The sequence below is a fragment of the Salvelinus fontinalis genome, chromosome 3 (assembly GCF_029448725.1).
Source record: "Salvelinus fontinalis isolate EN_2023a chromosome 3, ASM2944872v1, whole genome shotgun sequence".
Taxonomy (NCBI): domain Eukaryota; kingdom Metazoa; phylum Chordata; class Actinopteri; order Salmoniformes; family Salmonidae; genus Salvelinus; species Salvelinus fontinalis.
This window is the reverse complement of record NC_074667.1, coordinates 6,466,903-6,601,825: the sequence shown is the minus strand read 5'-3', so window position 1 is coordinate 6,601,825 and position 134,923 is coordinate 6,466,903. Positions and strand designations below refer to the sequence as shown.

Below are 134,923 nucleotides of genomic sequence, written 5' to 3'. Positions count from 1 at the left end.
CTTTTTTTTTTTTTTTTTTTTTTTTTACATACTGAGACAAGGATATCCCTACCGGCCAAACCCTCCCTAACCCGGACGACGCTATGCCAATTGTGCGTCGCCCCCACGGACCTCCCGGTTGCGGCCGGCTGCGACAGAGCCTGGGCGCGAACCCAGAGACTCTGGTGGCGCAGCTAGCACTGCGATGCAGTGCCCTAGACCACTGCCCCACCCGGGAGGAGTTGTTGTTGTTCATTGCACCCTTGTGAAAGTGACATCAAATGCCCACCTTGGAAAACTTTTGAAACTGCTAGGATAGTTGTACAGGCATAGGGATGACATTAAGAGCACATGGTCCATTTTTAAAAATGTAACTAGGCAAGTCAGTTAAGAACAAATTCTTATTTACAGTGATGGCCTACCGGGGAACAGTGTGTTAACTGCCTTGTTCAGGGATAGAACGCCAGATCTTTACAGTACCTTGTCAGCTCAGGGATTCGATTCAGTAACCTTTCGGTTACTGGCCCAACACTCTAACCACTAGGCTACCTGCCACCCCAATAAGAGCTTCATATACATTTTAGGCCTTTGTCTATCAAGGAAAAATGATACATAGCTGGATTTCTGGTACCGAGGTAAAGACAGTTTCAGGTTGGTTGAATATTCGAATATTCGACAGATATTCAGGCTTGTCAGGGATATTCAGCAAATTGGATGCAGTCTATCACAGTGCCATCCGTTATGTCACCAAAGCCCCATATACTACCCACCACTGCGACCTGTATGCTCTCGTTGGCTGGCCCTCGCTTCATATTCGTCGCCAAACCCCACTGGCTCCAGGTCATCTATAAGTCTTTGCTAGGTAAAGCCCCGCCTTATCTCTGCTCACTGGTCACCATAGCAGCACACACCCGTAGCACGCGCTCCAGCAGGTATATTTCATTGGTCACCCCCAAAGCCAATTCCTCCTTTAGCCACCTTTCCTTCCAGTTCTCTGCTGCCAATGACTGGAATGATTTGCAAAAATCACTGAAGCTGGAGACCCATATCTCCCTCACTAACTTTAAGCACCAGCTGTCAGAGCAGCTCACAGATCACTGCACATGTGCATAGCCCATCCAACTACCTCATCCCCATACTGTTATTTTTATTTTTTTGCTCCTTTGCACCCCAGTGTCTCTACTTGCACATTCATCTCTGCACATCTAACACTCCAGTGTTTAATTGCTAAATTGTAATTATTTCGCCACTATGGCCTATTTATTGTCTTCCCTCCCTTATCTTACCTCATTTGCACACACTGTATATAGACTTTTTCTCTATTGTGTTATTGACTGTATGTTTGTTTATTCCATGTTTAACTCTGTGTTGTTGTTTGTGTCTCACTGCTTTGCTTTATCTTGGCCAGGTCGCAGTTGTAAATGAGAACTTGTTCTCAACTACCCTACCTGGTTAAATAAAGGTGAAATAATAATTTAAACATTTTTTTTCCTTACATCCACCAACAGTAGTTAGGGACCGTCAACATAGTGACAAATCAAAATTTTCAAATTTCCATAGCTCTTTAAACATTACTCCTAAAACTTTCAAAACTGGTTGTAGCTAACCCGATTTTGTCAATTTACATCCCGCACTATTTTTAAATATTTATTTACATTTTTGAATTTCAATAGCTCTTTGATCATATGACCTACTGACTTTAAACAAGGTCCAGAATGTACACTCAGTGGGCCTACACATCGCACACCCTTTAGTTTGTCCATTTTCATCTCACACGTTTTTACATAAATTTTTCAAAATATAAAATTTAAATCGCTCCTTGGTCATGTGACATACTGACTTCAAACAAGGTTCAGAATGTCCACTGACTACCCTTATATAGTCAGTGGACTATAGTTATTCCATTGTACTGGATATAATTCATATTAGCATTTTACATACATTCATAAGTATAATAATTTTTTATGACATACTGTGAAAAACTCTTGGCTGCTGGTTCTGTCACTTTCAGACATGCGCAGAGCAGACTGAAAGGGGAAGGGTAGCTCTTGACTTGAACCACAGGGCTTCTCTGTAAAGAGAGAGTAATCCAAAAGGCACAGACACACCCCTTGACTTTCAATTGGCACACTTGACCTGTATGTATTCTCTCCTGATTGGTCTCCGTGGTGCTTAGTCAATGGGAACTCCGTTGCCGGCCCCATCATAACATTTTTACACAGTCTGGCAGTCTGACTAAAGTGCCAGAGGTATAAGGAGAGACATTCTCTTTTGTATTTACGGGAACAAATATTTCCAAACACTTTGGATCCTATTCTTGGACAGTTAGAAGACACAATGCGTCAATGCAAAAAATAAAATAATAATTACTGTCCATGAGTAACCTCAACCTTGTGGGTCTGTGGGTGTTTGGCCCAGTAAAGTGCCAACTCAATTCTACCACTGACTAGTCTCTTATGCCCTTATGAACGGGGGACACAGGGCAATAGTTTTTAATCTAAACCAGACCTTTTTTACTGGAGTACACTAACCCCTAATTGGGGCTCTTTTCTTGACACACAGTAGCAGTTTACCAGATAAGAAGTCAAGAAGATCAAAAAGTAGATTGTTGTAAGGGTGTATTATGTCCTGTGCTGGCCACATTGTCTTATCCATTCTGGATTCTAAGTGGTAAATCATAGCTGAAAAATGCCTCTCTGTGTATACTGTATGTTGGAATGTCTTATGTCCGTCCTACATGTAGTGTTGATACATGGAATATTCCTCAACTGCATATTTCATAAATTATGTTCAACAACTGACATTTTCAGATATTATTTTGACAAACACACCAACACACTTTGGTGCTTACAAGTCATTCTCTCTTGTCATAGACTTGATGGGCACTGTCATCTGTGATCTTTGTGATATGACTTTCTTCAAGCACGTACTGATGAAACTGTCACTTAATATTTTTTTCTTAAAGTCTACAAACGCTCTACATTTATTCACTCTGTGATAGGGTTGGATCCTATATGCTACTTTTATTATTCTCCTGTAAATGGTTCAGTAAATGGTTCAGTAATTACCTCTACTAGATTATAGTGATAAGGAAATCAGCATACAGTTTTGGCCTGTGTATTCATTTGCCTATAACTAATCAGAATTCCATTATGTTTACATAAAAAAAGAGAATACTTCAAAATGAGAAGATCCTGCCATGGAAAAGACGACTGGCGGACATAAAGTGTAAAGGAGGGGAAATAACTCACACCATGCAGCAGGACACCTTCAGCTGTGGGGTCTTTGTAATGCAGGTTGATAGTTATATTTTCAACCATGAATGGTAAGCTGTTATGTGACAATTAGGTCAAAAACTTCTATTTTATTTTGTCGGTGTAGATGGCCAAGGAAGTTGCACAGAACTTCCCCAACATCCCCTCCCAAATTGATGTAGAACCTTCACAAAAACACATGGAGCAACTGTGAAAAAAAATGGCTGAGGATATACTAAAAATGTCTGGTATGTAATGACATTTAAATCAAAGTAAATGTAAATTCTTTATTTTTATGTAGTTGTGTGGGACAGCCATATGTTCAGAGTTCAACAAAGCCAACAACTGCTTCACGTGTGCCACTAATAAAGAACCTGGATGTGGCCCAAAGACTGACTAGGTTAGTAACTTTATTTAACATGTTTATAATCTTTTGACAACAGTGACGGCATGTAAGACAATTTATGATATAACACAATGGATGGCTAATTCGTCATACTGCATTGATATTTGATATTATTTATAAAGTGTTACGCTTTGTTTTGTTTTAGATTGAATGTTTTGCATGCCAACGGTGGTTCCAAGTGCTGTGTCTAGGAATGAAAACAAAAGAGTTCAGCGTGAAGAACACAAACTGGAAGTGCTGTTTGTTGTTGAAAATGTATGCTATCCCCTATCCACACTGAAGAGGCTCTGGAATGTACATCAACCAGGGATAAAGAGAAAGTTAACACTGTGAAATGTTTTGTACTTATTTGAAGTAAAGTGTCTGTTGACATGTTGGAAAAGATTTAAGGTCTACAATTTCTGTTTAATTTGTCAATATTATATTTTTATTCATTGATTTTCTGGCTACATGTTCAGAATATGTATTGACCAGCAAACCCACTGCAGCCTACCTCACTAGCTCACTCTCCATCCCTGCTTTGGACAATTAATAACATGACTCTCGTACTTTGCCATTTTCCTTTATGGTTGATATTAACGATGAAAGTAGATCTTATCTGTCTCTCTCCTATTGTGTACCGCTGTTAAATACTGTGGCAAAATAAAAACAGGGAAAATAATACTTAGAACTACCAATTATTATAGATAAATATTAAAGAAAGGGGTTAACACAACACTGGACTGAACCCCCTAATGGTTAAACTAATAATAATGTACAACAATATAGAAGACACATGACTAGAGGTTATGCAATAGTCGTGTATATCCACTGCACGCTTCTTAGGTGTGTAATTGACATGACCAAGGAGCTATTGAAATTTAAAACTATGAAAAATGTACATTACACAGCGTGATTTTCAGCACACAAACATGAGTGTTCAATATATAAGGCTAGTCCGTGGACATTCTGAAGTTTGTTTGAGTCCAGTAGGTCACATGACCAAAGAGCTATTGAAGTGTTAAATTCCCCAAAATTAATGTAAAATCGAGTGAGATGAAAATGGACAAACTAAAGGGTTTGCAATATATAAGGGTAGTCAGTGTACATTCTGCACCTTGTTTGAAGTCATATATGTCACATGACCAAGGTGCTATTCAAATTTGACATTTAAAAAAATACACACAAAATCAAGTGAGATGAAAATGGACAAATTAAAGGGTGTGCAATGTGTAGGCCCACTGAGTGTACATTCTGAACCTTGTTTGAAGTCAGTAGGTCACATGGCCAAGGAGCTATTGACATTTTTAAGTTAGAAAAAATTATGTAAAAACACGTGAGATGAAAATTGACAAACTAAAGGGTGTACAATATAGAAGGGTAGTCAGTGGAAATTCTGAACCTTGTTTGAGTCAAGTAGGTCACATGACCAAGGAGCTATTGAAATTCGAATGTAAAAAAAGTTTGTACTTTGTTTACGCTCCCTAACTAATTCAAGTAGGAATACAAAATGCTGATCACATTTCACATGTTTATTAGCTTTGGAAAGCGAATTAATTTCCAAATCGTGAAAATAAGACCTGTGTAATGTTGTGCACAATTTTTCCAACATCATGACACTTATTTGGAGTCTGTGGCTCAAGTGGTTTGAAAGCTATTGAGGTTTGAAAGCGCGAATATCCGTCGAATATCCAACTCGAAACTGCCTTTACCTCGGCATTTCTTGTTGAGATGAAAGATAAATGCATGTCAAGGATTTACAGCTAACAGTGATGCTTACATGCACGTCGGCAGGATTAACTCGGCAAGGGGGCATCAGAAATGACTAAGGGGGCACAACTATTTTCGCTTGCTGATAACACAGGATGTATAATTATCCATAGTACAATTACACACACTGTATTTGCAGCCACGCACGGCTGTCTTGCCGCAATAATACAGGCTACTGCACCGCTTTACAAACATGGACAATTAAAAACCGTCTGTAGAAATGGCAAGTTATGACAACGCTACGTGCACAATACCCATCAATGCATTGCAAAACAGTTGCTAATTACCATAATAACAGTTCTCCATGCCAAAACAATGTATTTCCAATCGCGGAACGCAAACAATAATGTACAATGAACTACCACGACTTATCAGTACAATGGAGCTTGGACGCAGGTTGCTAGAGTTCCGTACTATGCTGCGTATGATAACAGAGAAATTTGTATTCCATAGCAACGAGTTGTTTATGGCAACACTATAGCTACATTGTTACTCAACCATTGGTCAAGGTCTGCCCACCCTCATCAATGTAATGTGCAAAGCACCTCTTCTACTATATAAAACAGCATGAAAAACAATCCGATTATATTATAAACCAAACATTTCCAATCCAATCACATCACAGAAATCAAGCAGTAGACTTGGCAGCAACGCCAATAAAGAAAATCACGTATACGCCTATTTCTGACATTTGCCACGCATTTTCCGACTTCAACTGTAGCTGTAGAGGCCGGGAGTATCTATTCAAAATGCTCTGCATAAAGTTAGTCAATTTTTCGTCTCCAGATCAGGCGATTTCAGTCTGTAGAAACTGACGTGCAACAGTAAATTTACAGTTGAAGTCGGAAGTGTACATACACTTAGGTTGGAGTCATTAAAACTCGTTTTTCAACCACTCCACAAATTTCTTGTTAATAAATTATAGTTTTGGCAAGTCGGTTAGGACATCTACTTTGTGCATGACACAAGTAATTTTTCCAACAATTGTTTACAGACAGATTATTTCACTTATAATTCACTGTATCACAATTCCAACTGGTCAGAAGTTTACATACACTAAATTGACTGTGCCTTCAAACAGCTTGGAAAATTCCAGAAAATTATGTCATGGGTTTAGAAGCTTCTGATAGGCTAATTGACATCATTTGAGTCAATTGGAGGTGTACCTGTGGATGTATTTCAAGGCCTACCTTCAAACTCAGTGCCTCTTTGCTTGACATCATGGGAAAATCAAAATAAATCAGCCAAGACCTCAGATTTTTTTTTTTTGTAGACCTCCACAAGTCTGGTTCATCCTTGGGAGCAATTTCCAAATGCTTGAAGGTACCACATTCATCTGTACAAACAATAGTACACAATTGTTGAGAACAATTGTATAATTTATTTCAGTTAAATCTGTGGTATGATTTTACACTTGATGACAAGGTACTGTGGGTGTTATTATGGCAAAGCTATGACGAAGCATGTTTAGTACTGCACCATCAACACCGTGTGACTTCATGACAACCAAAAACTAAGGCTCTTATGAGATTACAGCTGCAGTCTTTTATAGAAGCAGACAGAAAAAAAGAGCTGAGTAAAAAATAACAACATTCTCTCTGTATATGGAGTCTTGGAAAATGTCCTCGATAACACTTGGGTCTGTGTGTAGTGTATCCAAATCCACACAGTTTAATGTGCTTTCCATAAGCGCTTTGGCACACGTGTACCTGATTGCATGTTATGTAGCCTATGATGATAATATACAGTACATACTGTGTTATGAAATAGACCTGGCTTTCACATGCCCTGTGGGATTTTCTCACAACAGCCAGCCATGATGGAAATGCTTGTTTATTATCACATATAAATCCATACAATTCTTCCTCTTATATCCCCTGTCCTTCCACTCCGCCTACCCTGTCGTTCAGTGAGTCACGCTCACATTAATGAGTAACCTTGCCTGAGACCTGAAACTGCCATTAATGCCTAGGCTTAAAGCTCACCGGCCTAACACAGTCTTGTTTTGCCCATGAGACCCAGGTTCGGACCCAGTCGGTCACACCAAGTCCATGGCGTGAATGATATTCTATCATATTGGCCTATAATCCAGCTGTAGTGTTAACTAGTAGGCCAGGATTACCTTAGAATGGGATAATATGTCTGAACTATGCCTCCCTCTATGCTCTATTTTCTCTTTATTGCAGGGGAAGCACTGCACCAGGCAGACTTTAATGGCACCCTATTCCCTATATAGTGCATTACTTTTGACCAGGGCCCTAGTTGTGCACTAGACAGACTGATCGGCCCACTCTGGACGCCACGTGAGCTGTAATTACAGTCCCCCGCACGCCTCCCAAATCCCCCCTGGCTCGGACAAATCCCAATCTCCCTCCTGTTTGACATCCACAGGCCGATTGGAGACAGATGTTGGGCCTGACAGCTGGACCCACTGCAGTTGGCAGACATCATACATGGCTCAATCTGGACACAGGGAGAGTGGATGGAGATGGATGCAGAGAATAACTGAATAGTTGAACAGTGGGCAGCCATCTTTAATTAAGAGAAAGGGATATAATTATCTCAGTTTCTGCTGCACAGCTTTAGAGTATGGAGATAAATCCATGGAGAGCAGGACCGCAAAATAGGAGTTCAGGCACACTGAAATCCCCTGTTCAAATAATTCCCTATATAATCCAAACTGTAATTTTCAGTCTCTGGGTTAAATAAGGGGGCAGAAAAGCTGAGGAAGATTGATCTGTTCGTAAGAGCCCCCCTTTTCCAAGAAGAGGACACTCAGCCTCAGACATAGACAGACAGTCAGACAAAACACAATTTAGTATCAAAAGGCTGATGGGAAAAAAATAAATACATGATTCTAGAATTAAGGGCACGCAAGCAAATCTCCAGTAAAAGGTGTTGCGTAATGTCTCAAACATGTGGGTCTTAGGTTCTACAGTTAAAGAGCATCCCTGAGCAAGTGAAGATGAACGCAAGGGGCTTATTTTTTTATATATATTTTTTTATTTAACCTTTATTTAACCAGGTAGGCCAGTTGAGAACAAGTTCTCATTTACAACTGCGACCTGGTCAAGATAAAGCAAAGCAGTGCGACAAAAACAACACAGAGTTACACATGGTATAAACAAACGTACAGTCAATAACACAATATAAAATCTGTATACAGTGCGTGCAAATGAAGTAATAAGGTAAGGCAATAAATAGGCCAATAGTGGCGAAGTAATTACAATTTAGCAATTAACACTGGAGTGATAGATGTGCAGATGAGGATGTGCAAGTAGAAATTCTGGTGTGCAAAAGAGCAGAAAAAACAAATATCGGGTGACGTAGGTAGTTGGTTGGATGGGCTATTTACAGATGGGCCGTGTACAGCTGCAGCGATCGGTAAGCTGCTCTGACAGCGGATGCTTTAAATTAGTGAGGGAGACATAAGTCTCCAACTTCAGTGATTTTTGCAGTTCGTTCCAGTCACTGGCAGCAGAGAACTGGAAGGAAAGGCGGCCAAAGTAGGTGTTTATCACGGCACAAGGCGAGACCCAAATGCAGACACAGGAGGCAGATGGTTGGAGTCTTACAATGTTTATTAATCCAAAGGGGTAGGCAAGAGAATGGTTGTGGACAGGCAAAAAGGTCAAAACGAGATCAGAGTCCAGGAGGTACAGTGTGGCAGACAGGCTCGTGGTCAAGGCATGCAGAATGGTCAGGCAGGTGGGTACAAAGTCCGGAAACAGGCAAAGGTCAAAACCAGGAGGACTAGAAAAAGGAGAATGCAAAAAGCAGGAAAACGGGTAAACTGCTGCTTGACATGGAAACATACAAGACGAACTGGCACAGAGAGACAGGAAACAGGGATAAATACACTGGGGAACATAAGCGACACCTGGAGGGGGTGGAGACAATCACAGGGACAGGTGAAACAGATCAGGGCGTGACAGTGTTGGCTTTGGGGATGACCAGTGAAATATACCTGCTGGAGCGCGTGCTGCGGGTGGTTGTTGCTATGATGACCAGTGAGCTGAGAGAAGGCGGAGCTTTGCCAAGCAAAGACTTATAGATGACCTGGAGCCTGTGGGTTTGGCGACGAATATGTAGCGAGGACCAGCCAATGAGAGCATACAGGTCGCAATGGTGGGTAGTATATGGGGCTTTGGTGACAAAACGAATGGCACTGTGATAGACTGCATCCAATTTGCTGAGTAGAGTGTTGGAGGCTATTTTGTAAATGACAACGCCGAAGTCAAGGATCGGTAGGATAGTCAGTTTTACGAGGGTATGTTTGGCAACATGAGTGAAGGAAGCTTTGTTGCGAAATAGGAAGCTGATTCTAGATTTAATTTGGGATTGGAGATGCTTAATAAGAGTCTGGAAGGAGAGTTAACAGTCTATCCAGACACCTAGGTATTTATAGTTGTCCACATGTTCTAAATCAGAACCGTCCAGAGTAGTGATGCTAGTTGGGGGTGGGTGCGGGCAGCGATCGGTTGAAGAGCATGCATTTAGTTTTACTAGCATTTAAGAGCAGTTGGAGGCCACTGAAGGAGTGTTGTATGGCATTGAAGCTCGTCTGGAGGTTTGTTAACACAGTGTCCTAAGAAGGGCCAGATGTATACAGAATGGTGCCGTCTGCGTAGAGGTGGATCAAAGAATCACCCGCAGCAAGAGCGACATCATTGATATATACAGAGAAAAGAGTCGGCCCGAGAATTGAACCCTGTGGCACCCCCATAGAGACTGCCAGAGTTCCGGATAACAGGCCCTCCGATTTGACACACTGAACTCTATCTGAGAAGTAGTTAGTGAATCAGGCAAGGCAGTCATTAGAGAAACCAAGGCTGTTGAGTCTGCCGATAAGAACACAGTGATTGACAGAGTCGAAAGCCTTGGACATGTCGATGAAGACGGCTGCACGGTACTGTCTTTTATCGATTGCGGTTATGATATCGTTTAGGACCTTGAGCCTGGCTGAGGTGCACACGTGACCAGCTCGGAAACCGGATTGCATAGCGGTAATGGTTTGTGATCTGTTTGTTCACTTGGCTTTCGAAGACTTTAGAAAGGCAGGGCAGGATGGATATAGGTCTGTAACAGTTTGGGTCTAGAGTGTCTCCCTCTTTGAAGAGGGGGATGACCGCGGACAATTTCCAGTCTTTAGGAATCTCAGACGATACGAAAGAGAGGTTGAACAGACTAGTAATAGGGGTTGCAACAATGGCGGCGGATAATTTTAAGAAGAGAGGGTCCAGAATGTCTAGCCCAGCTGTTTTTTAGGGATCCAGATATTGCAGCTCTATCAGAACATCAGCTGTCTGGATTTGGGTTAAGGAGAAGCGGGGAGGGGCTTGGGCCAGTTGCTGCAGGGAGTGCAGAGCTGTTGGCCTGGGTTGGGGTAGCCAGGTGGAAAGCATGGCCAGCCGTAGGGAAATGCTTATTGAAATTCTCAATTATCGTGCATTTATCGGTGGTGACAGTGTTTTCTAGCCTCAGTGCAGTGGGCAGCTGGGAGGAGGTGCTCTTATTTTCCATGGACTTTACAGTGTCCCAAAACTTTGCAATTAGTGCTGCAGGATGCACATTTCTGTTTGAAAAAGCTAGTCTTTGCTTTCCTAACTGACTGTGTATATTGGTTCCTGACTTCCCTGAAAAGTTGCATATCGTGGGGACTATTCGATGCTAGTGCAGTACGCCACAGGAGGTTTTTGTGCTGGTCAAAGGCAGTCAAGTCTGGAGTGAACCAAGGGCTCTATCTGTTTTATAGTTCTACATTTTTTGAAAGGGGCATGCTTATTTAAGATGTTGAGGAAAGCTTTTTTAAAGAACAACCAGGCATCCTCTACTGATGGGATGAGGTCAATATCCTTCCAGGATACCCGAGCCAAGTCGATTAGGAAGGCCTGCTCGCAGAAGTGTTTAAGGGAGCGTTTGACAGTGATGAGGTGTGGTCGTTTGACCGCGGACCCATAACGGACGCAGGCAATGAGGCAGTGATCACTGAGATCTTGGTTGAAAACAGCAGAGGTGTATTTAGAGGGCAGGTTGGTCAGGATGATATCTATGAGGGTGCCCAAGTTTACGGATTTGGGGTTGTACCTGGTAGGTTCCTTGATAATTTGTGTGAGATTGAGGGCATCTAGCTTAGATTGTAGGACGACCGGGGCGTCAAACATATCCCGGTTTAAGTCACCTAACAGTACAAACTCTGACAATAGATGGGGGGCAATCAATTAACATATGGTGTCCAGGGCACAGCTGGGAGCTGAGGGGGGTCTATAACAAGCAGCAACAGTGAGGGACTTATTTCTGGCAAGATGGATTTTTAAAGTAGAAGCTCAAACTGTTTGGGCATTGACCTGGATAGTATGACAGAACTCTGCAGGCTATCTCTACAGTAGATTGCAACTCCGTCCCCTTTAGCAGTTCTATCTTGACGGAAAATGTTGTAATTGGGGATGGAAATTTCAGAATTTTTGGTAGCCTTCCACAAGCTTCGCACAATAAGTTGGGCAAATTTTGGCCCATTCCTCCTGACAGAGCTGTTGTAACTGAGTCAGGTTTGTAGGCCTCCTTGCTCGGACACGCTTTTTCAGTTCTGCCCACAAATTTTCTATAGGATTGAGGTCAGGGCTTTGTGATGGCCACTCCATTAATTTGACTTTGTTGTCCTTAAGCCATTTTGCCACAACTTTGGAAGTATGCTTGGGGTCATTGTCCACTTGGAAGAGCCATTTGCGACCAAGCTTTAACTTCCTGACTGATGTCTTGGGATGTTGCTTCAATATATCCACATAATTTTCTTCCTCGTGATGCCATCTATTTTGTTGAAGCGCACCAGTCCATCCTGCAGCAAAGCACCCCCACAACATGATGCTGCCACCCCCGTGCTTAACGGTTGGGATGGTGTTCTTCGGCTTGCAAGCGTTCCCCTTTTTCCTCCAAACATAACGATGGTCATTATGGCCAAACAGTTCTATTTTTGTTTCATCAGACCAGAGGACATTTCTCCAAAAAGTACAATCTTTGTCCCCTGTGCAGTTGCAAACCGTAGTCTGGCTTTTTTATGGCGGTTTTGGAGCAGTGGCTTTCAGGTTATGTCGATATAGGACTCGTTTTACTGTGAATATAGATACTTTTGTACCTGTTTCTTCCAGCACCTTCACAAGGTCTTTTGCCGTTGTTCTGGGATTGATTTGCACTTTTCGCACCAAAGTACGTTCATCTCTAGGAGACAGAACACGTCTCCTTCCTGAGCGGTATGACGGCTGCGTGGTCCCATGGTGTTGATACTTGCGTACTATTGTTTGTACAGATGAACGTGGTACCTTCAGGCGTTTGGAAATTTCTCCCAAGGATGAACCAGACTTGTGGAGGTCTACAGTTTTTTTTCTGGGGTCTTGGCTGATTTCTTTTGATTTTCCCATGATGTCAAGCAAAGAGGCACTGAGTTTGAAGGTAGGCCTTGAAATACATCCACAGGTACACCTACAATTGACTCAACTGATGTAACAAGAAATTTGTGGAGTGGTTGAAAAACTAGTTTTAATGACTCCAACATAAGTGTATGTAAACTTCCGACTTCAACTGTGTAACTAGTTGAAACATTTCACTGGCAAATAGTGACATGGTTTTGTGTGACAAGACATTCTGTATGTAAATGGTTTTACACACAGAGCAGTAGACAGCAACAGGTTGACAACGTTTGGAGGTAAACGCTCATATAAAAGAGATATGATCGTTGTTGAAACTTGAATATAACGTTATCACATTGTGTTCTCTAGCACAGTAAAAAAAAATCACACAAATTGAGCTCACACAGACAGTACACAGAGACCTACTTAACCATGCCAAATGTTTCATCTAATACATTTCTTGATGACGCTAGTTGATGGTTGACATGGTGTCCAACCTAAATGACAGGTCAGCTTTTAACACCATTAATACCCTTTATAAGGGATTAATTCATGTAAACCTTATGTTTCCTTGTCCTAATTCCTGACCTTATTCTCTGTCCCACTGTTCTAATGCATCACTTCATTACTGGACATGTTGTGTTTGGCTGCTGTCTGTGGGATATTTGGCACTCCGTCACAACCCCAATCTCTTATCTGTCAGTGTGACCTCTTTAGCTCTGTCCGTCCTATGCCTGAAACCAAAGAGCAAACAGACTGTTTGAGTCAGGATTTTTGGTTCCTATCAAGGGTGTGTGTGCGTCAAATCAAATCAAAATCAAATTTTATTTGTCACATGCGCCGAATACAACAGGTGTAGGTAGACCTTACAGTGAAATGCTTACTTACAAGCCCTTAACCACAATGCAGTTTAAAGAAAATATAAATAAAATAGAAATATAACAAATAATTAAGGAGCAACAATAAAATAACAGTAGCGAGGCTATATACAGGGGGTTCCAGTACACAGTCAATGTGCGGGGGCACCGGTTAGTCAAGGTAATTGAGGTAATATGTACATGTAGGTAGAAGTAAAGTGACTATGCATAGATATTAAACAGAGAGTAGCAGCAGCGTAAAAATCGGGGGTGGGGTGGGGACAATGCAAATAGTCTGGGTAGCCATTTGATTAACTGTTCAAGAGTCTTATGGCTTGGGGGTAGAAGCTGTTAAGAAGCCTTTTTGACCTAGACTTGGCGCTTCGGTACCTCTTGCCGTGCGGGAGCAGAGAGAACAGTCTATGACTAGGGTGGCTGGAGTCTTTTGGGCCTTCCTCTGACACCGCCTGGTATAGAGGTCCTGGATGGCAGGAAACCTGGCCCCAGTGATGTGCTGGGTCGTAGGCACTACCCTCTGTAGTACTTTGCAGTCAGAGGCCGTGCAGTTGCAACCAGTCAGGATGCTCTCGATGGTGCAGCTGTAGAACTTTTTGAGGATCTGAGGACCCATGCTAAATCTTTTCAGTCTCTTGAGGGGGAATAGGGTTTGTCATTCACGACTGTCTTGGTGTATTTGGACCATGATAGTTTGTTGGTGATGTGGACACCAAGGAACTTGAAGCTCTCAACCTGCTCCACTACAGCCCTGTCGATGAGAATGGGGGCGTGCTGGGTCCTCCTTTTTCTGTAGTCCACAATCATCTCCTTTGTCTTGATCACGTTGAGGGAGAGGTTGTTATCCTGGCACCACACTGCCAAGTCTCTGATCTCCTCCCTGTAGGCTCTCATCGTTGTCAGTGATCAGGCCAACCGATGTTGGGTCATCGCCAAACTTAATGACGGTGTTGGAGTCATGCTTGTCCATGCAGTCATGGGTGAACAGGGAGTACAGGAGGAGACTGAGCAGTCACCCCTGAGGGGCCCCTGTGTTGAGGATCAGTGTGGCAGATGTGTTGTTACCTACCCTTACCACCTGGGGGCGGCCCGTTAGGAAGTCCAGGATCCAGTTGCAGAGGGACTTAGTCCCAGGGTACTTCGCTTAGTGATGAGCTTCGAGGGAACTATGGTGTTGAATACTGAGCTGTAGTCAATGAATAACATTCTCACGTAGGTGTTCCTTTTGTCTGGGTGGGAAAGGGAAGTGTGGAGTGCAATAGAATTTGCATCATCTGTGGATCTGTTGGGGCGGTATGCAAATTGGAGTGGGTCTAGGGTTTCTGGGATAATGATGTTGATGTGAGCCATGACCAGCCTTCCAAAGCCCTTCATGGCTACAGAAGTGAGTGCTACGGGTCGTAGTCATTTAGGCAGGTTACCTTGGTGTTCTTGGACACAGGGACTATGGTGGTCTGCTTGACACATCTTGGTATTACAGATTCGTTCAGGGACAGGTTGAAAATGTCAGTGAAGACACTTGCCAGTTGGTCAGCGCATGCTCAGAGTACACGTACTGGTAATCCGTCTGGCCCTGCGGCCTTGTGAATGTTGACCTGTTTACACATCAGCTACGGAGAGCGTGATCACACAGTCGTCCGGGAAAAGCTGATGCTCTCATGCATGCTTCAGTGTTGCTTGCCTCGAAGCGAGCATAGAAGTTATTTAGCTCGTCTGGTAGGCTCGTGTCACTGGGTAGCTCGCAGCTGTGCTTCCCTTTGTAGTCCGTAATAGTTTGCAGGCCCTGCGCATGCGTGTGTTTGTGTGCGTGTATGTGTGTGTGTGTCTGTGTGTAAAGCGTTCCCAAAACGAAAGCAACGTCCCAATGGCTTAATGACACAGGCGATGAGTCAGATGCATTAGATATATACATAAATAAATGAATAAGCCTTAATATATTGAATAAAACCCTCTACAACCCAGACAGGTCAATCAAGGCTAGAGTGTAGATCAGTGGTAGGACTGGGCAGGACAGGGTAGGGCCTGCATTTATCATCTGTGTCATCAGGCATCAAATGTTTGCTCTTGGTTACGCAGATACGGAGATAGACAACCTCCTTCTCACTCCTCTGGTAATCCATTTATTCTTGCTGTTTAAACCACTATATTTGAGATGATCACTGGTTAATAACAGGTTGTTCATAGATCTACACCTGAAAAACTGCTTGTTTGAGTTGATTGAACTCGATTCCACTCGTGAAAACTTAACGACCTCTAATTAATAACCTGGTGGAGTCCCTCTCTTCATTACAATGCAGTGCTGACGAAGGTTGACAATACATGAGAAGACTTTACACACACACACACACACACACACACACACACACACACACACACACCAACAACACCCAGGGAGGGACATTTATCTCTCTTCCATGCAGTGTCTCTTCTTCATCTCTACCCAGAAACTGATGGGACTCTTAATCTCTTGACTGAAGGTGTGTTAAGGATTTAGACTGGGCTGTGCCGGTAGTAGACTTTCTGGTGAAAGATCTGGCTCGGGACACAATGTGCCATTTGATGTTGCCTTTAAAGAGCCCCGTGGAAAGAAGATGCGATTTGGACCGTCCATAATATCAGGCTTTCTGAATTGTGCCTGATTAGGTGTAAATCCTATTCCATTAAATGATCTCTTCTCTCCATCTCCGTCCCATTCTTTTAATAATGTTAATAAAAGACGACCTGGTTGAGGATCTTGATGCTGTCATTTAATCCAAGGAGCAGGTAAACAACGTCGTCGATGTTTAATCTTAAATATTGTCTCTTTAGCCTAATGCAATACTTCAATCCCAATGGATTAAGGTGAAGAGCACGCCCTGCCATCAATAACAACAAGCATCCCACCATACCAGACCATGGTTCACTCATCTCAAAGGTTTGTGCCATGTCATTATTTTAATCTCATCCCATGTCTCTTTAGATCTGCTTATGAGTATATTAACTCCTCCCCTCATCACTCTATCCAGCAATTGTTTGTCACGCTCCAGCAGGCTATTCCTGAAAGTACATGTAAAATCTGCATGGCACACACACATACACACACACGGCAGATAGCCTAACACAGGGGTATTCAACTCTTACCCCACAAGGTCAACTCTTACCCCACCCACCTGTTGTCCCAGGTCTCAATCAGTCCCTGATTAGAAAGGAACAATGAAAAGGAATTGCCTTCGAGGTCTAGAGTTGAGTTTGAGGGGCCCAGCGGTTAGAGCGTTGGGCCAGTAACCAAAATATCGCTGGTTTGAATATCCGAGCTGACAAGGTGAAAAATATTTTGATGTGCCCTTGAGGAAGGCACTTAAACCTCATTTGCTCCAGGGGTGCCGTACTACTATGGCTGACCCTGTAAAACAACATATTTCACTGCACCTATCTGGTGTATGTGACAACAAAACAAAACAACACCAAACTCAATGGTCCAGCAGCAACTGTGTAATCTATATTTAATCTTACCGTCTGTATTGTAAGATATTCAATTATCTTGCCCAAGTAATTTCCACGTGGCTACTAGTCTAAACTCTCGATACAGCTACCATCATCACACCGATGTTGACTGACAAATGAGGACAACCATTGTCCCCTGCCTCTATTCTCTCCAATAAAGCCAACACTAGCTACCTCAAATCCCCCCAAGAGGAGATTGCCCTTGGACTTTTAGCTCCACCGTCATTGGGCGGTTCCCTGGCCTGGATCCTGTTGTGCCCTGCTTATATCACACGACCCCCCCCCCCCCCCCCCCCCCCCCCCCCCACCCTTACCCCTAGCTGCACTGCTTTCTCTGTCGAACCAAGGGGCACACAGCTGGATCGCTACCGACCGAATCTGCCTCTCTCTCGTGCGCGCTCTCTTAGTAGTCAGACGTGTTTGTCTTGAGTTCTGCTACTCAGTTTGGCCCTTGTTTGCCTACCACGACACCACGGCAGCATGAGAACGCTACTGGACAGCAGCTGGATAAAGTTTGGGCCAGCCGGCAGAGGGTCCATCGATTGGGTGACTGGGTCACCTTCTCCCCCCATGGTGGAGAGACAGTTACAGGTAAGGGATCATCAGCTTGTTGTTACTGAGTGAGTCTGATTCAGTAGTTGTCTTTACATATAGACTGCTGTGAGACCCAGATATTTTTGGTAGGCAACCTGAGTCCTGGAGAGCTGCAGCAGATTTTGAGTTTACTTTTTTGCTAGACACCTAAGAGTAGGTAGGTGGCATACTGGTTTAACAATCAAAAGAGCAGACTGAAAATCATTATGAAAAATACTTTTTTAGGTGGATTGTTTATATTTTATATTATCTTTTATTTTTCCTTACTGGAAGAGTGCTGTCCAAGGTACTTCAGCCAGCCTCCACATACTGTTGGCTATACAGACTTTTGCAGGCTACACACTCTTGCTGTTGTTAGTTGAGTGCCTTAAAATAGTCTTGGATGTCATGACTATGGCGAGTGCTTGTGAGTGCAGTTCATGTCAGGGCAATGGCAAAGGAAAGCTTTTCGGGACTTTCAGCAGAGTGGAGTGATGTTGATGGGTCTTTAGTCAGTCATCCAGATGAGGATCAGCGTTATCTGAGCACTGAAACCGATTGGTCGGGTGAATTTGGGACACTGATTGTGTCAACAGGGGAATATAACACTCAGGCAATATCAAAAGGCATAAGCTCTATTGAGCCTCTGTAGGATATCTTGATTTCACAACCATGTATGTTCAGTTTTGAGAAGATGGAAGAGGATCAACACTGATCCGGTGGAACACATTACTGATTTTCTGATTTCATATCTTCAGAATAGTCCTGAATGTATTTTAATGGATTTCTTTTTCTGTCCTTTCAATTTCCGTGATATATTAACCCTTTCCCCTTCAAAACCACCAGGGCTACAACTGGAATGAGCTGAACCTCGACCAGGAAGGGAGGTCAGAGCTGCTCCTCTACGTGGTCCTTCCCGTCACCTCCCTCCTCATGCTGGGCCTCCTGGTACTCCTGGCCTACTGGAGGTGCTCCTCTCCAAAGCTCAGCCTGGCCCAAATCATCACCCTGGACCTCCAGGACCCCGAGAGCAGCGTTGAGTTCCTCTCCTCGCTCACCAGCCACGGCGAACGCCGCACCAGCACCAGCTCTGACATGTCGGACAGTGTGTTCGTCATGGTCTACCTGCCGCCGCCCTACGAGGAGACGCTGACGAAGATCACGCGTGCCGCCAGTCTGACCAGCCGCAAAGAGTCCATGAAGATAGAGGACCTGGAGGCCCGCCTGTGTCCGGAGATCAAGTCCAGTGGACGCTACGTGTGACTGGGGAACACTGGGAGTGTTTCTCAAATGGCACCCTATTCCCTATATAGCCCACATAGGGCTCTGGTTAAAAGTAGTGCACTATGTAGGGAGTAGGGTATATGGTATAATTTCGGACTAGAACTAAGAGATTGCTTTTGAAGGGACTCAATATAGCAAGCTCTGTAGAATAAGGGGATTTCAATGGACTATGTAAAAACATCAGACCTGAGTTCATCTTTTGTGGGTACCAGCTTTCTACACAGAGGAGTGTGCAATTGCATAGAAGCTGGAAATTGCATTGACTGGCTGTACAGGATACAGTACATCTAGATTCTCTAGAGAGGACATATGCTGACTATGTACAAACCGTAGGTTACAGTAGGCAAATAAAACTCCTTCAACAATACAAAAAAGAATATGCAATTCATTTGCGTTGTTTTTATCTCCTAAATGAAACACATGATCCCCATTTTTACTTCCACACATTGTCTGAGCCATACCATGCTTTCAACCCTCCTGTATCTGTGTTTTAGTTTGGTCCCTATTTGGAGACTTAAGAATGTCAATGTGCAAAGTGCAAGAATGTTACAGAAGTCTTATATGTAATACTGTGTGTCATTTGAATTTTATTTGAATTGTATTTATATGTAAGAAGGTACAAAGACCTAGCCTGGGCACCACGTCTTTGACAGGAGTGACAAGGAGTGGATTGTTAGCAAGACTGGTACCCGGATTTACAAAGACCTTCTCCAGGTTAATAATTCCCTTCATTACTTGGAATCACATCATGAATGTACTCCTAAAAACCTCAGACCTGATACGTTTGATAGACTACATAACAGATATGCATTCTAATTTACAAGTAATATGTTTGTACAAAGTGTTATATTGTTTTTAAATAAAGAATAAGAAAAATATCTTAGCACGGTTATGATTGAGAGAGTTCCGTCATCATCACTTACGCACCGAGGTTGCGAAGTTATAATCCCATGCTGCCCCACTATGGTACTACTTGGTCATATCATGTAGACTACTGTATGTAGAGGTGAGCTCTCCTTTGCAAACACCTGCCTTACATTACAGCTATGGTCTTGCTGCATTTCTGAGCAAGATTGTCAAGAAGTGTTAGAAATGTCCAGGGGTCCAACTAGATTTTTTTCTACTTTCGGCCAAACAATCCTCAGAAGCAGCTACAGCATTTCATATTCTACTCTATTCTTGTAAATGATCAGTTTCAGACAACTAGACTATTCATGGAAGTGTTTTTATTTAAAGCGTATTTATTCACCAAATGTTAATTGCTGTTAATTAACAAATTAATTTGAAAAGTCTACTGTCTAAATTATCGCAAAAGCCCAAAATTCTAAACATACTGTATTTTCAGCAAAGTAAATGTGTTTATCTAATCAAAAACCACATGTTAAAAACACAGATTTTCAGGCTACACCATAAAACAATAAAATGGATGGTTAATGGTTACATTGAGAATCAGGCTACTCCAGATGGATTTAAAGAAATATATCAGAAATAAATAAAAGTCATACATTTAGTCTATTTAGAATAAAAAGTCATGCAAAATACATAAAATAGACTATGTTTATATTTCAAATAAAAGTTTACAGAGAACATTGTTTGGTGCCAAAACATAGCCTCTGGTAAGCTATAAATACACATCCTGTATCCCAAAATGGAAAATAAGACATGCTATTAGACAGGCCACGCATGTTGTCTGTTTGGGATCTGAGGTAGGCTTTGTTGTTATATCTGCCTCCGTGTAAATGTGTGTGCGTCCATACGTTTGGTTTGTGTGGATGTGATTTCTAGTATCCACGCCTGCGTCAATCCTCCATCCACAATTCTTTCGCTGTTTTTTTTCTTACGGAAAAACAAACCCCAGAACCAGCCACAAACCTTCTTCTTCTCCTTCTCCTTTTTATTATTTTCCTCCTCCATCATTGCCATCCATCCCTTCATCCAGAAGGGTTCGGGTTCCTGTGAACAAACAGAGTTGGTGAGTGGAAACTACAGGCACCTTAATTGGGGAGGACGGGATCATAGTAATGGCTGGAATAGTGTCAATGGAATGGTAACGAACACATCAAACACACGGTTTCCATGTGTTTGATGCCATTCCAGTTACTCCAATCCAGACATTATTATTAGCCCACCTCTCCTCAGAAGCCTCCTGTGGTGGAAAAAACCCTCAGGAAGCCATCACCATCTGCAACCGTTTAATGCTGAAGCTGCAGCTCAGTACAGGGCAGACAACGTTCAAATTGACTGATATTATCAATGAGACAACACAGAATACCGTGTAGCTTACCTTCTCAAGTGGGGTGAGGAGTAATCTTCATTCTGTCAGCGTTGGCTTTCTCAATGCAAAGCTCCAGCTTGGTCTTGTCTAGGGGACATGGAAATGTGACAAGATAGGACATTTGAACGGAAGTGAAGAGTTCAAGTTGTTCTTGTCCAACTGGTTAGCTGACTGTTATATGTAGCTGTTTACTCTACATCGGATATTGTCGTGAAATTGTGAATGAAAGAACATTGTGGAATACAAGTCATTTACAAGAGACTAGGCCTGATTCTGAATGTACCACACCGACAGTAACAGTGTTCTACCTGTATCATCCGGGGTGCTAGTCTCTCTCTTGACCGGGATGTTGATGCAGTATGGCCGGTCATCACCCTTCTTGGTGTCCTTGGCGAAGGTCAAGGTAGGCTTCAGGTGAGCCATGACCTCTCGGACCATGATATCGCAGACCAGCAAAGACCGTATGTCTGGGTATGGCTGGGCTTTAACCAATGGCCACTCATGGAAAGTCCTGAAGTACTTGCTCCTGATAGAGTGAGACGTCTAAGAATTTGGCCATCTTGTCTGGCTCATCGTTGAGCTTCTTCAGAGTGCGTAAGAAGAGTCTTTGGTTCTGGTATTTCAATGTCTCTTTCTGAACCTGGATATGTATGTGCTCTACCATATCGTTACAAAGTGGGACGTCTTCCCATGAACCGTATTGCTGCTTGATTGTACATGAATCTGGGAAGACAGAGTCAAATACTTTCCTGACAAGAATAACAGGAACAATATCAAGGTTTGTCACCTTTGGTTTGTTCCTCTCCATCTCCTTCTGAGACTGGTCTTGCACAGGCTTTCCACAGTCCTTTGTGGTTGACTCGAAAACATCAGTCTGTGGGAACTGCTTCAAAAAGGCAGCCTGACTGACATCGAGAGCAAGAGGATTATCAGGTATTGTGTTGCTTGATGTTACAACCTCTTCATCGTCTTCCGCAACAAAGTATTTGGGGTCGATCCAGACTACATCTCTGTTGGAGGAACGAGGCAGAGAAACACGATGGATGTATTCCAACATGATGTGATCATTCAGGGGGAACGCCTTCAGGAACAGTGCCAGTTTCCCGACCCGGGACCTGTAGTGAATGTAGATGGTCTTCCTAAGATCCTCGGGTAGGGCTACTGCAAAGAGCTTGCTCTCCATAGCCTCTTCGCAGCTCCTAGCTATTGGACACTGTGGGCTGAGGACCTGAAGCGGATAGGTGTCACTGATGCCCTTGAACACCATCAGGATCCCCTCACAGATAGCGCTGGGGATGGTGGAGATTATCACCACCGTGTCCTTCATGGCAACCATTTTTTTAAATTTTGATTATCGTGCCAAACTGATGTATCATGGCACTCTGCATGTGCAACACTGTCTGCTTCATGTTGCAGAAGGGGGGGGGGGGGGGCACAGATTTTCATCCACAGAAATACCTGGAATCTTCCTCAAGATGTTAAATGCAACTGAGGCCATTTTAACGACCAGTAAGAGCAGAGCCTGTTGGTCAAGCTGTTTAGTACCGTGTCCGTTCATTGGATGAAGTTTAGATATAAACTTCACTACGAAGTCACTGAATAGTTCTCCACTAATGATAAATCTAGCAGGTAGAGGACAAATGTTCACCATATCCTGACTAATACGTCTCTCCTCTTCGTTGGCAGCATAAATAACAGGCACTGTCTTAGCAATGCATAGACCTACGAGATGAACAATGTACCTTGTCAAGATGTGTGACCCGATTCCCAGTGCTCTCGCCAGCACAGGTTTTGGGCTTAGCACCTGCTCCAGGTTGTTGATGACAGCCTTAGCCACCTCATAAGCGTCAATGCACTGCTGACCGTTAGACAGCTCCTCCTCCTCAGTGACCTCGACCCAGGGAATAGACCACAGAAGAGCTTGGGTGTCGTTGATGATAACAAGTGTCTCCAAATAGACTCCCCCCTGAAAGGCTTGGGGATCTACTTGAAGAAGCACGTGGGTGATGATATGCTTGACGGTGGAACCAAGTACCACAATCTGCTTCAGCATGATCTTGTATGCAGTCTTCATCGCGGTCTCAGTGTCTGTGAGGGCCGTTTGGAGTATGGGACATGTGCTAAGGCAGGGGTGTCAAACTCATTCCACGGAGGGCCTAGTGTCTGCAGGTTTTTGGTTTTTCCTTTCAATAAAGCCCTAGACAACCAGGTGTGGGGAGTTCCTAACTAATTAGTGATGTTAATTCATCAATCAAGTACAAGGGAGGAGCGAAAACCCGCAGACACTCGCCCCCCCGTGGAATGAGTTTGACACCTGTGTGCTAAGGTCAAGGGCCTCAACCGTCTTCTCCTTCACATAGAATAGAAAGAGAGGCATTGTAATGTCTTTACTACCTATCACGTCTTGTAGTGTATTTCTTATTACATGTACAGGTATAGTACTACACTTAGAAAAAAGGTGCTATCTAGAACCTTAAATGGTTCTTCTGCTGTTCTCATAGACAACCCTTTGAAGAACCCTTTTTGGTTTCTACAGAGGATTCTATATGGAAACGAAAAAGGTTCTACCTGGAACTACAATGGGTTCTACCTGTAACCAAAAAGGGTACTCTTATGGGGACAGCCAAAGAACCCTTTTGGATCCCTTTTTTTAAGAGTGTAGTATACAACAAAAATGCACAAATAAAGGATCCAGTCTTACCTTGTCTACCTGGCTCTCAAGGACCTTCCTGACATAAAATGCTGAGGATGAGAGAAGAATAAGGGATCAGGTTTGCAATGAGGACTTCAGCCTTTTTCTCCTGGGCTTCTCCATCTGCCAGCAGGCTGTCCATGACCTCCCTGACCTCTTGTGGAATCTCCACCTGGGTCTGGCTGAGGAATTCCACCAGGAGCATCTCACCTGACCTGATCTCAGGTTGGGCCTGTTTCTCTGTGAGCATATCTGCTGTGTCGCCACTCATCAGAACTGAAGAACCAAGAGGCTCAGGGGAAGAAATCGATGGCTTGGCCTTGTCAGTCAGGATCTGCTGCCCCTCCATGGTTACCTTCAAAAGGAAGAGAGGAAGAAGACATTAGTTCATACTGTTCCTTTTGTGAACTAAAGGTGCAATAACAGGTAAATAAACAGTCTATGTGGGTGGTAGCAATGGTATACTACATTGCAATGGTGTACTATAGTTTAGGGAATGGAAAAGTATGAGTATACCTCTCTTGGAGGCTGGTGACATTGGCTTGGTGTCACGCTCAGCTCTCTATGAACTTCCTGCTCAATCTCATGGAGTCTCTGGCGACCGTTCACCTTCAGCATCTGTACACACAGTAGGAGTTTAATATTAGCAGTGGAATCACACAGGACATTTTATTTTATGGCCATGACAATGTCATTTTGTTCAGGATATCACAGATTTATAATGAATGTGGTCAGCCCAAAATGTATTAAATAGTAAAGGAGAACATCAAAACAGATGCATATACACATGAGAGCTATTGTATAATTAATGGCAAACTTACCTGCTCATCAAGGTAACAATCGACCCAAGAAGACCCTTGGATGGATGTAGTCATCCATATTTGCTCCAAGTTATCCCCAGGAGACCAGTAAGCTAGAAAAGATTTATTTACAGAAAACTCAACTAAAAACGTCAAAACTGTGCTAGAACTAAATCCTAAATAAGAGCTAAACAATCAAGCAATGCAACCAACATGAGTGCTGTATTATAGCAGTCTGAATTCAGAATACATGTGTATGAATATAGAAGTATAGAATGCTCAAATATAGAACTTTAGAATCTTTGGCAAACATACAGTGGGCTCCAAAATTACTGGCACCCCTGACTGGCAATGCACAAACAATACTTTAAAAAATATAAACAATATAATTATGGAGATAAACTCAAAATACCAACATGTGAGAAATACTGTACTTTATTTATGTTTTAATGGAACCCACCAAAATCATACAATTATTTAATACAAAATACATTTCACCAAAATCAAGGTTTCATAATTATTGGCACTCCTCATTTAGTACTAAGTGCCACCACCTCTGGCAAGGATAACAGCATGGTCTTTTCCTGTGATGTTTGACAAGGTTAAGGAACACATTTGGAGGGATTTTGGACCATTCCTCTATGCAAATCCTTTCAAGATCCTTCACATTCTTGGGTTTGCGCTTATCAACTGCCCTCTTCAACTCAGCCCACAGGTTTTTGATTGGATTGAGATCCGGCGACTGAGATGGCCATGGCAGAACATTGATTTTGTTGTCACAGAACCATTTCTGTGTGGATCTTGAGGTATGTTTTGGGTCAGTCTTGTTGGAAAGTCCACATACGGCCAAGTCCCAGCCTTCTGGCAGAGGCAACCAGATTGTCAGCCAAAATTGCCTGATACTTGGTGGAATTCATTATGTCATCAATCTTAACCAGTGCCCCTGGAACAGGGGAATTAATGAATTAAAACAGCCCCAAAACATCACTGACCCACCACCATGTTTCACCGTGGGTATGAGGTGCCTCTCCTTGTATGCATCTCTGTTTCGACGCCAAACATGCCAATGCTGTATCTGACCAAAATGTTCAATTTTGGTCTCATCTGACCAGAGCACCTTCTTCCAATCATAATTGAAGTGACGTTTGGAAAACTCCAAGCACTTGCATCTGTGTCTTGGGGTCATTAAGGACTTTTTTCTGGCAACCCTTCCAAAGAGCCTGTGGTTGTGGAGGTGGCGTCTGAGTGGCGTCTTTTTAAACCTGGTGACCCCAAGATGCCACCAAGGCCTGCAATTCTTTCACAAGAATTGTCAAATTGATTCTTGGGGATTTTGTTGCTTCTCTCACGATCCTCCTCCCTATCCTGGAGGGCAAAATGCATTTGCGTCCCTTACCCGTGAGGCTTTCAACTGTTCCATATCTTTTGAATGTTTAAATAATTGCCTTGACAGTGCTCAGTGGTATATTCAATTATCTGTGTATCTTCTTGTAGCCATTTCCAGATTTATGAAGGTCTACGACCATCTGTCCCTTTTGAACTGCCAGTTCTTTTCTTTTCTTCATGGTGTTGGATGACAAATGGATATTGCATGCGTGTTACCTAATTTTTATACCCTAGTGAAAAAGGAAGTGATGTAATGGCTCAATATAGTTCCTTAACACTTAGATAAACTTAAATAAGTGGAATTTAATTCCTGGTTTAATTTTGGTAGATGTTGTTTATAATAATATTTAAGGGTGCCATTAATTGTGAAACATTGATTTGGAGGACATTGATTTTTAATTAAATCAATAAATTATTTTGGTGGGTTCCATTAAAACATTAATAAAGTACAGTATTTCGAGTTTCTCTCTATAATTATATTGTTTATATTTTTTAAGTATTGTTTGTGCATTGCCAGTCAGGAGTGCCAGTAATTTTGGAGCCCACTGTATATGTCACCACTAAATGGTTCATGTGAGCAAAAAATAACCGCGGCAAGGAAAAGTATTCTGAAAGAACGGTCTTCATTCTGCCTAGTTGTCACAGTTGGCTATTTACTCCATTGTTTACAAACAAATCATTTCCAATTTAAGTACAGTTCTGAGACCCCATGTTTTTAAAATAAAAGTATTTTTGTTTAATGAAACACAATAATATATTTTCAATAAATTGTTTTATTTCATAAAATAATGCTCCCGCGCAAATGAATGACAGGTCAATAATTTTATTCTTAACATCATACAAAATGATTTCCAACAACCACACAATACAGTAACATACATTAGTGCTCAATAAAACCTTGAATATGAACAGACATCAGATACAGTTCAAATGTATCACTAGCTGGTAGGGAATTGGTAATAAAACTTGCTGTCTTTATAAATTATATTAGTTTTTATACAATACGTAAAGAACCATAAGGAAAACATTGGCTAGTAGGAACGAGAGCTATGTCAGTGTTCAGTCCTTCCCAATAGTTACTTAGATTTGAAAACATTAGCCGAACATAACACAATGTAAAGCTAACAATAAGTCATGTTAAATCCTTTAATCAACGAGAACATGTTATGGCCAAAGTCAGTACTAGAACAGTGGCTTGTCTTTGTTATGTGGTTTCACGACTGGGGCCTGCCACTGGGCTCTGTTGAGAAAACAACACCCCCACAAGGCAGTCAGTAGCAGTGCTGGCAGAGGGCTCCTCCGCTCCCAGACACAACAGCCTGTGGTACCCAGCCTGTGGAACCCAGCACAGCACCCTGGAACGAACACACACGGTACTTTTTAATTTGTATTCATTTCACCTTTACTTAACCAGGTAGTCTAGTTGAGAACAAGTTCTCATTTACAACTGCGACCTGGCCAAGATAAAGCAAGCAGCGTGACACAAACAACAACACAGTTACACATGGAATAAACAAACATACAGTAGAGAAAGACTATATACAGTGTGTGCAAATGAGGTAGGATAAGGAGGGTGAGGCAATACATAGGCCATAGTGGCGAAATTATTACATTATAGCAAATTAAACACTGGGGTGATAGATGTGCAGAAGATGAGTGTGCAAGTAGCGGTACTGGGTTGCAAAGGAGCAAAATAAATAACAATATGGTGGTGAGGTAGTTGGATGGGCTATTTACAGATTGGCTATGCACAGGTGCAGTGATCTGTGAGCTGCTCTGACAGCTGGTGCTTAAAGCTAGTGAGGGAGATATGAGTCTCCAGCTTCAGTGATTTTGCAGTTCGTTCCAGTCATTGGCAGCAGAGAACTGGAAGGAAAGGCGGCCGAAGGAGGAATTGGCTTTGGGGGTGACCAGTGAAATATACCTGCTGGAGCACGTGCTGCGGGTGGGTGCTGCTATGGTGACCAGTGAGCTGAGATAAGGCGGGGCTTTACCTAGCAACGACTTATAAATGACCTGGAGCCAGTGGGTTTGGCGACGAATATGAAGCGAGGGCCAGCCAACGAGAGCATACAGGTTGCAGTGGTGGGTAGTATATGGGGCTTTGGTGACAAAACGGATGGCACTGTGATAGACTGCATTCAATTTGCTGAGTAGAGTGTTGAAGGCTATTTTGTAAATGACATTGCCGAAGTCAAGGATCGGTAGGATGGTCAGTTTTACTAGGGTATGTTTGGCAGCATGAGTGAAGGATGCTTTGTTGCGAAATAGGAAGCCGATTCTAGATGTAATTTTGGATTGGAGATGCTTAATGTGAGTCTGGAAGGAGAGTTTACAGTCAAACCAGACACCTAGGTATTTGTAGTTGTCCTCATGTTCTAAGTCAGAACCGTCCAGAGTAGTGATGCTGGACGGGTGGGTAGGTGTGGGCAGCGATCGGTTGAAGAGCATGCATTTAGTTTTGCTTGCATTTAAGAGCAGTTGGAGGCCACGGAAGTAGAGTTGTATGGCATTGAAGCTCGACTGGAGGTTAGTTAACACAGTGTCCAAAGAAGGGCCAGAAGTATACAGAATGGTGTCGTCTGCGTAGAGGTGGATCTGAGAATCACCAGCAGCAAGAGCGACATCATTGATGTATACAGAGAAAAGTTACTCTTAAGTATTCTTTAAACAAGTCAAAGATGAAAGAGTGTTGCGTAGCGATCTGAATGTGACTTTGTACCATTCGTAGATGTCATCTTTTATGGGTTCAGGCTGCGTTTGGACCCACTGACCGATTGACCACATCTTGACCACATTGCCTATAGCAACCGTCTCCCCTTCACCCTCTCCATCACCCCGCTCAGCAGGCTCCTCAGGGACTTCCTCGTAGCACAGGAAGTAGCTGCTCGAGAAACACACACACAGTCACACAGAGGCAGTGAGAGATGCCATCTGATCAACTGTTCTTAGGCTTGAATTCCAAAATGTACATTGTCATCGAACATCTGTTCAAAAGAGTCCCAAAGTTTTCTTGGCACTAATATTACAATGATGGTTAAAGTAAGGTATAACATGCCAGTAAACACTTTCTCTACCGCCCCCCTCACTCACTACTCCGTCTCGGTGGCTCGCTCTTTCCCTGCTACTGGCCTGTCCTCCTCTGGATGTCCCTCCTTCTCGCCACCAGTTTCCTCCTGTAGGCTCTCGCTGGGTCTCTCCACATTCCAGCGCATGCGTTTGTACAGGCCAGTGTGGACCCCAGCCAGGTACGGGGCTAGACGACAGTACCTGTATATGGACAGTCCCACACGGTCCATCTGACACTTGCCAATATAGAAATGGGAGACACTGGAATGGAGAGAGGGAGAATGATAGATACATAAATGGTTGGATGAAGGATTGTGGAATGAATGTCAGACGAATAAGGGTTGACAAGTCCATGCATCTGTCCTCTATATATTTGGGTCATACTCCACAATGTTCCATTTGTGGATCTAAATACAGGTATTCAAGTAGGTGTTGGTACATATCGTCACTGTCAGATGAAAACCTTGCAACTAAAATCGTGTTGAAAGTACTAACTCTCCTCAATGTAATCTGAACGTTTCATGACTCTAGGGCCAAAAAAATGTATTCAAAACAGCTTCAGAAATTTCTAAATGTAATGTTTGTTAAAAATAATAATAATATGGGAGTTTTTTCAATTTCTTGAAAAGTGTCTGTTTTGGAGCTGTGTTTTTTACCCGACAGCAGCGATATGCGTTTGTATGTGCATCTGTGTGTTTGTGGCGGCTCACAGCCTTCAGATGTTATGTTGTAAGTACCAGAGGAGGCTGGTGGGAGGAGCTATGACGAATGGCTCATTGTAATGGCTGGAATGGTATAAATGAAACGGTATCAAACACATCGAACATATAGAAACCCATGTTTGACTCCATTCCATCTATTACAATGAGCCCATCCTCCAATAGTTCCTCCAACCAGCCTCTTCTGGTAAGCACAGTACCTGGCCGGCTCAGCCTCCTCCAGAGAGAGAAAGTCAAAGGAGGCATATGTCAAGACTAGGTGCTCCAGCCTCGCACACAGCTGCTGGGAGAAGTCTAACAACTGGAGAGATGGACAAACACATAAATACAGACAGACAAATACACACACTTACTCAATACACACCACTCTCAGTGTACAACATCTCTCTTGATCCTTCTCTATTAGTTCTCAAACCTCCCATAAGCCTATATTATTGTCCAGAGTTGATTCACACAGACATTTATGTTGGTTTGAAGTGTAGAATACATTTAATATCAATAAAGAGTGCAAAGGGAAGGGATCACTGCCGCTACCTCACTTTCCAACCAAGGTGCATGAATTGAGGATAGAGCAGACACTGTCACTCAATAAAGAGTGACAGTTTTGCCCTACCCAGATTCAGATGAGTAGGGTTGAGTTGAGGCTCTTACTCGTGAGCGGATGTACATGGGTAGAGGCGTGCGCTGGGGCAGGGTGCTGCGAGCGGTCGACTCCAGGTAAGTGAAGTAGGGCTGACAGGTCCGCAGGAAAGTAGGCACCACGCAAGCAAAGTGTTCCTTCTGCAGAATGTCATACCTGCAGACAACACACACACACAGTTATGTCACAGGACAGGGCTTCATTATGCATTACTTCAATCATTTGATAAATAATAAACAATAACTTGAAACCCTACTAGATGTAATTGCATAGTTAAGCTGCACTATTCATTGACTCACCTAACCTCTACCTATCAGTATCTTAGACTGCATTAACAACTTTCCTGACTAACGTTACCTGTATACAAGGTTTGTATGAAACTCATCCGCCTTTTTCAGCAGGTACTGAAATTGCTGTTCAATGGGTCTGAGCTTCTGATCCATCATGTTGATATCCTGGCATGACGACATGGACGTCAAATTCGCATCACCTGTGCTGTCCATTTGGTCGCCACATGAGGGCGCCAAAGCACTATCCTCTACATGCGCCACAGAGTCTGAGAAATTTCGGGCAATTATTTGTTGACTTGAGTTTCATTAGCAGAGTCAAATCAAATTGTATTGGTCACATACACATGATTAGCGGATGTTATTGCGAGTGTAGCACGTTTTTTGTGTACATAATTATTAAGCTACCTATGCATTTTGACAGTAACTCACCTGTGTCTGGTGATGATTCAGGATTATTTTTCGTCTCCCCCTGTTCCATGCTTTCTTTGTAGCCTCAATACAGCTAAAAGGAATTGACATCTTAAACTATAAATGTAATAACATGTATATAAGAAACTATGTCAAGATGTTACTATTCCCTCTGCTAAAATATACTGGAATGCAGCCCTAGGACAAGTGAACTGGAACAAAGTATCGCTGTTGTCTGGCAAATATTGTGTATCTAATAAGGTGAAAGAAGTATCATAGAAATTAATTAATAGAATCTACCATAGAAAGACCATTATTATACACAGATTCAAAATAGTTACTGATAACAAATGTGTATTTTGTGGTTGTGACCCAGAAACTCTTGACCATTTATTTTGGGACTGCTCTTATGTCAGAAGATTTGGGAGTGAATTAGAATATTTTATTTGAAAAGAAACGACAATTAATATTAATTTGCGAGACTTTGTTATGTTCTTTTTTGATCCAAATGATATTGACCCTGATTTAACTTTCATTCGTTTATTTTTCATGTCCGATTATTTGTCCATAAAATGAAGTGGGCAGAGAACAAACCCCTATACACATTGTTTAAGATAGAATTAAAATATTATTTTGAAATTATCAGTAAGTGTAAAAACCAATTAATAATAACCCATGTTCGCTTTCGGTTGAAAGCTCGAAATCATTCATCCTTCATTAGCTAGCTAGCTTTAGCTTGTTCGCTAGCTAGCAACTGCAATTTAAGAAACGTTTTTCTTGTGTGTTGTATTAATTGAACACTTCACAAGTTGTTACAACTTTCTGAGGGTACTTAGCCAGTATTTTCACGAGTTGAGGATAGTTAGCTATTAGCTAACTAAGTTACACCTACGCCACTTTCCCCACTCCTCTGAATCGTTGTAGAGCTCATGTGTGGCGCCTTGCACCGTCGGTCCAAGAACTTGACAAGTACGGTTTTCAACAGGTCTCCGTCTCCAACCTCCTCTCTTTCCCTTGGCTTCTACATCTGACGCTCAGCACTGTCTCAACTGAATTTGTCAGTCTGCAGGCTAGCCTAGCGCGATAACTACTACCGTGAACGCGTGAAGCTACCACTAGACAAGAGCGAGCGGAGCCCTCTGCTGGCCGAAACATGCATAAAACCGCTTGACAATTATGTGGGCTTATTTATATACATAATTGGAGATAGACAACAATTCTGCCTATGGAGACTAATAAATAAATAATTGCAAAATTACAAAAATTACCATATATCTTACACCACTGTCATTGTCAAGCCAAATATCATCGTTTGTTTGACAACACTGGTATGAAAAAAATATGCTTTGATTTGTCAATATTAGTATCCATACTAGCTACATGACTAAAGTTATTCAAACTCTATTATACTAATTCTGTTCTAACTATCAAAAGTTCAGAATGTGAGTGTGCGGAGTGCAGACTGATGACAACCGGCTCGACATCGATTGATGGCTCTTTCGGTTCTTGCCACCAGAGGGAAACATTGATATATAAAACCTCACTGAATCAACGTGATTTGGGTTACATTACATTTGAAACTTATTAGAGATTTCGTGTGATCAGAAAATGTATTAATCTCCCGGCGTGGTCACTGTGCGCTGTTGTAGTTGACGTAATAGTGTATGTTGTCATGGCATAATATATGAGCCTATGACGCAGTCAAAAAATTAATAAATTGATTGGCTCAGTTGAGTTGATAGTTTGCATAGGACAGTCATCCTCATGTTCAAAGACATTACTTTGCCTGGACAAGAAATTCTGTGTAACTGTAAGTGTTGTATTTAAAATGTTCAAACATTTCATAAAAAATGTATTTGTTTATTATTTTTCTATCATTGTACAGGTCCAATCTGAAGGACGTCTTAAAATAAAATGGGTAAAAGTCAGAAACGGTTGAGGAGAGTTCGTCTAAAGGTAAGTCTCATATATGAAGAAAAACATGTTTATCTGTGTGTCTCCGTAATTGGATTTTGTTGTTGTAGTACAACCATATGCCAGGGTTTTTAAAACCTCTCCCAGAGGACCCCCAGACATTCCATTGTATTCCACAGCTAGCACACCTGATTCAACGTGTCAACTACCGGTAATCAAAATCTTGAATAGGTTTTAATGAGATTTACTTGTTTAGGGCTACAACAAATTTGGTTTCCCAAGGAGAGAGTTGAAAAACACTGGCCTATGCAAAAACAGACTGATATGCTTTATGGTTGGAATAGAGGACTCAAAATGGAGGTCTCAAGTGTAATTTAGTTCATTTTGTACCTATACCCCAGGCTGGGACCCTCCAAGCTAGTGTTGGAGAACCGGTGCCCCAGACAGATGACCATGATGGACCAAGGCTGCTAGCACTGGTGGACTGCACCAAGAAGAGCCCCCTAAAGGTTAGAAATTGCTTTGAGTTTTGTTGCAAAACATTTTGAACAGTTCAGAGTGAAATACTTATCTATTCAATTGGAAAACGTTCAAAATGTTTTGCAATGTTAGGCATGCTGAATACACTCCAGGCAAACCTCTCAGAGCGGACTGGTTGACTCTAAGCAACACCCACTTCAATTGTTTGATTTTTATTTTTTTTAAATTCCCCAATTTTGAAGTATCCAATTGGTAGTTAGTCTTGTCTCATCCCTGTAACCCCCGTACGGACTCGGAAGAGGCGAAGGTCAAGATCCGTGCGTCCTCCGAAACACAACCCAACCAAGCCGCACTGCTTCTTGACACAATGCCCACTTAACCTGGAAGCCAGCCGCACCAATGTATCGGAGGAAACACCGTACACCTGGCTTCCGTGTCAGCGTGTACTGCTCCCGACGTGGGACAAGTTCATCCCTGGCGGCCAAACCCTCCCCTAACCCGGACGACGCTGGGCCAATTGTGCTCCGCCCCATGGGTTGGACTCCTGGACTCAAACCCAGAATCTCTAGTGGCACAGCTAGGACTGCGATGCAGTGCCTTAGACCACTGTGCCACTTGGGAGGCCACATCCACTCAGAAATTCTTTGCCTTAATTGGACATAATTGGACATTTTGATTGGTTTGTTGGTCAAGTGGATAATGCTGTCATTCATATGCTAATGATGTATAGGGCTAAGACACGCTTGTCCATTTTTGGTCACTGAATGTTGCTCAATGTTCCGTCTTGCTGAACGCGCCCCTGGTTGTATAAGGACGCTTTGTTTTGAAAAATGTCATGTTCTCAACCAGAAATTTGTTTAAAACGAGATAATGATGTGTGGGTCACTTACTAGTTAGAACCAATAGCATTGGAATTCTGATTTTAATTCTGATTCTAATTCTAAGGTTAACCCTTATGTGACATGTCACTTAGTACCACCATGCCTATGGTGAAATAGGTGGTTTCTATGGTGATATGATTTTGCTGGTGTTGATGTTTCTCTCAGAACTTTGTGCCGAAGCCCCCACAAGGCCCCAGGCTGAGCCATCAGGCCAAGATGGCCACGGCCGAAAAGAACGCCAGAGAGGCCATTGAGCTCAGAAAGGCTTGGGAGGCCAATGCAGAGGGGAAAAAAACAAGCCGCCAAGTCATTGGTGTGTTGGCGCTGCCTCCACCTCTTCTATCTCCGAGAACCAGTTACAGTGAGTATGTCACGTTCCTGACCTATTGTTCCCTTTTCTTTTATTGATTTAGTCGGTCAGGGCGTGAGTTGGGGTGGGTAATTCTGTCACGATCGTCTTGCTGTGAAAGATTGGACCAAGGCGCAGCGTGTGCAAAATACATCTTCTTTTATTCAAGAAGAGAGAAAACAAACAAGAAACGAACAACTATACACAAACTAACAAAACTGATGACTGTGAAGCTATAAAGACAGATAGTACTGACACAAACACTACACATCGACAATTACCCACACACAGCTAAAGCCTATGGCTGCCTTAAATATGGCTCCCAATCAGAGACAACAATAACCAGCTGTCTCTGATTGAGAACCAATTCAGGCAACCATAGACTTTCCTAGACACCTATACTAAACACTAACCCATCTACTCTATATAACCCCCTAAACCATACAACACCCTAGACAATACAAAAACACACAAAGACAACCCACCCCAACTCACGCCCTGACCAACTAAATAAATAAAAGAAAAAGGCACAATAGGTCAGGAACGTGACACAGTATTGATCACCACTTCCAAAATACCTGAATTTATTGATATAATTATAAAAGGACATACAATATGGTGGAAGGATCAACTAATGACTCGACTCTCCTCTTTCTGTAGGTGTCCTGCCAGCTATCAAGAAGGGCACTAAAGTGACGAAGGTGGAGACAACAGGTGGGTTTTGGTGACACAGTGGTTATTCAATAGAATCGTTGCCGTGGTTACTAGCTTGTTTGGTGGTAATTCTGATTGTCTTCTGTTTCAGAGCCACCAGGCCCCCTGACACCTGAGGATGGGGTGAGAATGAACTCCTCTCCATCTGTTGATGACCCCCTGACCCCAGAAACCCCAGAGAGTGATGTCACCTCCGATGCCACTTCTCTGGCGGACCCACCCCGTGAGATGACACCTGAGAATGTAGAAGAGGCGTTCTCTCTGGAGAACTTCCTGAAGTCTCACCCGTGAGTCCTGCTCTGAACCATGTTATGTGCAGTAGAAAAAATATAATCTAGGAGCCAGTCTACTCACCAAGGATTCTTGTTGTTTGTTTTCCAGTCAGAGAAAGCTCATCAGGAAGTTCCTCAAACAAAAGGTAAGTCCCCCATTTCTACTTCTTTACCGACTCTAATCATGCCAACAACAACAAAAAACGTGTACCTTAAAAACTAAAAGGAAATGCTGTCACTTAAAGTTGTTGTATTTCTTTCTAAGAATGTGACCATAAAGGACCTGGAGGACATGTTCTATGTCGTCCTCCTGCCAGCGATAGCTCTACTCAGGATCTCCAGCCCAGAGTCCTCCCACTCCTCCTACCGGGGGTCAGGGGTGCTGAAGATCGTCTCGGAGACGTTCCACCGGCGGAGCTCTGAGCCGAAGGGGAGGCTCTGGGGCGGGCAGCCCCCCACGCTCAATTCTGAGACAGACAAGGAGGTTCAGGGTATAGCAGACATGGCTGTGAGTAACATCCTGAGGAATGCCCAGGGGGACTTCTTCTCCTCTGGTGTGAATGACCTGGAGACGATCAATCCACGCATCGCTCTAACCAAAGAGAGCCTCTCCAGCATCTTTTCAGAGCTGTTCAGGGATGCCTGTGAGAGTGCCCAGGAGGCTGCCAGACGGATCCACCACATGAGGTCTGGAAGAGGCAACAACAGCCGGAATGGGAGTTGGCCTGGGTCACAGGGATCGAGCAGATCCAACATGCCAGAGTTGGCGTTAAACCTCTGTCAGCTGGCAGAGTGTGTGGATTCTCAGCCACTATCTCTGGAACATCCAAGTGTGTCCTGCTCCAACAGAAGTGGCCTGCACCCCCTTCCAGAGCAGGGCTGGATGGAGGAGCATATTGGCTCAGCCCTAGGTCAGATGTCCACCATTGAGGCAGACATGAGCGAGTTAGAAAACTTCACCAGACCTCTGCCACTGGAAAATGGAGACGACAGCTCATCCAACAGGTTGTCAGGGTCATCCACTACCTCATATCCATCCACCTGCCTGTCTTCTCCAGATGTGACCTCAGAGGGAAGGGCCCACTACACCATTATGGCCCTGGAAACCCTCCAGGAAGGGGAGAAAAGCAGCTGGAGTCGCTCTGGGTCATCACAGAGATCAAGACAGTTCAACCTCTGTCATCAGGCAGAGGAGATGGAGAGGGTTTATCTCCAGAGAGACACACTCCACTCCAGCGTCAGTGTGGGAGAACTGGGGTCAGAGAGGAGGGCCAAGGGAAGGGATGTCCATAAAGCCCTCAGCGAGGGGTCCCTCCCTGTCTTTGCCCTGCTCGGGGAGAGGCCAGGGGAGATTTGGCCGACCAGCACTTGGGACATGGAGCAGAACCAGCCTCCCAGCACTCCCACATCCAGCAAGGAGGATTTGTGGGACAGCGACTCCACCTGGTCTCATGGGGTTGGGGAGGAGGAGGGGGCAGAGCCTCGTGTGAGGTTGGCAGCTATGTCGGAGGGGGGCAGCTACCTCATCCTGACCCCGCAGGCCTCCACCTCACTCTCCAATCAAGACAAGAGGGCACTAGGTTAGTTATGATGTAGTCTTGTCTCCTTTTACCCCATTGTTATTATTGTTATTGTTATTGCCATTTACACTGTGACCAAGATGTTTTGGGGTGAGGGCATTGTCAATGAGGGGAGGAAGTATTTTTCTCCGCTCTGCTGACGAGTATTTTTCTCTGTTCATACAGGAGTAATAAAGGCCTAGTTCACTCATTTAGTGAGAAAAAGAATAATCATATAAATATACAGTACTAGTCAAAAGTTTGGACACACCTACTAATTCCAGGGTTTTTCTTTGTTTTTACTATTTTCTACATTGTAGAATAATAGTGAAGACATCAAAATTATGAAATATGGAGTCGTAGTAACCCAAAAAAGCTTTAAACAAATCCAAATATACTTTATATTTGAGATTCTTCAAAGTAACCACCCTTTGCCTTGATGACAACTTTGCAAACTCTTGGCATTCTCTCAACCAACTTCATGAGGTAGTCACCTAGAATGCATTTCAATTAACAGGTGTGCCTTGTTAAAAGTTCATTTTTGGAATTTCTTTCCTTGAGCCAATCAGTTGTGTTGTGACAAGATAGGAATGGTACACAGAAGATATCCCTATTTGGTAAAAGACCAAGTCCATATTATGGCAAGAACAGCTCAAATAAGCAAAGAGAAACGACAGTCCATCATTACTTTAAGGCATGAAGGTCAGTCAATCTGAAAAATTTCAAGAACTTTGAAAGTTTCTTCAAATGCAGTCGCAAAAACCATCAAGCGCCATGATGAAATTGGCTATTATGAGGACCGCCACAGGAAAGGAAGATCCAAAGTTACATCCGCTGCAGAGGATATGTTCATTAGATTTAACTGCACCTCAGATTGCAGCCCAAATAAATGCTTGACAGAGTTCAAGTAACAGACACATCTCAACATCAACTGTTCAGAGGCGACTGTGTGAATTAGGCCTTCATGGTCGAATTGCTGCAAAGAAACCACTACTAAAGGACACCAATAATAAGAAGAGACTTGCTAGGTCCAAGAAACTGTCCTTTTTTCTGATGAGTCCAAATTAGAGATTTTTGGTTCCAACCGCCATGTCTTTGTGAGACGCAGAGTAGGTGAACAAATGATCTTTGCATGTGTGTTTCCCACCGTGAAGCATGGAGGAGGAGGTGTGATGGTGTGGTGGTGCTTTGCTGGTGACACTGTTAGTGATTTATTTAAAATTCAAGGCACTCTTAACCAGCATGGCTACCACAACAGGACAATGACCCAAAACACATCTCCAGGCTGTGTAAAGGCTATTTGACCAAGAAGGAGAGTGATGGAGCACAGCATCAGAAGACCTGGCCTCCACAATCACCCGACCTCAACCCAATTGAGATGGTTTGGGATGAGTTGGACAGCAGAGTGAAGGAAAAGCAACCAACAAGTGCTCAGCATATGTGGGAACTCCTTCAAGACTGTTGTAAAAGCATTCCAGGTGACTGCCTCATGAAGCTGGTTGAGACAATGCCAAGAGTGTGCAAAGCTGTAATCAAGGCAAAGGGTGGCTACTTTGAACAATCTAAAATATAAAACATATTTTGATTTGTTTAACACTTTTTAGGTTACTGTATGATTCAATATGTGTTATTTCATAGTTTTGATGTCTTCACTATTATTATACAATGTAGAAAAGAAAAACCCTTGAATGAGTAGGTGTGTCAACTTTTGACTGGTACTGTATATACACTGCTCAAAAAAATAAAGGGAACACTTAAACAACACAATGTAACTCCAAGTCAATCACACTTCTGTGAAATCAAACTGTCCACTTAGGAAGCAACACTGATTGACAATAAATTTCACATGCTGTTGTGCAAATGGAATAGACAAAAGGTGGAAATTAAAGGCAATTAGCAAGACACCCCCCAAAACAGGAGTGATTCTGCAGGTGGTGACCACAGACCACTTCTCAGTTCCTATGCTTCCTGGCTGATGTTTTGGTCACTTTTGAATGCTGGCGGTGCTCTCACTCTAGTGGTAGCATGAGACGGAGTCTACAACCCACACAAGTGGCTCAGGTAGTGCAGCTCATCCAGGATGGCACATCAATGCGAGCTGTGGCAAGAAGGTTTGCTGTGTCTGTCAGCGTAGTGTCCAGAGCATGGAGGTGCTACCAGGAGACAGGCCAGTACATCAGGAGACGTGGAGGAGGCCGTAGGAGGGCAACAACCCAGCAGCAGGACCGCTACCTCCGCCTTTGTGCAAGGAGGTGCACTGCCAGAGCCCTGCAAAAGGACCTCCAGCAGGCCACAAATGTGCATGTGTCAGCATATGGTCTCACAAGGGTTCTGAGGATCTCATCTCGGTACCTAATGGCAGTCAGGCTACCTCTGGCGAGCACATGGAGGGCTGTGCGGCCCCACAAAGAAATGCCACCCCACACCATGACTGACCTATCGCCAAACCGGTCATGCTGGAGGATGTTGCAGGCAGCAGAACGTTCTCCACGGCGTCTCCAGACTCTGTCACGTCTGTCACATGTGCTCATGTGCTCAGTGTGAACCTGCTTTCATCTGTGAAGAGCACAGGGCGCCAGTGGCGAATTTGCCAATCTTGGTGTTCTCTGGCAAATGCGAAACGTCCTGCACGGTGTTGGGCTGTAAGCACAACCCCCACCTGTGGACGTCGGGCCCTCATACCACCCTCATGGAGTCTGTTTCTGACCATTTGAGCAGACACATGCACATTTGTGGCCTGCTGGAGGTCATTTTGCAGGGCTCTGGCAGTGCACCTCCTTGCACAAAGGCGGAGGTAGCGGTCCTGCTGCTGGGTTGTTGCCCTCCTACGGCCTCCTCCACGTCTCCTGATGTACTGGCCTGTCTCCTGGTAGCGCCTGCATGCTCTGGACACTACGCTGACAGACACAGCAAACCTTTTTGCCACAGTTCGCATTGATGTGCCATCCTGGATGAACTGCACTACCTGAGCCACTTGTGTGGGTTGTAGACTCCGTCTCATGCTACCACTTGAGTGAGAGCACCGCCAGCATTCAAAAGTGACCAAAACATCAGCCAGGAAGCATAGGAACTGAGAAGTGGTCTGTGGTCACCACCTGCAGAATCACTCCTGTTTTGGGGGGTGTCTTGCTAATTGCCAATAATTTCCACCTTTTGTCTATTCCATTTGCACAACAGCATGTGAAATTTATTGTCAATCAGTGTTGCTTCCTAAGTGGACAGTTTGATTTCACAGAAGTGTGATTGACTTGGAGTTACATTGTGTTGTTTAAGTATTCCCTTTATTTTTTTGAGCAGTGTATATTCATTTATCGGGGGTGCAGCACCCTCAACACCCCTACTTCCTGCAGCTATGACTGGGCTGTTATTCCGTCTCCTTTTTTCTCTTCTCTCTCCTGTTTTTTCTACTTTTCTGTAAAGTGTTTTGTGACATGTTGTGTGTGAAGCAACACTTTAAATAAATGTTGATTTGTCTAGAGGCCATCTGCCAGGTCCTGACTGCCTGGATGGAACAGATGCTGAACAGGACCTGCAACGACGATTACAGGGCCAGTGTCATCATCCAGAAAGGTCCATTTATAACCTGTTTACCATTATGACCAGTATTAACCCTGTAATAACCATATAATAACTTGTGTATTAACCAGTGTATTACCATTATAGTAAATGTACTAGATACCGCATAGTGCTATACATGGATGTGGCTGTGGCTTTGAAGCAGTTGAAAATTTGAGTGTGTTTTATTAGGATTGGATTCTGGTGCCAGGGACAGTTTCCCTGACACTCCGTGTCCTTCTTCATCAGAGGAAGAAGATGAGGTGGTCGCGAGTGTCATGACTGTCTTACACTCGGAGCCCTCCACCTCAACCAAGGCAGCATGGGCAGCTTCTGCACAGACCTTGGAAGAAGAGGTTGGGGGAGCTGATGTCTCTGAGGTGAGTATCGGCTCCCTGACCCCCACTGAGGCCAGGCAGGACCTCCTGGAGAAGATTCCCTCTCTCCTGCCGGGTGAGATCCTCATCGAAGAGAACATCCCCGTTCTCAGCACTCCCAGGGACACCGTTATGAGCCCCCAGACCCTGAAGCTCATCCTCCAGGGCATCATGCGCCGACTGGAGGCCTCAGAGTCCCCCCAGGCCAGGAGGGCCAACGACCCCTTCAGGCTGATGAAGAATCTCTTTTTGGAGGTCCAGCATGCCCTTAAGTATGCTGACATCTCTGTCCTCTTCAGCCTGGAGGAGAGCATTCAATTCAGGGGGGAAGATGCAATGAAGGCCATCGTGAAAGCTGCGGCTAAAAGGTTGTCCCTGCGCTCGGACTCCAACCGGGCTCAACTGCGCGCTGTACGCTATGGTGGCGAGGGAGCCATCTATTGCATGGCAGACACCATCGCGATTGTCATAGACGACCACGCCCAGGACTGGAGTTCTGACGGCCATTTTGGAGCGAGTAGGAGTCGTGGTAGTGGGAGGTCACGCTCCTCCTCAAGCTCCTCAAAGAGTGACATCACCCTCACAGAGGAACTCTTGGCCCAGGGGGAAAGCCTGGAAGAGGACCAAGAGGATGTGGCTGCGATCGACGACAACAAGAAATGTGACTCTGCTAGCTTGGAGAAGGCCAGCAGCAGCTCTCTCTCCACAGACCTTGTGGACAGCACCCCCACACAGGTAAGCAGACTACCATTAACCAGTAGGTTGTTAAGTTATTGGGGCTTTTTGATTGTGAGGCGTCAACTCATATCTGTTTCTCTCTCTACTAAGAAGACAGGGAAGGACGAGGCAGTGAAGGAAGGAGTGAGGAAGTCAGGAGAGGGGAAGCATGGTTGCAAGAAGACCCTGAAGGAGAACAAGGTGGCTCCCCTTGGCACTGATGGTAAGTCCTCCTTTCTGTTAGTCCACATGTCTATATGTCTTCAACAAAATTATATTATTTCACCACATTGTAATGTTAGGGGAAGAGACTATGATGAAGTTATCAGGGTCTTATTCATTAAACGGCAGTAACAGGGAGGAACTTCCATGAACAAAAAAAAATAATGTTTTTGTTTTCCGTTGCCAAAGTTTATTTTAAAGTAAATCAAATCAAATTTTATTTGTCACATACACATGGTTAGCAGATGTTAATGCGAGTGTAGCGAAATGCTTGAGCTTCTAGTTCCGACCATGCAGTAATATCTAACAAGTAATCTAACAATTGATGTCATCCCCTGTTCTCTGTCACCTGTTCAGATACCGTGGCTGATGAGCCGGAAAAAAATCAGTCTTTCCTCCTGCGGATTACAGCTGCCCTGGCAAAATTATTTTGCTTCCCCTGCAAAAAGAGAAGCGGTAAAAAGTTCAAGCCATGAATATTCCCCCAATCACCCGGACCGGACCTATTTAATTAAATAAACATGTACTTGCATCTATTTTTAACCTCTTTTTTCGTTTTTAATAGGCCTACTGTAGACTCCAAATTCTTAAATGCAAATTGATGTGTGTACTGCATCAATATTATGAGTTCACTGTGCCAGTCATTATGAGTTCACTGCGAGTCATTATGAGTTCACTGTGCGAGTCATTGTAGTCAATCTAGACTTTAACACTCTTAACTGTATTGGGATGGACACAATAAGAGTTACATTTGAGTATTTTCTAATTTGGTCTTTCTGAGGGAATACATCTGCAATATACTGCCAATAATGTTAATCGAAAATGAAAAATACTTCTGGATATTTACAAAGTAGAATAGATCATGTTCTTGCCTTTGACAGTTTAGATCATTCAAATGTAATAACTTCAGGGTTGTGGAGGTCACAGTCTTTTATGACGGCTACCAAAGTCCATCCTGTTTCCACCACTCGCTTGCACTAGTCCAATATTTTAACCTCTCCCTACCGGAACCTAATTGAGTAGCTGGCCCGGCGCTCATGAGAGATTTTGTTCTGAGTTGCAGAGATTATGGAGGTAAAAACAAGGTTTATGGCTGCATTTACACAGGCAGTCCAATTCTGATCTTTTCCACTAATTGGTATTTTGAGCAATCAGATCAGCTCTTTTGCCAAGAATTGGGCAAAAGATCAGAATTGGACTGCCTGTGCAAACACAGCCTAAGACGGTCAAAGGCAAGAATATGATCTATACTACTTTCTACATGTCCAGAAGTATTTTACATTTTAGATTAACATTATTAGCAGTATATTGCAGATGTATTCCCCATAATATACTCCAGCAAGCAATAGCCTGGAAACTGACCAAGGTAAAATAAAATAAACACCTGCCCACAAGGAAATAGGATGAAAGACTTGATGATGTGTATGAAGGCTATGTTTATTTAGCCTGCTCATTACCGCTATCAGATGTAAGCAGGCTGTTTCTGGTGTGCATTTTCATAGCCTTTGTGTGATGTTTTTCACCTATCATCACCTATGACCAGGTGCTCCTTTGCTCTTCCGTCTCAGTCTCCCTCGGGCAGTATCAAATTCTATGGTAAGCAAATCTCCCATTTGCATGCCTTGCGATTTTTTAAAGTTTTATTCAGCTATAGTTTGAGTTTCTGCTTATGTAGGGATAAGGAGGCCAATAGGGAAAGGGGATAACTTGTCAGTTGCACAGCTGAATGCATTCAACCGAAATGTGTCTTCTGCATTTAACCCAAACCCTCTGAAGCAGTTGTTGTTGGGGGTTAAATGTCTTGCTCAAGGGCAGAACGGCATATTTTCCCACCTTGCCGGCTTTGGAAGTCGAACCAGCAACCTTTCAGTTACTGGCCCAACACTCTTAACCGCTAGGCTACCCGCTGCCCAATAGAGTGCATCTCTCTCTCTCTCACACACACACACACACACACTTCTTCTGCACAACACTCTACCTCAGTTCGTCTTTGGTATTATTGTTATGTATTGACCTAATGGCTTGTTGGTGCCCCATTATGGCATTTGCTTAATGTAGGCTAGTATATATCCACTATATATTTGGGTTTGTTTTCAATATTAGATAATGAGTTTAACTTGTAGATTTGTGATATTAAATGCTTTACAGTCATATACTTTTGATTCTACTGTAACTGTACTCCATGTATCTTCTGGTTGTGATTACATGGGCACATTATTACTTGTAAGCAGAGTAATACCAATAACAGTTGTTTGTGTCTGGCTAAATTGCAAATCTGGGATAGGGGAAAGATAAGCAACGGTGTTCATTAGGAGAAGTTGGAAATTACAAATCCATGGTCTGGACATGGTCACATGATACCTTGTGCCAACGCATCCGCGCGCAGCTCCATCAGAAAAAAAGTGTAGCCTCTCGCTCAAGTCATCATCGGCAATGCGCGGACATACAAGGCGATATTCCTCTGCCCTCCAAAACAGAACGAAGAGCAAACAACAACGCTTTTACCGGTGACACCCTTCGGTCATTCGGTACTTTGCTCGAGGGAAGCATAAGGTAGTCTCGTTTGAAAGAAGGATTTTGTTGCATGTGGTACTTGGGAGACTGACGCGTGTTCGTGTTTCACGGATGTTACTACGAAGACGGGGCTCGACAGTTTTTCTGCCTCTGTAGCGTTTTATGTTAGCAATGGATCTCTATCCCTCTTCGGAGTCTGTTACGCTGATAGGGAGGGAGTCGTGCCGTCTGTTCCCCTTGTGCTCTAGCTGTTGATAGCTAGCCTCCAAAGAAAAGAACAATGAACTGAATCAAACATTTTTGTTTTAAGCTTTTATCGTACTGATATTTTAAAGACACTCACACGGGAACATTTTGTATTTGTTGAACGAACCATTAGTCGAACAACTAACGTTAGACAAACATTTTGGGATCACCAGCTTCTTTGGGCAGTGGAGCGTTGAGGCGACACAACAATGGGATTATCTTTGACCATTGGTTGAGAATTGTTTTTAAAAGTTCCTTTATCTCAGAGAATATAGTGGTGAGTTTTTTTTTACAGAGCGCATATTTGAGCGACAATTGGATGAATTGATAATCTAGCTGCCTAAATTCGTGAGTACTCTCCGTACAATCGCATATGTCCAGTTGGTCTGGTCTAGAACGGCATCATCACTGGAACAAGACACAAAGAACAACGATGGCGAATGACTCGATACAAGTAAGTTGTTACATTGCTGTTACAGTGTAATAACAACGGTGCTATAATGTACGTTATCAATAGCTGGGGTATCTACCATTCGACATCAATGGAAAATCATGCGGTGTTCTATTTTATATTGCAAAATAATAATTTATCTGGATTTACGACGATGTAGTACGCTCTTTATGCTCTGTATTTTGTCAAGACACTTGTGGTGTCCTGCATTGTAACCTTGGCATGTTTCCTCATTGGTTCCTCATTGCAGCCAAATGCATATGCGAAGAGCTCCTGGCCGGGCGAGCACAATACTGGGCGGGTGTTTGACACACATAAACACATAAATACAGACACATCCCAGTGGACCTCACCAGTTCTCAGAACCATCTTGAGTCTGAGAAGAACCAATAGCAGTCACAAGGTTTCCAACCTTTTTGGAATGGACCCTTTTCAAGAGTGTTTGTGGCAACAGTCATTATTGCTAACTGACAGTTTGAGTAATGCGCTTCGACTATAACAAGGAGAATGTGAAATACGAAAAGGAAATTCACACCACTAAAGTGACTGACATTGAGCTGAGGTAATTTTGTCATTTAGAGTACTTTACTTGACTGTATCCTGATACAGTATTTGACAGAGTTGGTGCAATGGCCTATGTATTTGAACATCAAGACTGATGTTCTTTTTTATGAACAACTCAGCACAGGTGTCACCACCACTCACAGACACTCTGGAAATATCCTAACAGTGGGTCCTGTAGGCTACGTAAGTTCCTCTTGCCTCTGCTCTAGTTTAGTGACAAGTAAGCAGTCGGCCCTCTTTTTACCTCAGCATTTATCTTGTGCGTGTCAGCAAGTCATGAATCCAACTTCTGTTTGTAGTAAAGTAAGGCAAGAAGTGTGTTGAATAATGCTTCCTGTTTAAGTGCTGCTTTCTCATCTGACTGTTGATAAAGCTCTGTACTGGGTTAGTAAGTTACTTCACCCTTCTTTACTAACTAGTCTTGATGCTGTCATCGAGTCACACTGCTTGCCACATGGTTTTGCTGTACTATTTAACATTCATCTTTTTTCAGACTCTTATCAGGGCTGATTTATTCATTCACATTTTCAAACCTATTCCAATTTCTCTCATTTGTTGGAACTGAAAACTTCTTCCCCCAAATAGGCCTAACTGGCTTACGATTCCATACTTGGCATAGTAGCCACATTATTTGTATAGCTACAGTACAAGTTAATACTAGAAAGCAGTACCAGGCAGGAGGTAGTCACCTCTCTCTCGGGTTCGGTTTTGCCCTTTCCATAACCTCGGCAGGTTCACACACAATGGAGGATGGCACAGCTGAGAGAGGGCAAGCTTGGGGGACTGACTCAAGCCACAGTGACGAAGTGGGAACTCAGATTTGGAGGCACAGACAGGGAGCCATTATCCCCTCAGCCAACACATACACTGGTCTGGTGACTCAAACTGAAGGCCTCTGCTGGCCTGGCAGTTGAAAAAGTCTGTCATAATCAGACTCCAATGTCTTCAGTGGTGGGGAGATTTAGCTTCTTCAGAGCACGCCTTTTGTTTCCCACACACACAGGAAGACTGATACAAAATAAGCCGAGTAAGAATCTGAACCAAAACAGCGTCACACTTCCTCCTAAAGGTCTTGGGGGAACCAGAATGGAGCGGGGCACAGGGATGTTTCTAACTACACTGTAAAAGATGGCAACAATAATAGGGGGGGGGGGCGACAGGAATGTAAATGTATTGTAACTAGTGGGATGTTAGTTTGTGATAGCAGAAGCTTTAGAAAGGAGAACGTTGGATTAAATGTCCCTGAACATACATTAATCTATACTTTTTTTCAGTTTTGCATGTTCACACACACACACACACACTAAAGACAGACACTCAGAGTAATGCATACGGATCGTTCACCTAAACAGCTGCATGACGTAATGAGACTGCTATGCACATATCTCAAGCTTTTTCAGCAAGCCAAGGCCCTGTGGCCATGTAGGCAGACTCACACTAGCTAATGCATTAGGCCGTCATTGTAACATAAGAATTTGTTCTTTACTGACTTGGCTAGTTAAATAAACAACATGCTACCAGAGACAATGAGAGCCTCGCTGTTCACAATTGTGTTGCTTAAGCTACTTCTTTGATTATTTTTCTTTTGTATTTAAGAGGAATAGGCCTTATGCTCTCAATATTTGTAGGAGAATGGTATCTCCTTGTTGACTCTTATCAGCAGAACCTTTCTTGTTAACTGAGACAGTCCCACGCACAGGACTGTGTCCTTACTGGCTGTCACTGACTGCCCCCATTTGATGTCCCTATTGGCCGCCACTATCTTTGATCTTGGCTCTTGCTGGTCGACACAGTTCATGCACTGTTTTCTTACTGGCCACTGTCAGACAGTGTCTCCATACGGTGTCCATGCTGGCTGTCTGTGTCCCATTCCCAGTAGCAAAGTGTTAGTGTGATGGTGGTGGGGGAGGGCTGTAAAGGGCATTATGCTGATGATGAGGTTCCATAGCAGCACAACGGCCACCATTGTCCTGACTGCAGCCCCAGATCACATTCACCAATGCACTGTGTTTCCCCATCCTATCCTGGTTGGCCACACCCTCACTAATAGGTTAAAGCAAGGCCCCATGGTGTGGCATCATGGCTGTGTCTGTTTGTTTTGTGTGGGAGTTTGTGTGTTTGTCAATGGCCCACAGGTTGAGGTGGAGTACTCACTTTTGTGTTGACATGCTTTCACGTGTGAGTGTGTGTTTGGGTAGATGTGTGTGTGTGTGCTCTGAGTGTGTGTTGTTTGTGTAGATGTGTTTGCCTATTTGGGCCATCTGATTTGCATAGGGAAGCCCTAGTTTTGTGTGTGCATGTGTGTCCAATGCCCATACACGTGCCCCTGCATATTTTGTCCTATGTCGCTCCCTGCCATCCCCCGTGCGAACATCCTGCCGTTCTCATGACCTCATGACCTCGCCCCTCTGTTGCAGCCCCTCCCTCCCCAGTCCCAACCTCATCCACACTTCACACCCTGCCATGACATCACCTCTACACTTTCCTCTCCTCTTTCCTCTCTCCTTTCGTCTTTCTCTTATGCCATACACCGTGGCCAGACTTTTCCTCTGCCCCGGGGGCCTTGTCTGACCCTGTGTGTGTGTTTGTGTCCACTCACAGGCAATGGAGCCTCTGATGGAACGTGGTCATGCACCAGCTGCTCTCCCCGTCTCCTTTCTTTTGCTGACTCCTTGTTTTTCCACGCTGAGTATGGAGGGATGGGGCCTCGGGATCTTATCCAATGGATATAATTAGATGAGAGAAGTCTTTTTTATTGGGATAGTTCAGGATTTTGGCAGTGAAGCCCTTTATCCACTTCCCCAGAGTCAGATGAACTTGTGGATACCATTTTTATGTCTCTGCGGGCAGTTTGAAGGAAGTTGCTGACTAGCTTTAGCGCAATGACTCGAAGACTGTAGACTTCGCCATTGCGCTAAGCTGTTCCCATAGACTTCTAGTCATTTCTCAAACGCTAGTTAGCATTGGCCTGCGAAACTACTTCTAACTTTCTTCATAACGGTATCCACAAGTTCATCTGACTCTGGGAAAGTAGATAAATCCCAAACTATCCATTTAAGCACTTTTACAGCAGTTTGTCACTGTGTCGTTAGACATGTTCGGTGTTGGTTTTCCCACGGTTAGCCTTTTTGTTTCACTTCAGGGCAGATCGTGTGACTGTGTCCGATTTTATCTTCAAAGGTGCTGGATGTTAGTTGCACTACTTCAGCAGAGTTTAGCTCAAATCAGACGTCTATATCCCAGATGGGCTTTTTCATGATTGCTATGGATTGTGTACATTGCATGGTAGGAGGGGTATTATTTATTGAAGGGAAGTAAACATTGAAATTGTGTTTGGGTTGTTCAGTCAGGACTGTAAATATGATTTTGAGTGTGTGTGTCACCCACTCTCAGTCCCCTGTCTACTCTTTGGCGATGAGGGTATAAAGGACTCTAGGGAATAAGGCCTCTCTCTTTAAACAATACTCTTATTTGAATCTACTACAGATCAGGTTACACAGATGACATTTAGAGAGGCTGGTCCACTCAGTGTAAAAGAGCCCAGTGTTTGTTCTGTGGTCGAATGAAAAAAAATAATATATGAAGGTAAACATTGTAGAAAGATAACAAAATATTTGAATTAATTTCCTGTAAGAGTATCAGTATTCTTCAACTATTTTAATGAATTCTCTCACAGTATCACACACACACTTGAATATCCACCTGCCTCTGAAATGGGCGTGGCTTGAGTCAGTTGGGTGGACAGTCGGAACACGCAGAGGACAGGAGACAGGTGTATCAAGTGTGTTACCTGGAGCTGTGCTGCCATGGCAATGGCTATTGTGGGAGGATGAGCTCATAGTTTTATGCCTAGTCTACTCTGTGGTGTCTGACTCACACTCACACACACCACACACACACACACACACACACACACACACACACACACACACATCACTACCTGGCCCATTTACTGCAGATTAGAGGCCCCTTTGGGATGTCTTCCCATTCAGAGTCGATGGCGGGGTTAGTGGTTAAGGCGGGATGTGAAGCTACAGAGACTTAAACACTCTCAGAGATGGGAAACGAGGATATAATGAGATGGGAGACGAGGATATAATAAGATGGGAGACGAGGATATAATGAGATGGGAGACGAGGATGCAAGGATGTAAGGATGTGGGAGACGAGGATAGAATGAGGTGGGAGACGAGGATAGAATGAGGTGGGGGACGAGGATAGAATGAGGTGGGGGACGAGGATAGAATGAGGTGGGGGACGAGGATAGAATGAGGTGGGAGACGAGGATAGAATGAGGTGGGGAACGAGGATGGAATGAGGTGGGGGACGAGGATGGAAAGAGGTGGGGGACGGGGATAGAATTAGATGGGAGGACCTTAAAGGATAAGTTGCTTATGTAATGACTCATTATGTAATGTTTTTAAGCATTTTTATTACTTTACCACATAGTTCTAAAGGGTTGTCAGTTGTGGCTAAAATCTATCATTGGAAATAACATGGAAGTGTGTCCATCCAGCCGTAACCTTCCCTAACAGTAATCCATCCAACGTAATGATTTGATAACTTCCCGTCCAACCCTCACTTCATACACCCTGTCATCCATTTTTGATTAGTAGAGAAATCCTCCCCACTCCCAACCCAAACCACATTTAACCGCCCGAAAACATGTTGATCTGCTCTCGACTCCTTGTTCTCATTCACTTTAACCATAATCTTATTTTCCCATGCGATTATGTGTGTAATTTGGTTTTGCCTGCCATCATACACATGCATATCTCTCTACCACTCAATCTATAGACAGGATCTCAGCTGTCACGCAACACACACACACACACACAATCACAAAAACACGCAAACCGTCACACACACATGCCTTGTTTAAAAGTTAGTGGCCATGACCCATAACTAAACCTTGATGCTATATTTACTGAATAAGGATTCAACAGGAAATTGAATCAGAGAACCAGTGTCCTCATCCCATTAACAAGCTTTGGTCTCAGAAAATAGACCAAACGTTGAACCAATCTCTTCCACATCCTCTTACATGGTCCACAAATTGTTTAACTCTGGATGTGTCTAAAATGGCACCCTGTGGCCTATTCCCTATAGTGCACTGCTAGGGTGCTATTTCAGATGAAGCCTTTGTTTTTGTTGTTGTCTGGCTGAACAAGTCCAACTACTATTGTTAATCAATGTGTCACTCGAACCTCAGGGTCCATTCCTGCTGTGGTGTTGACTTGTCTCTGCAAGTCCTGAGTTCAGTTAGCCGCAGACCTGCTGAACTTGTCATGGAACCTGTAGCCTAACCTTAACGGTAACTGATGTGATGCAATGTAAAGTATCGGCCCCCAGCCCACACAGTGCATTCTGAGCCATAAGCTTAATTGATCTTTAGTTCATAGGCTCTTTGCTCTACTAGGAGCTAAAATGAACAAGTCAACTAAGTTGAGCCATATTTTCTCTATCTGCCTAGTATTTGATAGCTCTCTTTTGCAGAGGTGCTCAAAGATATGTTCCATGTTAACTCTGATGAAATGTATCTCTTGACTCTCTCCAGCGTTCAGACCATTGTGTTACAACAGCCTACAATGTTGCTGATGTAGTGCTGCTGTCACTGCTGTGCTGTTCATTTTGAAGAGCTGTGTCTCCACACACACACACACACACTTGTATTCCTCCTGTGAGAGAGCTCTGCTATTCTCTGGCACAGTTGGAGCTCCCAGGCAGACAGGCAGTAGTTCTTCACAGTTGGAGCTCCCAGGCAGACAGGCAGTAGTTCTTCACAGTTGGCTGTTAGTCACGGTTCAGTAGCACCACGTTGCAGCCCGCCACTCTCCTTGAAACGAACCTCCTATCACTTACTGTACACACATCCATGCACGCCACACACACATGAATATGCCTGCCACACAAGGACTAGTATTTTCTACTTGTGATCCAGCTGTTATTGAAGAGTCTTTAAAACAACACAAGGACCTGAGCCCAGTAGTCCAGCTGTGACCACACAGAAACACTGGGGAGAGTCATTCTAGTTACAGTACCACTTTAAGAGGTCTTGTGCACACTAACACACACACCACTACCCAGAGTGCTGTGGGGCGCAGTGACTCGGCAGAGGCGGAAGAGAGAGGAGTAGGTTGGTGTGTCCACCCCATACAGTATTCTCCATACAAATACCATGATGTAATGTTTTTAAGCATTGTATTACTTTACCACATAGTTCTAAAGGGTTGTTAGTTGTGGCTAAAATCTATCATTGGAAATAACATGGAAGTGTGTGTCCATCCAGCAGTAACCTTCCCTAACAGTAATCCATGCAACGTATGAATTGATAACATCCCGTCCCGTAGCAATCCCACCATCACGTCATATACCCTGCAATCTATTTTTGATTAGTAGAGAAATCCTCCCCACTACCAACCCAAACCACATTTAACCACCCTGGAACATGTCGATCGGTTCTCGACTCCTTGTTCTCATTCCCTTCAACCATAATGTTCTTTTTCCATGAGATTATGTGTGTAATTGGTTTTGCCTGCCATAATACACATGCCCATCTCTCTACCTCTCAATCTATGGACAGGATGAGTCTCAGCTGACACACACAGTCACACACAGTCACACACAGTCATGCCTTGTTGTTTAAAGCCAGTGTCCATGACCCATCACTAAACCTTGATGCTGTATTGAATAAGTATCCTGCAGGAAATTGAAGTAGAGAACCAGTGTCCTCATCCCATTAACACGCATTGGTTTTTGGCACGAAAATAAACCCATCTCTTCCACGCCCACTTACATGTTCCAGAAATGGTTAGACTTTGCATGCGTCTGAAATAGCACCCTGTGGCCTTTCCCCCACAGTGAACTACAAGGGTGTCATTTCAGACGCAGCCTTTGTTTTTTTTTTTGCCTGAACATAGCCAACTACTATTATTAAAGCTAGAATTATTATTTGCTACATCCATTTTTGGACATATAAATTCATTATATGTACAGTGGGGCAAAAAAGTATTTAGTCAGCCACCAATTGTGCAAGTTCTCCTACTTAAAAAGATGAGAGAGGCCTGTAATTTTCATCATAGGTACACTTCAACTATGACAGACAAAATGAGGGGAAAAAATCCAGAAAACCACATTGTAGGATTTTTAATGAATTTATTTGCAAATTATGGTGGAAAATAAGTTATTGCTGTTGTTTCAATGAATGATTCTAGCTCTAACTAATGTGTCACTCAACCTCAGGATCCACTCCTGCTGTGGTGTTGACTTGTCTCTGCAAGTCCTGGATTCACTTAGCCACAGACGTCAGCCTAACTTTAAAGGGACATTTCAAAATTGTTAAACTTCATATTCATCATCTCCTGCACCACCACAACATCGACATATGTGATAATGGTTTATTTCTATGTTTGGTAGTTAAAACCAGAGAGGAAGATACATGTTTACATTCAGTCACCACTCTGTCCAACGGGAAACTCCACCCACGACATAGGCCGAGCGGTGAAACAAACTACCTTAACCCAGACCTACACTGGCAAGTAGCAGAGACGCCGCTGACAGGGACATCCCTTGACTCCTGTCGTGTCAACAGAACCACTGACTCTTGGAGAATGAGTGTAAAACTGGTAAATAGTCACTGATATTTCAGTCAGATGTCTAGGTAGCTCAAAGACTCTGGCCATTAGCCAGGTAGCTAGCTATAACTAGCTGGCTAGAGGGAGGAAGTTAGAAGCTAACATTGAACGGAGCCTGACCTCTGCAGGAGCAGTTGACTGAAATTAAGCTAGCTATAATCAAAAGATGGGCAACTATAAGTTCTCATAACACCTGATTGTTGAACATCTCATTCTAAAATAATGGGCATTAATATGGAGTTGGTCCCCGTTTTCTGCTATAACAATCTCCAGGCTTCTGGCAAGGCTTTCCACTAGATGTTGGAACATTGCTGCGGGGACTTGCTTCCATTCAGCCACGAGTATTAGTTAGGTCGAGCACTGATGTTGGGCGATTAGGCCTGGCTCGCAATCGGCGTTCCAATTCATCCCAAAGGTGTTCACTGGGGTTGAAGTTGGGGCTATTTGCAGTTCCAGTCAAGTTTTTCCACACCGATCTCAACAAACCATTTCTGTATGGACCTCGCTTTCTGCACGGGGGCGTTGTCATGCTGAAACAGGAACGGACCTTCCCCAAACTGTTACCACAAAGTTGGAAGCACAGAATCGTCTAGAATGTCATTGTATGCTGTAGCGTTAAGATTTCCCTTCACGGGCCTCCCGAATGGCACAGTGGTCTAAGGCACTGCATCACTTTTGCTAACTGTGCCACTAGAGATCCTGGTTCGAGTCCAGGCTCTGTCGCAGCCGGCCACGGCCGGCAGAGATGTCCTTGTCCCATCGCGCTCTAGCGACTCCTGTGGCGCGCCAGGCACATGTACGCTGACACGGTCGCCAGGTGTACCATGTTAACTTCAATACATTGGTGTAGCTGGCTTCCGGGGTTAAGCGGGCATTGTTTCAATAAGCAATGCGGCTTGGTAGGGTTGTGTTTCGGAGGACGCACGGCTCTCGAACTTCCGTCAAGAAGTTGCAGCGATGGGACAAGACTGTAACTACCAATTGGATACCACAAAATTGGGGAGAAAAAGGAGTAAAAAAAAAAAAAGATTTCCCTTCACTGGAACTAGGGGGACTAGCCCCAACCATGAAAAACAGCCCGGACCATTATTCCTCCTCCACCAAACTTTACAGTTTGCAGTGGCACTATGCATTGGGGCAGGTAGCGTTCTTCTGGCATCCGTAAAACCCAGATTCGTCTGGGGAAGCGTGATTCATCACTCCAGAGAACACGTTTTTCACTGCACCAGTGGCAGATAGCTTTACACCACTTGGCATTGCGCATGGTGATCTTAGGCTTGAGTGTGGCTGCTCGGCCATGGAAACCCATTTCATGAAGCTCTCGACGAACAGTTATTGTGCTGATGTTGCTTCCGGAGTCAGTTTGGAACTCGGTAATGAGTGTTGCAACCGGGGACAGACAATTTTTATGCACTACGTGCTGTATATGTAGATTGAATGGCTGTGTGCTCGATTTTATACACCTGTCAGGCACGGGGTGTGGCTGAAAAAGCCGAATCCACTAATTTGAAGGGGTGTCCACATACTTTTGTGTATATGTAATGGATAATTGATTGAAACTAACATCAAATGCAAACAATTCACATAATGAAGTTATGAGACTATGAATGTGCACAAATTGGTGGGAGAGAGCCCATTCTGGAGAGAGACGTGCATTTTGGCCACACTCCTCTTCCTCTTGGACTGTGCCATCCCCCAGCCTCCGCAATGGATTAGTTCACTGAAATGGGCGCGAATAAGAAAGGTGTCTCTTGTGCCATAAAATAAATATATATATATATATTTGCTACTGATAGAAAACAAAAAAATCTTGGCCGACAAACAGCCTATCGACCAAACAATCGACCATTTGGCTAATTGGGGTCAGCCCTAATTGTTCAAAAACCATTATTTGGTCAACAGTAATAGCCTATGCATTATGTTGAATCCTGTTATAAAAGTATCTGCCTGTCCCTGTTTCACTGTCGGCTGCTGACTCTCACTCCCTCTCTCCACTGTGCACACGGAGGAGGGAAAGATGCATTCTGAGAAGCACATGAACGTTGCTCAAAATGCTATTGCTGGAAAGAGACCGTTTTAAAAGCCACTGCTGTTCTATTACAGAGAGGAGTCACAGCTTTCTGTGAGTAAATAATGTATGTCTCACCACCTTTTAATATTGAGTTCATGGCAACACTTTACAACCGGAGTAGGCTGTAGTTATTATGGGTTTGATGTAGAGATCCACCTATATGACATTTTTGGCCAATACCGATATCAAATATTTTTCTTGCAAAAAACCCCCGATACCGATAACAAATATTTTAGCGGCCTTTTTAAGCATTCTAGTACAGTTAATTAGTTAACACACACACGGCATCTTAGTGCAAGAGGCGTCACTACAGTCACTGGTTCGAATCCAGGCTGTATCACATCCGGCCGTGATTGGGAGTCCCATAGGGCGGCGCACAATTTGCCCAGCGTCGTCCGGGTTTGGCCGGGGTAGGCCGTCATTGTAAATAAGAATTTCTTCTTAACTTCTCTGCACTACGGATCCCTTTTACGGGATCATTTTCCTAAACAACCGCTCAATTGCAGGGCGCAAAATATTACAAAAAATATTTATAATCATGCAATCACAAGTGAAATATACCAAAACACAGCTTAGCTTGTTTGTTAATCCACCCATCGTGTCAGATTGTGAAAATATGCTTTGTAGCGAAAGCAATCTAAGCTTTTGTGAGTGTATCAATCAATGCTAGAACAGCTAGCCCCATTAGCATGGTCACAAAAGTCAGAAAAGCAATAAAATGAATCGCTTACCTTTGATAATCTTCGGATGTTTGCACTCACGAGACTCCCAGTTACACAATAAATGTTATTTTTGTTCGATAAATATTACTTTTATAACAAAAAACGCCATTTGGGTTGCGTGTAATGTTCAGAAAACTACAGCCTCGTTCTGGTCCTGAAAGGCAGAAGAAAATTCCCAAACGTATCAGATTCAAAAATATTACACAAAATATTTATAATCATGCAATCACAAGTGAAATATACCAAAACACAGCTTAGCTTGTTGTTAATCCACCTATCGTGTCAGATTTTGAAAATATGCTTTGCAGCGAAAGCAATCTAAGCTTTTGTGAGTGTACCAATCAATGCTAGAACAGTTAGCCTTATATTAGCTTGGTTAGCTTGGTCACGAAAGTCAGAAACGCAATAAAATTAATCGCTTACCTTTGATAATCTTCGGATGTTTGCACTCACAACACTCCCAGTTACACAACAAATGTTATTTTTGTTCGATAAATATTACTTTTATAATAAAAAAACGCCATTTGGGTTGCGCGTTCTTTTCAGAAAACCAAAGCCTCGTTCCGTTCGATGAAAATTCCAAAAAGTATCCTTTTTGGAATTATAGCTAGTTATACCTTTTTTACAGACAAGTTTAAGCTATGTCTATCCGTGGCTTCTCTTCTTCGGTGCGCACTGTCACTGTGTCCGTTTCCATCTTGTCCAGCTGTGTAAGTAACTTCACGTAAACCCTGTTTCTTGTCTGCATCGAAGTAGCGGTCCTTGTATCTAGCATCGAGCATGGTGGAGACTGTAAAGAGCTTCAGAGAGAATGCCAGTGCCATGTTCACAGCCTCAAGTACTTTTCTAAGTTTTAACCACACCGTCTGTGTCTGCAGTTTTGTTGAGGAGGCGTTTCAATGCCATGACAGAGGGTATCACGTCTGCTGCAGACGCAGGTCATTCGTTTATTTCTCTAGTCAGTTGTTCGAATGGAGTTAGGAGTGTGTTCATGTTCTCAAATCCCATTGAAATGGCAGCAGCGGTATGAGAACCAGCACATTCTTGAGCATGCAATACGGCTTTCCTCAGTACGAAATCCTCGTTGACCCACTGTGCTGTCAGACTCGGCATGCTCATGGGGCTGACATCGCTGGTCCAAATGTCAGTCGTGAAGCTAATCGCATTGACTCCCATAGCAAGTAGCTCATGGATGTGTTTCAACAATACTGTGTAACTCCGGTAGGGCAACATCAACAAATAGCGTATACAGTACTTGGTAGTGTGTACCGTGCTCGACAAGTCGGCGAAAGCCAACATCATCCACGACAGAGAACGGTTGATTGTCAAGGGCAATGAATTCCATTATCTTGGCGTTAATGGATTTCGCCTTTGAGTTGTCTCGCTGAAATGTTCTTACTCTTTCAAATGACTGCTCGACTTGAACTTGTTTAGTTGTTGGAAGGGTGCGCTTAGTATTTTTCTGCTTTTGTTCTGTGTAGCGCTGTATTTTTCATAATTTCATGGAATCCGTGAAGAAAGAAACCACATAGAAAAAGTGGTTAGCAAGTTAAGTTCAAAAAATGGATTTATAATAATTGATTGGATTTATCTAGCACTTTTCTACCAACTGAGGTACTCAAAACGCTTTACATAGTAAGGGGGGAACTCACCTCATCCACCACCCACCAGGTGATGCACAGTGATCATTTTTGTGCCAGAATGCTCACTACACGTCCACTATCAGGTGGAGAGGTGAGGAGTGATATATGCCAATTAAGAATGATAAGGTAGCCATGATGGGTCTAGGTTGGGAATTTAGCCATCACACCGGGGTTAACACCCCTACTCTTATGATAAGTGTCATGGGATTTTATTGGCCACAAAATCAGGACACCCGTTTAACGTCCCATTCGAAACGCAGGGCAATGTCCTCTTCACTTCCCTGTTACATTGGAATATCCTTTGACCAGAGGGAAGAGTGCCCCCTACTGGCTCTCCAACACCACTTCCAGCAGCATCTGGTCTCCCATTCAGGACATTTCCTGCTTAGCTTGAGGCAAGCCAGGGTGGTATGCTCTAAATCAAATTAATTTATTGTGTTAGAGATTTCATGATACTTGTATCTAAACCAGAGGTTTCAAACATATGGCCGGTGGTTTGAGTAAAAAGCACCCAAACGTTGCTCAATTGATATCAAGGGACCTAATGTGTGCCAGGATATTTAAGCACCACATAAAATTTAGGAGCACCAGAAAGACAAGATTTTTTCAAGGAAAAACTGTGTCACGCTAGTGAAAGGAGGATAAACTGCACTGATTCCAGCAAAATGGACACTGAAGACTGAGCTGCCTCATGCTAGCCAGCTGGAAAACAACAGCATAAGACACATTTTCAGTGTATTGATATTTTGCTATGTTTTAATTGATTGTAGGGCTGTAGCCACTGAATTTAGTTGGCTAGATGGGGGTGGCGTAACATGAATTTGGACGAGTCCCTGGCAAGTGACAACCCATACATCAAAACCTATCTGCAAAACGCTACTTTGTAACCTGCTATGTTTTTTGTGTCTTTCTAAATTTTTATTTATTTTAATTTTATTTTACCGTTATTTTACCAGGTAAGTTGACTGAGAACACGTTCTCATTTGCAGCAACGACCTGGGGAGTAGTTACAGAGGAGAGGAGGGGGATGAATGAGCCAATTGTAAAATGACAGAGCTTGAGGAATACTCTTCACAAAGAGCAAATATAACACACCAGATTTCCGGGGCTTCACTAAAGGGATTTAACGTTACCACGTCACGTTACACTTCACATAACGGTATATGGCCAGTGTGCCTTTTGGCACTTTATTGAGCTGGCAAGCTTCTATCTACTCAGCTCACCTTAGAAGCAGTAACAGTAAGTTCACAGTAGTTGACACTCCTCTCCGACTGATGGTGTTGTATTGGGTGATAGTGTCCAGTCTTGCTGTAGCGTGACAAGGAAAGATAGTCTTTTTTTTGCCATGTAAAGAGGACCCTCTTCAGGACTAATGGTGAATGCAAAAAAAAAAAGTAATTCTATGAATGTTTTTTTGTGTTCATTTTATCTGCATCTATATCGGTCCTTTTCAGTGGATTAAACGGCAATACAAAAACATCCATAAAAGGCTCAAATCGGCCGACAATATTGGTCAACCGATAAATCGGTCGTGCTCTAATATGTAGATATCTTTGTTAGAAAGAATACTTTATTTCCCTTGACGGAGTGATGCTGAATGTAAAAAATGGCTCAACTTACCCCACTCTCCCCTAGGCTAATATGCACAAAGATGTTGGAAAATTCTCTGAAGCGCCAAAAATAAATCTGAGAATTCTGGATCCTATTTTGACAGGTTGCATATCAAAATATATCATACATTTCCTGGATATTTGAGATGAAATAGCTGACTTTTTTTAAAATCATAGGCTACCATCCCAATTGTCTTACTTGGCATTGGGCAAAAAATTATAGAGCCCTGCCTCCAATGTAAAGTAACTGGCCATTAACTAATTTTTGAATTGTTGTATTTGTTGTTGTCGAGCAAATAGGTTACATTTATCGCGTTATGACTTTTTGTCCATATCGCCCAGCTCCACACACACATACACACACACACACACTTGTATTCTCCCCTGTGAGAGATATCTGCTATCCTCTGGCACAGTGTGGGCTCCCAGACAGGCAGACAGGCAGTAGGCCTTCTCAGTTGGCTGGTAGTAACGGTTCAGCAGCACCGTGTTGCAGCCAGCCACTCTGCTGGAAACTAACCTCGTCCTCTCTCTTCCTCCCCTTCCGCGTCACTGCGCCCCACAGCACACTGGGTAGTGGTGTGTGTGCCCTCTGTTCAGTATAGGTCTACTCTGCCAAGGGAATCAACCCTGAGCCACCCTGGTAAAGCTTAGTGTGGTAATCTCCAGGATTCACACAAACTCAGCAAAAAAAGAAACGTCCCTTTTTCAGGTCCCTATCAATTCAAAGATATTTTGTAAAAATCCAAATAACTTCACAGATCTTCATTGTGAAAGGGTTTGAACACTGTTTCCCATGCTTGTTCAATGAACCATAAATAGTTAATGAACATGCACCTGTGGAATGGTCGTTAAGACACTAACAGTTTACAGATGGTAGGCAATTAAGATCACAGTTATGAAACCTTAGGACACTAAAGAGGCCTTTTTACTGACTCTGGGAAAACACCAAAAGAAAGATACCCAGGCTCATCTGCGTGAACATGCCTTAGGCATGCTGCAAGGAGGCATGAGGACTGCAGATGTGGCCAGGGCAATAAATTGCAATGTCCGTACTGTGAGACGCCTAAGAGAGCGCTACAGGGGACAGGACAGACAGCTGATCGTTCTCGCAGTGGCAGACCACGTGTAACAACACCTGCACAGGATTGGTACATCCGAACATCAACCTGCGGGACAGGTACAGGATGGCAACAATAACTGCCCGAGTTACATCAGGAACGCACAATCCCTCCATCAGTGCTCAGACTGTCCGCAATAGGCTGAGAGAGGCTGGACTGAGGGCTTGTGTAGGCCTGTTGTCACCATACATCACCGGCAACAACGTCGCCTATGGGCACAAACCCACCGTCGCTGAACCAGACAGGACTAGCAAAAAGTGCTCTTCACTGACGAGTCGCGGGGTTTGTCTCACCTGGGGTGATGGTCGGATTCGCGTTTATCGTCGGAAGGAATGAGCGTTACACCGAGGCCTGTACTCTGGAGCGGGATTGATTTGGAGGTGGAGGGTCCGTCATGGTCTGGGGCGGTGTGTCACAGCATCATCGGACTGAGCTTGTTGTCATTGCAGAAAATCACAACGCTGTGTGTTACAGGGAAGACATCCTCCTCCCTCATGTGGTACCCTTCCTGCAGGCTCATCCTGACATGACCCTCCAGCATGACAATGCCACCAGCCACACTGCTCGTTCTGTGCGTGATTTCCTGCAAGACAGGAATGTCAGTGTTCTGCCATGGCCAGCGAAGAGCTTGGATCATAATCCAAAAGAGCACGTCTGAGACCTGTTGAGACCTGTTGCAGGTGCCTTGGTGGAAAAGTGGGTTAACATCTCACAGCAATAACTGGATAATCTGGTGCTGTCCATGAGGATGAGATGCACTGCAGTACTTAATGCAGCTGGTGGCCACACCAGATGCTGACTGTTACTTTTGATTTTGACCCCCCCCCCCCCCTCCCTTTGTCCAGGGACACATTATTCCATTTCTGTTAGTCACATGTCTATGGAACTTGTTCAGTTTATGTCTCCGTTGTTGAATCTTGTTATGTTCATCCAAATATTTACACATGTTAAGTTTGCTGAAAATAAACGCAGTTGACAGTGAGAGGACGTTTCTTTTTTTTGCTGAGTTTATTATTCACTTTTACAGGACTAGTATTTTCTACTTGTGATCCAGCTGTTATTGAAGAGTCTTTAAAACAACACAAGGACCTGGGCCCAGTAGTCCAGCTGTGACCACACAGAAACACTGGGGAGAGTCATTCTAGTTACAGTACCACTTTAAGAGGTCTTGATCGCACACACACACCACTACCCAGAGTGCTATGGAGCGCCGCGAGTTCAGTATGTCCACCCCATACAGTATTCCCGATACAGTATACAAATACCATTCAAGAGGTCGTACAGGAATACGCATGCACACACACACACACACACACACACACACACACACACACACACACACACACACACACACACACACACACACACACACACACACACACATACGGCACTCCCTCAGAGGGCAGACCGGGGTACAATGAGGCCATTCATGTCCATTCACAGCGCTCCAGCTAAAGACCCAAGGCTCACGCGGCCCAGTGCTCACTGCTCACCCGCCATCCTTCCCTTAATCCCACTTTCCTTGGCTTCTCCAGCTTCAGACAGTTGTGTGTGTATGCTCTCTTATTCTGCTGCTGTGTGTATCGGCACGCCACCACTGGCCCTGAGTTCTAAGGAAGTGTGTGTGTCTGAGAGAAGTTCTGAACTTAGTAGACCTCAAAAGACACCAAAGACAGACTTGTAGTTGGTGTAGTGTTGTACAGGACACAAGGTGTGTCTGGCTGTGATTGTAGCCTGCGGTGCTGAAATCAAGATTACGACGGTCACCTGTTGGCCAGATGAGAGACTCACGTTGACTCAAGAGAGTGTCTCCGATTAAGAGGGTGTGACTGTTGTACCAGTTGAAAAAATATATGGCAGCTAGAAATCCCAACTGGATGTTCTTCAGAGATAGATGGGAGAGGTTGAGGTAAAATATACTGTCCGTGAAATGTACGTAGTATGTATGAGCTGGAAGTGGAAGCCTAAGTATTGTTGATCATTAGTTTACTCCAGTTAGGGGGAGGGTGGTAGGGTTAGAGGAAAATAAAGCTAATCAGTACTGAGCAGCTGGGTGTTGGTGGTGGTGATGTATTGCCTCACTTGCAGGGAACTCTTCTCCACCCAGCAACACAAGCTGCATTAACTCTGAATCCCACATCGCTTGCCTCCTCTCGCGCCAGCGGGTTCTCTCCTCACTCACTCACTCACTCACTCACTCACTCACTCACTCACTCACTCACACTGTCTAGCTAACACATGCTGAATTGAGTCTGATTCCCGCTCTCCTCTCCCACATCTCTCACACTCCCTTAAACAACCATTCTACCCATCTCTCTTTCCCTCTTCCCCCTCCCTCTCATTCTGTCTCATTGCCTTTGTCCCCGGGCTCCTTGCCAGAGTAAATCCTCCCTCTCTCTCTCTGTTGTCAGGCCAGGGTGTAGGGTTACTGCTCTGAAGCCTCCATGTTCCCTGTCCTCCCTCTCAGATGTACTGAAGGCTTCAGTACAGCGGGAGAGGACATGAGGCTTATGGTAAAGTTCAAAAGTTGATCTTCATATCCCTCGTTCTGTCACTATCTGTCTTTCTATGGTCCTCCTTTTATCTCATCATCCCAACCGTCCTTTTCGTCGACTGCCCTCTGTTACAGGGGTTTTCCAGAGCCAGGTCCCTTTCTCCATCTACCGAGTACCCCTCTTTCTCTGCACTCTCTCTCTGGCTGTTTACAAGACCCAGCAGTCTCTTTCCTCTGACCCAATATCTACCCCCACACACACACTCACACTGTCTAGCTAACACATGCTGAAATTAGTCCTCTCCCATCTCTCTCTCTCTCTCCCACACACATTCACACTGTCTAGCTAACACATGCTGAAATTAGTCCTCTCCCATCTCTCTCTCTCTCCCACATACACTCACACTGTCTAGCTAACACATTCTGAATGTAGTCCTCTCCCACCTCTCTCTCTCTCTCGCTAACACATGCTGAATTTAGTCTGATTCCCGCTCTCCTCTCCCACAGCTCTCTCTCTCACACTCCCTTGCACATGGTAAATTAAGTTTAGCAACCATTCTACCCATCTCTCTTTCCCTATTCCCCCTCCCTCTCATTCTGTCTCATTGCCTTTGTCCCCGGGCTCCTTGCCAGAGTAAATCCTCCCTCTCTCTCTCTGTTGTCAGGCCAGGGTGTAGGGTTACTGCTCTGAAGCCTCCATGTCCCCTGCCCTCCCTCTCAGATGTACTGACGGCTTCGGTACAGCGGGAGAGGACATGAGGCTTATGGTAAAGTTCAAAAGTTGATCTTCATATCCCTCGTTCTGTCACTGTCTGTCTTTCTATAGTCCTCCTTTTATCTCGTCATCCCAACCGCCCTTTTCGTCGACTGCCCTCTGTTACAGGGGTTTTCCAGAACCAGGTCTCTTTCTCCATCTACCGAGTCTCGCTCTCCTCTCTCTCGCTCTCCTCTCTCTCTTGCTCTCGCACTCTCTCTCTACAAGACCTAGCACGCACACGCTTTTCTCAGTCTCTTTCCTCTGGCCCAATCTCTGTCTGTTCAGAGATTCTCCTGGCCTGTCACATAGAAGGCCTCGTTGGGAGAACCTCTCCTTCTCTTCCCAACCTTTAGTCACCTGTCTTCATCTCCTCTCAGCCTAGCGGAGTAAAGGACTGAGGAGGATAGTAAACAATACACTGTGGCTCAGGAGGCTGCTACCTGTAGAATATCAAAGTAAAACGCGTTAGAAGTGGACCATATTGAAGGACCTTATCACCTCCAGAAGGCTGTATTGTACTTTCTCCTTTGTGACGGTACATCCTACTACAGTCCAGTGTACATTAGCCTGGTATCCACAGGCGACAGAGCAAATTATGTAGAGGGGTGTAGTGAGCCTATCTGCACTCCTAGTAGATGTGATTGCCTGCTAAGCCTGATCCCTCCCAGGTCCTGCTGCTGTCACCACACAGTACAGTTTCATCTACAGTAGGACACATGGATATGACGGACTCGCATCATTTATCCCCAATATAAGTTATCCTGTGGTTGTGGTTGCCTGCTAGGCTAGCCCTGATCCCTCCCAGGTCTTGCTGACTTCACCACACAGGCATCCCAGGAATCCACCCCTCCAGATGTTTCTACTATGACTCATGATTCAGAGAGGAGGGGGGGGGGACTCTGTTCAGTTCAGTGTAGGCTGGAGGATTAACTCTGGGCTTGTCATTCCAATTAGGAGCACAGTTCATCCCAGTCTCTTCCACTAGCAGACGCAGTAGCACTGCAGCTAGCTCGCACTGGTTTATTCATAACTAGTCTCTATAATTCATCTTTCCCCCCTACTTAGTGCTTATACATCCTCACCTCAATACTCTCTGCATTGCCTACATTATATGCAGAGAGAGAGAGAGAAGGAGATTTAGTTCAGTTTATTTAGTTCAGGTTCACACACTGACTTATTTATCTGGTACAGCGAGTGAATTACACACTTAGAGGCCTGCATTAATTATGCTTATGAGAATTGTCTGTTCGTAGAGGTGAAATATCGTGGGAACAGAAACATCCTGCGTTATGTAATTTTCACCAGCCGGTTATAACAAGTCATAATTCCTCTGTATTTAGGCCCTATGTGTTATTCTTCTACAATAGTGTATTGTTGTGGTTGAGAGGAGACATAGAGAGGGCAGTTGTGTGGCTCCCTCAGGGCCTTGTGAGCCAGACTTCTAACTAACAGAGGAAGAGCGAACGTAGGGATGTGGGGGAGGGAGAGCGGGAGCCATCCAGGTTTCAGTCTGTATGTTTACTCAATAATAATGTTCGGTCGAGACAAACCACAGATGTAGATTTCTGACATAGAGTCCTCGACTAACCTGTACCCTCGCACATTGACTCTGTACCGGTACCCCCTGTATATAGCCATGTTATTGTTATGTACATTTTTTGTTACTTTTTGATTGATTCTATTTAAAAAAATAAATAATTTAACTTTAGTTTAATTAGAAAATATTTTCTTAACTCTTTCTTGAATTGCATTGTTGGTTGAGGGCTTGTAAGTAAGCATTTCACGGTAAGGTTTACACCTGTTGTATTTGGCGCAAGTGACAAATACAATTTGATTTGATTAGAGTGAATATGGAACTCACCCATCGAGATCATCCCAGTTCAGTCGGGTGTACTTGCCACACAATAGAAATCAATGTTTTAATATTGTCTGTCTTGATGAGACTGTTTAACCCTATCTAAAATGTATCCTTGATGCTGCTGTTCCCCCATTCTCTTCACTCTGGTGCTGTTTATTATTTGTGACTCCTAGCTATCCAGGAAGTCTCAGGAGTGTGTTGTTGAACTTAATTGGTTTTCTGTTGTAGAGCAGTACAATAGTAGAGAATTGGTTCTCCTGATCTCCTCCAGTGTGTCAACGTGACCCGGACTCAGACAGAACACAGGACATATTTAATAGTCAATCACTCCATTAAATCTTCATTCAAGTCAGGCTTCCCAGACAGCACATTGTGCATGCACAAAAACACGTACGCGCGCACACACAGACTGTGTGTCTCTGTGTCATTGTGCCTTTGGGTTGTGTTTGTCTGTGGTTAGGTCTTGCTTGTCTGTGTTTATCCGTGTACAGTATTTGATATTAGGTACAAGCATATAAAATGTATTTAAAATAGGTACTTTATACAGGACTTCTGCCAAAGTCCATTTGGCATTGTGCGCACGCACACATACACACATACACACATTGGGGTGTGAAAGGCCTGTGCATCCACTTGTCACTGCTCTGTTGGATACACTAGTTTCACACCTCATCACTGCGGAGTGAATGCAGCTTTCACAGGTGTCTAGTAGTGGGACACACAGCACGGTGCATGGTGTAACAGCATGTAAGGGCCCTCCAGGGAGAGATTCTACCCTAACGGCTGGTCTAGGATCAGCTGTTACTACCTCTGTTATCATAAAGACTAAAATGACAAGACCTGTCTTGGAACAGAACTGAGGCCATATTTACTACGTTGTGCAGCATACTGTGGCATAGGCCTATATCTGATTCTTCATGAACAGTGTTAATTCAACAAGACCGCCAACATGCCTTCACAGCAGGAAACCTTCCACCACTTGTCAAACAAGTGTCAAGTTCAACTAATCCCGCCCTCAGATGTATTAGCCTACTGACTCCAGGCCTTGGGATAATTGACAGGTGTCTAGCACACTCACTGACTCAGCATGGGAGAGAGACGGTGAGTGATGGACAGGCTGGTGTGGTGAGCCCCCCCCCCCCCCCACTGCTGAGTGGACAGCCATGGGCTCAGCTGGCGGTGTGTGTGTTATACTGTTGCAACTGCTGCCAAGGCCTTCAGTCTCTGTGGGCTTTTCTAGGGCTTGTTTTTCTCCATCTGTCCATCTCTCTCTTCCTTGCTCTTTCACTCCCTCCATGTCTCTCCCTTCTCTCTCTCCTCCCTCTATGCCACAGTATGAGTTATTCAGATGGTTCACTGTTTATGGATATGAGCCACTTCACCACCAGACCTCGCTCTGTTTACAGGTGGGAATGTTTGTCCTTCAAACATCTCTCCCCACTTTTCCTCTCCACGGGCCTTTCTCCCTCCCTCCTACTATAAAAAAGGAATAGTAATAAAATAACAATAACGAGGCTATATACAAGGAGTACCGGTACCGAGTCAATGTGCAGGGGTACGAGGTAGTTGAGGTGATTTGAGGTATGTACAATTGAAGTCGGAAGTTTACATACACTTAGGTTGGAGTCATTGAAACTCGTTTTTCAACCACTCCACAAATTTCTTGTTAACAAACTATAGTTTTGGCAAGTTGGTTATAGGACATCTACTTTGTGCATGACACAAGTAAATTGTCCAACAATTCTTTACAGACAGATTATTTCACTTATAATTTACTGTATCACAATTCCAGTGGGTCAGAAGTTTACATACAATAAGTTGACTGTGCCTTTAAACAGCTTGCAAAATTCCAGAAAAAGATGTTATAGCTTTAAAAGCTTCTGATAGGCTAATTGACATCATTTGAGTCAATTGGAGGTGTACCTGTGGATGTATTTCAAGGCCTACCTTCAAACTCTGTGCCTCTTTGCTTGACATCATGGGAAAATCTAAAGAAATCAGCCAAGACCTCAGAAATAAAATGTGTAGACCTCCAAGTCTGGTTCGTCCTTGGGAGCAATTTCCAAACGCCTGAAGGTACCACATTCATCTGTACAAACAATAGTACGCAAGTATAAACACCATGGGACCACGCAGCCGTCATACCGCTCAGGAAAGAGACGCGTTCTGTCTCCTAGAGATGAACGTACTTTGGTGCGAAAAGTGCAAATCAATCCCAGAACAACAGCAAAGGAACTTGTGAAGATGCTGGAGGAAACGGGTACAAAAGTATCTATATCCACAGTAAAACGAGTCCTAAATCGACATAACCCGAAAGGCCACTCGGCAAGGAAGAAGCCAGTGCTCCAAAACCGGCATTAAAAAGCCAGACTAGGGTTTGCAACTGCACATGGGGACAAAGATCGTCATTTTGTTTCAACAGACCAGAGGACATTTTGGAGAAATCTCCTCTGGTCTGATGAAACAAAAATAGAACTGTTTGGCCATAATGACCATCGTTATGTTTGGAGGAAAAAAGCTTGCAAGCCGAAGAACACCTTCCCAACTGTGAATCACGGGGGTGGCAGCATCATGTTGTGGGGGTGCTTTGCTGCAGGAGGGACTGGTGCACTTCACAAAATAGATGGCATCATGAGGGAGGTAAATTGTGGATATATTGAAGCAACATCTCAAGATATCAGTCAGAGTTGAAGCTTGGTCGCAAATGGGTCTTCCAAATGGACAATGACCCCAAACATACTTCCAAAGTTGTGGCAAAATGGTCTAAGGACACAAAGTCAAGATATTGGAGTGGCCATCACAAAGCCCTGCCCTCAATCCCATAGAAAATTTGTGGGCAGAACTGAAAAAGTGTTTGCGATCAAGGAGGCCTACAAACCTGAGTTAGTTACACCAGCTCTGTCAGGAGGAATGGGCCAAAATTCACCCAACTTATTGTGGGAAGCTTGTGGAAGGCTACCCAAAACGTTTGACGCAAGTTAAACAATTTAAAGGCAATGCTACCAAATACTAATTGAGTGTATGTAAACTTCTGACCCACTGGGAATGTGTTAAAAGAAATAAAAGCTGAAATAAATCATTCTCTCTACTATTATTCGGACATTTCACATTATTATAGTGGTGATCCTAACTAACCTAAGACGGAGAATTTTTACTGGGATTAAATGTCAGGAATTGTGAAACTGAGTTTAAATGTATTTGGCTAAGTGTATGTAAACTTCCGACTTCAACTGTGGGAAGGGGTAAAAGTGACTAGGCAATCAGGATAAATAATAAACACAGTAGCAGCAGCGAGTGTGAAAGTGTGTCTGTGTGTGTGGCGTCAATTTGCAGGCGTTTGTGTGAGAGTATGTGTGTGTCAGTGTAGTATGTGTGTTTGTGTGAGAGTATGTGTGTTTTTGTGTTTGTGTGAGAGTATGTGTGTTTTTATGTTTGTGTGAGAGTATGTGTGTGTCAGTGTAGTATGTGTGTGTGTAGTGTCCAGTGAGTGTGCAACAAAAAATAAGGGGGTCAATGCAAGTAGTCCAGGTAGTCATTTGATGAACTGTTCAGCAGTCTTATGACTTGGGGGTAGGGCTGGGCGATATGGCCAAAATCTCATATCCCGATTAGAGGTCATTTCATATCCCAATAATGATACATAACATGATAAAGCACATTCTGTAAATTCAATGAATAAATAGTTTGTATAAAATGACCACATGTAAAGGCCTATTTCTTATTACATGTTGAAAAAACGAATAAAAGGTACTTACTCATATTTGATTATTTCTCCTTTTATTTAGAACCTTTGTGGAAATTTTCAATTAAGCATGTAACAAAATATAAAATATTAATATATAAAATCTAAAAAGGTAAATGTAAATTGGGGCCATGTCTTTGCAGATATAAGTTGTAACCGCAGCTGTTATCTCCTTCCATCTTCATGATTCTTTGCCATATGGTGTGCCGCGGGCATAAGCCTCTTGCAACATCTGAGTCGGGGGTTTGTTTTGAGCACTCGACTGTACTTTTTTGGGTCTCATCCGTAGACTCTCTCCGTACTGTTTCACATGATTCTTGTGTAGGTGGTAAAAGAGGTTAGTGGTGTTTGAGCCTGTTGTTGGGACCGGCCTGCGGCATATTTTGTAGAGGATGGTTTTCTGGTCCGTGTCAGACTTTTCATACCCAAACCACATCCATGCGACCGAAGTAGCCCCTCTTTTAGTTACGAGCTCTGTGTCACGTTCACTCTCCTCCATGTTTGTTTGTGTTGCAAATGTCCTTCCACACGGCATGTGTTATTGCTGTAAAGAGTGTGATTTGCGAATCAACAAAATAAACGCTAGAGCATAATCGTCACACGATATATATCGTCACACGATATACATCGTCATATCGCCCAGACCTTTGGCTCTTTGTGACATCATGCCTATATTTCAGGGAGGACCTCACCCATCACTCCCAGAGGAGAGCAATATCCATCACCAACACTCCCACAGAGACAGCAGGGAGGAGTGTCAGACAACATGGAGCAGAGGACAGGGGGAGAAAAGATAGATAGCGAGGACAGGAGGAGTGTGGGAAGGAGACGAAAGCTTCAAGTTCCTCGGTGTCCACATCACTAAGGACCTATCGTGGTCCAAACACTCCAACACAGTTGTGAAGAGGGCACGACAACGCCTCTTCCCACTCAGGAGGCGGAAATGATTTGACATGGGTCCTCAGATCCTTAAAAAGTTCTACAGCTGCACCATCGAGAGCATCTTGACTGGCTGCATCACTGCTTGGTATGGCAACTGGCATCCGACAGCAAGGCGCTACAGAGGGTAGGGCATACACTCTTAGAAAAATGTGACATCTAGAACCAAAAAGGGTTCTTCGGCTGTCCCCATAGGAGAACCCTTTGAATAACTATTTTCAGTCCCATGTAGAACTCTTTCCACTGAAGATTGTGACTGTGCGGCTGACGAAGGCAGAAGTATTTTTCTCTCTACTTACACCTGAATGAAATTAATACTAAAAATAAAACTTGAATCTCCTTTTTGAGTGCGGACCAGCTTGACAATTTGGTCTGACAATACTGTCATTAGCTGTAACTCGGTGCCTTTTGGTGAGAATATCCAGTGTTAAACCCCTTGTGTTTGACATTGTCTTATGTTAGGCTAAATCTGTGTGTTGATAGGCTTAAGTGTTGTGTATTTTTTTGTTTTACTAGGCAAGTCAGTTAAGAATAAATTCTTATTTTCAATTATGACCTAGTGGGTTAACTGCCTTGTTCAGGGGCAGAACAACAGATTTTTACCTTGTCAGCTCGGGGATTTGATGTTGCAACCTTCTGGTTACTAGTCCAACGCTCTAACCACTAGGCTACCTGCCGCCCCAGTATGTGTATGTGAATCAACTGAGTGTGATCTAATGTAGCATGTGAGCAATAAGCCAGGTAAACCAGCAATAAGCCAGCAATAAGCCAGTCAGTGCTCCACCCATATGATGCGTCCCAAATGGCATCCGATTACCTTTATAGGGCACTACTTTTTTTTATAGGGCACTAGTGCACTATAAAGGCAATAGGGAGCTATTTGGGACGTATAGTGCATTCGGAAAGGATTCAGACCCTTTGACTTTTTCCACATTTTGTTACGTTACGGCCTTATTCTAAAATGGATTAATTTGTTTTTCCCTCATCAATCTACACACAATACCCCATAATTACTTTTTTTATGCAAATGTATAAAAAAATAAACTTATCATATTTACATAAGTACTCAGTACTTTGTTGAAGTACTTTTGGCAGCGATTACAGTCTCGAGTCTTCTTGGGTATGGCGCTATAAGCTTGGCACCTGTATTTGGGGAGTTTCTCCCATTCTTCTCTGCAGATCCTCTCAAGCTCTGTCAGGTTGGATGCAGAGCGTCGCTGCACAGCTGTTTTCAGGTCTCCAGAGATGTTCGATCGGGTTCAAGTCTGGGCTCTGGCTGGGCCACTCAAGGACATTTAGAGACTTGCCCCGAAGCCTTTCCTGCGTTGTTTTGGCTGTGTGCTTAGGGTTGTTGTCCTGTTGGAAGGTGAACCTTCGCACCAGTCTGAGGTCCTGAGCGCTGAGGAGCAGGTTTTCCTCAAGGATCTCTGCACTTTGCTCCATTCATCTTTCCCTCGATCCTGACTAGTCTCCCAGTCCTTGCCACTGATAAACATCCCCACAGCATGATGTTGCTGCCACCACCATGCTTCACCGTAGGGATGGTGCCAGGTTTCCTCCAGATGTGACGCTTGGCATTCAGGCCAAAGGTGCCTTTTGGCAAACTCCCAGTGGGCTGTCATGTGCCTTTTCCTGAGGAGTGGCTTCCGTCTGGCCAATCTACCATGAAAGCTTGATTTGGTGGAGTGCTGCAGAGATGGTTGTTCTTTTGGAAGGTTCTCCCATCTCCACAGAGGAGCTCTGTCAGAGTGACCATCGAGTTCTTGGTCACCTCTCTGACCTAGGCACTTCTCCACCGATTGCTCAGTTTGGACGGGTGACCAGCTCTAGGAAGAGTCATGGTGTTTTCAAACGTCTTCCATTTAAGAACGGACTGTTCTTGAATGGACCTTCAATGCTGCAGAAATGTTTTGGTACCCTTCCCCAGATCTGTGCCTCGACACAATCCTGTCTCGGACCTCTACGAACTACTCCTTCAACCTCACGGCTTGGTTTTTGTTCTGACATGCACTGTCTGCTGTGGGACCTTATATAGACAGGTTTGGGCTTTTCCAAATCTTGTCCAATCAATTGAATTTACCACAGGTGGACTCCAATCAAGTTGTAGAAACATCTCAAGGATGATCAATGGAAACAGGATGCGCCTGAGCTCAATTTCAAGTCTCATAGCAAAGGTTCTGAATACTTATGTAAATAAAGTATTTCTGTTTTTTATTTGTAATAAATTTGCAAAAATGTATAAACCTGATTTCGCTTTGTCATTATGGGGTATTGTGTGTAGATTGATGAGGATTTATAATTTTTTATCCATTTTAGAATAAGGCTGTAATGTAACGAAATGTGGAAAAAGTCAAGGGGTCTGAGTACTTTCCGAAGGCACTGTACCTAGAGTTTGCATAACGGAACATCGCTCTCCTCTGACGTGCTGAACTATGTGCTTTTTAAACACGATGGGGAAGCCAGGGAGAGATGGAAGGAGAAAGCGCCAGGATAATTTTCTCGACTTGCCCCTCCCCCCTCTCCTTTCCTCCTTCCCTTCATCCGTCAGGCCTTATCTGAGCTGGGGGAGGAGGAGTGATGTAGTGGCGCTAGAGACTCTCTTGTCTGTTTCCTCTCGCTCTCGCCATCCCCCTACCTCTTTTTCTCAGTACCTCTGTTATTATGCCCTCTGGTCATATTTTCTGTCACACACAATGAGCACATAGAACTGCTCTGCTCTCGCTCTGATGTTCAGTCTCTAGAACGACCCTGCCTAAATGAATGTTTACAATTACACACTCTTGCTCTCTCTCCCTCTCGCTTTTTGGCTCTCTTTCCTGCTCTCTCTCTCTTTCTCAAAGACCAGGAAGCTGTGCAGGGTAGAGATGTGTCACACTCGGTCTCTTTTTTTTCTCGTCGTCTCTCGACCAGGCAGCCTTTTCCCTCTCTAGTTCCCCTGTAGTTTCCTTTTTCTCTCTCTTCCCTTTTGAAGAGGGAAGTTGGCGGTGGGTTTGAGCAGGGAGAGATAAAGCAGTGCTCTAGGGGGGGAGACTTTCAGAGAGAGGTAGGAAGGGAGGGAGCAAGAGAAGGAGGGTGATGGCGAGCGAAGAGGCGGTGGGGGAGAGCCCGGGGGAGCGGTCGGAAGACAGCGGTCACCCTGACACAGCGGTAGGGTTCAAAGGTCGCGTATGTACATATTGTGCTGTACTGTCTGTGTGTTGCTGTAGTCAGTGTTTGTGCCTTCTTTCCCATGGCTGTGGGTCTGTCTGTCTGTCTGTCTGTCTGTCTGTCTGTCTGTCTGTGTCCGTCCGTCCAATATGTGTTTCATTTTGTGTCTTGGTACATTCAATTCACAAGTGTCTGTATTTTTGAGTTTCTGGGTCTCTCTTGTTTATGTCAGTTTGCCTTACAGGCAGCTGTTTACTTCCTTTATTGTCTGCTTACTATTCTTTCCCTCCATGTCCACTTCTCATAATGTTTTTAAATTGCTTTCTATTTTCTGTCTCTAGCTGAATGACTAGGCTATTTTTCCTCTTGTCTGGGTCTCCCTCTCCTCTTTGTACTCCTGGCTACATTTGTTTTGTCCCCCGTCCGTCTCGTTCTGTCCTCTCTCTCCATGTCGCATTGGCCCAGCTGTGCGTCATCTGCCTCTCTCTTCCTGTCCCCCTCGTGCTGTTTCTCTTAGTTTGTGTTGGCTTTCCACTTCCCCTCTCTCTTTCACTCCGCATGCTCCCTCTCTTTCTCTCTGGCCGCTCGTCCTACAGCCATTATCTGTCTTTCTCTTTCTTTCACACTGCTCGCCCTGGCTCCCTCTCTTTCTCTTGCATTCTGTGTTCCCTCTGTCTCCTCTACTTATGCTAGAATCTTTTATATCACTACTCTCACTCTCTCACGGTCCTCCACTAGTCTGGCCGTGTCACACCCTGGCCTTAGTTATCTTTGTGTTCATTATTATTTTAGTTAGGTCAGGGTGTGATATGGTGAAGTATGTGTTTTTGTATTGTCTAGGGGGTTGTATGGTTTAGAGGGTTAAGGAGTATAGATGGTTTAGTGTTGTGTGTAGTTGTCTAGGAAAGTCTATGGTTGCCTGAATGGGTTCCCAATTAGAGACAGCTGGTTTCTGTTGTCTCTGATTGGGAGCCATATTTAAGGCAGCCATAGGCTTTAGCTGTTGTGGGTCATTGTACATGTCTAGTCTAGGTCGAACGTAAGTAGTTTGTGTGTGCACTTGCGTTTGTAGTTTCACGGTCGTTTGTTGTTTTGTTAGTTTGAATAAGTGTTTCGTGTTCCGTCTTCGTATAAATAAAAAGAAGATGTATTCATATGTAACGGGCTTCCTCCTTCTCCTCATCCGAAGAGGAGTAGCAGGGATTTGACCAAAATGCAGCGGGTTGTGAATACATAATGATTTAATAGACAAAACGGAAAAACACGACAAACACTTGAATAATTACAAAACAAATAAACGAATGTAGACAGACCTGGACACGAACTTACATACAACGTGAAGAACGCATGAACCAGGAAAACAGACTACATAAAACGAACGAACTAACAAAAACCGGAACAGTCCTGTGTGGCGTAACATACAGACACTGACACAGGAGACAATCACCCACAAACAAACAGTGAGAACACCCTACCTTAATATGACTCTCAATTAGAGGAAAACGCAAAACACCTGCCTCTAATTAAGAGCCATACCAGGCAACCCAAAACCAACATAGAAACAGAAAACATAGACTGCCCACCAAAAACTCACGCCCTGACCATCACACACATACAAAACAACAGAAAACAGGTCAGGAACGTGACATCATATCATGCTGCGCCTTGGTCCTCTCACTCATGTCAAGACGATCGTGACAGGCCGCCTTTCGCTCTATTTCTCTGTCTCTCCCTTCATCTCTCTCTCTCTCGTTACTGCAGGGCTGGAGCCACTGAGAGACATACGGGCAGTAAAGCTGCAGGTGTGCGCTCTCGTTCTCTTTTTCGCACTTGCGCCCTGCCTCCCTCTCTCCCTCTGTGGGGATGACATGCTATTTCCACTTGTTTTCCCTGTCTCTCAACATCTCCCCCGTCTGCCTTCTCATCCACTTTATATGTGGTAACTGGTTATTCCCTGCTGTTGCAAGTAGGCAAACAGAAAGATGTGACCATGTTGCACTTGATGAGAGGGAAAGTTGATTAGGCGTACTAAGTTAGTACAGAAACCCTATTTCAAAAAGCAGCCATTGTACCTGCATACGCGCACACATTTTTCTGTATACGTGCCTGTGTGTGTGTGTGTTCACCAGCCACGGCCCCATACATAGGGTGTGTGTGTGTTTATACACTGTGTAGACTGCCAAGAAGTGGGAGCACAGAGAGAGAAACTGTCTGTTTACCTCATGAGAGGCCCTCTGCTCTAACTGTATACTGACTGTACTCTCTCCCTCATCAAGACACAGAACACACTCCCTCTGGATGTAACACACACACACAGTCGCACACACACTCCTGTCAGATAGACTCTGTGTACCATAAAGACGGGTGTAATAAATATCTGCTCTTTATTTGGGACCGGCAACCAGGACACAGACTCTGTCAGTGCCTCTGCTTTGGCGCCTTGATCACGTTTTTCACTGAAGTTTGTGTATGTCTGGTGACCCTAGAAGACTTCCCAAGATGGACGACCTGTGAGCTCCATTACATCACAATGGAATGGAGTCGCAGGGGAGTGTCAATGGTTCATGGCGGTGTATCTGGGTTCTCTGGCACACACACACACACACACACACACACACACACACACACACACACACACACACACACACACACACACACGACAGGATGAAGTATGAGTCCAGTCAGTACACAGATCACACCCTCTACAATAACAATACCCCGGCAATGGGTCATAGGTGTCGACACACTCCAGAGACCTGCTGTAATGTAGAGCATTTAAGTCAGGGATTTTGGTGTATGTGAGTGAGTGTCAGCTTTCTGTGTGTGTGTGTGTGTGTGTGTGTGTGAGCGTGGGCGACAGTATCTCGTGCCAGTAGTGTGTGTTGACAGTATCTCTGTTCAGTATCTCTGTTCAAATCGTTATCTCGGAGCAGGAAGTTTTCCATCGTGACATTCTAATGCACTCTGACCATGTTCTCTCCTTCTCTTCAGTTCCGTCTCTTCTCTCTGTACTCCGCTGGTCTTATTGAATTAACCTCTATTAGCGTATAGCTAATGGCACCACTATCTATTGAATTAGCCAGTCATGACCTCTATGCACTTATCGGTACTAACTGCGTTGGGGATACCTGAAGGCTACTTATTACACATTGGTGCAGTTGTGTGAAAGTCCGAGCGGGTCTAGGAGCAGCTGGACAACTTGCAGTGTTGACGATGATATAGGCCTAATTCAATTGCCATTTAATTGGAGCTCTGTTGGTGCAGTAACTGGAGTGGGGCGAAGTTGCCCTTAGACACTGATCTGAGGTCAGTTTTGTGTTTTCCCCACTAATGGTCAAGGTCAGGATTTGGACATAGCTGATCCTAGATCTGTGCCGAAGGGCAACTTTTACCCACAGTAACCTCACACACTAACTTCCTCTATCAGGGTTACTATCTTTTGTGTTCACCTGCAACCCCTCCCCCACACACACTCTCTATATAAAGGACATCTCTTTGTGGTATCAAATCAAACTTTATTTGTCACATGCGCCAAATTCAACAAGTGTAGACCTTACCGTGAAATTCTTACTTTCAAGCCCTTAACCAACTGTGCAGTTCAAGAAGAGCTGAGAAAATATTTACCAAATAATCAACCTTGGCCTTCCTGTGCTAAGGGCCAGCTCAGCTAACCTGGGTACCAGACTCTTTCTACATTCAACAACACTGGTTACATCATTGCCCTGCCAGTTGCCACACTGATGTGGCTAGACAACAAGTTTGCTAAAGCAGAAACAGACTGGCAGCACGGCTACAGTTCAGACATCCTGTGCACCAGACTCTTTCTGCGTTCAACAACATTGCCTCGCCAGCAAACCAAGTTCCTGAAGCAGAAACAGACATGGGTTCAGTTCAGGCGTCCTCTAGACCTGTGATGTGGCAGAAGTAGAACACAACAAAGCAGCACAGTCATGCTGAAACCCCAGTCAACTCAACACCAACTGCTTTCTACACTACAGTACAGTGTTTCCAGTCTGCAGAGCGAGAGGTTTTCTCGCCTCGCTCTCCTCCTCCATGCTTTACAGACACAGCAGCAAACTTTGTCATCTTTAATTCAGGTCGCGTCGGCCCGAAGACCTTGCAAACCTCCCACCCACTCAGTCTGGGCCCGGAGCACCTCCCCATGGTCCTAGAGCCTAACTGCTAGCATTAGCCTCTCATATCATATCAGATTGATGTTGGCACTAGCTAGCCATTAGCCCCAGGGTTCTAGAGTGAGTTCACTAGGAACCACAGGCAGGGAGTGCTAAGGGCTAACTTTAGGTTAGCCGCTCCTATCATATCAGATGGATGTTGGCGCTAGCTAGCCGTTAGCCCCAGGGTTCTAGAGTGAGTTCACTAGGAACCACAGGCAGGGAGTGCTAAGGGCTAACTTTAGGTTAGCCGCTCTTATCATATCAGATGGATGTTGGCGCTAGCTAGCCGTTATCCAACAGATATGATAGGAAGAGGCTGAGGCGCTAGCTAACCGTTGGCCTTTTCCTGTCATATGATCTGGATGAGGCGCTTGCTAACCGTTAGCCTCCCTTCCTCCTTCTTTCCTGTAATGTGAGCTGACAGCCAGGGCAATGATGCTCTCTTGCTCTCTGCTCTGCTCTGCTTCTTGTCCCTCTTGTTAAAGAGTAGCGGTTAGCTTTTAGTGGCCACGGCACTCAGTCCAGTGCACATTATGAACTCAGAGGAAGTCAAAGGTCAAAAAGGCACATCCTCCCATACTTATTTGACTGGCCCCGTTCCAGTAGTTTTGAAGTGTGTCCTTCCATCCTTCGATAAGGTAATCACTAATCACGGATGTAACACGTTTTGATTGGTGAAAGCCAAGGGTTCACAGCTTTCCCACTCTCAGCCATGTCTATTAGTAGCTAGGTTTCCATCCAATTGGCAAAAGATTTTCAGGAGAATATTCTAAAATCTGCATAAAGAAAATATGAACATTTTCTCACCAATTGTGTTTCCAGCAAACTGACTTATTGCAGATAAAAATCAGTGCGTGATGACGTAGTGCACACACAATTTACTTTTTCGCTTAAGTTTTAAATAATTAAAGAGCAGCAGTAAAATAACAATAGTGAGGCTATATACAGGGGGTACCTGTACAGAGTCAATGTGCGGGGGCACCGGTTAGTTGGGGTAATATGAACATGTAGGTAGAGTGATTAAAGTGACTTATGCATAGATAATAACAGAGTAGCAGCAGCGTAAAATAAGGGGGGGGGGGGGTCAGGGGGCAATGCAAGTAGTCTGGGTAGCCATTTGATTAGATGTTCAGTAGTCTTATGGCTTGGGGATGCTGTTTAAGAAGCCTCTTGGACCGAGACTTGGCGCTCCGGTACCGCTTGCCGTGCGGTAGCAGAGAGAACAGTCTATGACTAGGGTGGCTGAAGTCTTTGACAATTTTTTGGGCCTTCCTCTGACACCGCCTGGTATAGGGGTCCTGGATGGCAGGAAGCTTCTCTCCGGTGATGTACTGGGCCATACGCACTACCCTCTGTAGTGCCTTGCGGTCGGAGGCCGAGCAGTTGCCGTACCAGGCAGTGATGCAACAAGTCAGGAGGCTCTCGATGGTGCAGCTGTAGAACCTTTTGAGGATCTGAGGACCCATGCCAAATCTTTTCAGTCTCCTGAGGGGAAATAGGTGTTGTTCTGTCCTCTTCATGACTGTCTTGGTGTGCTTGGACCATGTTAGTTTGTTGGTGATGTGGTCACCAAAGAACTTGAAGCTCTCAACCTGCTCCACTGCAGCCCCGTCGATGAGAATGGGGGCATGCTCGGTCCTCCTTTTCCTGTCGTCCACAATCATCTCCTTAGTCTTGATCACGTTGAGGGAGAGGTTGTTGTCCTGGCACCACCCGGCCAGGTCTCTGACCACCTCCCTATAGGCTTTCTCATCGTCGTCGGTGATCAGGCCTACCGATGTTGGGTCATCGGCAAACTTAATGATGGTGTTGAAGTCGTGCCTGGCCGTGCAGTCAATGTGTTTGCATTGCATTTTCAACTCTACCGGTAGTTTTGCTGTTGCGTTAAATAGCGAACGTGCCCACTCTGGTCTTGGTATGTGCGCTATAGTCAAAAGCTCGCAGATACAGTGCGGGTAGGCTACACGATGAGATTAATGGATAAGCTCAAGATTATTTTTATTTGTCAATAGGCAGTCAAGCATTGATGATCATGTCACCAGAATGAGACCCTGGGTATTTATTGGAAAGGAGCATCAAGCTCATCACCTTGCACTTTCACCACCCTGTGAAGTTCATAACATATTTCATCTGTAGCCTAATTTAAACTGCATGGTTACTAGAGTCGTAGTGGGAGGACCACACAACATGTCAACGCGTGACTCCAAGTTATTATATCAATATTTGCACATAATGGTGTTTCCACCGCCATTTCTCGCTTAATACATTTTACCGACACAAAAAGATCCCACCGTGTTGAACGGACAAATGATCTGTCGGCATTTATAAAATTGTACCGACACTTCCCGTTTCCATCACAGCTGTCGTTTTTTTTTAAATATTTTTTTATATACGCTATGACTTTACTCACATAAAAACAGTGGATGGAAACATGGTTAGTCATTTACTTCATAGAAGACAGGATGGAAGGATGCATTTTAGTATGTTTGGAACGGGGCCCTCTCTCTCTCCCCCTGATAGCAGAGCTACACAGGCAGGAAACAGGAAGGGCCTGAGCTGATGTGGGACGGATATCCTGTCCCCCCCTAACGTTACTCCTCTACAACCCTGACTATCTTTTCCTTTCTGTTTCTCTACTCCAACTCAATGAGCCTTGGTGTGGTTTTAGCAGGCGGCGTTGTCAGAGGTTCTCTGTCGCTGTGGTCTGGCGGTTGTAATTTGAAGGTGTAAGGGTACCATGTGTTGGTATGGCGATGGGCTGTTTGAGGACGACGACAGCCAGGAGGTGATGTGTTGTTTTTGTATTGTTTACGGTTTTGGGGGGACAGGGCTGTGATTTCTCCAGCAGTGATTCACTCTGTCTCCCGCTGGTTCCCTGATTGTTTGGCTGGTTTGCTGGCTGACTTTCTCCCTGAGGGAATTGCAGCTTGTGGTAACCACTGTGTCTCTGACTGTACAGTCAAGTTCAGATTTAGAGCTCAAAACATTGGCAATTGCAGGGGGGACTATGGACTAGAGAGATGTGAAGTCTTGAACGTTGTAGCTAGCTATCATCCTCCTGAAATATGTATCTGGCCTGCACTTGAGTTTTCTACAAACACATGCTAATATTTTTTCTATCCTCTCTTTCCCATTTCCTTCCTCTCCCTCTTTCTGTCTTCTGTTACCCCCTTTCCTCTCTCTCCTATCCCTTCTTCACCCCTCATCCTTCCGCTCCCTCTTCCCCCTATCCAGAGTGACCCAGGTGGGCTGTCCGTCTTAGAGCAGCTGGGTCTGGACCAGAGCTCGGACTTCTCAGACACCACGGTGCAGCAGCGTCTTGATGAGCAGAGGGAGAAGATCCGCAGGGAGATCAGGAAGGAGCTGAAGATCAAGGAGGGAGCTGACAACCTCCGCAGGGCCACCACCGATAAGAGGAATGCCTCCCAGGTAGGATAGGTTTCCTCCCCTTACACTCTTAGTATAAGTCACCCCCTCTTACAATGTAATATAATAGTTTTTGTTTCGTTTTATTGTGTTTATTGGGTCTCCTCAAATAAAGTGTAGTGACATAGTGACACAACACAACACATTACGCATTCACCGACGAGCATTGATGTAAAGTGCTATATGAATGTCATCGGTTGTTGTGTGTTATTTATTAGGTGGATTCCCAACTACGCAGCTCCAACCGTAAGCTGGAAGACCTGCATGCTCAGTTACAGGAGTTGGACGCTCACATCATGGTCAAGGGAGGAGACGACAACAAGGGTATGTTTTTAGACGATTCCATTCGTTTTGTGTGTCGCCAATGCATAGTCATAGCCAGGCTATGGAGATGTTGGTTGCCAAGGTAGATTTACCTCAAGGTGTTGTGTTGGTATTGCAATGACAACATGTATCTGACCTTTGACCCCCAGATGACCCACCCCAGTCCCCGGGGGCAGAGAGCCGCTCGTCAGCAAGCCAGGACCGCATTGCCGCCCTGGAGAGACAGCTCAACATCGAGCTCAAGGTCAAACAGGGAGCCGAGAACATGATTCCAATCTACGCCAACGGATCCACCAAGGTACTGTCCTCTCTAACCAACCATCTGCTGATTCATTCCCTCTGTACTTACCGCACCTCTTTCCTCCCTTCCCCATCTGCTGATTGTCCTTGTTTCCTGTCACCTCGGGTCTCTGATGGGCCTTGTTCCTATGTCCTCCCCGCTTACCACTTACATGCATGCTTCTCCTTAATCTACAGTGATCTGATTACACAGAAACCGGGAAAAGCAACATGGTGGATTCATACCAGGATTTAGCTTTCACCTGCATATGTATGTCACATCACTGTATGTCACATCACTGTATGTCACATCAGTGTATGTCACATCAGTGTATGTCACATCGGTGTATGTCACATCACTGTATGTCACATCAGTGTATGTTACATCAGTGTATGTTACATCAGTGTATATCACATCAGTGTATGTCACATCAGTGTATGTTACATCAGTGTATGTCACATCAGTGTATATCACATCAGATGCAGAAAAGGAAAGAAAAGAAAGCAATTTAGACATAAGATGATTCATCACATCTTCTACTTCCTGTCATGTGACCCGGGTCTTGACTTCCCGTGTCTTTCTCCTCCTCCAATCAGGACAAGAAGATGCTGCAGACGGCCCAGCAGATGCTGCAGGACAGCAAGACCAAGATCGACATCATCCGCATGCAGATACGCAAGAACGTGCAGGCCACTGAGCACACCGAGGACACACAGGGTAGGACAGTGTATACTTATCTGTCTGGGCGACCCTCTCTCTGTGTGCCCATCTGTCTGGGCGGCCCTCTCTCTGTTTGTCTGTGTCTCTGTCCGTTTATTTGTCTGATTTGCAGGTCAACACTTTGCCACTGTCCAACTGTCTGCCTGCAAAATCTATCTATCTATTTTTGACTGTGGAGATAACCTGTACCTCCGAGACACATTTTTTGTCTGTGAGGCTGGAAGGTTGCCAGCACATTTCACTTTACCTCAATCCGTCAAATGGCAGTTCAGTCAAAAGGCCATAAATACTGCCCAGCTCTGACCTCTCCCCAACTAGCCGCGTATCCGTCCAGACTGAGACGAGACTAACCTTAAACAGATCAATACTCTACAGCCCCAGGGACTGTCTGCATGGTTCTCTCCTGGAGTGAGGAGGGCAGCGAGACTCATTGACATCCCGTGTGTGTCTGTCTCTTGCCCTCTCAAAGCTGTGGGCTCAGCAGAACCTGGAGGGAACACGCATACAAACGCTTTTGCACACAAACACTGACTCTCAAAGTACATGTTACATACACACACCCGTACTCACACACACAGACATACCCATACTCACACACACACATGCACACTAGCACTCATCGTGCATTATGAGTTAGCAGGCGATCGATGAATCTCAGTGGCAGCAGGGCACATGAATGGGCCTTTATGGGCTCTCCATCCTCAGGAAACAGCTAATGGGGTCATTTGGAGAAGAGAGGGATTGATGGAGGTCAGGAGAGGTAGATGGAAGGAAAGCAGTAAGGAGGAGAGGGGAACTGAAAGCTATTTGGAGGGATTTTAAGGATAATGTATTGCTATGGGCAGACGTTTTCTGGTGTACTCATCTGTACCCAACAGAACTCTGGCTAGTGAGGATAGTGTTTTCCCTATGGAATATGTCTAACAGGTGTTTTCCTCGTCACTGGTTAGAAGCAACTTCTTTAACTTTAAAATGTAGACATGTATGACGACGGATCATTGTTAAAATGTAGCAGGGTGAATGTGGTGTTGAGGATGGGATTTTCACCCTAAGTGGCTTTAGTGGTTGGTTAGCCAATGACTTCCACTTCCACACACAAAACAGACCCCCATCACACACTCGCATAAAGGTAAACACACACTCCCTCTGTATATACATAAATGCGTGTGCAAGCGCACACACACACACACAGACACACACACACACACACACACACACACACACACACACTCCCCCGGAGAAGGGTCTCCGGCACCCGGCCGAGACCTTATTAGGAGATAAAGGAATTCAACCACATACCCAGCCACCTTTCTCCTCTCTCTCTCTCTCTCTCTCTCTCTCTCTCTCTCTCTCTCTCTCTCTCTCTCTCTCTCTCTCTCTCTCTCTCTCTCTCACACATAAGCACAGTGTTCACTCTAAACCAATACAGGGCATCGGTGTTATCATCGGCATTATTCCAACACATACTGATGAATTGTCTCAACCCCTCTGCTATTCCGCAGTCTGAATAAAAGGATGTGTCATCTTGAGGTTGTATCCCAGTACTCCTGGAGAGGAGCCCTATTTTCCCTGTCTCTTCTAACATGTCACCAGTGATGGGTGAAAGCAGAATGGTAGAAGGACCGTTCCAGTCTAGTCCGTTCACCTGTCAAGTCAGTTCAGATTAGTGGTTGTGACAGAAAGCATGAAGTACAGTACCTAAACTACACTGACCCCCTTTCAGGGCTACAGTTTTCCTGATAAATAAAACATTCCAGATAATAGTTTTTTATTTCTATACCTCAGTGTATATCAGAATATATCAGGAACTGCGAAACTATTATTGAAGTTAACCGATGTCGATCACATGCTCGCTCTCTCTCTCTCTCTTTCTCTCTCTCTCTCGCTCTTTCTCTCTCTCTTTCTCTCTCTCTTTCTCCCCCCAGGTAACCAGGACATGTGTGGTGTGGAGCTGCGTATTGAGGAGCTCAGGCATCACTACAGAGTAGAACACGCTGTGGCAGATGGAGCGAAGAATGTCCTCCGGCTACTGGGGGCCAGCAAGGTCCAGGATAAGAAGGCCCTGTCAGAGGTACACACCACATACATGTACAGACACACAGAACATGATCACACAAAACAGAACTCATTGCGTGCAAACTCACTCTACATGGATGCATATGAGTCCATACACACTGTACATAATTACCTTCACGTCTGAACACACACTTACAACCCCATTCTCCAGGGTTGTATTCATTGGGTACAAACAGATGAAAATGTGTCCAAACAGAATCTGAAAATACACCTTCTTTTGAAGTTCATTTAAACTTTTTCATGCCTACCGCACACGACCCTGGTTTGGTCTTTAGGGTCTTGCCCCTATCCTTCCAAATCCCTGAATCTCTCTACCTCCAGGCCCAGTCATTTGTAAACCCACACTTCTATACAGTACACACACACCTGGTCTATTTTTGGAGCATCTCACCCCCCTTCCCCCCCTCTCATCTCCTCCAGGCCCAGTGTCGTCTGAGCGAGGCGTCCCAGCGGTTGGACGTCCTGAAGGACTCTCTGGACCGGCGTCTGGCTGACCTGCCGGAGGACCACCCCAAGGCCTGCCTCATCAAGGAGGAACTAGTCCTGGCCTCCTCCCCGGCCTTCAGCTCCCGCCACAGTGCCCCCTACCGTCACAACCAGTACAGCACCCTCAGCAAGCCCTCCCCGCTCACTGGTGAGAGACACTGGTCTAAATGTGTCAATAGGATTGACTGCACACACTGTCAATAGTATCCAACACATTCAATAGTCTACTAATATAATATATACCATTTAGCAGACTCTTTTATCCAAAGAGACTTAGTCATGCGTGCATACATTTTACATACATTCACACTCGTTCTGTTTCACTGGCATCATGCCCTGGCTTATGGATTGTTCTTGATTGTGAACTATTGATAGTGGTTTCATAGCGTTTAGCTTCACAATGCCAAAGCGGGCACAATATCTAGATTATTTCAAATAAACTTTGATAGGAGCATCTTTACATCAAGTGATTAAGCTTTTGCTTTAGGTTAGATGGTGGTGTCTCGGGAACATGACCCATGTGCTTACTATCTTTCTCTGACCTCACCCCCTTGTCTTCAGGTACTCTCCAGGTGCAGCTGCTGGGCTGTGTGGGGGTGTTGGAGGTGGTCCCGGGGCGCAGTAAGGGCACGGCAGTCATGCTGCCCTGCTACAGCCCTGGGGAGGGACGCTCCTTCATGAACCGCAGCAGCAAGAGCAACCTGTACGCACGCAGCGGGAGCGTCAGCGGCAAGACTCCCTGCAAGACTGACGAACTCTCCTGTGAGTGGCTAGGGTAGAGTGTGTGTGTGTGTGTGTGTGTGTGTGTGTGTGTGTGTGTGTGTGTGTGTGTGTGTGTGTGTGTGTGTGTGTGTGTGTGTGTGTGTGTGTGTGTGTGTGTGTGTGTGTGTGTGTGTGTGTGTGTCAAATTAACCGTATCGTTACCATGGAATTACCCATATGGATTGTGCTGTTAAATGGATGTTTATGTACACGTGTATTTGTGTAATGTTTGTGTGTGTATAATACGTATGTATGTGTGTGTGTGTAGTGGAGGTGAGTGCTGTGCTGAAGATGGATAACTCAGTGGTGGGTCAGACAGCCTGGAAGAGTGTAGGGGAGCAGGCCTGGGACCAGACCTTCACTGTGGAGCTGGAGAGGGTGAGAGGTCACACACACACACACACACACACACACACACACACACACACACACACACACACACGCAGACAGACAATATTGTGCATTCAAATATGCTTACACAAGTACAAATGTCCTCTCTGTCTCTCACACGCACGTACTCACTCATACACACACAAAAGAAACAAGTCTTCACACACTCTTACTCCTACACTTCGGAGTCAGCTCTCTGAAGAGGTATCATGTGTCTGTGTGTATCTTAGTTGGAACCTGTTACGTGTGTGTGTTCCAGTCCAGGGAGATGGAGATAGCGGTGTACTGGAAGGATTACCGCTCGCTGTGCGCTCTCAAGTACCTGAAGCTGGAGGACTTCCTGGACAACCAGAAACACAGAGTTCAGCTGGAGCTGGAGCCTCAGGGACTGCTTCTGGCTGAGGTAGGTTTCAACACACACACACACACACACACACGCTGTGAACTTGATGTCGTTAAAGAAGTATCAAAACCGTGTTTGGTAATTGAGTTGATAGATCCATTATATAGAGTGCAGGTGTGATGTGTGTGATTTTGTTGTTCAGGTGATATTCTTCAACCCGGTGATTGAGAGAGTCCCACGCCTTCAGAGACAGAAGAAGGTCTTCTCCAAACAGCACGGTGAGAGAGGGCAGGGAGAAATCCAGAACCTACTGGTACAGTGGATATCTTACTACAGTATTTCCCACAGAACTAGGATGAGATTGTATTTCTATGGCATTTTTTAATATGATGAAAATGGAAGGGTTGACCTCACCATAGCACCCCCTTGTGGTCATAACAGATTTAACAGCATGGTGTCTTATAAAAAATGGGTGCTGCTGCTGTGTCCAGCTGGATTTATTGTGTGTGTGTGTGAACTGTTCCGGTGTGTGTGTGAACTGTTCCGGTGTGTGTGTGAACTGTTCCGGTGTGTGTGTGTGTGAACTGTTCCGGTGTGTGTGTGAACTGTTACGGTGTGTGTGTGAACTGTTACGGTGTGTGTTTGAACTGTTCCGGTGTGTGTTTGAACTGTTCCGGTGTGTTTGCAGGCAAGGCTTTCCTGAGAGCTCGTCAGATGAACGTTGACATTGGGACCTGGGTCCGACTGCTGAGGAACGCTATCCCCACCGTCAACAACACCGGAACCTACAGCCCCAATGCACACAACCTCAACTCTGGGTAATACACACACAAACACACGACTTGATGTGTGGCCCACATAAGCAACTTGTACCCAAGTATCTACTCCTCAAATGAATCCCTCTACTTGTTGAATGAACTCCATGTAGCATGCTGTGCACTCTGAACCCTGTAGCTAACGACCCTTTTGTGTCTGTATGTATGTGTGTGTTTGCGTATACGCGTGTGTGTGTGTTTGCATGTGTTTTCAGGGAGATCTCAGTGGAGAAACTAAGTCTGGACAGTGACTCTCCAGTTAGGCATGATTACAGGAGAGACTCTGATAATAACACCCCGGTGAGAGATGGACAGAAAGACGCGAAACCCAATAAAAGAATATCAAAATGCAACGTGAGAGGAACCTCGCACACTTTATCTCTCTCACTCCTGGCTTTGCTTCTTCCCTCCATCTCTCTATCCCCTTCTTCTCCCTCTGCTATCTTTTTCTCAGGAGCGGTTGCCAGTGATTGAGCCCTTCTCTCCCCCAGACCTCAACCCTGATCGCCCTGCCCAAACCCCCCCTCTGAGCAGGTGTGCACCCACACTTGTTCCCACGGATGCGGTCACTATGCAGACACACTAATAGTCATTTACATACACCTACACACACAATGGTTTCACACACACAACAATGTTATATTGGCGGCTACAAGTGACCATGTGCCTTCCAGGCACCTCCGTTAACATATGAACTGTTGAATGCAGTACACACCTCTGGCCATGCTGGACCAGTCACTGTGTTTACTGTGTAGATAGTATTTATTGTGGTAATGTGTGTCTCTCTCTACAGTAAACATAAGAAACCCCTGTGCCTCCAGGACTTCAGGCTGATCGCTGTGCTGGGCCGGGGACACTTTGGAAAGGTACGCTTTTTTAACCTCCCTTTGGCCTTAAAGAGTCAAATAAACACTTTGATTTAGTCTGAAATGTGACCCTTGAACCCTTTCTGTTTTACCTGTCCTCTCTCTTAGGTGCTGCTGTCAGAGTATAAGAAGACAGGAAGTATATACGCCATCAAAGCCCTGAAGAAAGGAGATATTGTTGCACGGGACGAGGTGGAGAGGTACGTGTGTGTGTGTGTGTGTGTGTGTGTGTGTGTGTGTGTGTGTGTGTGTGTGTGTGTGTGTGTGTGTGTGTGTGTGTGTGTGTGTGTGTGTGTGTGTGTGTGTGTGTGTGTGTGTGTGTGTGTGGACCTTTCATGTACAAACTTGACTTGTTTTTACATGACTGCAACAATTTGTCAGCACACAGGGCTTGAAATTGAACTCTGAAAGCACAGATCTCATTTTCAACTCCTCCGTTGTTGTTTTCCTCCTCTCCCTGCCTCCAGTCTGATGTGTGAGAAGCGTATCTTTGAGACGGTGAACGTCTCCCACCACCCCTTCCTGGTCAACCTGTTTGCGTGTTTCCAGACCCCGGAACATGTGTGCTTCGTCATGGAGTACACGGCTGGCGGTGACCTCATGATGCACATCCACGCTGATGTCTTCACTGAACCACGGGCTGTGTACGTAGTCCCAGAGTGTGTGTGTGTGTACTCCATTTTGTTTTTTGAAGAGGTGTCTTACATGTTTCTGTCTCTGTCTACAGATTTTATTCAGCCTGTGTGGTTCTGGGGCTGCAGTTTCTCCATGACCACAAGATTGTGTACCGGTGAGTCAACGACACACTCGACACACTTAGCGTTCCATCCAAGTCCCTGACCGGTCTGTAACATTTTCTATCTCCTCCAGAGACCTTAAATTAGACAACTTACTGCTGGATACAGACGGATATGTAAAGATTGCCGACTTTGGACTCTGTAAAGAAGGTGAGTGGTCAGAAGTTTGTCGAATCTTTACACTTCTATGACGCGTACGTCTGGATACCTAGTGTGTGTGTGAACACTTATGTGAGTGCGAGTTTTGTGTGTGTCTGCCTGCGTGCGTCTCGTCCTGCCTGCACGCGTAACACTGTGTAATAACATCTCCCCCTCTATAGGGATGGGCTATGGGGACAGGACCAGTACGTTCTGCGGTACTCCAGAGTTCCTGGCCCCTGAGGTCCTGACCGACACCTCTTACACCAGAGCAGTGGACTGGTGGGGCCTGGGGGTCCTCGTCTATGAGATGCTGGTGGGAGAGGTGAGACGTCATTGAAGAGTTGGACAAAATATAGATACGGAAGGACAGAAAATATCTGTCCACTCTTTATTTGAGTAGACCTATTCAATGGACGTCACTTGGTGGCAGTACATACAGTGAACAGAAATGTACTATCTTTTCCGTGATGCGACAAATCCCCTTGGGTTTGGTTTGTGTCTATTATTGTGAGGTCAGGTATTTAGAAATGGGTTTCCCACTCAACTGTCTGAGTGTATTTCTCTGCTAGTCGCCCTTCCCTGGTGACGATGAGGAGGAGGTGTTTGACAGCATTGTGAATGACGAGGTCCGCTACCCACGATTCCTCTCCACAGAGGCCATCGCCATCATGAGGAGGGTAAGTGGCCACACACACACTCACACCATAGGTCCATGGTCTGTGGCACCTCACAGATTTGTCCATTTAATGATGGTAATGTTGTAGTTATTGTCTCTTAAATTCATGATTTTGTTTACCTGGGAACAGGAGTTCTGATAAGACTCTCTCCCAATAACCCCCATAATTCTCTCCTTAGCAAGTTTAGTATAACAGCTGGTAATTTGACTTCTATAATGGCTATCAATGTTTGTGTGTGTGAACAGCTGTTGAGGAGGAACCCAGAGAGAAGACTAGGCTCTGGTGAGAAAGATGCTGATGAGATAAAGAAACAGCCTTTCTTCCGGGTGAGTCAGAAATCCATGACACCATATTCATCTTTTTCCATTTCTCTTCATCCCACACTTTTTTTTTTTTTACAGGAACATATTTTTCCACCATGATTTAGCTTTTTGTCAACCCTCTTTTTTTCTCTCTCTCTCCTCCAGGGTCTGGATTGGGAGGCCCTGCTACAGAGGAAGCTGCCCCCTCCCTTCGTTCCCTCCATCAAGGGCCGAGAGGACGTCAGCAACTTCGACGAGGAGTTCACTGCCGAGCCTCCCACCCTGACACCGCCGCGCGAGCCCCGCACGCTCTCCCGCAAGGACCAGGACGGCTTCTGCGACTTCGACTACGTCTCCGACCTCTGCTAGGGGTCGAGAGGTCGTGACCTCTTATCACATCATCATATGAGGGTCATGGGGTCACGGCAGTCTGCAAGGGTGGTCTGCTGCATCCACCACACTGTGAATGTGATATGAGAAACTGAGAAGGGTCGGTCTGTAGTGTAGTCTGTCTGTGTGGGAGGTATGAACTAGAGGAGATTAATGCAGACCCAGGCCAAGACTCTGTGGCTGTGTTGCTATGTACACTCTGTGGCTGTGTGTTAAAAAAAAAGGACACTGCAGCAGCATCTCACATAACTGTGAGAAGGGGCCCATCAAGAGCACTAGTGGTTGATGGGAAATGAAGTTCTGTTACAATGAGACATGACTATGTTTTCCAAAGGAAAAGAAGAAAGAAAAAAAGAAGCTGTGATGCCCGTTAAGCTTGTGCCACCTCCTCCCTATCTAGAACACTCCAATGGCTGTGTCCTTACAAGAACTTGTCATAACATGTGTAACTTCTACTACACAGTCAACCCCTTTAACTTTGCCTTCCAGTTCCATCCTCCTTTGTGCCAGTGTTGTAGTCTGCTCTGAGGATAGAGGAGGATCTCCATGGAACGTTCAGGGTTGGGATCCATTTCAGGAAGTCAATTGGAATTCCAGTTTATTTCCTGAATTGAAATGGAATGGACCCCAACCCTGGTTCCTTCATACTGTGACAAAACACAAATAATATTTGGGAGAGGGTTTGGTGGGGTGGGTGCATGGCTTGAAATGATGCCTTACATTTCTACTGGGATCTATAGAAATGCATTTCATTTTGTTATTTTGTGGTCCTTAGTAACCAACTGTGGTCCTTGGTATGCAATAAGGGTGATAATGTTTTACATTAATGGTAAGAGGAGAAAAGGAAGTACCTCCATCTGCCTATCAATGGTTGCTTGAAGGAAGGTGAGTCAACAGTGTGTAGAATCATATATATTACTCTACATTGTTACAATGTTGTGAACAATCACCCATCAAGTTACCCAATGCTAGTCTTGTGTCTCAAAAGGGGTAAAGAACCACTGCTTGGAGGAATGGTCAATTCTGATCCAACCAGATCACTAGTGCATTCACAATGGGCAATTGTTGCCCTTTTAACATTCTTTAAAATGTCCTGATTTTAGTTGTTATTATGGCAACAAAAAAATGACGGTGACAGTGCTTATGGTTCTGTTTTTGGTTGATAATGATGAAGTTGTTGAGAAAAGCAACAGAGCGTTATTGAATTTATCCTGTTGCCTTTTAATTGGTCCAGTCTGTGAACTTTATATAAGGGTGTGTCATGTGGCAGTCTACACCTGTGCCATTTGGTCATATTTGAACACACACACGCAAAAGAAAGGCTGAAGGATGCATGTCTCGTTCCTAACATTTAAATATTCACACAAACACTGAGAGACTTTAATGCTCAAGCCACTCAAATTCAATCAGTGGCATGAAGCGGAAACACATTGAAGCAATGAATCATGCTCAATGCTTCTCCAGGTTGAAGTGACCATTAAGAACGGATCTAGGATCAGTTTGTTCTAACCGCATCCATTAGGAAAAGAAAACTGACCTTAGATCAGAACTTAGAGGCAGCTTCATCCTCCAACTACAATACATGCTCATCTGCAGAAGTCAATAGAAAACATACTTGACCTCCCTTGCCTCTGTGTATGGAGGTGTGTTGTGAATCATGTTTGTCTGGCTGCAGACTACTTATCTTGTGTACACTATACAAAAGGAAGTGAAAGTATGAGATGAGTTATTTATAAAGAAAATCTGGTGGAAAAACATGTGTATATGGTTTACTGTGTTTGATTGGGCATCTCATCATCAGACCATTCTCTGTCACCTCCCTGCTATTAATGCAATACTGTATCTTCACAAGTAAGATGGTCATAAAACAAAAGTAATTTTTAGACAAGCTTTACCATGTAAACTCATGAAGAATATCCTGAAAGTATCAACTCATGTCCTCTAAAATTAATGTATGAAACAACAACAACATCCACCTTCAAACATGCAAGCAAGCCAATTTCCTATGGAAATGTCTGACCTGAGAATGTTTCAATCAGGGAGGCCATTGGGACATCAGCCGTCCCTGCCTGTATAGTCCACAAGAGAGGGAGTCTAGAGCTAGCTGGTTACGCTCGATGGTGCCAGAGAGGAAGAGGCGAATCGAGAGGATTTACTCCGCCCAAAATCTGTCCGAGTGAGATAAGCCCTTTTTCTGTACGGAGGTATATGAGAGTGTCAGAAGTTGAATTACGCTAGGCTTATTTGATCGAATAGAAGTTTCGTAATGTTTAGGCTATTACACATATATTGGTATAAGAGAATGTACGTGGCATTCTGGCAACTTTGAGAAAAACTACTTAGTTGTGCATGTTAACACTCGTATATGCCCTCTCATTGGCTAGAATGGTCCCACCTGATTGCGCCTGCCTTCAATCATTGAGGGCATATATTTCCATCGTTAAAGTGGTCACTCGGTTATCTACTCAAATATAATAGATCATCTTTGATAGTGTTCGATTTTTCAAGATGTCGTCGCTGGAACAGAGACTCTCCAGAATCGAGGAGAAACTAAAGCAAGAAAATAAAGATGCTCGTAGAAGAATTGACCTCAATATCGACATGAGTCCACAACGTTCACGTCCGAGGCCAAGTGAGTATCCGTGGGGGAGTCTGTAACGGAGAGAGGACAGGGAAAATAGGCAAAAGGAGAGGCAGAGAGAGGGGGTGTAATAGGGATATGCTGCTGCTGTTAGTTAACATGCTAACAGGCTAAATGGATAAACAAATACCCCAGTTCTGGATGTTGCCCTGCCCAAAGGTGTCATGCGTGTGCATGTATATAAACATATCACAAACTTTTTGAAACTATGTAAGCCAACATTTGATATTAGTGCAACGTTGTAACAGAAACAACTCAATTTAAATCCCGAACTGTGTTTTGGTTCGGTCCTATCAACTGCTGGCTAGCAGCTAGTTCTAGCAGGCCTTATCATCCATCTGTCAGACAATTTGTTGTTCATTTCTCGGCATGGAACAATTAGCTGTCTTTCAGTATTTGACATGTATATCTGGTCTAATATGGTTCATTAAGCAGACATGGCTTGGGTGTATATACATTTCTAGCGAAACTTCCAGTATGATTTTGACCGAGTCAATGTTAGTAGCCAGTTAAGCTAGCGTTAGCTTTTCGAGCTAACGCATCTTGCCAGTTAGTTGCGTGAACAAACTTGTCAGCTATAACGTTCAAGATAGCTAGCAACCTACCCCTGAAAGTGGCTCTTGTCACGTCACAAATTGCACGAATATTGTGCTGTTAGTAAATACAACACTAAACAATAGCTTATCTTTTTGGTTTTTCCATTTTATAAACCAATTATATATATCTGATAAGCCCGTAATTTGTTTTGCATGAATGTTGTTCTCATATTTTGGGCATGATGGATATTTCTTTATTTCGGAAGTCTTGAACATCTTTGGCAGATAATGTTTTGGTCATAATGTAGACGAACACATCTGGCAGAATGTTTGGGTATAATATAACTGGCTAGTTAGAGACTTTGCCAGCCAAGCCACCAAATGCACCATGTGGAATTTATCCCAATAGCCCCGATTTAGGATCAGCTTTACAGCCGATATGAAGGTCAAACATTTCAAACAGGCTCCAGCCCAATGCTTATGGGTGAATTTCATCTTACACCATTCAATGCCAGCCACATTCAGTGTAATGTGGTGATATGGGTACTCAACCCTATGCTGATAGTGGTGGTGTTGTCCTGAGGTCAATTTCTCGGGTGGGTATAATTTGTGGAATGTTCCAACAGGAATCTGATCCAAAAACTTTGAAGTACAAGGTTGCCAACAAACGACACATACAAAGTAACACGATCAAGCTAACTATCTGCCGAATAGGCATCAACTCACCATGTAACTTATTTTTAATGTTTGTCGATAGCCTACCAGAGTACAGACATTTTTCAGAATAAACATGAGTGAAAAACACAATTAAATAGCCCACTCCCTACCATGTGTTTTATTCTGTCGCTATACAACTTTGTGTGTGTTGTTTGTTGGCAACCTTGGTATTTATGAAGTTATTGGAACAGATTCCTGTTGGAACGTTCCACAAATTATACCCACCCCAATTTCTATACTTTTCAATCAAGGTATTTGATGTGTTTTCCTCTCACTTATTTTCCCCACCAAATCTGACAACATGAATGATCCAGTGGTGTTTGCTTTACAACCAGCCTCATTGGAAAGCTAAAGGCATGGGAAAGCAAAGACGGTGTGGTAATGCCTCCCTCTTATCTTTGACGAGCTCAACATTTGAGGTGCTAGTGTTTTTTTATTTTTAGCACACACAGCATATCAACTGGTGTATCTGAGGTGCTCTTGATTGATTGAACCTTCCTTCATTTTGTTTTGTGTGTTAGTATGGGGTTGTAGTTCATTGGTATGTGTGTGGTAGTTTATTGGTGAGACCCTGTCTAACACCCACAGCGAATGTGTGAGTGAGTACCTGGCACTGAACAGTGCAGTAATGTGCACGTGTGTATTTTCTCTTCTCTGTCCAGTCATCGTGATCCAGCTCAGTCCTGCTCCAGCTCCTTCCCAGCGTGCAGGTATCATTCAATCATCGCTCTCTCTCTCTGCCACTGCACCCTCCATCCTTCCCTCTCTTTCTCACAATCCATACTTTATCCCTCCCCTTTACTCTCCTTTCTCTCCCCATCTCCATGCCACTCCTCCTATCCAATCGCAAGTGAATATTTCACACTCAGTAGCTCAGAACAGAACGTACAGACGCTAGTAACTTCATATATTCTTTAGATGGTTTCACCAAACCTGAATGACTGGCCTGAATGATACCTTACCAGCGCTTATACATTGTCCTTAGTTTTGAATGTAGACCTAAATTAATTGCAGTACACAACACACAGCCAATGTATTCTCCTCTCACAAAATATGTGTAATAGGCTAAGGCTATTGCTGTGTAAAATTGATATTTAGCCCTCAATTGTGTACAGCACACCTAAAATATTCTAAGACTATTCTGACCCGTTTTTTTCTTTTCAAATGGCCATTTGCACTGTATCCCCAGTTGGTCGCCACTCTCATCTCACCTCCACTCTAATCTCATTCTCCCTCCATCTTTCTATCCCTTCTTCTCCGTGTGAGTTCCAGTGGCAGGGCAGTGAGTGTGTATGCCTGGGTCTGCGTGTGTGTGAGGATATTATTAACCCCTGTTTTGCTGGATGCAGAGACACGGTGCATGTGGCTTCCTGCACGGTTTTTACTACACAGTCTAATCCAGCATCCCACCACCGGTTGGTCTGCAGGAGTGCTGCTGTGGCCAAATCTGATCACCTCTTCCTCTTTTCATGTCTGTAGACTTGTCCTTCAGTCTGTCTGTCATGTCTTCCATCCAGGCTGAGCCTATGTCTGTGTCCAAGCTGGCATTCTCTTTGCTCTGCAGTTTAGGCTGTCTGACAGGTCAATTTCTGTCTGTCTTGTTGTGCGTCTGTCCATGCTGTTCCATGCTTTCTTTCTCAGGGTCAGATAATGTTCTTTGTGTGCTAACTAAGCATTCTGTCCTGGTCTCCTGGCATCCCCCTTGCAGTGGCACTGTCAATTGCCAGAGGTGCCTAAGTGGCTGATGTGTATGTCTGTCTGGATCTAGCTGTGTGGAGGACTGTCTGGTCTTTGCCAAACCAAGAATTACCCTGAGTCTACTACTAACCCCCACTAACCAATTCTCTCCAGTGAGCAGGTCCTGGCTACAGGTGATTGAACCAAGGATTAAAGCTACTGCCTGGCGGTGCATTTCTCTTGAAAAGGCGTTTTAAAGAACTGCTCAACACTACCTCGTTGCTTTGAAAACCTCAAACAAACCAAAGGTTCCAAAGGTGCCCTTTGCCAAATGGCACCATTCACAGACTAGGAATGGTGTGCTCTTCACACAGTGTATAAAACATAAATGGATTGATTTCTTCTGAAGTAAATGCATTGAACGGTCTGAACTGAGGGTTAGGGGGGATTTTGGAGTCCTCTCCATGTCCTGTTCAGGGTGGTCTCTGAGGTCAGAGATCACTGAGAGCTCTCCAATGTTCTGCAGCAGAGGGTCCACTCCATTTGGTGGTGCTGCTAGCTAGATACTGACTGAGCAGCAGTCTGAACGCATGGTCTGTTTGTGTAGTTGCATGGCGGGTCAAAGCTAACACTACTCTCGTAGCTGGTCTCCACTGCTCAGTGCTCACCCTGTCTATATCCCTTTGAAGTGTTGTCTCCTTGAACAATAACACTTTTTGCCTTCGTGTCAAATTATGAAGTAAAAATAGATCGATTGAACAAGCCTTCAAGTTCAATTGACGTTGTTTTCCTATGCTTTGCTAATATACAGGCTAAGGGTTGTCTTGCTATTGCTAATACTTAAGGAATGTCTTGTCGAAGTGTTTGTATTGTAGTCTATAGACATTCACAGCTGACCTCTGTTGGAGACTGAACTGATATCGTTCTACTTACACTGGCCTGCTCTGTCTGTCCGTCAAGGTCAAATTGAGCATGGACTGCTTTCATTCACTCCTTTCGAAGTCTGAATAGAAACATGGAGTCCCAAATGGTACCATTTCCCCTTATAGTGCACTACTTTTGACCAGGGCCTATAGGGCTCTCATAGGGCTTTGGTCTATAGTGCACTAGAGGGCCATTTGGGATGCACACTAAATGTGTACAAACTGAGAGGCAATGGGTGAGACCTTGAAGTAGAATGACACTGAATTTTATAAGCCAACCTATACTGTGCTTTCAGAAAGTATTCAGACCCCTTCACTTTTCCCACATTTTGTTACGTTAGCCTTATTCTAAAATGTATGACATTTGTTTTTCTTCGTCAATCGACACAATACCCCGTAATGACAAAGCAAGAACTGTTTTTCCAAATTTTTTCAATAAAAATAAATAGCTGTTATCACATTTCACGTAAGTATTCAGACAGTTTACTCAGGACTTTGTTGAAGCACCTTCGGCAGCAATTAGTCTCGAGTCTTCTTGGATATGACGCAAAAGCTTGGTACACATGGATTTGGGGAGTTTCTCTCATTCTTCTCTGCAGATCCTGTCAAAGCTCTTTCAGGTTGGATGGGGAGCGTTGCTGCACAGCTATTTTCAGGTCTCTCCAGAGATGTTCGATCGGGTTCAAATCCAGGCTATGGCTGTGCCACTCAAGGACATTGAGACTTGTCCAGAAGCCACTCCTGCGTTGTCTTGGCTGTGTGTTAAGGATCTCTATGCACTTTGCTCCGTTCATCTTTCCCTTGATCCTTACTAATCTCCCAGTGCCTGCCGCTGAAAAACATCCCCACAGAATGATGCTGCCACCACCATGCTTCACCGTATAGATGGTGCCAGGTTTCCTCCAGACGTGACACTTGGCATTTAGGCCAAAGAGTCCAATCTCTGTTTCATTAGACCAGCGAATCTTCTTTCTCATGGTCTGAGAGTCCTTTGGGTGCCGTTTGGCAAACTCCAAGCGGACTGTCATGTGCCTTTTACTGAGGATTGGCTTCCGTCTGGCCACTCTACCATAAAGGCATGATAGGTGGAGTGCTGCAGAGATGGTTGTCTTTCTGGAAGGTTCTCCCATCTCCACAGAGAAACTCTGGAGCTCTGTCAGAGTGACCATCGGGTTCTTGGTCACCTCCCTGACCAAGGCCCGATTGCTCAGTTTGGCCGGGCGGCCAGCTCCAGGAAGAGTCATGGTGGTTCCAAACATCTTCAATTTAAGAATGATGGAGGCCACTGTGTTTTTGGGGACCTTCAATAATGCAGATTTTTTGGTACCCCTCCCCAGATCTGTGCCTCGACACAATCCTGTCTCGGAGCTCTACAGAAAAGTCCTTCGACCTCATGGCTTGGTTTTTGCTCTGACATGCACTGTGGGGCCTTTTATATAGACAGGTGTGTGACTTTACAAATCATGTCCAATCAATTGAAATTACCACAGGTGGACTCTGATCAAGTTGTGAAAACATCTCAAGGATGATCAATGGAGACAGGATGCACCTGAGCTCAATTTCGAGTCTCATAGCAAAGGGTCTGAATACTTATGTAAATAAGGTATTTCTGATATTTGTTTGTAATAAATTTGTAAAAATGTCTAAACCTGTTTTCTCTTTGTCCTTATGGGGTATTGTGTGTAGATTAAGGATTTTTTTTATTTAATCCATTTTAGAATAAGGCTGTAACAAAATGTGTGAAGTCAAGGGGTCTAAATACTTTCTGAATGGACTGTAGACCTTTAACTGTCCGTGTGTTTTGAATAGCCCGTCAGTGACAGGGAGTTAGCATTGGAGTACTGGGATTCTGCTATTTGGCTTCCTATCCTTAGGTCTCTCTCTGTGTCACTGTTTGGTCAAAGAGCTAGATAGATTCCACTACAACGCTGCCCTCTTCAATGCTGTAAGCTCAATTATCATTAAGAAGAGAGATGAGGAAAGAGTGGAATTGATTACAGTAACACTAGTCTGGGTGCCAGTCTGTTTCTGACAACCACATGTTTCCTAAAGCAGAAACGGTCTAAATCAGACTGGCCCCAGGCTAATAAAGGACAGCCCAAGTCTTCTTCTTTTACCTTCCCTTATTTATGATCCTCCTCTCCTGCTCCCCCCCCAGCTCTTCAGCTGCCCCTGGCCAACGACGGAGGGGGGAGTCGCTCCTCGTCCTCTGAGAGCTCACCCCAGCACCATTCCTACCCCAGCCGCCCGCGACACATGCTCAACCTGCCCACGCCACAGTACGGCCTGGTGAAGAGCCTGGAGAAGTAAGAGAAACGGAGCATACGCACACGGAGCATTCATGTTCTGGAAAGGGATACAGAAAGTTTAAAAAATAAATAATAACACTTCCATATACACGCATGCGTCAAATGACACACCTAACCTTTTTGTGTGCTTGTGCCGTGTCCCCTTAGTGCGGAGATAGACCAGAAGCTGCAGGAGATCATGAAACAGACAGGCTACCTAAAGATTGACGGCCAGGTAAGGGACTATATAATTGCCTGAAGTTATTTTGTTTTTTGTATTTCTCGCTACTCATTAAAATAATGGGCTGTTTTGACAAGGGGGCACCATTATAACTGGATATCATACACAGAGCATTATGGGTACTGTAGTACATCATGCTACATATGCCATGTATGTTTGTCATTGACATGTTGTGACTTGTCACCTGTTCCCCTCCTCAGCGGTACCCGGCCGAGGTCAGTGACCTGATCAGCGAGGGGGAGATCGGCAGCGGCACGTGCGGTCAGGTGTTCAAAGTGCGCTTCAAGAAGACGGGCCACGTCATCGCCGTCAAAGTAAGCCTTGTCCTCCAACCACAGCTTGTTGGCATTTAAGACAATATATAATAGTACTGGATTGCATTTTAAACAGGCAGTCTGAAAGCACGTTACATTGTCTGGCAGGGGGTCACTTCACTTTCATTATTAGCACCTCATGTCTTGAGGATGAAAAGTCTGTCCTTCCGGCCTCCGCTCTGTTTCTGTTGTCCTTGTCTTGTGCATTGTCTTGTTGCAGTTTGACACTTACGATACACTATACATTATTGTCCATTTAGATGGAAATTAATTTAGTGGTGTCAGCATACAAACACAACACATAACATGCAGTACAGAAAACTGGAAAGTTGGTACACATTTTCACATATTCAAAGTCTCTGCAGCCTACTGTCCGACTGTATTGGGTCTGCATCTGTCCTATGTCCCACTGTTCAACAGCCTAGTGGCATGAAACTAGCCTTGCTCCTATTTTTGCTGAACAGTGGAACCCTTAATCGCCTTCCAGAGGGCAGCAGCTCGAAACATTAGTCCTATTCTGTTATGCAAGTGCTGTGTGGATGTTCTATTGCCGCTATTTGGGTTAAGGCCATAGCATTGGTTTTTCCTACTGTGGCAGAACACATAATTCCATAGCAGCCGATTTGACCAAAGGATATAACTGTTGGAGTCAGCTCTGGGCTGTTTGTCAGTTCAGTATCACTGTTCTTTTTTCTATCGGTTTCTCTCTGGGCTTTGCCTTCCATTGTTTATCCTCACACAGTGATAGTAATTATACTGTATCGCCACCGCTACAATTAAGCATTGTTAAACCCCCCCCCCCCCCCCATTTATCTTAACTGTTTAACTATTAGGAAGTCAGTCACTACTAGTCTATGGGGAGTTGCTTACAATGCTTATTCTTGGTATACACAGTCATAGTTACAAGCACAAAAACATGGCCTACAGGGATAATGGCAGACACTGGAGCCTGTAAATGATCTATTATAGCGATGCAATTTAATATGTAGAATGCTATTGTTTTTTTCAGCCTTAACTGGCTGGTATAAACATTATAATCAGTGTGTTCTGTAAAAATACATAGGCCTACCTCTATCTTTCAATCATATACAGTTTCACTTTTCACCAGCTGGTGACTATTTGGATGAGGGGGTGGTGGGAATAGGTTTGGATGTGTGGGGGGGGGGGGATTTTGGTTTGGATGGGGCTTTGGAGGTAAGATGCTGGAAACAGCTGGTATTCTGGAGTGAGGTAGGTTACTATGGTTACCCAGAGACGGATTGGACCATGAAGCACTTATAGTGGATAATCCCCTTTAAATCTCCTTATTAGTGTAGGATTAGTCCTAATCGGTGTCCGGGAAACTGGCAGTATGTGATTGGCTAATCGTTAAGTGCTAGACAGGTGTGCGGGGCGGGCGGCGTTGTAAATTAGTGATGCCATCCAGTTGCTTGAAGTTCTCCCTCAACTAAAATATCAACGTTCAATATTGATGACCGATTTATTGTGTGTGTCACCAGCAAATGCGCCGGACAGGAAACAAGGACGAGAACAAGAGGATTCTGATGGATCTGGATGTTGTGTTGAAGAGCCACGACTGCCCTTACATCATCCAGTGCTATGGCGCCATAGTTACCAACGTGAGTCACACGCACAGATAATTTAGTATGTCACATTTAAACCATATTGTAGCAGTTTCACTGTTCTGTTTAAATTGCCAATGTTGTGTGACTGTCTGTGATTGGTCCTCAGACGGATGTGTTCATCGCAATGGAGCTGATGGGGACGTGTGCTGAGAAACTCAAGAAGAGGATCCAGGGGCCCATCCCTGAACGCATTCTGGGAAAGATGACTGTGGCAGTGAGTCTCTCCATCTCATCTATTATTTCTTGCTCTGTCATACCCTCTTTTCAGGCTTTGAACTAAAACTCAAATTCTGAATAAGAAATTGCCCTTCATTTTCAATTCTTTATGTTCAGTTTATCTCCTGAATCTAGTTCAAATGGAATTGATCCCATCCCGTAAAAAGTTTGTTCAGTTTCTCTTCAATGTAGTAGTGTGTTACCCTTTGTGTGTGTGTGTACAGATAGTGTCGGCTCTACTGTACCTGAAGGAGAAGCACGGTGTGATCCACCGGGACGTGAAGCCCTCCAACATTCTGTTGGACAACAAGGGCCAGATCAAGCTGTGTGACTTTGGCATCAGTGGACGACTCGTCGACTCAAAGGCCAAGACCCGCAGCGCCGGCTGTGCTGCCTACATGGCTGTGAGTCACCTTGGTGGACACACACACACTACCATTGCACTCTACCACGTTTAACCTACCGAAGTGAAGGCTGCAATTTTAATGCGCCACTATTTCTCCACCTGGGTTGCACATAAAAATGCTGAATTCTGCTGTCCTCTGTAAATGTTTTTAATTTCCCTGTGTATTGGTACAAGAAATGCAGTTTCCCCCTAACCCAAGCCTGTTTCTGTGTGTTCCCAGCCTGAGAGAATAGACCCCCCAGATCCCAGCAAGCCTGACTATGACATCAGAGCAGACGTCTGGAGCCTGGGCATCTCTCTGGTAAAACACCCACACTACTGCACCACACCCTATTCCCTATATAGTGCACTTCTTTTGGTCAGTCCTGTGCCTTCGTATGTGGCCCTGGCCAAAAGTTGAGAGCTTTACCTACCTTCTACGCTTTGACACTTCTCAATGTCCCGTCATCCATCTGAAAGGATCAAAATGGGTGTAAGCAATATGATAATTGCTCCATCAAGCCTTTTGGTAGGCTTGGACTTTCCGCCATGTTTACACCCATCCAGCTTTTCACATCTTCGAGGGAGCATGAAATGGTGTCTAGGTTTACGTATGGTGTCCAATTTACGTAGCGACATCATGAACATTCTATTGTCGTCCGACATCAAACTTGTCATTATGGAAAAGTATAAACACACAACGACGTCAGCAATCCGGTGCTCAAAATAACATACTTTCTCTATTTTAATGCCAGTAAACCAATCTGTTTAAAAGTTAATTCAGTTAATGTCAACCTAGCAAGCCAGGCAACTAAAAGCAATTTTCTAAACAATGTTTTGGTTCGTTAGCCAGTTCAAATAATGACCAGAGTATAGCTGACAACGTCTTAACTTTAGCTTTTTATTCCTATAATGAAAATAAACTCAACATCATTATTTACAAGGTAATGGTATACTTACAGAAAATTTTACTTCCTGCCACAGTGTGACGAAATAAGTTGGTCATTGTATCTGAGAATTTTAGGACTCATACATCAACTCACAGAAGGATTTGGTCTGGTTGCTGTGGCAGTCTGGTAACCACAACAACGGACATAGCGACAGTCGCAACAAGAAAACTGACAGTCACAGCGCCGGTCTACAGACATTCCACTGGAGTATAAATTAAAGTAGTTTTGACCAGCGACACTTGTCGCAATCTAATTGTCTACGGACATGTCGTTAGACCAAGTATAAACTGGCCTTAACGCTGTAATGTGTCACCTCGGCCTGCAGGTGGAGCTGGCCACAGGACAGTTCCCCTATAAGAACTGCAAGACTGACTTTGAGGTCCTGACCAAAGTGCTGCAGGAAGACCCTCCCTCTCTCCCCCTCAGCATGGACTTCTCCCTCGACTTCCAGTCCTTCGTCAAAGACTGGTGAGACGAAACACACTGTGTGACTCATTGAGAGTTTATTATATATTTATGCAGTCTTGCTGCTCTCAAAACCAGTCTCTACTGACAGTACAGTTGCTAAGTAATATCAAGTGCTTTTTGTCTGTTAATTTTTACGTCATTGACTGCCTCTTTCCACAGCCTCACAAAGGATCACAGAAAAAGGCCAAAATACCACAAGCTGCTCGTAAGTCTCTCCTCCAGCTATTCACACACTGATTAACCACCACCACTCTAAACCATGATTAGGGATTACAAGAAAGAGACAAAGGGAAGAATGTTGTCTGAATTAAATGTTTAGTAGAAGAAAAAAATCTGTACATTAGAGGAAGCGAATGGACGCAGTGTTCTAACCCTAGCCCTCCTCTCTTCTGCCCTTCCCCTCCCTCTCATTGTTATCCCCCTCTCCCCCCTCCCCCAGGAGCACAGTTTCATTCGGCGCTATGAGGTGCTGGTGGTGGACGTTGCGGGCTGGTTCCAGGCGGTGATGGAGCGCACTGAGTCACCACGCAGTAGCCAATGTTACAGCCAGCACCAGCTCCATTCGCTCTTCAGCAGGTAGCCCCCAGCTACTGGCCCTGCCACTGGAGCCTGCAGCCGGGAGACCCCGGAGAGGGACGGAGACACGGAGTAGGCCTATAACCCTAGACAGACAGACTGGTTCGGTGAATTGATTGATTGAGTCTGGTTGATTGACTGATTGAGTCTGGATCAGGACAGACAGACACGCGGGAGAGTAGAGCTTCACACTGTAGTTAGGCGTCATCAGAAGTCATATCAGCACATGTACGTTATTATCGTGAACACATACTGTAGGTTACTCTAATGCATGCTCACTTTTCCATCCATTAGATACTGACGTACAGTAGTGATACCGTAAATACATTTACGTGGTTAAACACATACAGAAATACTACTCACTAGTCATATCTCACACGCCTGTGTAATCTTGTTCAGCTCCAGCCCTAGTCATAGCTACGGGGTCTGACAACAGAGTAGTCTATACACACTGGAGCTAATTTCTGCTACATCATGTAGTGTTAAGACAATGTAAAAGTCCCTACGGCAAGCCCAGAGGCCCAGTTTCATTCGCAGTGATGGCTAGGCTCAGAAGTGGAAGGTTCAGTGCAATATTCAGCCGGGTGTTTTATTTCTATACTTACTCTTCAACAGGTTGTGTATGAGTGTGTGTACTAAGACACAAGTGTGCGCTCACTATTATGGATGGCAAATAGCTGTCCCACTGTAGCTCTAACAGACCAACTAGACCCGCTGTATTTGTTTCGGTCTGGATTCAGTCTGGTTTTTAACCATAGTTTTGAAAATACTGTAGATGACAGAAACATTAACTTTGATTCAAATGCTTAGAGAGAATATTAACAAGTACATGTTCTAGCAGCTTTGAATTGGGAAAAACTGCAAAAAATACAAAAAAAGTAGGTTTATGCGTAGCGCTGTAGAAAAGGTGTTTTGTATTTATTTATTTAGAGTTCAGGATGGTTTTGAGTGGAACTGGATAACAGGTGGAGGGATACAGAGGAGGAGAAAAGGATGAGGGGAGAGGACAAAAGTCTGCCTTTTATCGGACTTGGTTTACTGCATTTACCCCAGCTGCTGTGGTGAAACTCAGTCAGGGAAACTGTACTGCCAGGTAGATGAGGTTTAAAGCCGTGTTGCTTATGGTTGAATAGAAGTATTACAAAAGGAAACAGTTTGGAGGGGAGGCGTGAGTTATTTTTGTTAAGAAATAGGTAAGAGAGAGGAGCTTGCGCTTTACAAATAATACAATAACATATTTTTGGCTGTGGAGCATTTCAACCCCCTCTCTCTGCTCTTTCTCAATGGCACTCAGCCACTCACCCTCTCTTCTTTCTTTCATTCTTTCTGCTGTTCCATCTTTTAGAGGCTCCACAGTTTTGTCAAACCAAAGGTGGTAGTTGTCAGTTGAGGGTGTCACACAAGGCCCTATCGTTGCTCGTGACTGTTGCTTCCCCTCCTGCAGGGCCAGAGCCAAAGCCAGGTAGAGAAGACTACCCACCCACCCCCCCCCAGCATTAGGAGTTTGCAAGATGGCACTGACAGAACTGGGATCAGACTTCCCCAACACACACCAAGCCAAATCCCTGCTAGACACAGACAAGATAGGAGAGAGAGATCAACGGTATGTCAGAGAAATGGAGAGTGGGAACCGGAAATGTCGACTATGAATATGTGCAGAAGAAGCGCTAGGGAGAAGCAAGGAGAGGAAAGAGTTGGATAAAAAAGTATTTAGGATGAAAGGATGAGGTGAAAAGGAGCGGAGGAAGAAAAGGATAAGAAAGTAGGTCAAGAGGGGTACGCGACAAAGTTAAGGGCCGTCTCGAGCTAGTGAGGGATGAGTGACTGAGCAGAGAAGTGAGTGTTTTGATAACGGAGAGATGTAAAGGAGAGAGATTTTGTAGCCCTGAATTCAGCCATAGGCAGGCTATGGATCAGATGTTGAAGCTAGCTGGACATTGTAAAATCTTTCAATGGTATTGCACCAATATACCAATTATGATTTTTAGAGTGAATTAGGATTTGTGTTTTGATTGTTTGCTGTTCTATTCATTATTGTATCTTTCAAAAAATATTTAATTATTTATTACATTGCTACTACTGCTGCTAAATTTTTGCTTTAGACTCTGCTGTCGATAATTGTCCCCCAAAGGAAAAATACTTTTATCTTTTAAACCAAATAAGTGAAGTAATGCAATGTCTTTACATTTACCAAATACAGAAAAGCAAGTCTGATGATGGGGAATGGTGTGAGGGAACACTGATAGATGAGTAGCATAGGTTAACGTCACAAAACTAAGCCACACAAATGACGTACATCTCACCTGTATCTAACAATGTAATAGTATGTTGTAGTCACAATTATATCGCACTACAGCACCGCAAAGTCTAGTCGTTATTAGTGAAGGAGTGTCCGTCTGTCCGTCCTGACCTGTGAACCTTGACCTTTTGCTCTCTGACCTTGGACATTGTAGTCCAGGGTCACCCTGATTTAGACTGGTCTGTCTACCTGTCCGTCTGTCTGTCCGTGGGCCTCCTGCAAGCTCGACCCTTGACGTTACACACCAAAGGTGTCATCAACGAAAACAAGTTATTGATATTCTAATTGATTACTAGGACTACGATATATTGAGTTTCTCTGTAGCTAGTGAGGGATAGGGGGAGGGGGCACTTTAGGGGTAGCAATGCCTGTGTGTGTAGAATACAGGGAGAGACTTGTACTCCGACAAAGCCTGGGCACAGCAATCACACCCACTCAGCCAGACAGACCTATTTACTGTGTAAACTGGTACTGTAATAAGCCACTGTTCACCATCACCAAGTCTTGGGAGAGTTCATGAGATTGGCTGTGTTGCAGGTAGAATATACATGGTTCTCTTATCGTTGTGGAATAGAGAACAGTGTTGGTTCTTTGAGTTATGTTTCAGTCTGCAACATTCTGTTTGTTGTTGCCCCGCCACAAATCATCATGTACCTACTTTGAACCAATCAGATAGTAATGTGCCTACTTTCTATAGGCAATCGGGTAGTAATGACAGACACATTATTATACAATCTAGGCTGCCTGGCCCACTTGCTCAAACAAAGTTTTAAAATACTGACTTTGTACTTCTATTAGTACTATTTACATGCTCCCTACCCCTTGGGTTGTCCAAAATCACTAGAAAGTGCACTCTACTCAAAGTGCACCCTATTCCCCCAGTCTTGGCTGTCCAGTGCTGTGTCAGACCCAGTCTCCCACTGTCAACTTTCTCTTTTGTTTTGCTGTTGTCTGTTTACAAGCACACACGTGGTCTGTACGTGGTTTGAAAACACCTGACAGGTGACTGTGCCACTCTTCACCTTTCTGAAAACGGTAGGAACTTTTTTTTTGGTTTAGTCCAAAACCGAATGACTTGTGTGTTTTAGTGTGTGCGTTTGTAAAATGTATAATAATAAAAAAGTTTGAATACTAATTCTAACCCATTGCCAAGGACAGCGGTGGCGCGCCACACACACACCAAAAGTAGGCTATAGACAGTATGTCCACAGTGATGCTGATTGACTGCCGTTTAGTGGCTTTGTGTGTTCTTAGCAGGCAGTGGCAAAGCCAGCGCTGTTAAAGATGTACTCTGGTAGGGTGCCTCTGAAATCACACCTTATGTAGTGCATTACTTTATCACCAGGGCTCATAAGACCCTGGTCAAAAGTAGTGCACAATCTAGTGACTAGGGTGCCATTTTGGATGCACATAGTAGTCTGCTGCTGCGCTGTACCTTGGGGGTGGGAGGGTGTGTCATCGCCCCATCTGTAAGTAAAACCAAATATCATTTTCACTATGCAGTCATTCAAATCTGTCAGCGTGCTGTACGTTAGGGAGTCCTCCTGTATATAAACATATGGGGATGAAACTGGACTTGTTGACAAGATGAGATCTTCTCCCTAGTATGGTTAAAATCATGCCTTCAGCTAGTCCAGAGGGAAAATGAGTAAAGCGAGATGTGTTTTTGAGTGAGCTGACTATTTAAGGATTGTATTGGGGTTGGGGTGGGGCTGTCGGGTTGTAGTTTTTGGGGTGGGATAAATGAGATTTGTAGTTTGGGAGTTGCTAGTCCAATGCTGTAAGTATATCAATTGCATGTTATTGTCGCTGATGTAACTGCTATTGATTTTAGATTATGTTTGGGGGGGCACAAAACTATCTTTATTTATAATTTTTACATATTTTTTTTGCGAAATGTTTAATTGTGTACTTAGGAAAAGACACACTTTTGCCTTTATGTTCTTTTGACTTGTTTTCAATCTGCTATTTGCAATACGTATTTTTACTTGTATTGTCATTTAGTTGGTTTCATGGCGAAAATGAGTTGTCATTTGTGTAGATCTTAGCAGCAGACCATTTTTATTTAATTTAATTTTTTTGTCCGTTCCTAAATGTGCCGTGTGTCTTTCTTTCAATTAGCTGTGAGTGAGGATGGATGGAGGGCAAGATCTGTGTCTTGGAATTTTTTGTCTACCAAAAGTCTGATTTATTATTTATATTTTTTGTTCATTTGTTTTAAAAATTAATATTTTTTTACAACTTTTATTATATTCAGGGAAAAGATGACACCAAATTGAATAAATACATTTCCAGAAGATCCTAGAGAGCGGTTGAGATGACGAGAGTGTGACAGTGTAGTTGGAGAAGTCTTCTTTCTGTCGTTCCGGAACGCCAGGGTCAAAGGTGTCTTTTTCTCGCAAAGCGGCGCGATCACGTTCACTGCTCCGTTTAGCCACTTCTTCACCCTGTGTCGCTGTGAAACCTTGGTCCTCCGATATCCTCTTAACTGAATTTGTTTTATGTCTTTCCATGATCAAAATATCGCGATTGATGTTTCTCGGTTTAAATCTTTTGTGTGCTATTTTATTTTTTTATTTCTACCCAGAAGCCCCACTTTGTTTTTGTGGTTCTCTGATGCTGTATTAAACTGTATGGTCAAACTAATTTGACTACATTTGAAATGGCACCCTATTCCCTAAATGGTGCACCTAAAGTAGTGCACTACATCGGGAATGGGGTGCCATTTGAGACGAAGCCAATGAGAGAGCGTCTTATTAATGCTGAAATTGTCATGAATGGCGTTTGCACTTGGGCAGCTTTTGAGTCGGGTGGGGAGGAGTCGTTAGGAGCTCTTTCGGGTTGCAGACGTCCAGTTTGACCAATCACAGACCTGCGACTGGCAGGAAAAAAAACTGATTTCAACAAATGTTTGTATTTTCACTATTTATTTATTAGTCTGTTTTTATATATATATATATTAAGCCAAACAAGACACATGGTAGAGAGAATTGTCTGTCATTGGCCTTGCCGTTGATACAAAAGCCAAATATATCAAACCACACTAACCCACAGGAAACATTGCTATTATAATGGAGTGGTTTAAACTAGATGGTGTATGCTCTTTTAGTACTGGTTTGGCTGAGCTGTAGGATGTCGGTCTTCATGTTTGTATACTTTAGTGTGTGTCCACTCATTTCATTGAAATCCTGCTCAGTCAAGCCAAACAGGTTATGGTTTAAATCTTAACATTTACAACATGGGTGGTATTAAAGAGAGTGCTATGCTAACAACCACTTAAGTTAGCTCCTATTGTTTGAAACTTGGATTGGTTTTACACAAGTAATGAATTGTCCTCCTGAAACAGACTAGCAGTCAACGTTTTATGCATACTGACTGAAGTGGACTGATTGGCTCGTATTTAACCTGCACTCTGTAGCGAGGTGGAAACTGTTTTAAAATGTTGGTGAATAATACTTTGCTTGTTCCCTAGGGTTTCTAAATACGGTATTGCATGACTTGCTCGATATGAAAGTGGAAAATTGTTTACTTTTTCCATCCATTGCAATTCCATGGCTTTTTGTATGTATAACTCAAAGGGTTTGTTCTGACAGTTGTATCAATCTACACAGCTACTGTCTCACTCTGCTTTTCGCTGTCTTTTCATTTTCCGTTTCATTTCCTCTATTTCAAACAGAATAAATGCCATTATATTGTGAATACCTCAGGATTTTTTTGGAGACAAATCAAATAAAGAAAAGAAAAGTTGCTGAGATGTGTTACAAGAGTCTTTATTGCCTGAAGCCTGCCTGCCTCACTCAAACAATGTTAGTTTTATAAAGCTGAAGCATATTGCTGTATTTTCAGTAGGAGTCCTGTGATTCTGCTGGTCCCGTGTGGCTCAGTTGGTAGAGCATGGTGCTTGCAACGCCAGAGTTGTGGGTTCAATTCCCACGGGGGGACCAGGGTTCAATTCCCACGGGGGGACCAGGATGAATATGTATGAACTTTCCAATTTGTAAGTCGCTCTGGATAAGAGCGTCTGCTAAATGACTTAAATGTAAATGTAAATGAGTCCTACAAATAGATTGGGAAAAGCTGTACTTTTTGTAAAGCATGAAACATTCCTTATTACATGATCTTCGTGTCAATTGAAAACAACTAGAATGTTAGACAAATGCATTTAATTAAACCATAACATTTTGTGAATTTAACATTGATCATGAGATTGAGCTACTGAAAAAAACGCAATGCGCAAAGTGGATTCATTTAAAATACAGTGACTCTATCTTTGGACATGGGGTCAATGAAGCTTACCGTTGCTGTCAGTGTGCTGTACCCACGGGGGTGTGTGAGCATTGAAGGTGGAGTGGTATCAGAGGACTTTACGAGGGTGGAGAGTGCACAGCGGAGCGGAGGCAACCAGAGGCGAGTGACTGGGGACATGGTGGTGAGGACGATGGAGTGGCACCTGGGGAGGGGTGAGGCCTTTGGGAAGAAGGGCTTACATTTTGTGCACTTAAACGTCCGAAGCCTACTACCGAAGATGGATGAGATACGCCTGATGGTTTGCAAATCAGAGGTGGGTGTATTATGTTTTACTGAGACGTGGTTGGATTCATCTGTTTGTGACTCAGAAATTGAGATAGGTAATTACTCTGTCAGGAAGGATCGGAATCGGAACGGTGGGGGAATATGTGCGTTTGTAAGATCAGACATTGCTTTTAACATCAGATCAGATTTAAACGCTGATCTGGAGATTGTCTGGCTGGATATCTGCCTTCCCAAAACCAAGCCGATTTTGTTGGGGGTGTGTTATAGGCCGCCCAAGCAGAATGCATTCTATGAAGGTCTTGAAATGGTGTCAAACTAATGATTCGCTGTTGAAGGAAATAATTTTGTTAGGAGATTTCAATACTGATGTCTGCAAAAAGAATATGCACTTTTGTCGATCACTTGCTCTGACCCAAATTATAAAAGATCCCACCAGGATATGTGAAACAGTGCAAAGTACAATTGACTTAATATTGGTGTCTGGTAAATCTGAAATATCGCAGAGTGGAGTAATAGTCTATGGAATCAGTGATTATTTTATTACATTTTGAACAAGGAGTGTTTTTAAAGATATATTTAAGTGTCACAAAACTGTTCTCAAAACTGACTCAAAAAATACTGTGTAGAAAAGTTTAGGGAGGAAGTGGGTAAAATTGACTAGTCACCTGTGCTAGATAGTGTAGGGGTAGACAGTGCCTGGGAAGCCTTTAAATGTAGATTCCTTGATGTGGTGAATGTGATGGCTCCCATTAGACGGGTCAGGGTAAAGCAGAGATCTAGCCCGTGGTTTAATCATGAGATTCTAGAATCTATCCAAGCAAGAAATAAAGCCTTTAAGAATTTTAAGAACTCTTAAGAGCAGCATGATTTTGTCCTATATAAACATCACAGAAATTAAGCACAGAGCAGGATGGATGAAGCTAAGAGGGGTTACTTTGCTGAGAAAATAATTGAAAACAAAAATGACCCTAAAAAGCTTTGGAAATCATTTAAGGAACTAGGCTGTAGTAGTACTACCAAAAACAAACTAAACAGTATTGGACTGAACATCAAAGGGGAGATGGTATATGAAAAAGCAGAGGTTGCCAATTAATTCAACTCTTTTTTTTACTTCTGTTGCCAGCAAGCTGGTTAGCAAGCTGCCCACCAGTTCTGGTTTGTATGGAAGCAACAAAATCAAGAAGTATTATGTAGAGTTAGGGGTTCAGCCAAACTCTTTTTCTTTTGCAAAGGTAGCAACAGCCAAAATAGTCAGTATGCTGGCAGAGCTTAAATGCTCCAAAGCCACAGGCCTGGATAATATTCCTGCAAGGTTTCTAATAGATTCTGCTGAGCAAATTGGCCCTTGTATTACGCATATTGTTATCTCTCTCTTGAACAAGGCACCTTTCCCAGGGACATGAAACAAGCTAAAGTTATACCTCTGTATAAGAAGGGGATAAAGTCTGACCTTGGGAATTATAGGCCTGTATCTATCTTCTGTGTAACATCAAAGATCCTGGTGAGAATTGTACAAGAGCAAATGTATGAATATGTTAACAAACAGGGTCTAATGTTTGATTATCTGTCGGGTTTTAGAAAAACATACTCCACTGATTCATGTCTACTTTACTTGACTGACTTCATCAGGAAAGAGGTTGATGAGGGAAATCTGTGTGGAATGGTACTGCTTGACCTACAGAAGGCCTTTGATACAGTTAACCACTGTCTCCTGATCTCCTATAGTCCTATTTATCAGGAAGGGAGCAAGTAGTAGAGGTTAATGGTTCACTGTCTCAGGCAAAACCAATGAGTTGTGGCGTTTCGCAGGGGAGTGTGTTTGGGCCTCTGCTGTTTTTATTGTATATTAATGATATGAAAGATGCTTGTTCTTGCTGTCTTTTTCTTTATGAGGATGACTCTACACTTCTGGTGTCTCACAAAAGTAAAACTATGTTGGAGAGCATACTTAGCACAGAGCTTACTAACATTAGCAAATGGCTTGGAGATAATAAGCTATCTCTGCACTTACGGAAAACTGAAGCAATTATTTTTGGACCCAGACCTAAATTGTGTAGGTTGTCTGAAATCAGAGTGGAGTTAGGGGGTGAGGTGCTGACTACTAAAACCTCTGTTAGCTACTTGGGATGTATCCTTGATGGAAGCTTGGGAGGTGTGAGCATGGCCAATAAGGTGCTTGGGAAGGTTAATGCCAGGACTAAGTTTTTGGCTAGAAAGTCCAAGCTGCTTGATAAGGACTCCATGAAAGTGCTAGCTACTGCCCTCATTCAATGCCATTTTGACTATGCTAGTACTTCCTGATTTGGGGGCTTATCTAAACTTATGAAGGGGAAGCTCCAGATAGCCCAGAATAAGTTGATCAGGGTAGTATTGAAGGTGAGTCCACGTACTCACATAGGCAGGAGCTGCTTTCAGGAACTAAACTGGCTGCCTGTTGAGGCTAGGGTGTCCCAGATTAGACTAGGTTTGGTTTACAGGAGTATTTATGGTCCTGCGCCCAGATATTTAAGTGATTACTTTCCTCGTGTTAGGGATGCACACAATCACAGCACCAGATCAGGTGCTGGGAAAGGTACTTTCTTGTATACTGGAGCCTCAGAATGAAATGAGTTGCCTCTGCCTATAAAAACAATGTTCTCTCTGGACAGCTTTAAAAATAAAGTAAAAATATAATTGATGTCCTCTGTGCCCATATGAATAACCCCTATGATGTAACTGGAATGATGAGATAGATGTTCTTCTTTTATGTTTTTGTTTTATTATTTCACCGCCATACTGTGTTCGATCTTATATAGCCATCTTGTCTCAACAGGACCACAATGGAAATAAGTGTCACGACTTCCACCGAAGTCGGCCCTTCTCCTTGTTCGGGTGGTGTTCGGCGGTCGACGTCACCGGCTTTCTAGTCACCATCGATCCATTTTTCAGTTTTGTTTTGTTTTGTCTGAATTATACACACCTGGTTTCAATTCCCCCATCATGTTCCCTATTTAACCCTCTGGCTTTCATTTCTGTTTTGTCTGTGATTGTTTGTGCGTTAGTGGTTGTGGTTTATACGTGTGGGTTTGTGATTAGTTCCATTTGTGGAACTTTTGCCTATATTTTGAGTAAAAACACTGTGGTTTCGCTCAACACCTGTGTTCTGCGCTTGACTCCGATACTTCTCCGCACACAACCCTGACAATAAGTCCCAGACTTTATTGTGTGTTATCCTCAATGATTTTATTGTGCATGTATGGCTTTTAAGTTTTATGTGTGCTTGTTTTTTAAAATGGCCGAATTAATAAACTTAACTAAACTAAAATGCAACCTAAGGCCAAACAACGTTGATTTACTGTTTAATGGATACCCCTGTTGACTCTATTCTACTTTTGACACAAATGGGGTCTTGACAACTGAGATCCTAGAAAAATGTCTAATATGTTGTGAGGATGAACTAAGGTTGTTATAGTATTTTTTACAAAGCTAACTTTTTGATTTGTTTTCTTGCTTCATCAAAAAAGACATCTTGTTAACAGTTTAAGTCTGTATGGCCTAACCATGTCATTAGAATGGTCTGGCTCAAAAGGATGGTAGGTCCCACAGTTTACTTTTAATAACCATTATGCAATGTATTAAGTTTAGGCAACATCACGGAATAGTCCTTCCGTGTAGTGTAGCCGTCCATTCTCTCATGAGATTTGGCAGTACAATAATATTAGTCAAAATAACACTTGTCATCTGAGGGTAAAAACAAGGTAGGTATTAGCAATGCTTTCCATAAGAGGCTAAAATGTTCTTGACAAAGGCCACAAACTTGGTTAGTCCAGGAAGTATCAACTATCAAACGTACCTTTCAGCTGCTGCTCCTTGGTACAGTCAGGAAACTTTCTCTTGATCTTTATGATGAAATTGATGAGAATCTAAGTGCCTTGTTTGAGATGTTCCTGACCTCCCCATTCTCCCTTTGTTGTGTGGTTGCCACCGTTTGGAGTAACATCAACCTAGGAAATGTAGGATGGAAATCAATGAACAGCATTTCACTTATATTGTAATCAGAAGAGGATGGTGGTCCATTACCTTAGTTTGATGCTGAGTGCCATGTTTGAATGAGATTACAGTGGAGGCTGGTGGGAGGACCTATAGGAGGACGGGCTCATTGTAATGGCTAGAATGGAATTAATGGAACAGAGCAAAATGTGGTTTCCATATGTTTGACACTGTTCCATTAATTCCATTCCAGCCATTAATATGAGCCAGTCCTCCTATAGTTCCTCCCACCAGCCTCCACTGTAATCTCATTCAAACATGGCACTACGCATCAAATTAAGGTAATGGAAACAGAAATTAGATTAACAACTTTATTAAGCTATAAATTCCATTCATAGCTCTCAAATCTGGGCTTCGAGGGCCTGATTCATACCTTGGACACCAGGGATGTATTCATTAGGCACCAAGCGGAAGAAAACAGAGGGACTACCTGGATTTGTCCAATAAGAAAGCTGCCTTTTTTTTGTTTTCCGAAATGCTTTGTGTTGCCTGCCCTTATGAATACGACCCAAGTGACTGGAATTGTTTGGCCAATCAGCGACTTCAATCAATTAATTATAGTCTGAGTGCCTATCTGCATAACCCCTAAGAACTTTCCATGGTTCCCCCCAGCCATTCTTGTCCAGTATTGCTCTCCCACCTCTGGACTCTTGAGATGATGCCACAGATGATAGCTGGGTCTATTTCATACTTTCCCCCCACCTTTTTGATAATGGCCTTGTACTTCATTACGTCATTCTTATCATCGTCAGACATTCTCTCAGATGCATGCATCCCTTTGTTAGGTTCTAATTCTCAGAGTAAAAACTCACCGGACACTATGAAAGCTTAAACCAGGTTTATTCTACCCAGAGGGTCAATACAGCTGCATTAGACAAAGACATGGTTTCACCCGTGGTATATACCCCACTTTGGGTGGAGTCTCCTCCTTATTGCTAAACATTGCATCATTATTGCTAGGCAGGGAGCTAAGTGATCTGGGCCTTAAACGGTTCATCCCTTTATCAGTACTGTCACATGTGACCGTTTTCCCTGCACTCAGCCCCTCCCAAGCTTCATTATGGCACCCCTCATGTCTATTTTATAACTAATGATTAATAATAGTTAAAGCTCAGAAACCAAACCTATCACTTTAAATGAATTGACAGAGATTGTTCCTTCCCTGAGGATGGCTCACCTCTCACAGTTCTCACAGTTCTGGGTGACTTTAACCTCCCCACGTCTACCTTTCACTCATTCCTCTCTGCCTCCCTCTTTCCACTCCTCTCCTCTTTTGACCTCACCCTCTCACCTTCCCCCCCTACTCACAAGGCAGGCAATACGCTTGACCTCATCTTTACTAGATGCTGTTCTTCCACTAATCTCATTGCAACTCCCCTCCAAGTCTTCGACCACTACCTTGTATCCTTTTCCCTCTCGCTCTCATCCAACACGTCCCACTCTGCCCCTACTCGGATGGTATCGCGCTGTCCAAACCTTCGCTCTCTCTCCCCCGCTACTCTCTCCTCTTCCATCCTATCATCTCTTCCCTCTGCTCAAACCTTCTCCAACCTATCTCCTGATTCTGCCTCCTCAACCCTCCTCTCCTCCCTTTCTGCATCCTTTGACTCTCTATGTCCCCTATCCTCCAGGCCGGCTCGGTCCTCCCCTCCTGCTCCGTGGCTCGACGACTCATTGCGAGCTCATAGAACAGGGCTCCGGGCAGCCGAGCGGAAATGGAAGAGAACTCGCCTCCCTGCGGACCTGGCATCCTTTCACTCCCTCCTCTCTACATTTTCCTCTTCTGTCTCTGCTGCTAAAGCCACTTTCTACCACTCTAAATTCCAAGCATCTGCCTCTAACCCTAGGAAGCTCTTTGCCACCTTCTCCTCCCTCCTGAATCCTCCTCCCCCCCCCCCCTCCTCCCTCTCTGCAGATGACTTCGTCAACCATTTTGAAAAGAAGGTTGACGACATCCGATCCTCGTTTGCTAAGTCAAACGACACTGCTGGTTCTGCTCACACTGCCCTAACCTGTGCTTTGACCTCTTTCTCCCCTCTCTCCCCAGATGAAATCTCGCGCCTTGTGATGGCCGGCCGCCCAACAACCTGCCCGCTTGACCCTATCCCCTCCTCTCTTCTCCAGACCAATTCCGGATACCTTCTCCCTTACCTCACCTCGCTCATCAACTCATCCTTGTCCGCTGGCTACGTCCCTTCCGTCTTCAAGAGAGCGAGAGTTGCACCCCTTCTGAAAAAACCTACACTCGATCCCTCCGATGTCAACAACTACAGACCAGTATCCCTTCTTTCTTTTCTCTCCAAAACTCTTGAACGTGCCGTCCTTGGCCAGCTCTCCTGCTATCTCTCTCAGAATGACCTTCTTGATCCAAATCAGTCAGGTTTCAAGACTAGTCATTCAACTGAGACTGCTCTTCTCTGTGTCACGGAGGCGCTCCGCACTGCTAAAGCTAACTCTCTCTCCTCTGCTCTCATCCTTCTAGACCTATCGGCTGCCTTTGATACTGTGAACCATCAGATCCTCCTCTCCACCCTCTCCGAGTTGGGCATCTCCGGCGCGGCCCACGCTTGGATTGCGTCCTACCTGACAGGTCGCTCCTACCAGGTGGCGTGGCGAGAATCTGTCTCCTCACCACGTGCTCTCACCACTGGTCTCCCCCAGGGCTCTGTTCTAGGCCCTCTCCTATTCTCGCTATACACCAAGTCACTTGGCTCTGTCATAACCTCACATGGTCTCTCCTATCATTGCTATGCAGACGACACACAATTAATCTTCTCCTTTCCCCCTTCTGATAACCAGGTGGCGAATCGCATCTCTGCATGTCTGGCAGACATATCAGTGTGGATGACGGATCACCACCTCAAGCTGAACCTCGGCAAGACGGAGCTGCTCTTCCTCCCGGGGAAGGACTGCCCGTTCCATGATCTCGCCATCACGGTTGACAACTCCATTGTGTCCTCCTCCCAGAGCGCTAAGAACCTTGGCGTGATCCTGGACAACACCCTGTCGTTCTCAACTAACATCAAGGCGGTGGCCCGTTCCTGTAGGTTCATGCTCTACAACATCCGCAGAGTACGACCCTGCCTCACACAGGAAGCGGCGCAAGTCCTAATCCAGGCACTTGTCATCTCCCGTCTGGATTACTGCAACTCGCTGTTGGCTGGGCTCCCTGCCTGTGCCATTAAACCCCTACAACTCATCTAGAACGCCACAGCCCGTCTGGTGTTCAACCTTCCCAAGTTCTCTCACGTCACCCCGCTCCTCCGCTCTCTCCACTGGCTTCCAGTTGAAGCTCGCATCCGCTACAAGACCATGGTGCTTGCCTACGGAGCTGTGAGGGGAACGGCACCTCCGTACCTTCAGGCTCTGATCAGGCCCTACACCCAAACAAGGGCACTGCGTTCATCCACCTCTGGCCTGCTCGCCTCCCTACCTCTGAGGAAGTACAGTTCCCGCTCAGCCCAGTCAAAACTGTTCGCTGCTCTGGCACCCCAATGGTGGAACAAACTCCCTCACGACGCCAGGACAGCGGAGTCAATCACCACCTTCCGGAGACACCTGAAACCCCACCTCTTTAAGGAATACCTAGGATAGGATAAAGTAATCCTTCTACCCCCCCCCCTTAAAAGATTTAGATGCACTATTGTAAAGTGGCTGTTCCACTGGATATCATAAGGTGAATGCACCAATTTGTAAGTCGCTCTGGATAAGAGCGTCTGCTAAATGACTTAAATGTAAATGTAATTGTAAAGAAACAAGGCAACAGTAAACATGTCATCCCCCACTAATGATGCAGCGACCCCCTTGGGCCAATTGAGATATCACGAAACAAATTTATTAAAGATGTTTTACAAATATTAAACACAGTTACACCATTTGACAGCACTGAGTAAAGCTTATCTATTTTTGCGTTTTCTCTTAAAATTCTTGAAACTGGAGGACACTCAAAACTATACACTAAGTGCAGCCAGGAGCTTTTGCAAGAATCTGTCGCAAAAATGTAACCGTTAGCTACTGACTTCCTCCTCACACAGTCACACCTCGTCTTTCTCCCTGAAACTGAAGCCTCAGTTATATCCACCAATCTGATTGTGCATGGACGGTGTATTTTTAAATATAGTCTACATGGATTTCCCCTCTCTATAGTGTGCTTGATTTACAGGAAGTCACAGCTCTGTCCAGAAATAACGAAGCATGGGTAGCTGCTAGTGATGGGTCGTTCGCAAACAAACAGCTCTTTTTGAACGGCTCTTTTTGGTGAAAAGAGCTTCACTTGGCTACCTGATTAGCATACTTTTACTATTTGCAACCTAGTCTCAAAGCATTTCGTATTATTCTGTACGTGAATCCGAGACACTCCATTTAGTATGAAATGTTACGTTTTGTATGGTATGTATTCATTTGTGGATGTCCCCATTTAGTATGATATGTTACATTTCGTATGGTATGCTATGTATTACAATTCTTATTATATTTTACAAATTTGCAAAACTTACAATATGTTACAATTGGAAAACATATGATATGTTATGAATTTTTGCTAGCTGGCTAACGTTAGCTAGGCTAGGGTTAGGGTTAAGGGAAGGGTTAGCTAAAAGAGTTAGGGTTAGGGGAAGAGTTAGCTAAAAGGGCAAGGTTAGGGTTAGAGAAAGGGTTAGCTAACATGCTAAGTAGTTCAAAAGTAACTAAAAAGTAGTAAGTAGTTGAAAATTTGCTAAAGTTCCCGGCTTTTCGTCGTCCAAACAGACGTCTCTGAAACTGGACTGGGAGCCATGAGAGGCATGGGCATAAATGTGGCGGAAGGACACCCCGTTCAGCAACATGTACATGGCCACAAGTAAAAGCACAAAAGACATGTATGCCCAGTTCCATGGACAGAGCCACCAACTTCAGCACAAGAGACAGGTACACTCACTTCAGCACCATTGACAGTGGCACTGGCTGCAGCACAGTGGACAGCGACACTCAGTTCAGCACTGCGGAAAGCAGTGGCGAACTGTGACTATTGTACCTAGGCCTTCAGTTGGGGAATACATTTCCAATACGTCATATAGAAACAGAGGATCACTTAATGCGCCTGACCATTCGAGTGCAGACTCTAGCGCAGGAGAAGCACACAGACAAAAGAAGCTTTCTGATGACAAAATTCAAACAGGCCTGAGCCGTGCCTCGGGCTGCAGCTCAACTAGACAGCACACAGACAAAAATAGCCATATTACAACTTATGTTATGATAATTGTGTTATTTAGGCTACTCTAAAATCTGTTAGAAATGCATTATTATGCCACCGTGGTTTATAAGGCTGAAAAAGCCAGACATTGTTTCACAGAAACAGTTCCAAAAAGGCAGTCATACTCACACGGTGGTGGAATAAATTCAACACCACACATAGGGCTAACTATAATTCAGGACCAAGGACAGTTAGTGCGCATCAGAGCAAAGAAAACAGGCGCACTGCCTCCGCTATTTCAGTAACATGCTGAAAGAGAAAGCAAATAGAAACAGCAGTCACACAGAGCATGGAATTATCTTCAAAAATAAGCAGCCCATTCACTCAAAAATAATAAGTAGACCCCAATACAAGAACACAACTATTTAGCAATTCCAACACAAAATGAACAAGCCAGCTATTACTTCCCATTGCAAAAATATTTTATCACATTCTGTGGTCTAAAGTTCAAATGCAACAATATTTTACACAAGTTATATCAAAGAGATTAATAACAACAAGCAAACTGAAAAGAAAATGTAACTGTCCCACTCACCAGGTGATGACCATTTGAAAACAAAGTCCATCCTCCAGTCCTTTATGAAATGGGCAATCACAGAGTCATATAGCTTGTCCTTTGATTTTATATCTGAGAGAAGTACTTTCTCGATTGAGATCAAAGCTAAGGCTGACGGCTGGGCCTGCCCAGATCTGTTTCAAGGCGGAGAATATCTTTTCAACTGAGGCAGTGTACACGGGAATGGTTAAGACCAGACAGTTAAGCAGAAACATTTGGTATAAACTATATCCACATTACAAAATACAAACATTTGGGACTGACCAACAAGTAGCCTATCTGAACACTGAGTTTTCAAGGTATGCTATGGCTATGGGTGCACCCTCAAACTCACTAGGAATACACCAATCATAGCACATACAAATGTACAAGGCTAGACACACAAAACAATTAGCCTACACTTTTTAAAAAGAGACTGAGATATACAGAGTTAGCTCAAATGATTATCTTTATATTCAAGCATCAAGCATATCAAAAGTATCAAAAAAACGTCACACACACACATTCACAGAGCTTGAACATAAGCTACAACAATGTAAGTAAGTATAATACAAAAGTCAAAAAAGCACTCCTCTACAAAGAATTGTAGATTACAATGTTCCCTCACTGATGTCTATAAAGCCAACAGCACACAATAAACACATCTATACACTGAGTCAATGAAATTGAACATTGGCTACATAACTGCAAGTATAATACGAAAGTCCACAAAACATGCCTCTGTACAAAAGCTTTGACTCACAGCAAATGAACATTCACCCTTGTTAGCCTGTTAAGGAAGAGTCATAGCATAGCTACTTCAGAGTAACTAGAAAGTAATTACCACTAGTAACAATATAAGCTCAAAAAACTAGCCATGATTTCCTAGTTACATGCAGCTTCGTGTCTGTGTCCTCTGTAGCTAAGCCCACATTTCCCAATAACTTTAACTACATCAATCACACGTTCCATGACCTGCCTCCTCTTTCTGACCTGGTCTCGTTGAACTGACATTTGCTTATCACTCAGAAGGGTACAGATGTCTGCTTTGCTGGCCCTGAGGAAAAAGGCTTCTGCACTTTCTCTATGGGTCTTCTCTCATGTTCCTGTACTTTCTGATGGGCATGTTTCCAGGCCTGCATGCCTCCTTTGACAAATGCACTATCACTGGCTGAAGGTTTTGCGAATACAAGACAAACTGAGCAGAACAAGGAGTGTATGTCATTGTATGTCAGCCATTTTCTGTTTGTGCCATCTTTGGAATGGAATACATTGGGAAGGACTCTTTGAGGGGTTTGCTTTGGGTGGTGGTGAAAAAATAAGTCAAAATCCTTGGACTGAGGACGGGCAAAATAATCAAATGGATTTTCAGTGCTTTCGCTGTCCCTTTCTATTTTCCCTGTACTGGGCTCTGAACCTCTCTATCTCTGCACATCTGGTTGCTCTGCAGAATGAGATTAACATTGTAAATAACCTAAATTTAAACTTGTATTACTTATGCAGTCATCAATTGTATGCCCCCTGATTACAGTCCTACTGATAATCTCATAAATAAAGAACATATTCATCTAAAATCATAGCCTACATGTTTAGGTTTGTGCTTTTAATGTCACGTTCTGACCTTAGTTCCCTTTTTATGTCTTTATTTTAGTTGGTCAGGGCGTGAGTTGGGGTGGGCATTCTATGTTGTTTTTCTATGTTTTGTTCTGTTGTTATATTTCTATGTGTTTGGCCTAGTATGGTTCTCAATCAGAGGCAGGTGTCAGTCGTTGTCTCTGATTGGGAGCCATATTTAGGTAGCCTGTTTTCTATTGTGTTTGGTGGGTGGTTGTTTCCTGTGTTAGTGTTTGCACCATACGGGACTGTTTCGGTTGTTTGTTTGTACTTTTGTTATTTTGTTCAGTGTTCTGTTGATTTATTAAATATCTCATTATGGACACTTACCACGCTGCACATCGGTCCGATCCTTGCCACTCCTCCTCAGACGAAGAGGAAATCCGTTACATGTAAATTGTGCCTGAAGGTTCCTGCTCTGAGTCTGACTCTGAACTGTCCACCATCTCCAGTTCTGCAGAAGCACCTGAAGCTCTAGTGCTGCTGCTGCCTACTTCTCCACCTTTGCAAAGAAAATACTCTATTATTATACTCACTATCATTAGTGTATCAATAGTCTACATTAATACAGCTCTGGAAAAAATTAAGAGTGGTCTCTTAATTTGGAGTGGCCTCTTAATTTTTCCCAGAGCTGTATATTATTGTAGTAACTTGTAATGCTGGTACTAATGGCGCTAATGACCTTTGTCATTGCCTGTGCTGTGTCACACAGGCTAACGTAAACTCACGTAAACTCGTACATCGCCTTGGTCCATACAATTACCCTTATTTTAGCGCCCCAAAACGTAATACTTCCAGATCAACTGTAATGTCAATACCATTGTAAAGCACAATTTCTCCCCTTTCCAACAAAATCAATTACATGACCTAACACTGCCCGTTTCTGCATAATTCAAGCAGGCAATAAGCCCCGTCGGGTCTTTTAAAAAATGGCGGGTGGGGAAGCGAAACTAATGCGAGAAGGACAGATGTCGTGTGGGAAAATTGCTTTTTTCACTCGATCTGTCCAACTTATCACCTTAATGCCTCTAAAATGTAAATAAAACACTATAAAGAGTTTATATAATGTGTCATTACATACCTATTTGAAGGTTTGTGTTGAATTTGAATCAGGTTTTTAGGACGGTGCTAAAGTGATCTTAGAAGTAAACAGCGGCTTTGAGAAGGATGATCGCATGCAATGATGACGAAAAAAATGACTAGGTATCCCCCCCAACCCCTTCACTGTCCATTTCTTGTTTTTAAACGATGAGAGAAGTGCTACACCTGGTGGAGAGAGATTGTAAGACAGAAATAGTTGCTTTATGCGTGCTGTACGTTACGACATGACACGTCAAGATGTAACGGAGGGTCAGTTTTTTCAACTTTTCTCCAATACTATAGAGCCATTACCATGTCGATCAACGCTTGAAAAGAAACCTAGTTCACACCCCCGATGTAGTCAACACAGTCCCATTAGTTTTCTTTGTAGCCTCGTTTGAATGTCGTGGTTATGCACATTTGTACGGAATGGGGTGAGTTTACGTTACCGTGTTACGTTCATGGATTTAACGTTATTATGGTTACGTTACTGTAGCCTGTTTCGCTGTAAAGTGTATGTGCACATTCCCTAGCTTATGTGGCATGAGTCTTGACCAAATGCTGGCAAGTCCATAGTCTAGGTTTACGATTTTTTACTAGTTTAAATATATTGCCTTCAATGTCATATTATGATTGCTATGTTGCACTCATTGCTATGATATAATTCCTCCACGAAGACGTAAGACGTGCAAACTGTTTAGTCTACCGGCCGTTGTGTCACTATTATTAGCTAGACTACTTAGCTAGCCATGCTGGGTGTCGTGTGTGTGGTTTAGCTAGTGTTTTTGACTGACCTGGTCCCTTACTGGCGAACATGTCGCTTATTTTGCAGCGTCTGTGGCAAGGGCCTTTCTCTTTTTTATTCTCTCCCTCTCTGCTCCACCTTTCCTCTTCTGATTGTCCATTTCGCCGTGCGACTTGTCTAACATGTTATCTGTAGAGAGGCAGGTAGACGGTTGCTATGTGCGTCGCGAAGAGACCTGATGTCATTTTTGGTGCCCGGGGACACTGCAGCGAGTGAGTGAGAGTCGCGCCTGATGCGTGGATTCTTCGTCAACTCATTCCTGCTTGCTATATTATTGCTGGTCAAGTTGACTATTCACCACTGGCCAAAACGACCCTCAAGCCACCAGATTTTCCGGTGCTCCCGACGGCCAGTCCGCCATTGGGACCAGGTTTGCGTCTTGTCGGTGCAGAAGAGTTGACAATCCCAGCAGTACAGCTTCTTGGTCTTTCAAAGCTCTTTCTTCGTTGCACCAATCCTGTCAGTGCTGGTCTCCCCCACTCCACAACAAAGCGACAAACTCCTAACGATACACGACGCCATACAAAACCTACGCTACAACGCGCGCAGTACAAGACAAGAGGCTCGGTTTGTTTTACTTTAACAATAAACTACCGAGTTAGCTAATAAAAGTTCACAGTAGTTTTCCTATTCATATCTGGATCCTGGGACACAGTTAGCGTTAATGCTGGGACTGCTGATATGACAAGATAGAACGGCCAAAGGACCGAACAGCCCCCGTGATATGCAACTTTTCAGGGAAGCTAGAAACCAATATACACAGGCAGTTAGAAAAGCCAAGGCTAGCTTTTTCAAACAGACATTTGCATCCTGTCGCACAAACTCCAAAAGGTTCTGGGACACTGTAAAGTTCATGGAGAATAAGAGCACCTCCTCCCAGCTGCCCACTGCACTGAGGCTAGGAAACACTATCACCACCGATAAATCCGTCATAATTGAGAATTTCAATAAGCATTTTTCTATGGCTGGCCATGCTTTCCACCTGGCTACCCCTACCCCGGTCAACAGCACTGCACACCCCACAGCAACTCGCCCAAGCCTTCCCCATTTCTCCTTCTCCCAAATCCAGTCAGCTGATGTTCTGAAAGAGCTGCAAAATCTGGACCCCTACAAATCAGCCGGGCTAGACAATCTGGACCCTTTCTTTCTAAAATTATCTGCCGAAATTGTTGCAACCCCTATTACTAACCTGTTCAACCTCTCTCTCGTGTCGTCTGAGATTCCCAAAGATTGGAATGCAGCTGCGGTCATCCCCCTCTTCAAAGGGGGGGACACTCTTGACCCAAACTGCTACAGACCTATATCTATCCTACCCTGCCTTTCTAAGGTCTTTGAAAGCCAAGTCAACAAACAGATTACCGACCATTTCGGATCCCACCATACCTTCTCCGCTATGCAATCTGGTTTCAGAGCTGGTCGTGGGTGCACCTCAGCCACGCTCAAGGTCCTAAACGATATCTTAACCTCCATCGAAAAGAAACAATACTGTACAGCCGTATTCATTGATCTGGCCAAGGCTTTCGACTCTGTCAATCACCACATCCTCTTCGGAAGACTCGATAGCCTTGGTTTCTCAAATGATTGCCTCGCCTGGTTCACCAACTACTTCTCTGATAGAGTTCAGTGTGTAAAATCTGAGGGCCTGTTGTCCGGGCCTCTGGCAGTCTCTATGGGGTTGCCTCAGGGTTCAATTCTTGGACCGACTCTCTTCTCTGTATACATCAATGATGTCGCTCTTGCTGCTGGTGAGTCTCTGATCCACCTCTACGCAGACGACACCATTCTGTATACTTCTTGGCCTTCTTTGGACACTGTGTTAACAACCCTCCAGACGAGCTTCAATGCCATACAACTCTCCTTCCGTGGCCTCCAATGGCTCTTAAATACAAGCAAAACTAAATGCATGCTCTTCAACCGATCGCTCTCTGCACCTGCCTGCCCGCCCGTCCTTCATCACTACTCTGGACGGTTTCTGACTTAGAATATGTGGACAACTACAAATACCTAGGTGTCTGGTTAGACTGTAAACTCTCCTTCCAGACTCACATCAAACATCTCCAATCCAAAGTTAAATCTAGAATTGGCTTCCTATTTCGCAACAAAGCATCCTTCACTCATGCTGCCAAACATACCCTTGTAAAACTGACCATCCTACCGATCCTCGACTTCGGCGATGTCATTTACAAAATAGCCTCCAATACCCTACTCAATAAATTGGATGCAGTCTATCACAGTGCCATCCGTTTTGTCGCCAAAGCCCCATATACTACCCACCACTGCAACCTGTACGCTCTCGTTGGCTGGCCCTCACTTCATACTCGTTGCCAAACCCACTGGCTCCAGGTCATCTACAAGACCCTGCTAGGTAAAGTCCCCACTTATCTCAGCTCGCTGGTCACCATAGCAGCACCCACCTGTAGCACGTGCTCCAGCAGGTATATCTCTCTGGTCACCCCCAAAACCAATTCTTCCTTTGGCCGCCTCTCCTTCCAGTTCTCTGCTGCCAATGACTGGAACAAACTACAAAAATCTCTGAAACTGGAAACACTTATCTCCCTCACTAGCTTTAAGCACCAGCTGTCAGAGCAGCTCACAGATTACTGCACCTGTACATAGCCCATCTATAATTTAGCCCAAAGAACTACCTCTCCCCCTACTGTATTTATTTAATTTGCTCCTTTGCACCCCATTATTTCTATCTCTACTTTGCACATTCTTCCACTGCAAATCTGCCATTCCAGTGTTTTACTTGCTATGTTGTATTTACTTCGCCACCATGGCCTTTTTTTTGCCTTTACCTCCCTTATCTCACCTAATTTTCTCACATTGTATATAGACTTATTTTTCTACTGTATTATTGACTGTATGTTTGTTTTACTCCATGTGTAACTCTGTGTTGTTGTATGTGTCGAACTGCTTTGCTTTATCTTGGCCAGGTCGCAATTATAAATGAGAACTTGTTCTCAACTTGCCTACCTGGTTAAATAAAGGTGAAATAAATCAAGTAAATAAATGTGTCCAGGGGTCCTAGCTCAAACAAGGTGGTACTACATTGGCAAAGCAGCTAGCCTAGCTGCTAGCTATCAAGCTAGGCAACCTGGGCTACTATTGCTGGATACCAAGCATGCTAAGCGGTTAGCTTAGTATCTCAATGGTGATGAGAATGGAACCAGACCCAGGCCAATTGTAGTGAAATTCCTCAGGTTCAAGGATAAGCTTGCAGTCCTTGAAAAATCCAAATGTCTTAAAGGGTCCTTCATCTGCATCAATGAGGATTTCTCAGATGCAGTCCGTCAAAGAAGAAATTAACTAATACCAGTCATGAAGGCTGCAAGAGAATGAGGTGACATAGCATATCTGAGGTATGACAAGCTGATTGTTCACCCTCCCTCCCATGGAGTTAGGAGGAGCGACAGAGAAAAGTAATTTCAGCCCCACACACACTAACTGAGTCTCTCAGATTCCAACTACTGATTCATGTTTGGACATATAAATACTGTAAATCTACCAAAGAAAGGTCTGCTAATTGCTCACTTGAATATATGCAGTTTAAGGAACAAAATTAATGAAATATGCTGTCTAGTGCAGTCAAACAATATTAATGTATTGGCAATGTCAGAGACTCACTTGGACTCTTATATTGAGGATGCTGAGATCTCTATACATGATATATTTTTCAGGAGGGACAGAAATAGATATGGGGGTGGAGTTGCAGTTTACATCCAGAATCATGTTCCAGCAAAACAACGTCCATGTTGAATGGATTAGAGGCGCTAAGGATACAGGTGCATTTACCACATTTGAAACCGGCTTGTTGGTTGCTGCTATAGGCCACCTAGTGCTGATGTGAAATATCTTGATGTCATTTGCGAAATGTTGGATAAGGTATCTGATGAAAATAGGGAAATATATTTTTGGGGAGATATGAATATTGATTTTTTTGAATACCAACTGTCCAATGAGAAATAAACTTATTTATGTTGCCAATGTATGTAACCTAACCTAAGTTATGACATTACCAACCAGAATGTTCAGTATTAGGTCTGGTATTACATCATCAACTTGAATCGATCACATTTTTACTAACATGGTTGAACGTTGTTCTAAAGCTGTGTCAGTGGCACTAGGTTACAGTGATCATAACTTGGTTGCACTCACTAGGAAAACTAGCTCAGCATTTAACAAGTACCCTCCAAACTCGTCATTAAGCTCGAGACCCTGGGTCTCGACCCCGCCCTGTGCAACTGGGTCCTGAACTTCCTGACGGGTCGCCCCCAGGTGGTGAGGGTAAGTAACAACATCTCCACCCCGCTGATCCTCAACACTGGGGACCCACAAGGGTGCGTTCTCAGCCCTCTCCTGTACTCCCTGTTCACCCACGACTGAGTGGCCATGCACGCCTCCAACTCAATCATCAAGTTTGCAGACGACACTACAGTGGTAGGCTTGATTACCAACAACAACGAGACGGCCTACAGGGAGGAGGTGAGGGCCCTCGGAGTGTGGTGTCAGGAAAATAACCTCACATTCAATGTCAACAAAACAAAGGAGATGATCGTGTACTTCAGGAAACAGCAGAGGGAGCAGCCCCCTATCTACATTGACTGGACAGTAGTGGAGAGGGTGGAAAGTTTTAAGTTCCTTGGCGTACACATCACGGACAAACTGAAATGGTCCACCCACACAGACAGCGTGGTGAAGAAGGCGCAGCAGCGCTGCGAGGCTGAAGAAATTTGGCTTGTCACCAAAAACACAAACTTTTACAGATGCACAATTGAGAGCATCCTGTCGGGCTGTATCACCGCCTGGTACGGCAGCTGCTCCGCCCATAACCGTAAGGCTCTCCAGAGGGTAGTGAGGTCTGCACAACGCATCACCGGGGCCAAACTACCTGCCCTCCAGGACACCTACACCACCCGATGTCACAGGAAGGCCAAAAAAATCATCAAGGACAACAACCACCCGAGCCACTGCCTGTTCACCCCGTTATCATCCAGAAGGCGAGGTCAGTACAGGTGCATCAAAGCGGGGACCGAGAGACTGAAAAACAGCTTCTATCTCAAGGCCATCAGACTGTTAAACAGCCATCACTAACATTGAGTGGCTGCTACCAACATACCGACTCAACTCTAGCCACTTTAATAATGGAAAAATTGATGTAATTCAATGTATCACTAGCTACTTTAAACAATGCCACTTTATATAATGTTTTCATACCCTACATTACTCATCACATATGTATATGCTGTACTCTGTACCATCTACTGCATCTTGCCTATGCCGTTCGGCCATCACTCATTCATATATTTTTATGTACATATTCGTATTCATTCCTTTACATTTGTGTGTATAAGGTAGTTGTTGTGAAATTGTTAGGTTAGATTACTTGTTAGATATTACTGCATGGTCGGAACTAGAAGCACAAGCATTTCGCTACACTTACATTAACATCTGCTAACCATGTGTATGTGACAAATAAAATTTGATTTGATTTGAAAATACCAAAGTCTGGCCCTAAAATAATCTACCGCAGGCCCTACAGAGGGTTCAATCAGGACTCATTTGTGGATGAGATTAAGAATGTGCAATGGTTAGAAGTGTGTACTAAGGATGATCCTGAAATGTCACTAAGTTTGTTTATGAAATTGTTTATGAGTATAGCTTTTAAGCACGACCCTTTAAGAAAATGCACTGTGAGGTCAAATGGTGCCCCATGGATTGATGATGAGCTGAGAAATTGAATGATTCAACGTTATGATGCCAAAAAAGTAGCAGATAAATCTGGTACTCTGTTTGATAAGCAAAATTATTGTGAATTAAGAAATCTTGTGACCAAGCTAAACAAAGGGAAAAATAAGGGATTCTGTCAGCACAAAATTGATGAAGTAAAGGGTGATGGGAAAAAGCTGTGGAGAATGTTGAACACTATTATGGGTAGGAATTCAAACATGTCTGCCTCTTTTGTTGAATCAGAGGGTAAATTTATTACAAAACCACATGACATCGCAAACTACTTTTAATTAATATTTTACAGGCAAAGTGGACAAGTTGAGGAATGCTATGCCATCCAACTGATGTCTCCATGTCATATCCCCTTATAAAAGATTGTATCATGAAGGAGAGGCAATGCAGGTTAAAATTTCATCAAGTAGAAAGGGACACGGTAGAAAGGATGCTGTTGTCCCTTTCGGATGACAAGTCGCCTGGTACAGATCATCTAGACGCCAAATTGCTTAGAGTTACAGCTAACCAAATATCTACACCAATCTCTCATGTTTTTAATAAGTGCTTGATGTATGGGGTGTGCCCAGAAGTCTGGAAAGAGTCAAAGGTTATTCCACTACCTAAGGATAAAAAATCTGCTTTCACTGGTCCTAATAGTCGTCCTATAAGCTTGTTGCCTGTGAAGTAAATTATTGGAAAAAAATGTATCTGTACAAATCAGGATTATTTCTGATGTAATGGTCTGATAACGGGTTTCCAGCATGCATACGAAGAAGGGCATTCTACGAGTACGGCCTTAGCACAAATGTCAGATGATTGGTTAAAGAGTATGGATGACAGGAAGTTAGTTGGTGCAGTGTTGCTGGATTTCAGTGCTGCTTTTGATGTAATTGATCATGAATTGTTACTAGGAAAACTCAAATGTTTTTAAGTCTGCAGCTCTATCCTGGATGGAAAGCTATTTATCCAGGAGAAGGCAAAACGTGTTCTTTAATGGTAGCTTTTCAAACAGTAAAGATATACACTGTGGTGTTCCTCAAGGAAGTTACCTAGGCCCACTTCTCTATCTTTACTAATGATTTACCTTCAGTAATGAAAAAAGCAAGAGTGGTCATGTATGCTGATGACTCCACAATGTATAGAGCAGCATCAGAATGTAATGAACTAACAGATGTACTGAGCAATGAACTAAGAATGGTGTCTGAGTGAGTTGATATGAACAAATTGGTGTTGAACATTTCTAAAACTAAATGTATTGTATTTGATTCAAGATATATGCTTGCTGATGATCCCCAATTGAATTTGTTGATGAATAGAATGCATGTAGAGCAAGTGAAAAGAAACAAAACTACTAGGCGTCATGTTGGACGCAGCTTTATCATGGTCAGAACACATAGATAATATTGTTATTAAGATGGGTAAGGGAATTGCTGTCACAAGAAAATGTTCAGAGTATGTAACATCTAGCGCACTGAATGAGGTGATTCAATCCCTGGTCATATCACACTTAGAGTACTGTCCGGTTATATGGTCATCTGCAGCAAAAATATATATAAAAAAGCTCAATGGCTCAAAACAGTGCTGCCAGATTATCTCTTCATTGGACAATATTCATTTGGTTAGAGCAAATGCATCAGAATCTCTCATAGCTTCACGTTAAAAACAAATTACCATCTAGTCTTCTGATTTTCTTTAGGAATGTTATATTTTTCAAAAAAACACCGTATTTTTCAGTCCAATTAGTACATACTAGCAACATGCATAACCACCAAACCAGACAGGCAAATTCAGGGCAGCTAAAACAACTCAAGCCAGGGACAAATTGACTTAAATCTACAGTTTTATATAGAGCCATAGCTGAATGGAACTTTTTACCAATCCGTATTTCTCAGGCAAAAAGTAAATCCACCTTCAAGAAAAAAGAAAAAAAAACATCTAATGTGATAGACCATATGACTGGACAGGAAATAGAAAGCATCAACTGCATGTTAAATGTGTTTCCTGTCAGGTATTGTAATTATCTGTGTTGTCTACTTGTTGAATGTTTGTGAAGTCTTGATTGTAGTTGTTTGTAATGTCATGTTAATTGGTGTTGGTCCCCAGGAAGATTAGCTAGCATTATGGCGTTAGTTAATGGGGATCTTAATAAACATTTCTAAATAAAATTACAACATTTAACTTCTGGTTGAAAGTTAGTCTTAAAAAGGGTGATGCTAACAAATTAGCCACTACATCCTCCTTGATAATTCCTGCTGCAGCCTCTGCCATTGTCACACACACACACAACTACAAAAGCATTGGAAAACTAGGCTATTGCTCACTATTGGCTCTCAGTCAGTAGTGACTTGTCTAGACCTTCCAGAAGAGATGCGTGCAATTGCGGCCTGCAATTCAGGGCTTGTGGGCTCGTTATACACTATATATACAAATGTATGTGGACACCCTTTAAAATTAATGGACACTACCAAAGTGCCTCTGTAAGCAACGTCAGCACAAGAACCGTTCGTCAGGAGCTTAATGAAATGGGTTTCCATTGCCGAGCAGCCGCACACAAGCCTAAGATCACCAAGTGCAATGCCAAATGTTGGCTGGAGTGGTGTAAAGCTCGCCGCAATTGGACTCTGGAGCAGTGGAAATGCATTCTCTGGAGTGATGAATCGCGCTTCACCATCTGGCAGTCCAACAGACGAATCTGGGTTTGGCGGATGCCAAGAGAACGTTACCTGTCTGAATGCATAGTGCCAACTGTAAAGTTTGGTGGATGCGGAATAATGGTCTGGGGCTGTTTTTCCTGGTTCGGGCTAGGCCCCTTAGTTCCAGTGAAGGGAAACCTTAACGCTACAGCATACAATGACATTCTAGACGATTCTGTGATTCCAATTTTGTGGCAAAAGTTTGGAGAAGGCCCTTTCCTGTTTCAGCATGACAATGCCCCCTGCACAATGCGAGATGCATACTATTATTTGAGACTTGGATTGGTTTTAAAACACAATAAGTAATGAATTGTTCTCATGAAACACACTAGCAGTCAACGTTTTAAGCATATTATGACTGAAATAGTAATACATGCCGAAGTGGACTCGTATTTAATCTGCGCTCTGTAGCAAGGTGGAACCCCTGTTTTAAAATGTTTTGGTAGAGAATCATTTGCTTGTGTTCCCTAGGGTTTCTAAATGCAGTATTGCATGACTTGCTCTATTGCAAGGGGGAAATGGTGTACTTTTTAAAATCCAATGCTTTTTGTATGCATATATGGATGACTCAAAGGGTTTGTTCTGACAGTTGTATCAATCTACACAGCTACTGTCTCACTGCTTTTTGTTGTCTTTCACTTCCCTGTCTCATTTCCTCAATATTTCAAACATAATAAATGCCATTATATTGTGAATGGCTCAGGATTTAAAAAATATTTTTCAAACACTTAAAAATCTAATAAAGAAAAAAAAAATCCCAAAAGTTGTTACATGAGGCTTTATTGCCTGATGCCTGCCTGCCTCTTATGACTCAAACATAACATTATAATCTTTTTTTAACACAATGTTAACCATTTCACATTCCTCATTACATTGATCTTCATGTTGAAAAATCAGACTACTGAACTAGAAAAAAAAACGTAGCAATTACAATGTTAGACAAATGCGTCAAACTAAACCTTCATATTACATTGTGTATAACATATTGTGAATGTATCATTAATCATCATAGCAGGTTACTGAATTGTCCAACACCTGAGGAAGTTTGAAAGAGTTGAACTACACAATGTCACCTATCAGACCCTTGTCATTCCATGGTATGGATGCTGGTCTATGATAGGGAGTCCAAAAGCTACTATCTCTTTCATGATATGAACTGAAGAAGAAGAAGATTTTTTTTTTTTTTTTAGCTATTATCTATGCAGTTTTATAAATCAATCACCAGAGTTTGTAGTATTGAGCGTTTGTAGTATTGATTACAGTTAGCCTACTTTAAAGGGGCAATCATTAGTTGAAACAATAACAAAACGTTCTCGCCGGCACTGTTTAGGTAAAAAGCTGAGGGATGGGGCTGGAGAAATGTAACCACTAAATACCTAGACAGAGCTATGGATGCACAAGCATTTCGCTACACCCGCGATAACATCGGCTAAATATGTGTATGTGACCAATACAATTTGATTTGATTTGCAAGGACTGACATTCCATGACATAGCAACTGCAGATTGCCCCTTTAACTTTGTATTTTCTTTGACTAAAAGTTTTTGCCAAATGTGTATGTTTCTTGCTGAATTGCAAGGCTAACACATCAGAATAATTTAAAGACTCAACGTCTGAGAATATTTTGGATAAAACTGTGAACCACACAATGTAATGTTCTGGTTTATTTACACTCAGACCAAGTTGGCGTGATACCATTGAGCCCTGGCAACAACATCATTGGAATAGTCCTTTCCAAAGGTGTTCTTATTCACTTCCTATAGCGAACTGATTGCTCCATCCCCCTGGGTGTAGGCAGCTATTCCCCCTGAAAAGTAACAATCATGGCCAGTGTAATAAATACCATTTAAAATAACACAAGCATATTGCTATTACGTTGTTATAACTAACTTCTTTCTAAACAGGGTTTCTCACAAACTCATAAGCAGATACTGAGACCCACACACATCCAAGGACAGAGGGCTGGCACAGACCTTTCATAAACACTGATAAGAAAAGGGTGCTTGGGTCTGCATTTCAC

The 134,923-nt window shown here is 43.9% G+C and overlaps 4 protein-coding genes across 7 annotated transcripts; 3 read left to right on the top strand and 1 right to left on the bottom strand.

Moving 5' to 3' along the window:
* The first annotated feature begins 17,509 nt into the window (after positions 1-17,509).
* Positions 17,510-19,329, top strand: LOC129834351 (small integral membrane protein 28-like). Its single transcript, XM_055899257.1, has 2 exons — positions 17,510-17,737; positions 18,566-19,329. The coding sequence occupies exons 1-2, from the start codon at positions 17,627-17,629 to the stop codon at positions 18,980-18,982; spliced, it is 528 nt and encodes a 175-aa protein (XP_055755232.1). The 5' UTR covers positions 17,510-17,626; the 3' UTR covers positions 18,983-19,329.
* Positions 19,330-26,953: 7,624 nt separating this feature from the next.
* Positions 26,954-32,417, bottom strand: LOC129834343 (UPF0575 protein C19orf67 homolog). Its single transcript, XM_055899247.1, has 8 exons — positions 32,175-32,417; positions 31,304-31,376; positions 30,942-31,140; positions 30,596-30,740; positions 30,145-30,245; positions 29,250-29,486; positions 28,879-29,040; positions 26,954-27,511 (listed from the first exon to the last, which is right to left on the bottom strand). The coding sequence occupies exons 2-8, from the start codon at positions 31,350-31,352 to the stop codon at positions 27,361-27,363; spliced, it is 1,044 nt and encodes a 347-aa protein (XP_055755222.1). The 5' UTR covers positions 31,353-31,376; positions 32,175-32,417; the 3' UTR covers positions 26,954-27,360.
* Positions 32,418-44,703: 12,286 nt separating this feature from the next.
* On the top strand, positions 44,704-92,561 carry LOC129837099 (serine/threonine-protein kinase N1-like). 3 transcript variants are annotated; one of them, XM_055903017.1, is made up of 23 exons: positions 44,704-45,536; positions 81,244-81,438; positions 81,654-81,759; positions 81,909-82,057; positions 82,636-82,756; positions 84,685-84,830; positions 85,256-85,469; positions 85,883-86,083; positions 86,352-86,461; positions 86,733-86,876; positions 87,019-87,094; positions 87,505-87,634; positions 87,847-87,931; positions 88,086-88,165; positions 88,425-88,497; positions 88,606-88,697; positions 88,965-89,141; positions 89,225-89,287; positions 89,368-89,444; positions 89,615-89,757; positions 90,005-90,112; positions 90,358-90,438; positions 90,580-92,561. In XM_055903017.1, exons 1-23 carry the CDS (start codon positions 45,456-45,458, stop codon positions 90,781-90,783), a joined length of 2,856 nt encoding a protein of 951 aa, XP_055758992.1. In that variant the 5' UTR covers positions 44,704-45,455; the 3' UTR covers positions 90,784-92,561. The 3 variants fall into 3 exon arrangements, with proteins under 3 accessions (XP_055758992.1, XP_055758998.1, XP_055759003.1); XM_055903023.1 differs by lacking the exon at positions 44,704-45,536 and adding an exon at positions 73,577-73,834; XM_055903028.1 differs by lacking the exon at positions 44,704-45,536 and adding an exon at positions 80,643-80,794.
* A 624-nt stretch (positions 92,562-93,185) lies between these two features.
* On the top strand, positions 93,186-110,407 carry LOC129837082 (dual specificity mitogen-activated protein kinase kinase 7-like). Of its 2 annotated transcripts, XM_055902999.1 has the most exons (12): positions 93,186-93,436; positions 95,361-95,408; positions 99,457-99,604; positions 99,755-99,821; positions 100,028-100,141; positions 101,641-101,760; positions 101,873-101,980; positions 102,207-102,386; positions 102,609-102,689; positions 103,643-103,785; positions 103,945-103,990; positions 104,225-110,407. In XM_055902999.1, the coding sequence occupies exons 1-12, from the start codon at positions 93,313-93,315 to the stop codon at positions 104,363-104,365; spliced, it is 1,320 nt and encodes a 439-aa protein (XP_055758974.1). In that variant the 5' UTR covers positions 93,186-93,312; the 3' UTR covers positions 104,366-110,407. The 2 variants fall into 2 exon arrangements, with proteins under 2 accessions (XP_055758974.1, XP_055758982.1); XM_055903007.1 differs by lacking the exon at positions 95,361-95,408 and having other exon boundaries at positions 93,189-93,436.
* Positions 110,408-134,923: the final 24,516 nt, after the last annotated feature.

Excerpts from the sequence above, each read along its gene's own strand:
- LOC129834343 (XM_055899247.1), bottom strand. The coding sequence starts at position 31,352 with ATGGAACAGGGGGAGACGAAAAATAATCCTGAATCATCACCAGACACA. Across the intron at positions 30,246-30,595 it reads CCATGTACATCCGCTCACGA|TTGTTAGACTTCTCCCAGCA; the intron begins GTAAGAGCCTCA and ends CCATCTCTCCAG. Across the intron at positions 29,487-30,144 it reads GAGGAGGCTGAGCCGGCCAG|TGTCTCCCATTTCTATATTG; the intron begins GTACTGTGCTTA and ends TCTCCATTCCAG.
- LOC129837082 (XM_055902999.1), top strand. The coding sequence starts at position 93,313 with ATGTCGTCGCTGGAACAGAGACTCTCCAGAATCGAGGAGAAACTAAAG. Across the intron at positions 93,437-95,360 it reads ACGTTCACGTCCGAGGCCAA|TCATCGTGATCCAGCTCAGT; the intron begins GTGAGTATCCGT and ends TTCTCTGTCCAG. Across the intron at positions 103,991-104,224 it reads CAAAATACCACAAGCTGCTC|GAGCACAGTTTCATTCGGCG; the intron begins GTAAGTCTCTCC and ends CCCCTCCCCCAG.
- LOC129834351 (XM_055899257.1), top strand. The coding sequence starts at position 17,627 with ATGAGAACGCTACTGGACAGCAGCTGGATAAAGTTTGGGCCAGCCGGC. Across the intron at positions 17,738-18,565 it reads TGGTGGAGAGACAGTTACAG|GGCTACAACTGGAATGAGCT; the intron begins GTAAGGGATCAT and ends CAAAACCACCAG.
- LOC129837099 (XM_055903017.1), top strand. The coding sequence starts at position 45,456 with ATGTCCAGTTGGTCTGGTCTAGAACGGCATCATCACTGGAACAAGACA. Across the intron at positions 87,932-88,085 it reads ACTCTGATAATAACACCCCG|GAGCGGTTGCCAGTGATTGA; the intron begins GTGAGAGATGGA and ends TCTTTTTCTCAG. Across the intron at positions 89,445-89,614 it reads CTTTGGACTCTGTAAAGAAG|GGATGGGCTATGGGGACAGG; the intron begins GTGAGTGGTCAG and ends CCCCCTCTATAG.